Source organism: Tachyglossus aculeatus, chromosome 14 (genome assembly GCF_015852505.1).
Source record: "Tachyglossus aculeatus isolate mTacAcu1 chromosome 14, mTacAcu1.pri, whole genome shotgun sequence".
Taxonomy (NCBI): Eukaryota; Metazoa; Chordata; class Mammalia; order Monotremata; family Tachyglossidae; genus Tachyglossus; species Tachyglossus aculeatus.
In genome coordinates, this window is record NC_052079.1 from 3,765,325 (window position 1) to 3,887,220 (window position 121,896).

The 121,896-nt window shown below is 49.0% G+C and overlaps 2 protein-coding genes across 2 annotated transcripts; one reads left to right on the forward strand and one right to left on the reverse strand.

Annotated features, from left to right (window-relative positions):
• The first annotated feature begins 47,083 nt into the window (after positions 1-47,083).
• NID2 (nidogen 2) lies at positions 47,084-101,500 on the forward strand. The gene is made up of 21 exons (XM_038756726.1): positions 47,084-47,515; positions 53,419-53,727; positions 63,348-63,580; positions 72,136-72,809; positions 76,834-76,983; positions 78,038-78,283; positions 78,406-78,606; positions 80,156-80,386; positions 83,008-83,154; positions 84,986-85,114; positions 86,725-86,868; positions 87,845-87,964; positions 89,153-89,380; positions 91,459-91,680; positions 93,381-93,550; positions 95,530-95,659; positions 96,175-96,346; positions 96,762-96,919; positions 98,575-98,698; positions 100,567-100,679; positions 100,766-101,500. Exons 1-21 carry the CDS (start codon positions 47,084-47,086, stop codon positions 100,774-100,776), a joined length of 4,344 nt encoding a protein of 1,447 aa, XP_038612654.1. The 3' UTR covers positions 100,777-101,500.
• A 129-nt stretch (positions 101,501-101,629) lies between these two features.
• On the reverse strand, positions 101,630-121,628 carry RTRAF (RNA transcription, translation and transport factor). Its single transcript, XM_038756187.1, has 8 exons — positions 121,527-121,628; positions 116,247-116,371; positions 113,066-113,165; positions 107,337-107,423; positions 104,425-104,513; positions 102,997-103,065; positions 102,140-102,188; positions 101,630-101,906 (listed from the first exon to the last, which is right to left on the reverse strand). The coding sequence occupies exons 1-8, from the start codon at positions 121,585-121,587 to the stop codon at positions 101,752-101,754; spliced, it is 735 nt and encodes a 244-aa protein (XP_038612115.1). The 5' UTR covers positions 121,588-121,628; the 3' UTR covers positions 101,630-101,751.
• Positions 121,629-121,896: the final 268 nt, after the last annotated feature.

Here is a 121,896-nt window from a genome sequence, read left to right on the forward strand (position 1 = left end):
GCTGTGGGGAGGGGAAGGAGGTAGGGCAAGGGGGAGGAGGGGGAAAGGAAGGAGGGGGCTCAGTTTGCCCAGTGCCAACCTTCTCACTATGCCTCATCTCTTCTATCTTGCCGCCAACCCCTCGCCCACATCCCGCCTCTGGCCTGGAATGCTCTCCCTCCCCAAATCCGACAGTGACTCTCCCCCCACCATCAATCAATCAATCAATCAATCGTATTTATTGAGCGCTTACTGTGTGCAGAGCACTGTACTAAGCGCTTGGGAAGTACAAGTTGGCAACATATAGAGACGGTCCCTACCCAACAGTGGGCTCACAGTCTGAAAGGGGGAGACAGAGAACAAAACCAAACATACTAACAAAATAAAATAAATAGAATAGATATGTACAAGTAAAATAAATAAATAAATAGAGTAATAAATATGTACAAACATATATACATATATACAGGTGCTGTGGGGAAGGGGAGGAGGTAAGATGTGGGGGATGGAGAGGGGGACGAGGGGGAGAGGAAGGAAGGGGCTCAGTCTGGGAAGGCCTCCTGGAGGAGGTGAGCTCTCAGTAGGGCCTTGAAGGGAGGAAGAGAGCTAGCTTGGCGGATGGGCAGAGGGAGGGCATTCCAGGCCCGGGGGATGACATGGGCCGGGGGTCGATGGCGGGACAGGCAAGAACGAGGTACGGTGAGGAGATTAGCGGCGGAGGAGCGGAGGGTGCGGGCTGGGCAGACGAAGTCGTTGCTTTTGTCCTCATAGGAGTTGATGAGGCCAATCAATCAATCAATCAATCAATCGTATTTATTGATCACTTACTGTGTGCGGAGCACTGTACTAAGCGCTTGGGAAGTACAAGTTGGCAACATATAGAGACAGCCCCTACCCAACAGTGGGCTCACAGTCTATCGAAGCCTCATTGAAGGCACATCTCTTCCAAGAGGCCTTCTCTAACTAGGCCCCCCTTTCCTCTTCTCCCACTCCCTTCTGCATCGCCCTGACTTGCTTTGTTGCTTCCTTTGTTCATCCCCCCCTCTCACCCCCACAGCACTTACGTCCAGAGCTATAGTTTGTTTATATTAATGTCCGACTCCCAATTCACTAGACTGTAAACTCATAATGGGCAGGGAATGTGTTCGTTTATTGTTGTGTTGGCGCGCTCCCAAAATCTTAGTACAGTGCTCTGCACAAAGTAAACCCTCAATAAATATAACTGAATGAGTGAATGAGCTGTGCGGGGGGGTCTTTGAGCCGCTCCTGTTCCAACGAGGTCTTCCTGGTCCTCTGCCACCAACAAACATCTGTTTTTCCGTAATCCAAACAGCACTGAGTGTTGGATCGCTTTTTTCCCAATGCCGTGTGTTTCCCACTTTGAGGCAAGTCATTCCGGGCTTTAAATCATTTCAGCCCTTTTCCTCCTCACTGGAAAAAAAAAAGTCCCTCAAGTCCTCTTCATGGAAGTGCCCCAACTCTTCTGGCTGGCTTTTGGCAAATACAGGCAGGGACCAGACGGTCTTTATAACTGGCTAGTTCCGGAGGACGTCTGGAAACTTTCCTCTCCAGAATGGGAAAATGGCCTTCTACCCAATCCTTCCCATATTTGGAGAAAATTAGGTGGATTTATTCAATAGCCCAAGTGGCTTCATCTTGCAATATGATTCACTGACACTGAGATATAACCACGAATCATTCTGGCCTTTAAACTTCTGAGAGCACAGGTATCACGGCCCTTTAATAGTAAAAATGGTATTTGTGAAGTGCTTACTATGTACCAAGCACTGTTCCAAGCACTAGGGGAGATACAAGGTAATCGGGTTGTCTCAAGTGGGGCTCACATTCTTAATCCCCATTTTACAGATGAGGGAACTGAGGCACAGAGAAGCTAAATGGCTTGCCCAAGGTCGCACAGCAGACGAGTGGCGGAGCTGGGATTAGAGCCCAGGTCCCAAGCTCGATCCACTAGGCCATGCTGCTTCTCTAAGCAGTACTAACCCCACTGACCTTGGGCCTCTTCTCTGTGTATTACATCAGCAGTGGAACTCCAGGGGAGTGGGGTAGGATAAGGGGGTGTTTTCCCAAGGCTGAGGATTTAGCAGGGAAACAGTAGAAGTCTGAGGAGGGGGTCTCTGCCGGAGCGAAATTTTCTTTTCTGGGTTGAGATAGCACTTCTGGCTTACATCGCCCCAACCCGAAAGCCTGCAAACACCCCTTGGCCATGTGTAGCAATAACTACGCTGAGCCTGCAGGGTAATTATTTTATTTATTTATTTATTCATTCATTCATTCATTCATTCATTTATTTATTTATTTCGCTTTATTTATTTATTTTACCTTATTTATTTATTTATCTTACTTTATTTATTTATTTATTTATTTTACTTTATCTATTTCACTTTTATTTATTTATTTCTTTTACTTTTATTTATTTATTTATTTTACTTTATTCATTTCTTTCACTTTTATTTATTTATTTATTTTACTCTTATTTATTTATTTATTTATTTTGCTTCATTTATTTTGCTTTTATTTATTTATTTTGCTTTTATTTATTTATTTATTTTAATTTATTTATTTATTTTGCTTTTATTTATTTATTTATTTTACTTGTACCTATCTATTCTATTTATTTCATTTTGTTAGTATGTTTGGTTTTGTTCTCCGTCTCCCCCTTTTAGACTGTGAGCCCGCTGTTGGGTAGGGACCGTCTCTATATGTTGCCAACTTGGACTTCCCAAGCGCTTAGTACAGTGCTCGGCACACGGTAAGCGCTCAATAAATATGATTGATGATGATGATGATGATAATTAGGATATTAGAGAGCTGGTGATTTGGGGCGATTATAGTAAGTGGGCAGTTGGTAATGACCAGAGATTATGGTCATTGCACAGCGGGTAATTGCAGGAGAGTTTGGCAGTCGGGCAGCAGACGGGAGCCGATGAGCAGGAACTTTCCCTGGCAAAAGGGCGCCAAGGAGGAGCTTCTCAGGAGGCCAACGAGGCTTGGAAATAGATTTTTCCAAGATTGATTGATAGATTGATGATGATGATGATTTTTCCTCTAAGCCACCACAAAAAGATGGTGCCGGGAGAGGAAGAGGGTGGCTCCCCCAGCCCCGTTCACAAGGGAAGAAGAGACCAAGATAAATCAATCAATCAATCAATCAATCGTATTTATTCATCATCATCAATCGTATTTATTGAGCGTTTACTGTGTGCAGAGCACTGCACTAAGCGCTTGGGAAGTCCAAGTTGGCAACATAGAGAGACAGTCCCTACCCAACAGTGGGCTCACAGTCTAAAAGGGGGACGCTTACTGTGTGCAGAGCACTGTACTAAGCGCTTGGGAAGTCCAAGTTGGCAACATATCATCATCATCATCATCAATCGTATTTATTGGGCACTTACTATGTGCAGAGCACTGTACTAAGCGCTTGGAAAGTCCAAGTTGGCAACATAGAGAGACAGTCCCTACCCAACAGTGGGCTCACAGTCTAAAAGAGGCAGACAGAGAACAAAACCAAACATACTAACAAAATAAAATAAATAGAATAGATAAAACCTTCTGGAGACACGCCTCAGGACCGAGAATGCGTCTGTTCTCCATTCTCTTGTACCCTCCCAAGCGCTTAGTACAGTGCTCACCCACAGTAAGCGCTCAATAAATACAATTGACTGACCACACACCCACGGGACAGAGAGGGCTGTCCATGGGCAGCCAGCACGGATCTCCCTCTTCTCCTTTTGACTGTAGCCCTCTTTTTTGTGTTTGTTTGTTTTTAATGGTATTTGGTAAGCACTTACTACGTGCCAGGCCCTGTACTAGACGCTGGGGTAGATACAAGCTAAAAAAGCTGGACACAGTCCCTGTCCCCTGTGGGGCTCCCAGGCTTAATCTCCATTTTACAGGTGAGGCAGCATGGCTCAGTGGAAAGAGCCTGGGCTTTGGAGTCAGAGGTCATGGGTTCAAATCCCGGCTCCGCCAATTGTCAGCTGTGTGACTTTGGGCAAGTCACTTCTCTGGGCCTCAGTTACCTCAGCTGTAAACTGGGGATTAATACTGTGAGCCTCCTGTGGGACAATCTGATCACCCTGTAACCTCCCCAGTGCTTAGAACAGTGCTTGGCGCATAGTAAGCGCTTAATAATGCCATCAGTATTATTATGAGGAAACTGAGGCACAGAGAAGTGAAATGACTTGTCCAAGGTCACACAGAAGACATGGGGCGGAGCCGAGATTAGGACCCGGGGCTTCTGACTCCCAAGGCCATGCCCTTTCCACTAGCCACGCTGCTTCTCATTAATGCACCTTCAAATGTGCACTTAAATCAGCCGATCAATGGTATTTATTGAGCGCTTACTGTGTGCAGAGCACTGTACTAAGCACTTGGGAGAGGACAAGGAAGTAGCGTGGCATAGTGGATAGAGCACAGGCCTGGGTTCTAATCAGCACTTAGTACAGTGCCTGGCACATAGTAAGCGCTTTACAAATACCATAATAATAATAGTAATAATAACTCCACCACTCGTCTGCTGTGTGACCTTGGGGAAATCACTTCACTTCTCCGTGCCTCAGTTACCTCATCTATAAAATGGGGATTGAGACTGTGAGCTCCCCGTGGGACAGGAGCTGTGTCCAACCCGATTTGCTTCTATCTACCCCAGTATTTAGTACAGTGCCTGGTACATAGTGAGCGCTTAACAAATGCCGTTATTATTATTATTACAACATAACAGAGTTACTAGACACTTTCCCTGCCCACAACGAGTTCATGCTTTCACACACCCACACGCTCACACCCTTACATACCACCCTCTCACACGTTCACACCACTTACATGAAAGCACACATACACCCAGATCCTTGAACATGTATTCACACATTAAAACATGAACATGTCTCACACACACTCAAACACAGAGGTGTTCAGATAGAGAACACCTGGGCACGCTAAATGAAGCAAATAAACTCAAGAATGAACAGTGATGCCTTGCTTTTTCACTCATCCTCTCTCCCTTCCCCATGACACATATGCAGTGGAAAGAGCCCGGGCTTTGGAGTCAGAGGTCATGGGTTCAAATCCCAGCTCCGCCAATTGTCAGCTGTGTGACTTTGGGCAAGTCACATAACTTCTCTGTGCCTCAGTGACCTCATCTGTAAAATGGGGATTAAGACTGTGAGCCCCTCGTGGGACAACCTGATCACCTTGTAACCTCCCCAGCGCTTAGAACAGTGCTTTGCACATAGTAACTGCTTTATTTTGTCTCCCCCTTCTAGGCTGTGAGCCTGTTGTTGGGTAGGGACCATCTCTATTTGTTGCCAACTTGTACTTCCCAAGTGCTTAGTACACGGTAAGCGCTCAATAAATATGATTAAATGAATGAATATGAATATATCTGTAATTTATTTATTTATTCATGTGTCTATTTACTAATATTAATGTCTGTCTCCCCCTCTAGACTGTGAGCTTGTTGTGGGCAGGGAATGTGTTTGATGTTGTATTTTACCCTTCCAAGCCTTAGTACAGAGTTTTACACACAGTAAATGCTCAATAAATATGATTATTAATGATAATAATAAAAGCGTCTTCCACTTCTTCTGTATTCCTTCTCCACAAATCACTAAATGGAATCGACCAATCGTATTTATTGAGCACTTACTATTTGTCAAGCACTGTACTAAGCACTAGGGAGAGGACAATATAACAGAATTGATAGACGTGCTCCCCGCCCACAGTGAGCTTATGGTCTGGAAGGGGGAGCAGATGTGAATATAAATAAATAAATTATGGATATAAGTCCTGGGGGGTTGAGGGGGGAAACATGGGAGCAAATCCAAGTGCAAGCTCTTGGGAGAAATCGGGAGAATTAGTAGACACGATCCCTGTATTTATGGGGCATAAAGTCTAGAGAGAGACACGGACACAAAAACAAAGTATAGTTACAGGAGCATTTTCAAAAGATTCCTGTATTTATCAGTAGCCCCACCCCCCAAAAAATGAAAAAGCATCCGGGCCTAGTGGTAAGAGCACAGGCTTGGGAGTCAGAGGTCGTGGGTTCTAATTCCGACTCCGCCACTTACCAGCTGTGTGACGTTGGGCAAGTCACTTAACTTCCCTGTGCCTCAGTTACCTCATCTGTAAAGCCCCACGTGGGACAACCTAATTACCGTGTATCTACCCCAGTACTTAGAACAGTGCTTGACAATAGTAAGTGCTTTATAAATACAATTATTATTATTATTATGAATAATAAGAGGAACAGAGGCTGAAAGGTTTTCCTTTAAAGTACCCAGTTTCCCGGACCAATTTTCTCAGGGTTATTTCTTCCTGGTGTGTTCCTCTCCCTAGGCTATTAGTCAGAAGTTGGCTCTTTTCCTGCCGTCCCAAATGGATTCATTTTGCCATCAGAGATTTCCCAGTCTAATTGGGTTTTGAATATGCGTTCAAGAATGTTGGAAGGGTTGGATCAGTGATTTGGAACAGCTCAGATGGTAGGAGCCCAGAAACTCTTCCTCTCAGCAGTTTCGTAGTGATGTTTTTCGTTATGGTTGATTTGCTGCTTTCGTCCCAATCTTTTTTTTTTTGCATCTGTCTTCATATCCCATTACTCTTCCCGCTTTCAAAACCTTATTAAAAGCATATCTCCTCCAAAAGGACTTCTCTAACTAAGCCCTCATTTTCTCTTCTCCCTTTCCTTTCTGTGTCACCCTTGCACTTGGATTTGTGCATTTATTTCACCCTGCCCTCAGACCCACAGCACTTGTGTACATATCCATAATTTACTTATATTTTTGTCTGTATACCCAAGCTGTAAATTTGCTGTGAGAAGGGACTGTGTCTGCTAGCTGGGTACTCTCCCAGGCGCTTAGTATAGTGCTCTGTACACAGTAAGCACTCAATAAATATTTTTGTCTGTATACCCCTCTAAACTGTAAGTTTGTTGTGGGCAGGGAATGTGTCTGCTAGCCGTGTACTCTCCCAGGCACTTAGTATAATAATAATTGGCATTTGTTAAGCGCTTACTATGTGCAAAGCACTGTTCTAAGCGCTGGGGAGGATACAAGGTGATCAGGTTGTCCCAGTATAGTGCTCTGTACCTGGTAAGCACTCAATAAATACGACTGATTGATTGGGAGAGTACATTATAACAGAGGTGGTAGACGTTTTCCCTGTCCACAACGAGTTTACAGTCTAGAGGGGGAGATAGACATTGGATATGAATAAATAAATGATGGATATGTACATCAGTAGAGAAGCAGCATGGCTCAGTGGAAAGAGCCCGGGCTTTGCAGTCAGAGGTCATGGGTTCGAGTCCCGGCTCCGCCACTTGTCAGCTGTGTGACTTTGGGCAAGTCACTTAACTTCTCTGTGCCTCAGTTACCTCATCTGTAAAAGGGGGATTAAGTCTGTGAGCCCCACGTGGGACAACTTGATTACCTTGTATCTACTGCAGCGCTTAGAACAGTGCTTTGCACATAGTAAGTGCTTAATAAATGCCATTATTATTATTATTATAAGTGCTAAGGGGCTGAAGGAGGGGTGAATAAAGGGAGCAAATCCAAGTGCAAGGGTGACACAGAAGGAAGTGGGAAAAGAGGAAAGGAGGACTTAGTTGGAAAAGGCTCTTGGAAGAGATGTTTTCAATAAGACTTTTTAAAAGAGAGGAGAGTGATCGTCTGTCGGATATGAAGAGGGTGAATATGCCAGCCCGAGGCAGGATGTGGGTGAGGGATCGGTGGTGAGATAAGAGTGAGTGGGTTAGCATTGGAGGAGCAAAGTGTGCAGGCTGGGTTGTAGTAATCAATCAATCAATCGTATTTATTGAGCGCTTACTATGTGCAGAGCACTGTACTAAGCGCTTGGGAAGTACAAATTGGCATCACATAGAGACAGTCCCTACCCAACAGTGGGCTCACAGTCTAAAAGGGGGAGACAGAGAACAGAACCAAACATACCAACAAAATAAAATAAGTAGGATAGAAATGTACAAGTAAAATAAATAAATAAATAAATAAATAAATAGAGTAATAAATATGTACAACCATATATACATATATACAGGTGCTGTGGGGAAGGGAAGGAGGTAAGACGGGTAGTAGGTAGTAGGAGAGCAGCGAGGTGAGGAAGGAAGGGGCAAGCTGATTGAGGGCTTTAAAGACATTTTCCCTGTCCACAATGAGTTTACAGTCTAGAGGGGGAGATAGACATTTGGTCTATCTTGGTACCTGTATATATGTATATATACCTATATATATGTATATATGTTTGTACATATTTATTACTCTATTTATTTATTTATTTATTTATTTTACTTGTACATATCTATTCTATTTATTTTATTTTGTTAGTATGTTTGGTTTTGTTCTCTGTCTCCCCCTTTTAGACTGTGAGCCCACTGTTGGGTAGGGACTGTCTCTATATGTTGCCAATTTGTACTTCCCAAGCGCTTAGTACAGTGCTCTCTCTGCACATAGTAAGCGCTCAATAAATCCGATTGATGATGATGATGATGATGATGATTTGATATGAATAAATAAATGACGGGTATGTACATAAGTAGAGAAGCAGCGTGGCTCAGTGGCAAGAGCCCGGGCTATGGAGTCAGAGGCCACGGGTTCGAATCCCGACTCCGCCACTTGTCAGCTGTGTGACTTTGGGCAAGCCACTTCACTTCTCTGTGCCCCAGCTCCCTCATCTGTAAAATGGGGATGAAGACTGTGAGCCCCCCGTGGGACAACCTGATCACCTTGTAACCTCCCCGGCGCTTAGAACAGTGCTTGGCACATGGTGAGTGCTTAATAAATGCCATTATTATTATTATTATTATAAAGCTGTCGGTGAGGAGGCTCTGTTTGATGCGGAAGTGGATGGGCAACCACTGGAGGTTCTTGAGGTCATGCTACATGGCATCACAAGAAGCCTGTACCAGCAATCCTCAGTAGCAGAGGAAGAGGAGGAGGAAGGAGAGGAAGAGGAGGAGGAGGAGGGAGCCCAGGCAGTTCCCTCATCTGTAAAATGGGGATTAAGACTGTGAGCCCCTCGTGGGACAACCTGATCACCTTGTATAGTAAGCGCTTAACAAATGCCATTATTATTATTATTATTATTATTATTGTATCCCCCCCACAGCGCTTAGAACAGTGCTTTGAACATAGTCAGCGCTTAACAAATGCCATCATTATTATTATTATTATTACTGACTATCCAAATGCAGACGTAAATGGGCCTGGTTTTGATTCTGGGCCAAACAGTTGAGACCTGGACCATCCCCGTGGGATAAAGCCAAACAAGGGGCTCTCCCCCTTCGACTGGGAGCCCCATGTTGGGACAGGGACCGTGTCTGGAATTCTCATATTATATTCATAATCCCAGCGCTTAGCTCTCAGTGTTCAGCACATAGCAAGTGCTTAGCAAATATGGTGCTTATCATTGTTACTATTTATTAGGTGAATCCTTCAGCTAGGTCTCCAGCAAGCAGGCGGCCTGGGTTCATATTCCACAGACAATGACTCTCTCCCCCCTCAAAGCCTTACTGAAGGCACACCTCCTCCAAGAGGCCTTCCCTGACTAAGCCCTCCTTTCCTCTTCTCCCACTCCCTTCTGTGAGACCCGTCGTACCAAAGACACCCCCCACCCCCCAAATTCCCCTCTCCCACCCTCCTCAGCGAGCAGCCAGGTCAGTCAGTTGTATTTTTTGAGGGATTATGGTGTGCGAAAGGACAATATAACAATAAACAGACACATTCTCTGCCCACAGCGAGCTTATGGCCTAGAGGGGGAGAAAGACATTAATAGAAATAAATAAATGACAGATATGGACATAAGTGGTGTGGGGCTGGGAGAGGGTGATGAATAAAGGGAACCAGTCAGGGGGATGCAGAATACTATTCTATTTATTTTATTTTGTTAATATGTTTTGTTTTGTTGTCTGTCTCCCCCTTCTAGACTGTGAGCCCACGGTTTGGGGGGGATACAAGGTGATCAGGTTGTCCCACGAGGGGCTCACAGTCTTAATCCCCATTTTACAGATGAGGGAACTGCCTGGGCTCCCTCCTCCTCCTCCTCTTCCTCTCCCTCCTCCTCCTCTTCCTCTGCTACTGAGGATTGCTGGTACAGGCTTTTTGTGATGCCATGTAGCACGACCATCTCTATATGTTGCCAACTTGTACTTCCCAAGTGCTTAGTACAGTGCTCTGCGCACACAGTAAGCGCTCAATAAATACGATTGAATGAATGAATGCAGAAGGAAGTGGGAGAAGAGGAAAGGAGGGCTTAGTCAGGGAAGGCCTCTTGGAGGAGGTGGGCCTTCAATAAGGCTTTGAGTGGGGAGAGAGTGGTTGTCTGTGGGATATGAAGAGGGAGGGCGTTCCAGGCCAGAGGCAGGATGTGAGTGAGAGGTTGGCGGCGAGATAGATGAGACGGAGGTCCAGTGAGAAGGTTGGCACTAGAAGGGTTGTAGAGGGTCTGCTATGGCCTGCTCCACCGAAGGATAAGGTCACGCCGCTTGGGTCGGCCGGAGAAATCCCAGGTCCACAGACGGCAAAGCCACTCACCTTTTCACCGGTTTCCAGGTGACACCTCCACAAAATAAGCCCAGCCGCCATCAGCCCGGGCCGCCCATTTCCTTAACGGCATAGTGAACAGACCACAGATCGTGGGTTCTAATCCTGGCTCTGCCACTTGTCTGCTCTGTGACCTTGGGCAAATCACTTCACTTCTCTGGGCCGATTAAGACTGTGACCCCCCAGTTGGGACAGGGACTGTGTCCAACCCAATTTGCTTGTATTCACCCCAGCAATCAATCAATCAATCGTATTTACTGAGCCCCTTCCTTCCTCTCCCCCTCGTCCCCCTCTCCATCCCCCCATCTTACCTCCCTCCCTTCCCCACAGCACCTGTATATATGTATATATGTTTGTACATATTTTTTTTTACTCTATTTATGTATTTATTTAATTTATTTGTACATATCTATTCTATTTATTTTATTTTGTTAGTATGTTTGGTTTTGTTCTCTGTCTCCCCGTTTTAGACTGTGAGCCCACTGTTGGGTAGGGACTGTCTCTATATGTTGCCAATTTGTACTTCCCAAGCGCTTAGTACAGTGCTCTGCACATAGTAAGCGCTCAATAAATACGATTGATGATGATGATGATGATCAGCCCGGGCCGCCCATTTCCTTAACGGCATAGTGAACAGAGCACAGATCTTGGGTTCTAATCCTGGCTCTGCCACTTGTCTGCTCTGTGACCTTGGGCAAATCACTTCACTTCTCTGGGCCGATTAAGACTGTGACCCCCCAGCTGGGACAGGGACTATGTCCAACCCAATTTGCTTGTATTCACCCCAGCAATCAATCAATCAATTGTATTTATTGAGTGCTTACTGTGTGCAGAGCACTGTACTAAGCGCTTGGGAAGTACAAGTTGGCAACATATAGAGACAGTCCCTACCCAACAGTGGGCTCACAGTCTAAAAGACTTAGTACAGTGCCTGCCACGTAATAATAATAATAATAATTTTGGTATTTGTTAAGCGCTTCCTAAGTGCAAAGCACTGTTCTAAGCGCTGGGGAGGATACAAAGTGATCAGGTTGTCCCATGTGGGGCTCACAATCTCAATCCCCATTTTACAGATGAGGTAACTGCGGCACAGAGAAGTGAAGTGACTTGCCCAAAGTCACACGGCTGGCACTTAACAAATATCACAGTTATTATTCTTATTGTTATTATTAATAATAATAGTAAAACCTTGGCAGGCTGGGCTGGACTCGGTTGACAAGTGGCTGTTGAAAGTTCTGGATTCAAACGTGTCAGGAAATTGACATGAAGCAGCGTAGGAGCAGCGTGGTTTAGTGGATAGAGCCTAAACCTGGGAGTTAGAAGGACCTGGGTTCTAATTCTGCCTTCCCCACTTGTCTGCTCTGTGACCTTGGGCAAGTCACTTTGCTTCTCTGGGCCTCAGTTCCCTCATCTGTAAAATGGGGATTAAGACTGTGAGCCTGATGTGGGACACGGACTGTGCCCAACCTAATTAGCTTGTGTCTACCTCTGTGCTTTGTACAGTGCCTGGCACATAGTGGAAAAAAAACCAACTGAATATAATTGGGGCAAGATGTCCTGAGGCTGGTCCGTTATTGCCATAGATTATTCTGCTGAGCATTTAAGCTCTCCTCTAGCCTAAAATGGGGCTTTATAATTTATGGCAATTATTCTGCTGTGCTTTTAGGCTCTCCCATTCCTCCTGCGTTTGCCGTTTTCTCATAGGAAGGAGCGAATGGTGAAGTTGTGTGATCATTTATTCTGCGAGCTCTCATTTTCCGTTCACTCCCGTTTTCTCATAGGAAGGAGGGAATGGTGAAGTTGTGAGATCATTTATTTTGCGCGCTCTCTCTCCCTTCCCCTCTCTCCCATGAGCTTTACCAAACATCTTCCTCATTCCAAAGTTTAGGGCTCTGTGAATGTTGAAATCAGGTGACTATACCTGCTGGTTATATTTGGCCTAGTAGAAAGAGCACCAGGCTGGGGAGTTAGGGTACGCTCCCCTCCCTGCTCCTCTCCCAGTTCCGTCTCTGGCCTTCTGGGTGACCTCAGGCAAGTCACTTAACCTCTGAGGGTCTCCGTTTCCTCTTCTGGAAAATGGGGACCAGACCCTTGCTCTCCCTTGCGTCTTAGACCGTGAGCCCTGGGTGGGAAAGAGACTCTGAGGATCTGATAATTTTCTATCTACCCCAGCACCTAGCGCAGTGCTTGGCACATAGGTTTCCATTTCTCAGGTGAAAAGCTTGGTAATAATAATACTAATAATAGTGGCATTTGTTAAGTGCTTACTATGTGCCAGGCACTGTACTAAGCGCTGGAGTGGATATAAGCAAATCAGGTTGGGCACAGTCCTTGTTCCACGAAGGGCTCACGGTCTCAATCCCCATTTTTACAGATGAGGGAACTGAGGCCCAGAGAAGTGAAGTGACTTGCCCAGGGAGTCAGAAGGACCTGGGTTCTCATCCTACCTCCACTACTTGTCTGCTGTGTGACCGTGGGCAAAGTCGCTTCACTTCTCTGGGCCTCAGTTCCCTCACCTATAAAATGGGAATTAAGATTGTGAGCCCCATGTGGGGCAGGGACTGGGTCCAACCTGACTAGCTTGTATCTAACCCAGTGCTTAGAATAGTGTTTGACACATAGAAATTGCTTAACAAATACCACCACCATCATCATCATCATCAGGGTCACACAGCAGACAAGTGGTGGAGCTGGGATTAGAACCCACGATATTCTGATTCCCTGGCCCGGGCTCTATCCTCTATGCCCCGCTGCTTCCCATAAGAGGATGTGTGAGTGATGATTACAGGATCAGAGTGTGGGAAATGTTGTGTTTCAAGATCGTCTTCATTCATCCCCCCATATCCAGAGTGGGGTCAGTCAATCCTCGGGTCAGGGTGTAATTGGGAGTCCCTCCCAGGCCTCCCAAAGAGGCCCCTAAATCGAGTTTTTGGCCCCCGGCCCATCTCTCCCCAGGATTGGCGTTTCCAGAGTCCACAGTCTCCCACGATTGGTGGCACATCATGATGCCAGGGATGAGGCAGCTCGGGAATGCCCTGGATGTTATGAGATGGAAAAACCATAGCCAGCAGCACGATGACCACTGGTCAACAGCTGGCTGAACATCAGGGGGAATTCTGTGACTGACCCCGGTCACTCGTCTCCAGTTTCCAGGCAACAGTCCCAGGGCCGGGCCAGGCTGGAATAGGCCTGGCCACTGTTGGGGGTGGGAGCAGTGGGGTCGGCCTAGTCCACTCTGGGCAATTAAGAGCGGCTGTTTTCCCGGAGCTCCAGGGCCGGCTTCCCCTTCCTACCCTCACCCTCACCCCTGCCCCTCTGTCCCGACCACACGCTCGCAATTTCTCCAGCTGCTTAAGCTGCAGGGGTCAAATCTTCACCAGCTATTGGCCCATCATTTTAGTGAAACCAAGGAGTCCAAAGGAGGAGGGTGAGGAGGCTGGAGAGGAAGAAGAGGAAGAAGGGTCAGTGTCACAGCAATGTCGGGGTTTTTCTGCTTGCCGTTTGTATCTCTTGCCTGGTTGACACAAGGGAAGTTCTCAGCAAAGTCCTCATTTTCCCATAGTAATAATAATGGCAATTGGTAAGCAGTTCTCTGTGCCAAGAATCGTTCCAAGCGCTGGGACAGATACAATAATCAGGTTCTCATAGAGTTGAAAGGGCATGGGAGTCGTTCACATATCACTCCATCAGGAAAAAAGTATTCCCCAGGAAGGCAATTCCCTTCCCAAACTGTGCACTTCCTGAGTTCCAGGTTTGGAATCTTCACCAGTTGCCATGAGGATGGCTTTGTTCCCTTGCCAAGTGCCCTGTCTGGGTCTCCCGGGCTTAGAAAGTCCCCTGCTAGGGTATTTTCAGAGGCGCTGGCCTCAGACGAGCCATTTTCAACTCCGCCAAAGCTGATTTGTGTGAACCGGCAAAGGGTGACAAGGAAAACCCAAGCTCCCTTCCACCAGGACCCTGTGACTTGTTGCCAAGTTGCCCACCCCACCGGGTTGGGAGGGTGGCGGTGAATCCCACAGCGGTGTGAGGCCAGATGCCACCCTCACTCAACCCAGGTCTCCGACAAGATCTGAGAGCTTCCCATCAGGGCTGGAAAACCCAAGATGGCAGCTTCCTGGCTCCTTTGCTCTTGGAAGCCTGCACCCGCCACACTCCATTTGCCCCAAAAACCCCACCCCATATTCCTGATAAAAGGCATCCCCCAGGACTTGTTGCCACATTCTGCGACACAACAGTGGCCCCATCATAAGGGCTGGTGGGATCTTTTCCCAGCACTCCAGGCCGGAATTCCTCTTTGCCAGATAGGGGCCACAGCCTCGCTGATGATCCCAGGGCTTACCTTTGGGCCTGTGGCATCTTCCAAATGGCAGGTGGGGTGGGGGTGGGGGGTCCAGAGGGAAAAGGGAGCCATTTCTCCAGAACTCCCTGTCCTTTGGGAACCTCTGGAGATGCCAGATTGAGGCTGAGAGGGAAGCAGCATATGTGGAGGGGGGCTCTCGCACATCATCAAGATGTCACTCCCGCTAATTGGCCCTTCAGGGGCCACCTGAAAGACCAAAACCCAAGAAGCCATTCCTCTCCGGCCCCCAGCACAACGGACGGACGCTTGCTCCGCTCGGCTGATGACTTTGCTTTCATCGGTCATTAGAGAGCAGGTATTAGTTCCAAGTAAAGATGCTGGCAGGCCTCGGGGGAATCTCATTTTGTATTGGTGAATGGGAGCCATTGGTGCTGTGGGCCGCCCTTGTGATGGGCTGATGGAAAACAGCTGCAGAGGTTACCGTTGACAACCCTGCGGTCACTCCCTCCTCTTCCTCTTGAGACCACTCCCCAGACTAGAAGGAATGTTGGGATAAAATAATCGTGGTATTTGTTAAGCAAGTACTATGTGCCAGGCACTGTACTAAACCCTGGGGTAGATGCAAGCTAATCGGTTGGACCCAATCCGTGTCCCACTTGGGGCTCACATTCTAAATCCCCATTTTACAGATGAGGGAACTGAGACTTAGAAATGAAGTGACCGGCTCAAGGTCTCAGGCCAGACAAGTGGCGGAGGTGGGATTAGACCCAAGTGCCAACTCCCAGGCCCGGGCTCTATCTACTTATCTATCTATCTATCTATCTATCCCACTCCACCAGTTGTCAGCTGTGTGACTTTGGGCAAGTCGCTTAACTTCTCTGCGCCTCAGTTACCTCATCTGTAAAGTGGGGATTGACTGTGAGCCCCCTGTGGGACAACCTGATCACCTTGTAACCTCCCCAGCGCTTAGAACAGTGCTTTGCACACAGTAAGTGCTTAATAAATGCCATCATTATTATTATTATTATTACTTAGGCCACGCTGCTTCTCATTGCCGCCACCTCAGTGCCTATGAGTTTCCCTCGTATCTAAGCACAAGATGCGGCAATGGTATTATTCAGCACCTACTGCGAGCATTGCATAACTGGTGGTTCAGCTTGAACAACTATTACATTTTGCCAGTATTATAAAAGTTGAATCTGAGGCGATAAAAGGACAGACCCTCTTGGCAAATTTAACTGGCTTATACTGCACAAGTATGTATTCAACTACATATTTAATCACTAAATCAGTGGTCTGGAATACATTGGAAAACCCACATGCCAAGCACATCATCGCACATTCTGCATTGCTTAACTTGCAAGTAGTTAACTCTGTATCGCTGGCAGTATTATATTAACAAAGAGTTCACGCGTTTAGTACAGCGCCCTGCACACGGTAGGCACTCAACAAATACCACTGATCGATTGTTTTTTTTAACAGGTAGCAGTTGTGGTACTGACATTTTTGGAGTAACTAGTACATGCAGTGCAATCAGTCAATTAATACCACTGGCCTAAGTCCTTGGAAAGTCCAACAGAAGTCCAAGACAATTTCCCAGCCCAAAAGGAGCTTGCAGTCTAATGGGACAGGAATTGAGAGCAACCATCTTACTGGGTTTAACCACCTTTGATACTCCTTGTCAGGGCCAGGCATATAAAGACCAAGTTTATTGGCAAAAAAAAAAAAAATACAGTCAGTTGATTCCCAGACACCCGGATTTTCTGCATCTCCCGAGGAGATGGAAGAGTTACTATATGTCAGTAATGTGGGTTTCTGTGTTTAAAGCAGCAAGACTTTGAACGGTGATAATAATAATAACAATGATGGTATCTGTTAAGCGCTTACGATGTGCCAGACACTGGTCTGACCACTGGGGAAGATCCAAGGTCATCAGGTTGGTTGTCCCAGTCTTAATCACCATTTTACAGCTGAGATAACTGAGGCACAGAGAAGTTAAGTGACTTGCCCAAAGTCACACAGCTGACAAGTGGTGGAGCAGGGATTGGAACCCACGACCTCTGACTCCCAAGCCTGGACTCTTTCCACTAAGCCAAGCTGCTTCTCTGTAGCAGGAGGACAGTAGCTCTTCCCTTCATTTATTCCCAAACTATTTATTCACCCCTAAAGTGTCAACCATGCTTGTAACCTCTCCCCTCCTAAACTCTCAGGACTCTTAGACACTCCACCCTACAACCCCACAACATTTATGTACAAATCTATAAACTCTGTTCCTTCTCCCCTTCCTGGAATTTATTTAGCTTCCGTCTCTCCTGCCAGTCTGCAAGCTCTTTGAGGGCAGGGATTGTGTCAACTAACTCCGTTGTATCCTCCCAAGTGCTTAGAACAGTGTCTGCAACCCAGGAGGCAGAGTTATGGTATTTTTTAAGCGCTTACTAGGTGCCAGGCACTATCCTAAATGCTGGAGTAGATACAAGCAAATCGGGTTGGACACAATCCCTGTCCCATGAGGGGCTCACAGTCTCAATCCCTATTTTACAGATGAGGTAACCGAGGCACAGAAAGGTAAAGTGACTTGTCCGCGGTCAAACAGCAGACAAGTGGCGGAGACGGGATTAGAATCCATGACCTTCTGACTCTGAGGAATGTGCTCTATCCGCTGGGCCGTGCAGCGAGCCGTGGAGGGGCATGAGGGGGATCAGAGACACGGCCCCCAGCGCTAAGAAAACCCTTTTAACATTCCGTCGGGAGCGGAACCAAAACACGAAGGAAATAGTCCAAAATATTTTGGAATATTGGGAGCCGAGTCACATTCCAGTGTCAGGCACGAATTCGAGCCCAAGGTGAGGAAACGGCTGAGTTCAGGGCCTAAATTCTAATCCCGGCTCTGCCAGTTGCCTGCTGCGTGACCTTGGGCATGTCACGTAACTTCTCTGTGCCTCAGTTTCCTCATCTGCAAAGTGGGGATTAACTACCTGTTCTCCCTCCTACTTAGACTGGGAGCCTCATGCGGGACGTGGTTATTGTACGTCTATGCCAGCGCTTAGTTCGGTGACTGGCACATAGTAAGTGCTTAACAAATACTGACAGACAGACAGACAGCAGACAAGTGGCGGAGCCGGGATTAGAATCCATGACCTTCTGACTCTGAGGAATATGCTCTATCCGCTAGGCCGTGCAGCGAGCTGTTGAGGGGCATGAGGGGGATCAGATACACGGCCCCCAGCGCTAAGAAAACCCTTTTAACATTCCATCAGGAGCGGAACCGAAACACGAAGGAAATAGTCCAAAATATTTTGGAATATTGGGAGCCGAGTCACATTCCAGTGTCAGGCACGAATTCGAGCACAAGGTGAGGAAATGGCTGAGTTCAGGGCCTAAATTCTAATCCCAGCTCTGCCAGTTGCCTGCTGCGTGACCTTGGGCATGTCACGTAACTTCTCTGTGCCTCAGTTTCCTCATCTGCAAAGTGGGGATTAACTACCTGTTCTCCCTCCTACTTAGACTGGGAGCCTCATGCGGGATGTGGTTGTTGTATGTCTGTGCCAGCGCTTAGTTCGGTGACTGGCACATAGTAAGTGCTTAAAAAATACCACAATTCTTATTTTTATTATCAATCCACCCGGCTGCCAGTGGTTGCCCATCCACCTCCGCATCAGACCCAAACTCTTCATCATTGGCTTTAAAGTCCTCCACCTTGCCCGCTCCTTTCTCACCTTGTATTTCTCCTTTTACACCCCAGCCCACAGACTTCGTTCCTCTAGTGCCAACCTTCTCACTGTGCCTCCATCTCTCCGACCCCCTAGCCCATGTCCTCCTCTGGCCTGGAACGCCCTCCCTCCTCAAATCCGACAGAAAATTACTCTTCCCCCCTCTTCAAAGCCTTACTGAAGGCCCATCACCTCCAAGAGGCCTTCCCAGATTAAACCCCAGCTTTCCTCATCTCCTGCTCGCTTTCATTCATTCATTCAATCGTATTTATTGAGCGCTTACTGTGGGCAGAGCACTGTACTAAGCGCTTGGGAAGTACAAGTTGGCAACATATAGAGACGGTCCCGACCCAACAACGGACTCATAGTTTAGAAGGGGGAGACAGACAACAAAACGACAACATGTAGACAGGTGTCAAAATCATCAGAACAAATAGAATTAAAGCTCTATGCACATCATTAACAAAATAAATAGTAAATATGTACAAGTAAAATAAATAGGGAAATAAATCTGTACAAACATATATACGGGTGCTGTGGGGAGGGGAAAGAGGTAGGGCGGGGGGGTTGGGGAGGAGGAGAGGAAAAAGGGGGATCAGTCTGGGAAGGCCTCCTGGAGGAGGTGAGCTCTCAGTAGGGCTTTGAAGGGAGGAAGAGTCTCTTCCGCAGCACCCTGACCTTCTCCCCCCTCCCAGCCCCACACCACTTGTGCACTTATCTGAGCTCGTTGTGGGCTGGAATGTGTCCGTTTATTGTTATAGTGTACTCTCCCAAGCGCTTAGTACAGTGCTTTGCACATAGGAAGCACCCAAGAAATACGGTTGAATGAATGAATGAATCATGTATTTATTTGTATTGAAGTCTGTCTCCCTCCCTCTAGACTGTGAGCTCGTTGTGGGCAGGGATTGTGTCTGTTTATTGTTGTACTGTCCCCTCCCAAGCGCTTAGTACAGTGCTCTGAACACGCTAAGCGCTCAATAATAATAATAATAATAATAATAATAATAATAATGGCATTTGTTAAGCGCTTACTATGTGCAGAGCACTGTTCAATGACAGAAGCAGCATGGCTCAGTGGAAAAGAGCCCGGGCTTGGGAGTCAGAGGTCACGGATTCTAATCCCGGCTCCGCCACTTGTCGGCTGTGGGACTTTGGGCAAGTCACTTCACTTCTCTGTGCCTCAGTGACCTCATCTGTAAAATGGGGATGAAGACTGTGTGCCCCATGTGGGACAACCTGATCACCTTGTATCCCCCCTAGCGCTTAGAACAGTCCTTGGCACAGAGCAAGGGCTTAAGAAATGCCATCATTATGATTCAAGTGCTTAGTACAGTGCTCTGCACACTGTAAGTGCTCAATAATTACTGTGCTATTTTTCCTTTTTCCCCTTTTTATTACTCTATTACTGTTATTACTATTACTTATTAGATTTATTACTCTGTTTTACTTGTACAGATTTACTACTCTGTTTTATTAGTGATGTGCATATAGCTATAATTCTATTTGTTCTGACGATTTTGTCACCTGTCTACCTGTTTGGTTTTGTTGTCTGTCACCCCCTCCTAGACTGTGAGCCTGTTGGTGGGTAGGGACCGTCTCTCTCTGTTGCCGACTTGTACTTCCCAAGCGCTTAGTCCAGTGCTACGCACACAGTAAGTGCTCAATAAATACGATTGAATGAATGAATGAATGAATACGATTGAACGAACGAATGAAAATATGATTGAATGACTTCAAAGCCCTACTGAGAGCTCACCTCCTCCAGGAGGCCTTCCCAGACTGAGCCCCCTCCTTCCTCTCCCCCTCCCTCCCCTCCCCATCCCCCGCCTTACCTCCTTCCCCTCCCCACAGCACCTGTATATATGTATATATGTTTATACATATTTATTACTCTATTTATTTATTTATTTTATTTGTACATATTTATTCTATTTATTTTATTTTGTTAATATGTTTGGTTTTGTTGTCTGTCTCCCCCTTCTAGACTGTGAGCCCGCTGTTGGGTAGGGACCGTCTCTATATGTTGCCAACTTGGACTTCCCAAGCACTTAGTCCAGTGCTCTGCACACAGTAGGTGCTCAATAAATACGATTGAATGAATGAATGAATACGATTGAACGAATGAATGAAAATATGATTGACTGAATGACTTCAAAGCCCTACTGAGAGCTCACCTCCTCCAGGAGGCCTTCCCAGACTGAGCCCCCTCCTTCCTCTCCCCCTCCCTCCCCATCCCCCCACCTTACCTCCTTCCCCTCCCCAAAGCACCTGCATATATGTATATATGTTTATACATATTTATTACTCTATTTTATTTGTACATATTTATTCTATTTATTTTATTTTGTTAATATGTTTGTTTTTGTTCTCTGTCTCCCCCTTCTAGACTGTGAGCCCACTGTTGGGTAGGGACCGTCTCTATATGTTGCCAACTTGGACTTCCCAAGCGCTTAGTCCAGTGCTCTGCACACAGTAAGCGCTCAATAAATACGATTGAATGAATGAATGAATGAATGAATGAATGAATGAATGAATGCTTTTCTGAACAAGGGGAGCCTCCTGGTGGAAACATTACCGACTGTGGCCCCTAGAGGGCGGCAGAGCCACGGCTAATTTTCCAGCCTCGATTTCCCCAGCCGGGACCAAACACAGTTCAACATTCCGGACTTTCCTTTTTTTTAAAAAAAAAAAAAATTCCATTTGTTATCCACTTTTTCTTTTGTTTGCTTTGTTATGTGCCAGGGAAAAAATAGCCCAGTGGAAAGAAAGAGAATAAGCAATGCAGCTGTCTAATGATCTGGTCTGGTTCTGGCCTTCCCAGTACATTTCTTTTCATCAGTTATGGATATCATTAATAGACCCATTTGCTGCCACTTGCCAGATAAATCTAGGTTTTTATGCATCACAAAAAACCCTGCCGATTGACTCCAACAGATCTCTTAATGCAGTGCCAATTTGTACTTCCCAAGCGCTTAGTACAGTGCTCTGCACATAGTAAGCCCTCAATAAATACGATTGATTGATTGATTGATTGATTGATTGCAGTGCTTAGTACAATGCTGTGCACACAGTAAGCACTCATTCATTCATTCAATCGTATTTATTGAGCGCTTACTGTGTGCAGAGCACTGTACTAAGCGCTTGGGAAGTACAAGTTGGCAACATATTTGTTGGGCTCACGGTCTAGAAGTCAATAAATGCAGTTTACTGACTGACTCTTTCCCACCCCTTGGTTTGGCTTTGTAGCTTGTGCAGTGCCCGAGGGGGAGAGTAGGAGTGACCCCATGATTCTGGAGGGAGTTTTATTATGGAGAGGAAAAGATTTGGGGACAGGGGAGAAACCAAAGTGAACAAAATGTCATCCTCTCTGCCCCTTCTTGCATTCAACAAGTAGGCTGGGCATTTGTCCAATTTTTTTTGTGTGAGTAGTTCTTGTGTGTATGTGTGTGTGGGTGGGTGAGCAACTTAGTTTTTAGCGTGGCTCAATGGAAAGAGCACTGGCTTGGGAGTCAGAGGTCATGGGTTCAGATCCAGGCTCTGCCCGTTGTCAGCTGCGTGACTTTGGGCAAGTCACTTCACTTTTCTGGGCCTCAGTTCCCTCATCTGTAAAATGGGGATGAAGACTGTGAGCCCCACGTGGGACAATCTGATCACCTTGTATCCTCCCCAGTGCTTAGTATAGTGCTCTGCACACAGTAAGCGCTCAATAAATACGATTGAATGAATGTATATATATATTTGTATGTATTTATTACTCTATTTTACTTGTACATATTTATTCTGTTTATTTTATTTTGTTAATATGTTTTGTTTTGTTGTCTGTCTCCCCCTTCTAGACTGTGAGCCCACTGTTGGTAGGGACCGTCTTTATATGTTGCCAACTTGTACTTCCCAAGTGCTTAGTACAGTGCTCTGCACACAGTAAGCGCTCAATAAATACGATTGAATGAATGAATGAATGAACAAATGCTATTATTATTATTATTATTATTATTATTATTATTATTATTTTTAGCCCATCAGTTCCTTGACCAATGCAGCGATAGTTGGAGGAATGGTCATCCAAAGGCCGACCAGCGAGCTTAGTGTCGTAAGTGGCCACCCTAGCAACTAGCCAAAACTTACAGCCAAGTATGTTGACTTGTACTTCCCAAGCGCTTAGTACAGTGCTCTGCACACAGTAAGCGCTCAATAAATACGATTGATTGATTGATTGGTTCCAGAGTTAGAATAGTGGGAGGAATGGCATTTACTGAGCATCCACCATGTGCAATGCACTACCAAGCCCTTGGAAAAGATGTCTTTTCATTCATTCAGTCGTATTTATTGATCGCTTACTGTGTGCAAAGCACTGTACTAAGTGCTTGGGACAGAACAATATAACAATAAACAGACCTGGGCCCTGCCCACAACGAGCTTACAGTTTAGAAGGGGAGAAGTTCTTGCCTGGGAAGTTGTTGCCACTTCCTTGACCCCATCATTTCATTTCCATATTACTGAGTTTGCTCCTAAGACTATTATTTCTCTCGAGCATCTGACACTCCCAAGAGCTGAGTAACAGTGCTCTGCACATTGTAAGTGCTCAATAAGTACTGTTGATTGATGGACACTTCCCTTCAGAAAGCGGCCATCACAATAATTTTTTTAGATCTTAGTTTTTGATGGTGAAGGTAACTTATTAACTGCCAAAGTGTGCTGGAAGGTGGAAGTTTGAGGTATTATTGAGTTTGTTAAATGGACTAAGGGACAACTTTCATTCCCCGATCAATCTTTCCAGTTCCTTGTCATACCAGTCTACCTAAGGTTCCTTGGCTGTAATTTGCCATCCTCTAGTATCCTGTAAAGTGTGTGTCTCTTATAGACTGTGAGCTCGTTGTGAGTTGTTGTTTTGTCCCTCCCAAGTGCTCAATGTAGTGGTCTGCACACAGTAAGCACTCAATAAATGCCATTGATTGGTTGATTGATTGTGTATAGATGCATTCGTATGTTTGCACTTGCACATCTTTCCATCAATAAATCAATCAGTCATATTTATTGTGCGCAGAGCACGGTACTAAGCACTTGGGAGAATACAGAGCCAGAGTTGGTAGTCACATTTCCCGCCCACAATGAACTTTCAGTCTAGAGGACTATACCACACTGTTCTATCGACAGTGATATACTATCCATATGTGCACATTTGGTTGATTTCTATATTGTACAGCAGGATTGAATTAGTGAGACTCAACATGGATTCTGAAAGGATTAAAATTCATGATGAATCCTGGAAATCCAAACAGCAGCTTGGATTTTTTTTTCACGGGATACAAAGGCCTTTTGTGCCTCAGAGAAAGAGTCATTCGTGCTTTAATATAAAATATTCAAATTGGAAAAAAAACCCTCATTTTCAACGCGACACAGTTGCAAAATATAAAATTGAATGAATAAAGACTCAGATTTATAGAGCACAAGAAAGACTCTGCCCTCTGGGCATCTTTGTACCTGGCTTGGGAAAAATATTTGAGCCTAGAATAAGGTTTAGCCAGTTCTTGGATGCCTGTAAAATAAAAGCTAGAGTATCAGTTGCAGGGAGGAGGGGATAATATCCCAAAGCAAGAGCTTGCATCTAGATTTCCCCTATCCCTAATCTACTTTAATATCTGTTTCCCCTTGTAGACTGTAAGCTTCCTATGGGCAGGAATCATTCATTCATTCAATCGTATTTATTGAGCGCTTACTGTGTGCAGAGCACTGTACTAAGCGGTTGGAATATACAAGTCGGCAACATATAGAGATGGTCCCTACCCAACAACGGGCTCACAGTCTAGAAGGATCTAATATCTACTCAGCGCTTAGTACCATTAAAAAAAAAGTTTGGCTAGGGAGGAACAGAGCAAGTGAGGTGAGGAGTAGTGCTTGGCACATAGTAAGCGCTAACAAATGCCATCATTATTATTATGAGACAGAGGGATCTGTGCAAAATGGGGCTGTGAAGAGGGGGTTAACACATTTGTCCCTAGGACACATTCCCCCAAAATGGCCCAATAATTAGCACCCAATGACTCCTGTAATGACCAGAAGAAGCAGCATGGCTCAGTGGAAAGAGCACGGGCTTTGGAGTCAATCAATCAATCAATCAATCGTATTTATTGAGCGCTTACTGTGTGCAGAGCACTGTACTAAGCGCTTGGGAAGTCCAAGTTGGCAACATATAGAGACAGTCCCTACCCAACAGTGGGCTCACAGTCTAGAAGGGGGAGACAGAGAACAAAACCAAACATATTAACAAAATAAAATAAATAGAATAGATATGTAGAGGTCGTGGGTTCAAATCCCGGTGCCGCCACCTGTGAGCTGTGTGATTTTGGGCAAGTCATTTCACTTCTCTGTGCCTCAGTTCCCTCATCTGTAAAATGGGGATTAAAACTGTGAGCCCCCCGTGGGACAACCTGATCACTTTGTAACCTCCCCAGTGCTTAGCACAGTGCTTTGCACATAGTAAGCGCTTAACCAATGCCATCATTATTATTAGGACCATCTTAAGCACAGGAGGGCCACGCATTAAACCACTAGTATCAGTGACCTCCTCCCTGATGTGGTCTTGGAGTGAGGTGTGCTGGCAAAGCATTATGGAAACTTGTACTTCCCTAGCACTTAGTACAGTGCTCTGCACACAGTTAGTGCTCAATAAATACGATTGAATCATCATCATCATCAATCGTATTTATTGAGCGCTTACTGTGTGCAGAGCACTGTACTAAGCGCTTGGGAAGTACAAATTGGCAACATATAGAGACAGTCCCTGCCCAACAGTGGGCTCACAGTCTAAAAGGGGGAGACAGAGAACAAAACCAAACATACTAACAAAATAAAATAAATAGAATAGAATAGAATAAATAGAATAAGTTGAATGAATGAATAAATGGATAGTGAATCCAAAGACCCAAATACCTATTCTGCTTGTTCACTGCCCGTCTGAACGGCAAAGACTCCTAGTCCACCTCCCTCTGTCAGTAGCCGAATCCTAGTCCCACCCATCCGCTGTCTCCAAGCCCATCCCGCTGTATTTCCCTGGCAGGAATGATGTTTTCCTGACTTTTTTTTTAACATGCCGTCCCTGCCCAGTTCATATTCCGAATTCTTCTTCTAACCAGTCACTCCTTCTTGGCCTGGGAAAACGTGCCTGAAGTGGCAGTGGGAGCGATGTGTTCAGCCCACGTGTCCACAACTACGCACGCTTTCTTGGGAGGCGGAGGAAGGAGTTTTTCCCTTGAGCCATGGAAGGATAATTTCCACGTTGACACTTCTACCGTCTCAGCAGCCAAGACTCCAGTTGCCCAATACCAAGTTCCTGGTCAGATATGGTATTTATCAGTGCTTATTAAGCACTTTCTACAAACCAAATTCTGTGCTAAGCGCTGGGATAGGTACAAGATAATTCAGTCGGCCCCGGTCCCTGTTCCTCACAGGGCTCATGGTCTAAGAGGTCATTATATCTTCTAGACTGTGAGCCCACTGTTGGGTAGGGACTGTCTCTATATGTTGCCAACTTGTACTTCCCAAGCGCTTAGTACAGTGCTCTGCACACAGTAAGCGCTCAATAAATACGATTGATTGATTGACTGATTACAGGTAAGGAGGTATCATTCCTGTTTTACAAATGAGGGAACAGGCTCAGAGACATTAAGTGACTTGCCCAGAGCTTCAAAGCAGGTGCTGAATGCTGAGATTAGAACCCACCTCTCCGCAGTCAGTGGTATTTATTGAGCGCTTATTGTGTACAGACTTCCGGATCTTTCCATTAGGCCGTGCTGTTACCTAGGTGAACCTGCCTGTAACTATACTTTGTTTTTGTGTCCGTCTCTCTGTAGACTTTGTGCCCCATAAGTACAGTACACTGAGAAGCAGCGTGGCTCAGTGGAAAGAGCCTGGGATTTGGAGTCAGAGGTCATGGGTTCAAATCCTGGCTCTGCCAACTGTCAGCTGAGTTTACATACTAGATTGTAAACTCGATGCAGGCAGGGAATATGTCTTTCAAATTGGAAGCAGCGTGGCTCAGTGGAAAGAGCACGGGCTTTGGAGTCAGAGGTCATGGGTTCGAATGCCCGACTCTGCCACGTCTGCTGTGTGATCTTGGGCATGTCACTTCACTTCTCTGGACCTCAGTTACCTCATCTGTAAAATGGGGATTAAGACTGTGAGCCCCACGTGGGACAACCTGATTACCCTGTATCCTCCCCAGCGCTTAGAACAGTGCTTTGCACATAGTAAGCGCTTAACAAATGCCAATTATGATTATTACAGGGATCGTGTCTACTAATTCTCTCGATTTCTCCCAAGAGTTTGCACTTGGATTTGCTCCCGTGTTTCCCCCCTCAGCCCCACAGCATGTATATCCATAATTTATTTATTTGTATTCATATCTGCTCCCCCTCTAGACCGTAAACTCGTTATGGGTGGGGAACATGTCTACCAACCCTGTTGTGTTATACTCTCCCAGTCACTTAGTACATTGCTCTGCACACAGTAAGTGTTTGAGAAATACAATTGAGTGATTGTTCTGCACAGATTAGGCACCCAATAATACTATCGATTGAAGTGCACTGGGCATGCATTCAGCTTAGTCGCATTCCAGAGACAGGCTGTGTCCTCCGTGGGTGTGAATTGGAGTCCGAGTTGAGGAAATAATAATGATGGCATTTGTTAAGCGCTTACTATGTGCAAAGCACTGTTCTAAGCGCTGGGGGGGGGGGATACAATGTGATCAAGTTGTCCCACGTGGGGCTCACAGTCTTAATCCCCATTTTTACAGATGAGGTAACTGAGGCTCAGAGAAGTTAAGTGACTTGCCCAAGGTCACACAGCAGACTTGTGGTGGCTCCAAAGCCCATGCTCTTTCCACTGAGCCACGCTGCTAGGGGGCTGGGTTCTGACCGTGGAAATTCCTGCATATTTCTGTGCCCAGTTATTGTCCCCAGGGAGGTGAACTGCTTCATTTCGACAGATTGTTCAGACCCTGGCCAAGTAGGAGCGAGTGGAGAGGAAATCAAATAGATCTGCCCTCCTCTGACTCACTCCACATCCCGGCCCGCCGGCCCATGGACCGGTCTGGAGTCAGTCCACCCACAGACCTGGGGTCTCTTCACCTCCCCTTCCCGTACTCCCCTCCTCTCTGGGCCTCGCTCTCGACTTGTACATATTTATTACTCTATTTATTTATTTATTTTACTTGTACATATCTATTCTATTTATTTTATTTTGTTAGTATGTTTGGTTTTGTTCTCTGTCTCCCCCTTTTAGACTGTGAGCCCACTGTTGGGTAGGGACTGTCTCTATAATCAATTGATCGTATTTATTGAGCACTTACTGTGTGCAGAGCACTGCAGTAAGCACTTGGGAAGTACAAGTCGGCAACACATAGAGACAGTCCCTACAGAAGGGTCTCTTCACCTCCCCTTCCCGTACTCACCTCCTCTCTGGGCCTCGCTCTTGACTTGTACATATTTATTACTCTATTTATTTATTTTACTTGTACATATCTATTCTATTTATTTTATTTTGTTAGTGTGTTTGGTTTTGTTCTCTGTCTCCCCCTTTGAGACCGTGAGCCCACTGTTGGGTAGGGACTGTCTCTATAATCAATCGTATTTATTGAGTGTTTACTGTGTGCAGAGCACTGCACTAAGCGCTTGGGAAGTACAAGTCGGCAACACATAGAGACAGGCCCTACCCAACAGTGGGCTCACAGTCTATATGTTGCTAACTTGTACTTCCCAAGTGTTTAGTACAGTGCTCTGCACACAGTAAGCGCTCAATAAATACGATTGATTGATTGATTGATTGATTGACTCTCATCCCTCCCACCCCTCACTCCCACCATCCCCGGCTTGGAACTGCTTCCCCTCAATAATAATTCATTCATTCATTCATTCAATCGTATTTATTGAGCGCTTAATCATACGGCCAGACAGATCCCCAGCCTTCCCCATCTTCAAAGCCCGCCTGACACCCCCCACCTCCTCCAAGCGACATTCCTTGATTAATTTCCACCGTGCTCTAGGGCCGTCAGTCAATCGGTCGCATTTATTGAGCTCCTGCTCTAAGTGTATGGGAGAGTACAGTTCCATTTATATCCACAATTCCCGCTCGCAAGGAACTTACAATCTGGCTGGGGAGGTAGACACCTAAATGACAAATTTATGAGTAAATTCCTGATAGGTTATCAGTTGTTTATTATTGTTATACCATAATCGTTTTTATTAATAACAACAATAATAATGATCATTGTGGTAGTTGTTAAGCTCTTATTATGTGCCAGGCACTTTTCTAAGCGCTGGGATGGATACAAACAAATCCAGTTGGGCGCAGTCGCTGTCCCACATGGGCCTCACAACCTTAATCCCCATTTTCCAGCCAAGGTAACTGAGGCACAGAGAAGTGAAGTCTCTTGCCCAGGGTCACCCAGCAGATGCGTGGCGGAGCCAGGATTAGAACCTAGGTCCTTCTGATTCCCAGGCCCCTGCTCTATCCATTAGGCCACAATGCTTCTCCACAGTCCCCCGTGGGGAGGATGGGGATGAGTCATTCATTCACTCACTCAATTGAGCGCTTACTGTGTGCAGAGCACTGTACTAAGCGCTTGGGAAGTACAAGTTGGCAACCTATAGAGACGGTCCCTACCCGACAGCGGGCTCACAGCCTAGAAGGGGGAGACAGACAACAAAACAAAACATATTCACAAAATAAAATAAATAGAATAAATATGTACAAATAAAATAGAGTAATAAACATGTACAAACGTATGTACATATATACAGGTGGTGTGGGGAGAGGAAGGAGGTAAGTCAGGGGAGATGGGGAGGGGGAGAGGAAGGAGGGGGCTCAGTCTGGGAAGGCCTCCTGGAGGAGGTGAGCTCTCAGTAGGGCTTTGAAGGGACCAGGGACCAGGGGTGGGGGTGGGAGAATGGAAATGGAAATCCAGTCCTGGCCTAGTCTTCTCCATCCGTGGTTCCTGCCACGCTGGGCTCAGGAGCCCCCAGGACCCTTCCCCGGCAAGGAACAGAGAAACAGGCGAAGGAAAGGGCAGGCAAGGGAGCGTCCAGCCTCCTGAATGTTAAACTGTGTCTCCGTGGTGCTAGGGCGTCTTCCTAAGGTACTTGCCTGGTGAGCCCGGCTTGGTCTGTCTCTGTTCTCTCCTGGGCACTGGCATCTATAGAAAAATGCAAAGAATGCACTTGCCCCCCCACCCCCCCACCCCATCCTGCCCCCAGCTCTCCCACATATTTGTCACAGCTTCCATGGACTGCTCATGGCCCTCTCTGGGCCACACGTGGCACTCCGTGGCCAGTGGGCCTGACCCCCAGGGTCAATCTCTCCGGTCCCAAGTTTCACCTCGCCCTTTGAGGCAAGAGCCCGAAGGAACAATTGGGAGTCTGTGCTGGGCCCAAAGGCCGGCGGGCTGAATGTAGTCTTGTATTCACGGTGGATGCACAGGGCGGATTTAATACACAACTCTATGTTTGTAGCCCTATCCTGAGGCCCCAACCAGGGAAATGTGAGTGACAAGGACCCCGCTAAAATGCGACCGGTGGACTGTGGGATCTATCTCTAGGCCGTGCCCGTGTGGGCCCATTACGCACCATCTTGGCTCCGGTCGGGTGGCCACGAGGATTTTAACGAATCCTGGACACCCTCAGCCGACACCGTGGACTACTGTAGGGGCGTCTCAGGGACATACGTGGAAAGGTTCTTGGCAGAAGTTTGCAGAGCCCATCTACCCGGGGGGAGGGGGCTTCTTGACCCCCGTCACTCCCCCTTTAGCTCTAGAGTCTCCATATTGCCCTCCCACGTCCCTGAGATGCAGGATTCGATGGCAGGAGCCGTGGCGGAGGGAGGATTGGCACCCAAAATGGAAAAGGTGAATGGAAGGGCATCCAGGGCAGTATCAGGGCCAGATGGGGACAATAATAATAATAATAATAATAATAATAATAATAATAATGGTATTTGTTAAACACTATGTGCCGGGCACTGTATTAAGCGCTGGAGCACTGTAATAAGCACTGGAGAACCGGCCCTAGTGGAAAGAGCACGGGCCTGGGAAACAGAAGGACCTGGGCTCTAATCCTGGCTCTGCCACTTGTCTGCTGGGTGACCTTGGGCAAGTCACTTCACTTCTCTGTGTCTCAGTTCCCTCATCTGTAAAATGGGGATTAATCAATCAATCAGTCGTATTTATTGAGCGCTTACTGTGTGCAGAGCACTGTACTAAGCGCTTGGGAAGTACAAGTTGGCAACATATAGAGACGGTCCCTACCCAACAGTGGGCTCACAATCTAGAAGAGTGGGCTTACAGTCTAGAAGATTAAGATCATGAGCCCCATGTGGGACAGTGACTGAGTCCAACCTAATTAGCTTGTACCTATCCCAGCATTTAGTTCAGTGCCTAGTGTATTTTCAAGGCTTAAAAGTGCCATTATTACTATCAGTAATCGATTATTATCATTAAGGATGATAATGACAATAATAAGGACCTGGGTTCTAATTCCGGCTCCGCCACTTGTCCGCTGTGTGATCTTGGGCAAGCCACTTCACTTCTCTGGGCCTCGTCTGTAAAGTGGGGATGAAGACTGTGAGCCCCACGTGGGACATGGACCGTGTCCAACCAGATTAACTTGTATCTACCCCAATGCTTAGTACAGTCCCTGGCACATAGTAAGCGCTAACACATACCATAAAAAAATGGGCGGAGTGTTGTAAAAGAAACCGAGGAGCTGCTGATCTACTCTGGGTCCAAGAGCTGATAATTAAGCCAGGAAGTTCAGGGGGCGTTTGATTCTATTTGAAAGTAGTAAGGTGGGAGTTTCCTCAGCAAGCACTGTGCTCTCATGCCTCCATTTACTTCTCTGAGAGACCTGTTGTAGGAAGAGAGGGAGGGCTTGTGCCAATCCATTAGTTCTGTGTCTTTTTGGCTTCTTTGTAAATCCTGGAGGGTGAGAATGCTTGGGAGGAAGAGGAGAACATAGGGCTCTCTCCAAAGCCCAGAACTAAATGGGCTGAGATCTGTATCTCCCTAGATTCCCCATAAAAGGAATTGCTTCTCTTACCATGTGTATTCCTTCCCCACCACCCACCCCTGTGCATTTTTTTTTTATCTGACTCCTTTTAAGGGCTTTCTTTCAGACCCAATTCCCGGAGGTTTTTTCATGACTGAAAATGCCTAGAAGGATGCTTGTAAGACTTTAGGAAAGTATTGTAATTTAGGAAAGTATTGTAATTTAGGAAATCCAACTTAAGGGGCACGGAAGTGGTTTTTTTTAATCCTGAAAGCTTCCCAGTGGCCTCAGTGGGTCCTCTGTCTCCCGTCCTGGAGCTGAGCTTCCTGTATATATGTATATCCTGTATATATGTATATATCATCATCAATCGTATTTATTGAGCGCTTACTGTGTGCAGAGCACTGTACTAAGCACTTGGGAAGTACAAATTGGCAACATATAGAGACAGTCCCTACCCAACAGTGGGCTCACAGTCTAAAAGGGGGAGACAAAACCAAACATACTAACAAAATAAAATAAATAGAATAGATATGTACAAGTAAAATAAATAAATAAATAGAGTAATAAATATGTACAAACATATATACATATATACAGGTGCTGTGGGGAAGGGAAGGAGGTAAGATGGGGGAGATGGAGAGGGGGACGAGGGGGAGAGGAAGACAGGGGCTCAGTCTGGGAAGGCCTCCTGGAGGAGGTGAGCAATGTTTGTACATATTTATTACTCTATTTATTTATTTATTTTACTTGTACATATCTATTCTATTTGTTTTATTTTGTTAATATGTTTGGTTTTGTTCTCTGTCTCCCCCCTTCTAGACTGTGAGCCCACTGTTGGGTAGGGACTGTCTCTATATGTTGCCAACTTGTACTTCCCAAGCGCTTAGTACAGTGCTCTGCACACAGTAAGCGCTCAATAAATACGACCGATTGATTGATTGATTGAGGGGCTTTAACTGTGTTGGTGCTTGCGGGGGTATCGCATCATTTCCCAGCAGCCTTGGTGGCTCCCACGCTGCCTTTTTGAGTATCCAGCACTCTCAGGCTGAAAGTCCATGGATTCTAATCCCAGCTCCGCCACTTGTCTGCTGTGTGACCTTGGACAAGGCACTTCACTTCTCTGTGCCTCAGTTACCTCATCTGTAAAATGGGGATTGAGTCTGTGAGCCTCAGGTGGGACAGGGACTTTATCCAACCCGATTTGCTTGTATCCACCCCAGCATTTAGTACAGTGCCTGGCACATAGTAAGTGCATAACAAATGCCTATTATTAAAGAGGCTGTGTGCGTGTGTGGGGGGGTGTCTTCTGTGCAATCAATCAATCGTATTTATTGAGCGCTTACTGTGTGCAGAGCACTGTACTAAGCGCTTGGGAAGTACAAGTTGGCAACATATAGAGACAGTCCCTACCCAACAGTGGGCTCACAGTCTAAAAGGGGGAGACAGAGAACAAAACCAAACATACTAACAAAATAAAATAAATAGAATAGATATGTACAAGTAAAATATATAAATGAATAGAGTAATAAATATGTACAAACATATATACATATATACAGGTACTGTGCACTCCTGGCCTGTTGAGCTGTGGGTGGGGGAGGGTGGATATGGACTTTGTTCCTGTCTCAGTAGCAAATAATAATAAGTATGGTATTTGTTAAGCACTTACTATGTGCCAAGCACTGTTCTAAGCACCGAGGGAGGTAACAAGATAATCAGGTTGTCCCACTGGCACTCAAAGTCTTAACCCCAATTCTACAGATGAGGTAACTGAGGACCAGAGAAGTGACTTGCCCAAAGTCACACAGCTGATAAGTGGTGGAGTTGGGATTAGAACTCACGACCTGTGGCTCCCAAGCTCGGGCTCTTTCCACTGAGCCACGCTGCTACCACAACGTGGGACTGGACCCCATACAAGCCACATGCGTTGGAAGGGAGAAATGTTTCAGACATGAAATCTCCCACATTCTCTGGTGGGAAGGAATGCTGGGGAAAAAGAAGCCTGGTCTCATTTCCCCGCTGACAAACCCAAAATCGAGTCCTTGCAACAGCGCTTAACTAGTTCAGTGTGTGTCTGAAGAATTCTGTGGGGGCAGTTAGTGTAAACACAGGGAGCAGGGCCAAAGACCAAGGATAGAGCAGCTGTAAGAGATTTACATGAAAGTTAAAAGATTAGTCCCGTTCCAAGGGAAGACAGGAACTACCCTCCATGCATCTCTTAGCTCCTCTTCCTCTCCTTCTTTTCTTTGGCTCTCTATCTCCTGTGTCCTTTTGCCTGGCTAAGCAGCAGCTCTAGAGTTTTTACTCCTGAAAAATAAAAAGAGCCGCTTATCAACATTTCTCCTTAATCCCTCAAAAGCCAAATGTATGAAAGGTCAGAGGTCAAAGGGCACATCACCAGAAGGGCAGCTGCTAGAGTCCCCTGGGCACGATGTGCATTCTTTGGCCAACATTCCTGTTCTTCATGACATCATCAAAGATGGGGCGCTGATATAGCCTTCAGTTGGAGAGTGTAAAGTGCTTTGAGAATTTGCAGAAAGAATTGTCCCTTCCTAACGGTTCACGGCCTGTAAGCTATCAAAACACTGATAGTAGACGCCTTCTAGAATCTGGTTGGCTATCAAAAACTGCTTCACTCAAGGGAATTACAATAGGGGTCATTATAGTGTAACACATTCCTTGGTAGAGTGCAAACAAATTCCCTGGCGTTTAATTCTCTTCCTTTTGGCTAAATTTATTAAGACATCAGCACTGGATTATCCATTCTTTAGCAACCTTCCCACAGATTTTATCTGGACATTGCATTTCACCAAACTGCTTTCCTAACTTAAAGCAAAAAAATGCAGTTCAGGAGGAAACTTTGCCAATCATGCGGCTGTTCGACCCAAAGCATTTTGAGAAAATTAGATGTCGATTAAGGAAGTTACCAATTTGTGTCACCAAAAGAAAATTGGGGGAAGTTATATATGTACGTAAACTCACTGTGGGTAGGGAACGTGTCTACCAACTCTGTTACATTGTACTTTCCCAATCGCAAAATACAGTGCTCTGCCCGTCACAGGCGCTCCATAAGTACCATGGATTGATTGATATATTTACTTGTCAGTGGGGTCTACTTTGAGGGTGAAGGACAACTCTCTCATCCTTTCTCATTCCCCTCCTCTCTCCACTCTCTCAAGATAATCAGCACTTCTCCCACAATGAAGGAAATTGAAATTTAACCCTCATCAAGTCAATGATTGAAAAATCCCAGGAGAGCAAGAGAAAAGGCCTGGGGTTGATTATTGATGTGAACCGTACTTGGTCTGTTTGATTCCTCTGATTGGATGTGGTTGCGCTGAACTATTTCACTGTTGACTTTTTATTACAATATTATCAGTTCCCTCATCTGTAAAATGGGGATTAAGACTGTGAGCCCTGTATGGGACAGGGACTGTGTTCAACCGGATTATCTCTTGGAGAAGCAGCATGGCTCAGTGGAAAGAGCGTGGGCTTTGGAGTCAGAGGTCATGGGTTCAAATTCCGGCTCTGCCAACTGTCAGCTGTGTGACTTTGGGCAAGTCACTTAACTTCTCTGTGCCTTAGTTAGTTCATCTGTAAAATGGGGATTAAAACTTTGAGCCCCCCCCCGGGACAACCTGATCACCTCGTAACCCTCCCAGCGCTTAGAACAGTGCTTTGCACATAGTAAGCACTTAACAAATACCATCATTATTATTATTATTATCTCACCTACTCCAGTGCTTAGAACAGTGCCTGGTACATAGTAAGTGCCTTGCAAATACCATCATCATCATTATTATTATTGCCCATCTAATTTTCAAATGCAAGCTGAGTAGCCATTTTCACTTTTTCTTTCTTAAAATTAATTTTAGACCGTGCTGCATTTTGATTTTTAAAGACTCATGACAACACATATTCCAATTTCATCATATCTTATCACTCGGGATTCAATTGCCCAGAGAAAAGATTGCCCCTTGACCTCTTTGTAGTTTTAATTGTGTACATCTGCAGAAACGAGCTCACGTTAGGTTGCAAAATTCTCATTTTTGGCAGAAAGTTTCTATTTGCTCCCAAACCCAGGACACAATTTTAAAGAAAGGCATGAGGGGGAGGGAAAAAAAAGTCTTCTCAGCAGCTGTCCTGATAGTCTGACAAAATAGAGTGCATTTTAGTTTGTTTTCCATTAGTTTTTCCATTGACTTGATTTGTTTTTTGGATAGAGTTTATGGTACTTCAGAAAAAACCTAGTTGCACATCTAAACACTCCCTGGTGACAAACAATTTTAAACTTGGGATTATGAATGAGTTCTGACCCCATTTCCTTGGCTAGAAAGAGGGGTCAAAGTCAATACATTTAGAGTTGTTTTTCTGAGCGTTTGAACGGAAAGTGGAACTTGGAGGGTGTGAGGCCAATAAACTAATCATCATAATTAATTTGCTGCAGGTGGTCTCTCTTGGCACATTTTGTCAACAGGATAGGTAAGAGTCTAAACACAGGCCTTCAGGAAGTTAACCTCCCGAAGGCTCCATTTTTACCATTTTATTTCTCTCTGAAAGAACAATTCTCCCACCCTGACCCAATCGACAACAGGACATGGGAAAATAAGAAAACACAAACCCACTGAATGGAAATCACAATCAGTTAATCAACCAATGGTATTTGTTGAGCACTTGCTGTATGCAGAGCACTGTACTAAGCGCTTGGGAAAGGACAGTCCAATAGATTTGGTAGGCACGATTCCTGCCCTCGAGGAGTTTATAGTCCAGAGAGGGAGGCAGACATTCAAATAAGTTACGGAGAGGGGAAAGGAGTATAGTGCAATAGAGATGGTAGACACGACCCCTTAACACAAGGAACTTACTATCAAACAAGCAGCCTGGCCTAATGGAAAGAGCCCAAGCCTGGAAGTCAGAGGGCCTGCATTCAAATCCCAGCTCTTCCAATCGCTTGCCCTGTGTGCCCTGTGATGTCACTTAACTTCCCTGTGCCTCAGTTTCCTCAGTTGTAAAACTGGGATTAAATACCTGTTCTCCCTCCCACTTCAACTGTGAGCCCTCTGCGAGACAGGGACTGGGTCTGATCTGATAAACGTGTATCCACCCCAGTGCCTAGAACAGTGTTTGACACATAGTAAGCGCCTAACAAATACCATTTTTTAAAAATTGTCAAACCACAAAAGTCCCTCAACTCTCTCTGCACAGAAGAGTGTTGGGGGGGACACTAGGGGCCCAGATTTGGGGGCACATTAGGGTGGATGGGAACGGGACCCTCGACGCTGCCTTTGGGGGTGGTGATCCTGGAAATGACCCTGACTCTGGGACAGGACGGACAGCCAGCCTGCATGCTTCGCTCCTCTGGTACTCACCTTCTCACTCTGCCTCCATCCGTGCCTGACTCGCCCCCGACCCCTGGCCCATGTCAATCAATCAGTCAATCAATCGTATTTATTGAGCACTTACTGTGTGCAGAGCACTGTACTAAGCACTTGGAAAGTGTCCTGCCTCTGGCTTGGAATGCCCTCCCTCCTCAAATTTGCCAGACAATTCCTCTCGCCCGCTTCAAAGCCTTACTGAAGCCCATCTCCTCCTCCAAGAGGCCTTCCCAGACTAAGCCCCACTTTTCCTCATCTCCCATTCCCTTCTGTGTCACCCCGACGTGCTCCCTTTACTCTTCCTCCCTCTCCCAGCCCCACAGCACTTTGGTATAGGTCTGTAATTTTATTGATTTGTAATGATGTCTGCCTCCCTCCTCTGGTCTGTGAGCTCATTGTGGGCAGGGAATGTCACTGTTTATTATTACATTGTACTTTCCCAAGCACTTAGTACAGTGCTGTGTACACAGTAAGCACTTAATAAATACGATTAAATGAATGAAAGAAAAGGATGGCCCTTGAAGGTGCTTGGAACCAGCAAGACGTCTCCCTGCTTCCCCAACCATTACTCTGTTGGGATCCACTGGAGTGGGGGGCCAAAGTGAAGCCATTTTCCACTCTGTTTCCATTATATTTTGTCCAGCCCTGCGGGGGTGGTTCTGTCAGTGAAAGGAGCTGGGCTGTGGAGCACATCCTTGGCTCGGTCCCTAGTATGAATGATTATCATATTTATTAAGCACTTACTACATGCCAGGCACCGTACTAAGCGCTGGGGTGGATACAAGCAAATCAGGGTGTACTGTGATTGTGATTGTCACACTGGGCTCACAGTCTCAATCCCCATTTTACAAATGAGATCACTGAGGCACGGAGGAGCAAAGTGACTTGCCCAAGGTCGCACAGCAGACAAATGACGGACCTGGGATTGGGACCTGTGACCTTCCGACTCCCAAGCCCGGGCTCTAACCACTGCACTATGCTGCTTCTCTGTACTCTCCCAAGTGATTAGTGCAGCGCACTGCACACAGTAAGCGCTCATAAATAATAATAATAATGACATTTATTAAGCACTTACTATGTGCAAAGCACTGTTCTAAGCGCTGGGGAGTTTACAAGGTGATCAGGTTGTCCCATGCGGGGCTCACAGTCTTAATCCCCATTTTACAGATGAGGTAACTGAGGCCCAGAGAAGTTACTGTGACTTGCCCAAAGTCACACAGCCGACAAGTGGCGGAGCCGGGATTTGAACCCATGACCCCTGACTCCAAAGCCCGGGCTCTTTCCACTGAGCCATGCTGCTTCCAAATACGATTGACTGAGGAGAGAGGCTGCCCGCCTGGAGAATAATAATAATAATAATGGCATTTATTAAGCGCTTACTATGTGCAAAGCACTGTTCTAAGCACTGGGGAGGTTACAAGGTGGTCAGGTTGTCCCACAGGGGGCTCACAGTCTTAATCCCCATTTTACAGAAGAGGGAACTGAAGCCCAGAGAATTGAAGTGACTTGCCCAAAGTCACACAGCTGACAATTGGCGGAGTCGGGATTTGAACCCATGACCTCTGACTCCAAAGCCCGGGCTTTTCCCACTGAGCCACGCTGCTGGAGAAGAGGCTTTGGGAAGATTGGGAAGTCACCAGAGGCAGCAGAAAAAGCATAACCGGGCCTCCACACGGCAGACCCAGCAGCACAGAAAGGAACGGTCTTTACGTGCACAAATGTGGAACAGCGTGTCAACCACCTCCACATGCCTTGTAAATGTCCTTTCTGAGCCTGAAGAACAGCTGTGTACAGCTGTACATGTACACAAGTTACCTCAGTCTGCGGAGATAGGCCCACTCCAAATTCCCCTGATCCCACGCCCTGAACGAGCTCTCTTCCCCTCTTTCCCAGCCGATTCTGCCAGGAGCTGGGGTGGGTGTGGGCAGAAAGACATTCCCAACAAACCAGGACACCTCGGAGGCTTGCCGGAATGGTGATAGATTCTTTCTCCTTTTTTTTTTTTTTGAGTGAAAAATATGGGTTTGAGTGTCATAGGAGAAGGAAAAGTCTGTGTTTGTCCTGCTGGAAAGATTTGTAGTGCACAAGTGGTTTTATCGGACAGCAACTGACTGAAGCAAATATCCCCGCTTGCAAAAAAATGGGCCTCGCCTGCATAATAATTGTGGTATTTTATTAAGCACTTACTATGTGTCAAAACAACATGTTGAGCGCTGGGGTAGTTCCAAAATAGTCAGATTGGATCCAGGCCCTGTCCCTCCCAGGACTCACATTGAGAGGTGGGGAGAGCCAGTATCTTATCCCCGTTCTACCGACGAGGAAACTGTGGTCCACAGAGATTAAGTGACTTAATACATTTGGAATTTGTTAAGCGCTTACTGCGTGCCAAAAGCAGCCGGGTGGCAGAGTCTGAACTGGGATCCAGATTTTCTGACTTCCAGTCTCACACACTCTGTTACAGAGAAGCAGCGTGGCTCGGTGGAAAGAGCCCGGGCTTTGGAGTCAGAGGTCTTGGGTTCAAATCACAGCTCTGCCAATTGTCAGCTGTGTGACTTTGGGCGAGTCACTTCACTTCTTTGTGCCTCAGTTCCCTCATCTGTAAAATGGGGATTAAGACTGTGAGCCCCATGTGGGACAACTTGATTACCTTGGATCCACCCCCAGCAATCAATCAATCAATCAATCATATTTATTGAGCGCTTACTATGTGCAGAGCACTGTACTAAGCGCTTGGGAAGTACAAATTGGCAACATATAGAGACAGTCCCTACCCAACATTGGCACTTAGAACAGTGCTCTGCACATAGTAAGCGCTTAACAAATGCCATTATTATTATTATTCTCTGTGCCTCAGTTCCCTCATCTGTAAAATGGGGATTAAGACGGTGAGCCCCACGTGAGACGACCTGATCACTATCCCCCCAGTGCTTAGCACAGTGCTTTGCACATAGTAAGTGCTTAACAAATACCATCATTATTATTATTATTATTATTATTGTTACCCCACACTGGGAAAGACCCATCTGATGTGAATGGGTGTGTTTATTGTTCTATTATACCCTCCCAGGCGCTTAGTATAGTGCTTTGCACACAGTAAGCACTGGATAAATATGATTGAAGGAATGAGTGGTGCTATGTTATTGCATCAGATGGCAGGGAGCCCAGCAGGGCACAGAGAAATATGTTACCAGCTCTCTCCGTCGGAGGTATCGGCCAAATTCTTCCCTCCACCTGATTTCTCTTTGGTTTGACTGGATACCTTTCAGACCGCCTGCCCCAGGGCCTGGGTTAATTTGCGAGAGTGGAATTTACATGCCTGCTGGCAGCCCAAGTCTGTCATCTGGATATTTACCGGTTATGAAAAATGAAAAAGATGCAAGGAATCACTGTGTGCAGGAAGCCTGGAAGCATTTGATCCTGCTCTCTTCCAGCACGCACCCACCCGCAAGCAGGCCAGGGCTATAGATAGAACCCTTCCTGACTTCTGTGGTGGCAATCTATTTGCAATACGGTGGTGTAAGTTCTCCCCGGGGAGAATTAACGGGAAGAATGCCCATCCTCAAAGCTCCCCGTATGTCTGTGGAAATTCAACCCGAAATACCTAAAACCGCACGCCTTCTCTACATTCCTCCTGGCATCCCAGAGGACTCTACAGTGCTTAGAACAGTGCTTTGCACATAGTAAGTGCTTAATAGTGCTTTTAGACTGTGAGCCCACTGTTGGGTAGGGACTGTCTCTATGTGTTGCCAATTTGTACTTCCCAAGCGCTTAGTACAGTGCTCTGCACATAGTAAGCACTCAATAAATACGATTGATGATGATAATAAATGCCATTATTATTATTACTGGCAGAGTCTGTTAACTCCCTTTTGCCTAGGTGGAAAAAAAACCCCAACCCCGCCCCCCCCCCCAAAAAAAATCCTGCAGCTAATCAGCCTTCAACAAGAACCAGATCTTCATGGGGGGATCAATTCCTAGGAGGTAGGAAAACTTCCCAGCTGGCTGATTAGAAATGTTTCACACCCTTCTCCCTACCACCTGAAGCGACTCCACCCCCACCCTTCACTCACCACCTGTGCGGTGAAACAACACGCAGTTTGGCCGTGAGGGAGTTTTCCTCTGATCCCGGGGGTGGGGAACTGGGAGATAGGTATTCATCCCGAGTCTTGAGATCTTGGACTGGTGAAATGCCAATTTTCTCCCAATTTTTCCAAACAGGACCGTTATTCCAGAGGGCCAGGTGAATGCCAATGACTGCACAACCCTCCAAATACCCGTGTGAGAGAGTGAATTTAATTTCTCCCCGTGGACCCGGATCCCACATGCTCTTCCAGTCCTTTTCCTGGCTTTTGAATCAAACTTCTGGGATTCTCATTTTTCATCTGGAATTCCGGGGTGAATGGCAGTGCATTTGGAGGGGATGGGGTAAGTGCTAATCTTTTTCCCTTCACTCTCAACGTGCTCTTTGTCCTCTGATTGTAAGAAACTCCAACTCTGAATATCATGGCGTGTCTAGAGAGGAGATGATATTTTTTTCTCCTATTTACACATATTTACACATACACAAGAATTTACATATAAACACACTCAACCGTGTGGCCATCCTTCATTCTGGACATTTGGTTTTAGGGATGGTTAAATGTAATAAAAGTAATGATATTAAGACATTACTCTGTGCCAAACACTGGGATGAGTGTTGGGTGAGAACAGCCCTTTTTCTCTGGCCATTCTTTAGATAATTATGGTAGTTGTAAAGCACTTAACTCTGTGCCAGGCACTGTAGTAAGCGCTGGAGGCACTGTACTAATGCCATAACCCAGCTGGACAGAAATCTCTGGGGGCCTCCCCAGAATTTCAAAGTAATTGATAACAAGGGGAATGTCGGGATGCAAGATGTCTTTGTTTGGGGGAGGAGGGGTGTTCAAACTATAGACCATGGGTCAGTCCTCCCTATGACCCAAGTGGAACCAAAGTCACAGGCCAACAAACCCCAGCCGAAAGTGGGAGGAAGAGTGAGAGCTGATGGAAATTTGAAATAGTCTTGCAGTTCACCAAATACCACTCTGGCCTGTCCCTAACCGACCTGGGTGAGAAGCAGTAGGTGGAGCTGTGGAAAATGGCATTTCCAACTTTTATTACAGACCTAACGGTCATTTCTGCTAGACTGTGAGCCCACTGTTGGGTAGGGAACGTCTCTATATATTGCCAACTTGTACTTCCCAAGCGCTTAGTACAGTGCTTTGCACACAGTAAATGCTCAATAAATATGATTGATTCTGCTGGCCGCTTTTCAGGACCCACCCACGTGGGCCTGGGTTAATTGCCTGGCTGTGTAGGAAGCCCGCCTTAAGGGCTCAAATAGGGGTGTCTTTGGTTTCTAAGCGTTAATGGTGTCGAAAAAGGGGTTATAGGAAGAGATAAGCAGCTATTTAGGAGCTTCATGAGTTGCTCTATGTTCCTAGAACTACAGTTTCTGGTTTGGGTTTCTTGCCAGGGGGCACTAAATAGGTTGTCCAACTTCCTCCCCAAGGGTGATAATAATAATAGTATTTGCTAAGCACTATGTGCAAAGCACTGTTCTAAGCGCTGGGGAGGTTACAAGGGGATCAGGTTGTCCCGTGGGGGCTCACAGTGTTAATCCCCATTTTACAGATGAGGTAACTGAGGCCCAGAGAAGTGAAGTGGCTTGCCCAAAGTCACACAGCTGACAGTTGGCAGAGTCAGGATTTGAACCCATGAACTCCGACTCCAAAGCCCGGGCTTTTTCCACTGAGCCACGCTGATAATGATAATAATAATGATGGCATTTATTAAGCGCTTACTATGTGCAAAGCTCTGCTCTAAGCGCTGGGGAGGTTACAAGGGGATCAGGTTGTCCCACGTGGGGCTCACTTCCAGATGAGGTAACTGAGGCACAGTGAAGTGGGTTGCCCAAAGTCACACAGCTGACAATTGGTGGAGCCGGATTCCAACCCATGACCTCTGACTCCAAAGCCCGGGCTCTTTCCACTGAGCCACGCTGATCTTTGCGGTGGTCTTTCTTCTCTCTCTGGGGTGGGGGGCTGCACTCCCCTCGAGGCCTCGCCTATCAGGTGCCCCCCGGGCGAGGGGTTTTGGGGGGCAAAGAGGCAGGCCGAGCCTGGTGTTTTTCTGTGCACAAAGGCACATTTTCTGCTCGGGGCCCCCGGCGTTTGGCAGGACGACGGCTCCGGGGGCGGAGCCGGCCAGAGACGTGCGGGAAAACACATTCAGCACCTCCAGTATAAGGTAATAATAATAATAATGACATTTATTAAGCGCTTACTGTGTGCAAAGCACTGTTCTAAGCGCTGGGGAGGTTACAAAGTGATCAGGTTGTCCCACGGGGGGGCTCACAGTCTTCATCCCCATTCTACAGGTGAGGGAACTGAGGCACAGAAGTTAAGTGACTTGCCCAAAGTCACACAGCTGACAATCTCAATCAATCGTATTGATTGAGCGCTTACTGTGTGCAGAGCACTGGACTAAGCGCTTGGGAAGTCCAAGTTGGCTACATCTAGAGACGGTCCCTACCCAACAATGGGCTCACAGACTAGAAGGGGGAGACGGACAACAAAACATATTCACAAACTAAAATAAATAGGATAGATATGTACAAGTAAAACAAATTTTCACCCAACAGTGGGCTCACAGTCTAGAAGGGGGTAATAATAATGGTATTTATTAAGCACTTACTGTGTGCAAAGCACTGTTCCAAGCGCTGGGGAGGTTACCAGATCAATCAATTGTATTTATTGAGTGCTTACTGTGTGCAGAGCACTGTACTAAGCGCTTGGGAAGTACAAGTTGGCAACATATAGAGACAGTCCCTACCCAACAGTGGGTTCACAGTCTTGATCTGGTTGTCCCACATCTCCTGTGTCATAATAATAATTCACATTAACGATGGTGTCTGGTAAGCGCTTACTCTGTGCCAAACACTGTTCTAAGCACTGGGGTGGATACAGGGTCTTCAGGTTGTCCCACAGTCTTCATTCATTCATTCGATGAGCCCCACGTGGGACGGGGATCGCGTCCAACTCTACTAATAGTAATGATGGTATTGAAGCACTTACTATGTGCCAAGCACTGTTCTTAACGCCGGGGGGGGGGGGGGGGGGGGATACAAGGTGATCAGGCTGTCCCTCGTGGGGCTCACAATCTTAATCCCCATTTTACAGGTGAGGTAACAGAGGCCTAGAGAAATGAAGTGACTTGCCTAAAGTCACACAGCCGCTAAGTGTCGGAGCTGGGATTAGAACCCATGACCTCTGACTCCCAAACCCGGGCTCTTTCCACTGAGCCACGCTGTTTCTCCTATAATAATAATAATAATAATGGCATTTATTAAGCGCTTACTATGTGCAGAGTACTGTTCTAAGCGCTGGGGAATTTACAAGTTGATCAGGTTGTCCCCCGTGGGGCTCACAGTCTTCATCCCCATTTTACAGATGAGGGAACTGAGGCCCAGAGAAGTTAAGTGACTTGCCCAAAGTCACACAGTTGACAAATGGTGGAGCCGGGAATTGAACCCATGACCTCTACTTCAAAACCCATGCTTTTTCCACCGAGCCACGCTGCTTCTCTAGCGCTTAGTACAGTGCGGGGCGCATAGTAAACGCTTAACAAATACCACAATTATTATTCTGCGTGCCTCAGCGAACCCAGCTGCAAAATGGGGATGAAGACCGTGAGCCCCACGTGGGACAGGAACCGCGTCCAACCCTACTAGAGAGGGTTAGAGAAGCAGCGTGGCTCAGTGGAAAGAGCCCGGGCTTTGGAGTCAGCGGTCATGGGTTCAAATCCCAGCTCCGCCAATTGTCAGCTGGGTGACTTTGGGCAAGTCTCTTCACTTCTCTGGGCCTCGGTTCCCTCATCTGTAAAGTGGGGATTGACTGTGAGCCCCCCCCGTGGGATAACCTGATCACCTTGCATCCCCCCAGCGCTTAGAACAGTGCTTTGCACATAGTAAGCGCTTAACAAATGCCATTATTATTATTATTAGCTTGCACCTCCCCCAGCGCTTAGTACAGTGCGGGACACATAGCGCTTTAGAAAAAAAAAAACCTCCCATTAAACTTTCCCTTTCCCCTCTCCTCCATCCCCCCGCCCTACCTCCTTCCCCTCCTCACCGCATTTGTATAAATTTGTCCAGATTTTACTCTATTTTACTTGTACATATTTATTACTCTAATGATGTGCGTATAGCTATAATTCTATTTATTCTGACGTTTTTGACGCCTGTCTACTTGTTTTGTTCTGTTGTCTGTCTCCCCCTTCTAGACTGTGAGCCCGTTGTGGGGGAGGGACGGTCTCTGTTGCCGACTTGGACGGCCCAAGCGCTTAGTACAGTGTTCTGCACACCTTAATGAATGAATGAATGAATTCAATCATATTGATTGAGCGCTTACTGTGTGCAGAGTGAATGAATGGACTAAAAATGGGGAGGGGGAGCCCTCTCCCCCTTCTAACCTGTGAGCCCGTTGTTGGGTAGGGATTGTCTCTATTTGGAATTGGACTTTCCGAGCGCTCAGTCTAGTGTTCTGCACACCGAAAGCGCTCAGCGCTTAGTACAGTGCTCTGCACAGAGTAAGCGCTCAATAAATACGATTGAATGAATGAAGGAATAAAAAGGAGGAGAGGGCGGCCTCTCCCCCTTCTAGACTGCGAGTCTGTTGTTGGGTAGGGACCGTCTCTGTTGCCGACTTGGACGTCCCAAGCGCTTAGTCCAGTGCCCTGCACATAGCGCTCAATAAATACGATTGATTGATTGAAAGGAATGAATGAATGACTAGGGCAGTGCTCTGCACCTAGTAAGCACTCAATCAATACGATGGAATGAATGACTAGCACAGTGCTGTGCACCTAGTAAGCGCTCAATCAATACAATGGAATGATGACTAGGACAGTGCTGTGCACCTAGTAAGCACTCAATCAATACGATGGAATGACTGATGACTAGGACAGTGCTGTGCACCTAGTAAGCGCTCAATCAATCAATCGTATTGAGCGCTTACTGTGTGCAGAGCACTGTACTGAGCGCTTAATCAATCAATCAGCACTGTAGTAAGCGCTCAATCAATACACTGGAATGACTGATGACTAGGGCAGTGCTGTGCACCTAGTAAGCGCTCAACCAATACGATGGAAGGAATGACCAGGGCAGTGCTGTGCACCTAGTAAGCGCTAAACCAATACGATGGAATGACTAGGACAGTGCTGTGCACCTAGTAAGCGCTCAATCCTATACGATGGCAGGACTATACGATGGCAGGAGCAAAAATCTCCAGTGGCTACCAATCAATCTGCGCATCAGGCAGAAACTCCTCACCCTGGGCTTCAAGGCCCCACCATCCCCTCGCCCCCTCCTCCCACACCTCCCTTCTGTCCTTCTCCAGCCCAGCCCGCACCCTCCGCTCTTCGGCCGCTAATCTCCTCACCATCCCTCGTTCTCGCCTGTCCCGCCATCGACCCCCGGCCCCCGCCCTCCCCCGGGCCTGGAATGGCCTCCCTCTGCCCATCCGCCAAGCTCGCCCTCTTCCTCCCTTCAAGGCCCTGCTGAAAGCTCACCTCCTCCAGGAGGCCTTCCCAGACTTAGCCCCTTCCTTCCTCTCCCCCTCGTCCCCCTCTCCATCCCCCCATCTTACCTCCTTCCCTTCCCCACAGCACCTGTATATATGTATATATGCTTGTACATATTTATTACTCTATTTATTTTATTTGTACATATCTATTCATTTTATTTTGTTAGTATGTTTGGTTTGGTTCTCTGTCTCCCCCTTTTAGACTGTGAGCCCACCGTTGGGTAGGGACTGTCTCTATATGTTGCCAACTTGTACTTCCCAAGCGCTTAGTCCAGTGCTCTGCACACAGTAAGCGCTCAATAAATACGATTGATGATGATGAAGGCCTCCTGGAGGAGGTGAGCTCTCAGATTGATTGATAGTAAGCGCTCAATCCTATACGATGGCGGGACTGTGTGACCGAACGAAGGGCTTAAAAAAAAAGGGGGAGGGAGGGGGCGTGGGCCGGTCCTGCCCTACGGAGGAGCCGGTCCCGCCGCCCTGATTGGCTGTTGCCGGGAGGCCGGCGGCCAATGGGGGGCGTGGGCCGGGGGACAGGACCCGCCCCGCCTGGACCCTGGGCAGCCCCCGGCCCGGGAATGCCCGGGGAGACACGGGCACGGCTGCTGCCCATGCCCCTGCTGCTGCTGCTGATGCCCCCCCTCCTGCTGCTGATGCCCCCCCTCCTGCTGCTGATGCCCCCCCTCCTGCTGCCCATGCCCCCCCTCCTGCTGCCCATGCCCCCCCTCCTGCTGCCCCTCCGGAGGATGCCCCTGCCCCTGCTGCCCCTGCTGCTGCTGCCCCTCCTGCTGCCCCCCGGCGCGGCCTTCCCCCGCCAGGCCCTGTTCCCCTACGGCGAGGCCCGGGGCGACCTCCTCCTCCAGGAAGGAGACGACGAGACCTCCCCCGTGGTCTCCCTAAGGGCCCCCCTGCCCTTCTACGAAGCCCGGTTCGGGACCCTCTACGTAAGTGGCGCCCACCGGGCCCTTTCACTCAGTCGTATTGAGCGCTTACTGGCTGCAGAGCAGTGGACTAAGCGCTTGGGAAGACAGCGGGGTAGTAATAATAATGGTGATGGCATTTATTAAGCGCTTACTATGTGCAAAGCACTGTTCTAACCAATCAATCGTATTGAGCGGGACTACGCGCTTGGGAAGACATCGGGGTAATAGTAATAAGATGGCATTTATTAAGCGCTTACTATGTGCAAAGCACTGTTCTAATCAATCAATCGTATTTATTGAGCGCTTACTGGGCGCAGAGCGCTGGACTAAGCCCTTGGGAAGGCAGCGGGGTAATAATAATAATGGTGATGGCATTTATGAAGCGCTTACTATGTGCAAAGCACTGTTCTAATCAATCGTAGTGAGCGCTTACTGGGCGCAGAGCAGTGGACTAAGCGCTTGGGAAGGCAGCGGGGTAGTAATAATAATGGTGATGGCATTTATGAAGCGCTTACTATGTGCAAAGCACTGTTCTAATCAATCGTAGTGAGCGCTTACTGGGCGCAGAGCGCCGGACTAAGCGCTTGGGAAGACAGCGGGGTAGTAATAATATGATGGCATTTATTAAGCGCTTACTATGTGTAAAGCACTGTTCTAATCAATCGTAGTGAGCGCTTACTGGGCGCAGAGCGCCGGACTAAGCGCTTGGGAAGACAGCGGGGTAATAATAATGGTGATGGCATTTATTAAGCGCTTACTGTGTGCAAAGCACTGTTCTAATCAATCGTAGTGAGCGCTTACTGGGCGCAGAGCAGTGGACTAAGCGCTTGGGAAGGCAGCGGGGTAGTAATAATAATGGTGATGGCATTTATTAAGCGCTTACTGTGTGCAAAGCACTGTTCTAATCAATCGTAGTGAGCGCTTACTGGGCGCAGAGCGCCGGACTAAGCGCTTGGGAAGACAGCGGGGTAATAATAATGGTGATGGCATTTATTAAGCGCTTACTATGTGCAAAGCACTGTTCTAATCAATCGTAGTGAGCGCTTACTGGGCGCAGAGCGCCGGACTAAGCGCTTGGGAAGACAGCGGGGTAGTAATAATGGTGATGGCATTTATTAAGCGCTTACTGTGTGCAAAGCACTGTTCTAATCAATCGTAGTGAGCGCTTACTGGGCGCAGAGCGCCGGACTAAGCGCTTGGGAAGACAGCGGGGTAATAATAATGGTGATGGCATTTATTAAGCGCTTACTATGTGCAAAGCACTGTTCTAATCAATCGTAGTGAGCGCTTACTGGGCGCAGAGCGCCGGACTAAGCGCTTGGGAAGACAGCGGGGTAGTAATAATGGTGATGGCATTTATTAAGCGCTTACTGTGTGCAAAGCACTGTTCTAATCAATCGTAGTGAGCGCTTACTGGGTGCAGAGCGCCGGACTAAGCGCTTGGGAAGACAGCGGGGTAGTAATAATAATGGTGATGGCATTTATTAAGCGCTTACTATGTGCAAAGCACTGTTCTAACCAATCAATCGTATTGAGCGCTTACTGGGTGCAGGGCACCGGACTAGGCGCTTGGGAAGGCAGCGGGGTAATAACAATAATAATGGTGATGGCATTTATTAAGCGCTTACTATGAGCAAAGCACTGTTCTAATCAGTCAGTCGTATTGAGCGCTTACTGGGTGCAGAGCACCGGACTAAGCGCTTGGGAAGGCATCGGGGTAATAATAGTAATGATGATGGCATTTATGAAGCGCTTACTATGTGCAAAGCACTGTTGTAATCAATCGTAGTGAGCGCTTACTGGATGCAGAGCGCCGGACTAAGCGCTTGGGAAGGCAGCGGGGTAGTAATAATAATGGTGATGGCATTTATTAAGCGCTTACTATGTGCAAAGCACAGATCTAATCAATCGTATTGAGCGCTTACTGGGTGCAGAGCACTGTACTAAGCGCTTGGGAAGTACAAGTTGGCAACATATAGAGACAGTCCCTACCCAACAGTGGGCTCACAGTTTAGAAAAAGCGCTGGGGAGGTTACAAGGTGATCAGTTTGTCCCACGGGGGGGCTCACAGTCTTCATCCCCATTTTACCGATGAGGGAACTGAGGCCCAGAGAAGTTAAGTGACTTGACCAAAAGTCGCACAGCTGACAATTGGCGGAGCCGGGATTTGAACCCATGACCTCTGACTCCAAAGCCCGGGCTCTTTCCACTGAGCCACGCTGCTTCTCCCGGCAGGACTGGAGGGTTGGGGGTGGGGTGGGGCGGTGAGGCTCTGTAGTTCAGGGGTTAGAGCACGCCTTCCAATAATAATAATAATGATGATGGCATTTATTAAGCACTTACTGTGTGCAAAGCACCGTTCTAAGCGCAGAGGAGGTTACAAGGTGATCAGGTTGTGGGGCTCACAGTCTTAATCCCCATTTTACAGATTATAGTAATAATAATAATGGCAATTATTAAGCACTTACTATGTGCAAAGCACCATTCTAAGCGCTGGGGAGGTTACAAGGTGATTAGGTTGTCCCACGGGGGGCTCACAGCGTTCATCCCCATTTTACAGATGAGGGAACTGAGGCACAGAGAAGTGAAGTGACTTGCCCAAAGTCACACAGCTGACAATTGGCAGAGCTGGGGTTTGAACCCATGACCTCCGACTCCCAAGCCCGTGCTCTTTCCACCGAGCCACACTGCTTCTCAACTTCTAGACTGTGAGCCCGCTGTTGGGTAGGGACCGTCTCTATATGTTGCCGACTTGGACTTCCCAAGCGCTTAGTACAGTACTGTGCATATAGTAAGCGCTCAATAAATACAATTGAATGAATAAATGAACTGGTCTTGTAAACCAGGGGTTGTGAGTTTGTATCTCCCCAGTGCTTCAGATGTTCTTGGTACTTAATTTAAGTGCTTAGTACAGTGCTCTGCACACAGTAAGTGCTCAATAAATATGATTGCATGAATGAATAATAATTATAATGGTATTAAGCGCTTACTATGTACAGAGCACTGTACTAAGCGCTGGGGGGGGGGGGAATGCAAGGTGATCAAGTTGTCCCACGTGAATGAAAAGGGGCTGGCAGGAGGAGAGCCCCCCTTGGGGGAATGCCGGAACATGGGCAGGGAGGTTCCCGGAGGCTGTGGGGATGAAGAAGGAATTGGTGGGAGAAGGACATCATCATCCTCATTCTCATCATAATAATAGCATTTGTTAAGCGCTTACTATGTGCAAAGCACCGTTCTAAGCGCTGGGGAGGATACAAGGTGATCAGGTGTCCCACGTGGGGCTCACAGTCTTCATCCCCATTTTACAGATAATAATAATGACATTTATTAAGCGCTTACTATGTGCAAAGCAATGTTCTAAGTGCTGGGGAGGTTACAAGGTGAACAGGTTGTCCCACGGGGGGCTCACAGTCTTCATCCCCGTTTTACAGATAATAATAATGACATTTATTAAGAGCTTACTATGTGCAAAGCACTGTTCTAAGCGCTGGGGAGGATACAAGGTGATCAGGTTGTCCCACGTGGGGCTCACAGTCTTCATCCCCATTTTACAGATAATAATAATGACATTTATTAAGCGCTTACTATCATCAGTCGTATTTATTGAGTGCTTACTATGTGCAGAGCACTGTACTAAGCGCTTGGGAAGTACAAATTGGCAACATATAGAGACAGTCCCTACCCAACAGTGGGCTCACAGTCTAAAAGGGGGAGACAGAGAACAAAACCAAACATACTAACAAAATAAAATAAATAGATACTATGTGCAAAGCACTGTTCTAAGCGCTGGGGAGGTTACAAGGTGATCAGGTTGTCCCACGGGAGGCTCATAGTCTTCATCCCCATTTTACAGATAAGGGAACTGAGGCCCAGAGAAGTAATGTAACTTGCCCAGGGTCACACAGCTGACAAGTGGCGGAGCCGGGATTAAAACCCACGACCTCTGGCCCCCCAGCCCGGGCTCTTCCCACTGAGCCACGCTGCGGAGAGGTTTCCAGAGGCTGTGGGGATGAAGAGGGAATTGGTGGGAGAGGGAGATCATCATCCTCCTCCTCATAATAATAATAATGATGGCATTTGTTAAGCGCTTACTATGTGCAAAGCACTATTCTAAGCGCTGGGGAGGATGCAAGGTGATCAGGTTGTCCCACGTGGGGCTCACAGTCTTAATCCCCATTTTACAGATAATAGTAATAATAATAATGGCATTTATTAAGCACTTACTATGTGCAAAGCACTGTTCTAAGCGCTGGGGAGGTTACCAGGTGATCAGGTTGTCCCACGTGGGGCTCACAGGCTTAATCCCCATTTTACAGATAATAGTAATAATAATAATGGCATTTATTAAGCACTTACTATGTGCAAAGCACTGTTCTAAGCTCTGGGGAGGTTACAAGGTGATCAGGTTGTCCCACAGGGGACTCACAGTCTTTATCCCCATTTTACAGATGAGGTAACTGAGGCCCAGAGAAGTGAAGTGACTTGCCCAAAGTCACACAGCTGACAATTGGTGGAGTTGGGATTTGAACCCATGACCTCTGACTCCAAAGCCTGGGCTCTTTCTGCTGAGCCATGCTGCTTCTCATGACATTTGTTAAGAGTTTACTATGTGCCAGGCGCTGGAGTGGATCCAAGCACATCGGGTTGGACTCAGCCCCATCCCACGTGGGGCTCACAGTCTCCATCCCCATTTTACAGATGAGGAAACTGAGGTAGAATAAATATGTACAAGTAAAATAAATATCAATCAACCAATCAATCGTATTTATTGAGCGCTTACTGTGTGCAGAGCACTGGACTAAGCGCTTGGGAAGTCCAAGTTGGCAGCTTATAGAGACAGTCCCTACCCAATAGTGGGCTCACAGTCTAGAAGGGGGAGACAGAGAACAAAACCAAACATTAACAAAATAAAATAAATAGAATAGATATGTACAAGTAAATCAATCAATCATTCAATCGTATTTATTGAGCGCTTACTGTGTGCAGAGCACTGTACTAAGCGCTTGGGAAGACCAAGTTGGCAACATATAGAGACAGTCCGTACCCAACCGTGGGCTCACAGTCTAGAAGGGGGAGACAGAGAACAAAACCAAACATATTAACAAAATAAAATAAATAGAATAGATATGTACAATCAATCAATCGTATTTATTGAGCGCTTACTGTGTGCAGAGCACTGTATTAAGCGCTTGGGAAGTCCAAGTTGGCAACATATAGAGACAGTCCCTGCCCAACAGTAAAATAAGTAGAGTAATAAATATGTACATACATATATACAGGTGCTGTGGGGATTTCCACTAAGCCCCGCTGCTTCTCATCCGAGTGACACTTCTCCATCTTCCTCCAGGTGGGAACCAACGGCATCATTCATTCATTCATTCAGTCGTATTTATTGAGCGCTTTCTGTGTGCAGAGCACTGTACTAAGCGCTAGGGAAGTCCAAGTTGGCAACATATAGAGGCAGTCCCTACCCAACAGTAAAATAAATAGAGTAATAAATAAGTACATACATATATACTAAGTGCTTGGGAAGTCCAAGTTGGCAACATATAGAGACAGTCCCTGCCCAACAGTAAAATAAATAGAGTAATAAATACGTACATACATATATACAGGTGCTGTGGGGATTTCCACTAAGCCACGCTGCTTCTCATCCGAGTGACACTTCTCCATCTTCCTCCAGGTGGGAACCAATGGCATCATTCATTCATTCATTCAATCGTATTTGTTGAGCGCTTACTGTGTGCAGAGCACTGTACTGAGCGCTTGGGAAGTCCAAGTTGGCAACATATAGAGACAGTCCCTACCCAACAGTAAAATAAATAGAGTAATAAATACGTAGATACATCTATACAGGTGCTGTGGGGATTTCCACTAAGCCCCGCTGCTGCTCATCCGAGTGACACTTCTCCATCTTCCTCCAGGTGGGAACCAACGGCATCATCTCCACCCAAGACTTTCCCCGGGAGACCCAGTACGTGGACGATGACTTCCCCACGGACTTCCCTGCCATCGCTCCCTTCCTGTCGGACATCGACACGAGCAACGGGCGGGGGAAGGTCTACTACCGGGAGGACGACTCGGAGGAGGTGTTGAGCCTGGCGGCCCGCTACGTTCGCACGGGGTTCCCCGGCAGCGCCGCCGGCTTCGCGCCGACCCACGCCTTCCTCGCTACCTGGGAGGATGTCGGGGCTTATGAGGAAGTGAAACGGGACCAGCCCCCGTCCAGTCAGGTGAGCGGCGGCCCTGTCCGATTTCACTGGCTCCAGTTGTATTTATTGAGCGCTTACTGGCTACAGAGCACTGTTTGTCAGCTGTGTGACTGGGCAAGTCACTTCTTTGTGCCTCAGTTCCCTCAGCTGTAAAATGGGGATTAAGCCCGTTGTTGGGTAGGGACCATCTATGTATGTTGCCAGCTTGTACTTCCCAAGCGCTTAGTCCAGTGCTCTGCACACAGTAAGCGCTCAAATATGAGAAGCAGCGTGGCTCAGTGGAAAGAGCCCGGGCTTTGGAGTCAGAGGTCATGGGTTCCAATCCCGGCTCTGCCACTTGTCAGCTGTGTGACTTTGGGCGAGTCACTTCACTTCTCTGGGCCTCAGTTCCCTCATCTGTAAAATGGGGATGAAGACTGTGAGCCCCCTGTGGGACAACCTGATCGCCTTGTAACCTCCCCAGCGCTTAGAACAGTGCTTTGCACATAGTAAGTGCTTAATAAATGCTATTATAAAAAATAAATACGATTGAATGAATGAATGAATGGATTAAGACTGTGAGCCCCAGAATGCGTGTCAATTGTGTACAGAGGCAACCGGATCACTTTGTATCCCCTCAGCGCTTTGCACATAATAATAATGATAGCATTTATTCAGCGCTTACTATGTGCAAAGCACTGTTCTAAGCGCTGGGGAGGTTACGAGGTGATCAGGCTGTCCCACGGGGGGCTCACAGTCTTAATCCCCATTTTACAGATGAGGGAACTGAGGATCTGAGAAGTGAAGTGACTTGCTCAAAGTCACACAGCTGACAATTGGCGGCGCTTAACAAATACTATTATTATTATTACTAACTGCTTGGGAGGAGTACCGTAGAACAATAAGCAGACATATTTCCTACCCACAACGAGCTTAGAATTAATCAATCAATCAATTGTATTTATTGAGCGCTTACTGTGTGCAGAGCACTGTACTAAGCGCTTGGGAAGTACACGTTGGCAACATATAGAGACAGTCCCTACCCAATCAATCAATCGTATTTATTGAACGCTTACTGTGTGCAGAGCGCTGTACTGAGCGCTTGGGAAGTACAAGTCGGCAACATATCGAGACGGTCCCTACCCAACAGTGGGCTCACAGTCTAGAAGGGGGAGACAGAGAACAAAACCAAACATATTAACAAAATAAAATAAATAGAATAGATATGTACAAGCAAAATAAATAGAATAATAAATATGTACAAACATATATACATATATATTACAGCCTAGAGGGGACTTTCCCTAGGAAACTGGAGAATCCGTTTGGTTGGGGATATGTCCAAGTAAAATAAATAGAGTAATAAATATGTACAAACATATATACATATATATATTACAGCCTAGAGGGGACTTTCCCTAGGAAACTGGAGAATCCATTTGGTTGGGGAGGCCGGGGGGTGGGCGCTTTCTCCAGGTAAATAATTCTTAGGGAGGTAGAAGTGGACTATGGGGGGAGACTGTATTCATTCAGTAGTATTTACTGGACGTGCAAGGGATGCCAAGGGCTTAGGTGAGTGTCATGAAATCGGTGTGCAGAGTTCTTGGCTTCAAGCAGCTTACAATCCAACGGCCGTATTTGGGAACAGGCTACAATACATAAATGCAGTTCTCGTTCATTCATTCAATCATATTTATTGAGTGCTTACGGTGTGCAGAGCACGGTACTAAGCGCTTGTTCTTTTCTTACTGCTCTCCATTGATTCCCAAAGTCCTTATCCTTTGCCCAGATTGATCCACAAAGCACATTTCGATTGTACCCTTTGTGTGTGGGAGAGTTCATCATCATCAATCGTATTTATTGAGCGCTTACTATGTGCAGAGCACTGGACTAAGCACTTGGGAAGTACAAATTGGCAACATATAGAGACAGTCCCTACCCAACAACGGGCTCACAGTCTAAAAGGGGGAGACAGAGAACAAAACCAAACATACTAACAAAATAAAATAAATAGAATAGATATGTACAAGTAAAATAAATAAATAGAGTAATAAATCTGTACAAACATATATACATATATACAGGTGCTGTGGGGAAGGGAAGGAGGTAAGATGGGGGGATGGAGAGGGGGAATAGGGGGAGAGGAAGGAAGGGGCTCAGTCTGGGAAGGCCTCCTGGAGGAGGTGAGCTCTCAGCAGGGCCTTGAAGGGAGGAAGAGAGCGAGCTTGGCGGATGGGCAGAGGGAGGGCATTCAGAGGAAAGGGTTCCCTTCTAAAGTTTTGGGGTTCAAACAAGGGGCTTCTGGCACGCACAGTGTTTAGGTCAACCAGGAGTTCATGCTGGTAAGGGTTCAGGCTGGCCTTGGGAGTGGGTTGGAGTGTTTGCCCATTTGAATGGGAAATGGGGGCCAAATCCTGGAATCTCCTCTCCCTTAAAGGGAGAGTGTTTGAAGCTGGCGACCCCTGACCTCAGATTCTTTCCATGCGAGTGTTAGAGCCACAGTTCTGCAGCTGCTGGTTCTTGAGGCATCAGGCCAACTCTTCCGAGTGCTTCTTGGCTCTAGAAAGGGGATAAAAATCTTCCCAGGAAGCTAGACTGACTCTTCTCAGGGCACAAAATAATTCCAGAAGGATATAAGAAAATTCCTTGTCAGAAATTTTCCGAAAAAACAACAGGCTCGGAATATGGAGCTATTTCTAAAAGCAAAGGTTTTGACATCTTTGAGGAAGGTAGAAGCATTTCCAGTGATTTAAAAAGTGAAAAAACAGAATGCATGTCAACGTGTACAGAAGGTTTTTTTCTTTCCTTTCTCTCCTATGGCTGACCCTGAGGGACTCGATGATAATGTTGTACATCTCAGTCTCAGGGGGGCTTGTGTGTGAATTAATTGGGTAAAAAATGTTTTATGATCATTGGAGAATGGCAGTCTGGAAATTCACTGTGTTAGGTTGCCTGTGGGTTCCTGTTTTTTTTTTTTTTTTTTTTAAGAAAACGTTTGGCCTCTGCCTCTATCTCCTTGTTGTAATTAAAAATAACTGGTAAATCATCCACAGTGGCTTTGGAATTTCCATTGTGGTTTCCTCTTAAAGGAGATGATAATTAGATCTGGTCTGGGCTGGAAGGCATTGTTTCAAGTACTCTGAGTTAATGGTTCCTGAAAAAACTCTGAAAAACCTTCAGCTGTCCTGGGAAGGAACTTTGGTCACAGTTAGGCCGGATCATTCAGTTAGCCAGCATGGTTGTCCCTTTCCCTTTCCCAGGAAACCAGTTCCTGACCATGGAAAACAGTTCGTGACCCGCTTCTTCCGTGGATGCTGTTAATCAGTCAATTGATGAACACTTTGTGCAGAGCACTGTACCAAAAACATGAGAGAGTACAGTACAACAGAGTTTTTAAATGATATTTGTTAAGCGCTTACTATAGATACAGATAGGGCTGGGAAGCAGCGTGGCTCAGTGGAAAGAGCCCGGGCTTTGGAGTCAGAGGTCATCGGTTCAAATCCCGCCTCCGCCACTTGTCAGCTGTGTGACTTCGGGCAGGTCACTTAACTTCTCTGTGCCTCAGTTCCCTCATCTGTAAAATGGGGATGAAGACTGTGAGCCCCACGTGGGACAACCCGATCACCTTGTAAACTCCCCAGCGCTTAGAACAGTGCTTTGCACATAGTAAGCGCTTAATAAATGCCATTATTATTATTATTATACAAGGCAGTCAGGTTGGACACAGTCCCTGTCCGATGTGGGGCTCACAATCTATCCCCATTTTACAGATGAGGTAACTAAGGCACAGAGAAATGAAGTGACTTGTCCAAGGTCACACAGCAGTCACGTGACAGAGCCAGGATTAGAACTCAGGTCCTTCTGACTCCCAGGCCCGGCACTAGGTCGTGGAATTAGTAGCCACATTCCCTTCCCACAACGAGCTTACTGTCTAGAGTGATGGAGCATGTGGCTTGGCAAGGGGCCCCAAAGCCCTCACTGTCCGCCGACTGCTGGACCGTGGGCTCTGCCCGGAGGCTCTGAAGGAAAGCTGTGGGTTGGGTGCCCACATGGGGCTGTAGCAGCAAATCAATCAATCAATCATATTTATTGAGCGCTTACTGTGTGCAGAGCACTGTACTAAGCGCTTGGGAAGTACACGTTGGCAACATATAGAGAGAAACCGTTTTCTACAGGGAGAGTGGAGAAGAGTCCAGGCCCTCAAACCCGAATTGCGAATTATAGACCGGGCCAGTGGCAATGTGGAGATGATCTCGGAAGACGTTATTCCCTTTCCGATTTTGTAATTCTTGGAACGATTCCCTCGTGAGCTTGTCAAGGTGGATCGACTACCCTCTGGATAGCTGCTCGGACGGTATCGCTGACATTAACGATAGCCTGAGCCAGGGGCATGATCGCCCAGAATAGGAGCGCTTGTGCCAGGCTGGACCGTGGCTCTTTCGTGCACAGAGGGCAGCGCCCGGATCACGCTTCAGACTCTGGGGCGGGCATTTTTGCCCCTTTTAGACTGTGAGCCCACTGTTGGGTAGGGACTGTCTCTATATGTTGCCAACTTGTACTTCCCAAGTGCTTAGTACAGTGCTCTGCACACAATAAGCGCTCAATAAATACGATTGATTGATTCGTGTTTACAGCACGTGGTGGGAAAGAGTGCCATTGGGAATTAGGGAACGTTCTTCCGACCACGTGTATCATTCTGGACTCAGCGCCACGTGGGTTTGGAAGAGGTGGTTGTGTGCATGACATGGAGTTGGCCCTTTGGCCACCTGGTCTTCCCCTGTCGGGTACACAAGTGGCACCGGTCACCTTTATCACATCCACTGTTTTAATTTTCAGGGGCCCAGCCTCCTGCTGCCGAGTTTCGTGGCTTGGAAGGGGCTCCCTTGTTTGCGGGAACCTGGGAAGGGAACAACAGCTGAGGTAGCATGGCCTGGTGGCTAGAGCCCGGCCCTGGGAGTCTGCCGTGTGACCTTGGGCAAGTCAACTTCTCTGGGCCTCAGTTGCCTCATCTGTAAAATGGGAATTAAGTCCGTGAGCCCCATGTGGGGCATGGACTGGATCCAATCTGATTATGGTGTGTATTTATGTTTGTACATATTTATTACTCTATTTTACTTGTACATATCTATTCTATTTATTTTATTTTGTTAGTATGTTTGGTTTTGTTCTCTGTCTCCCCCTTCTAGACTGTGAGCCCACTGTTGAGTAGGGACCGTCTCTCTATGTTGCCAGCTTGTACTTCCCAAGCGCTTAGTACAGTGCTCTGCACACAGTAAGCGCTCAATAAATACGACTGATTGATTGATTGATTGATCTACCCCAGCACTTAGAACGGTGCCCGGTGCCAATTCATTGTCATTTATTACTGTGTGCCGAGCACTGTACTAAGCGCTTGGGAGAATACAGTGTAACAATATAATAGACACATTCCCCACCCACAGCACGTTTACAGTCTAGAGGAGGAGACAGACGTTAATATAAATAAATTATAGTTGTGGACATAAGTGCTGTGGGGTTGGGAGGGGGGATGAATAAAGGGAGCACGTCAGGGTTATGAGAAAGGGAATGGGAGAAGAGGAAAGGGGGACATGGTCAGGGAAGGTCTCTTGGAGGAAATGTGCCCTCAGTAAGGCTTTGAAGGGGGAGGAGAGTTATCGTCTGTCCCAGGGCGTGGGTGAGAGGTCAGTGGAGTAAGTGCTTAACAAATACCATAAAAAGAAAAAACAAATGGAACAACCCCAGTGGAAGCAATGAAGGGGGTCAGGAGCCTCCCCTACCACACATCCTGTTCTACCTAGGTTCCAGCAACCTCTGCAAACAACCTTTCCTTGTTATTGGATATGAGGAGGGAGGGTGTTCCATCATCATCATCAATCGTATTTATTGAGCGCTTACTATGTGCAGAGCACTGTACTAAGCGCTTGGGAAGTACAAATTGGCAACATATAGAGACAGTCCCTACCCAACAGTGGGCTCACAGTCTAAAAGGGGGAGACAGAGAACAAAACCAAACATACTAACAAAATAAAATAAATAGAATAGATATGTACAAAATAAATAAATAAATAAATAAATAGAGTAATAAATCTGTACAAACATATATACATATATACAGGTGCTGTGGGGAAGGGAAGGAGGTAAGATGGGGGGGATGGAGAGGGGGGTGAGGGGGAGAGGAAGGAAGGGGCTCAGTCTGGGAAGGCCTCCTGGAGGAGGTGAGCTCTCAGTAGGGCCTTGAAGGGAGGAAGAGAGCTAGCTTGGCGGATGGGCAGAGAGAGGGAGGGAGGTTCCAGGCCAGAATCAATCAGTCGCACTGAGCGTTTACTGTGTGCAGGACACTTTACTTGGGAGAGAAGCAGAGTTGGTAGACACCATCCCAGCCCACAGTGAGCTTAAAGTCTAAAGGGGGAGATGGACATAACTATGAATAAAATGAACTCCAGGAAAGGAGCTCATGTTGGCCCAGACCAGTGTCTCTGACTATAGCTCCTTTTTCACAAAGTTTTCCTTCAGCTTTCCAGCCTTTTTTCAGTTGGGGAGCCTTGCCTCCACCCATAAAACCTCTGCCTCATTTACCGTACTGTCCAAGCACGGCACAAAGATGGAAAGTGGCAACGACCACCTCAAGGGTGTCGGTGGTTGCAGGGAGAGTCTCCTCAAGGCGGGCTTCTGCAAAAATGCAACCCCCGTGAGGTCTTCCGGCCTCTCGATCGACTTCTGGTTCTCAGCTGGAGCAAGACCCCCCTCAGCGGGCCCCCGCAGCAGGCCTCGCCCCCACAGTCGTCTTCCGTCGGAAGTTCGTCTCCGACGTGGGATCCCGACGGAGTGGAGGCCAGCGACCCTGTTTGGCAGCCCTTCTGAGAGTTTTCCTCCTCAGGATGCTGGGCTGAGACAGGGAGGGTGGGTCTCTCGCAGAGCAAGAGAGCTAGGAATTTCATGACCTTTCCCGTTTGGCACCGAGCCGACCCGCGGCAGCCGTTCGGGGAACGATGGAACGCGGTTGGGAGTCGGAGTCGGAGGGGCCCTAGGAGCCGCGGGGGAAACTCAGAGGAGGGAAATTGGATGCGGCCCAGTTCCATTTCAAAGCCACAAATCCTTGTCTGAGGGGGAGGTTTTAGGTCAGGAGTGGAAAGAGCCCAGTGACCGATTTTAAGCAACTGAGAAGCCGCATGGCTTAGTGGATAGAGCCCGGGCCTGCCTGCTGGGTGACCTTGGGCAAGTCACTTCACCTTTCTGTGCCTCAGTTACCTCATCTGTAAAAAGAGTGATAAGAGTGTAGCCCCATGTGCACAGGGACTGTGTCCAACCTGATTAACTTTTATCTATCTCAGTGCTTAGAACTGTGTTTGGCACATAAGTGCCTAACAAGTACCAGAATTATTATTACTGTAATTATTAACTGTGTCGGCAGGCGTGGCACCCAGTCCACTGGATATCCTCGGCTCCTCCTTTCTGAGCTTGCCTCCTTCATTCTTTCCCTGTCATCTTGGGTGGGCCTGTCTGCCACAGGAAAAGGGCTTGCGTTCAAGAGGATTTTTCATCCTCCTTCCACCCCAAGGATCCGCCAGCAGTGGGTTAGGGCCGTGGATATGGTGTTAGAGGGGACGAAAAAGCGACCATTATTGTTCAACATAGTGATGACTTCCTCTCTTCATAAATGACTGCAAACTCTTCCCGTCTCTGTGTTTGGAAAAGCCTGAGCCGTTGGCCATCGAACGATAACAAAAAATCCCGACGACACCTTCTTGCCCCACTGGCAAAACAAGGTGACCATTTCACTCTGGAGGTGCAGAATGAAAGACCACACAGAAGTTCCTATTTCTGAAAGAGCCTGCTTACCAAATACCTTGATTTCCATCTCCCTCTTCAAAGCTTGCTCTGATGTTTCAGCAGGAGATGGGGTGGAGGCAAGGATCCCCAACTGAAAAAAGGCTGGAAAGCTGAAGGAAAACTTTGTGAAAAAGGAGCTATAGTCAGAGACACTGGTCTGGGCCAACATGAGCTCCTTTCCTGGAGTTCATTTTATTCATAGTTATGTCCATCTCCCTCTTTAGACTTTAAGCTCACTGTGGGCTGGGATGGTGTCTACCAACTCTGCTTCTCTCCCAAGTAAAGTGCTCTGCACACAGTAAACGCTCAGTGCGACTGATTGATACTGGCCTGGAACACCCTCCCTCCTCATATCCAATAGACAATGACTCTTCCTGCCCCTTCGAAGCCTTTCCAAAGGCACATCTCCTCCAAGAGGCCTTCCCTGACTAAGCTCTCCTTTCCTCCTCTCTCTCTCTCTCCCTTCTGCATCACCCTGACTTGCTCTATTTATTCATCCCCCTCCCAGACCCACAGCCCTTACATCCTTATCTGTTATTTATTTCTATCAATGTTTGTCTCCCCCTTTAGACTGTAAGCTCCTTATGGGCAGGAAATGGGACTGTTTATTGTTGCTTAGTGTAGTGTTTTTCATGCAGTATGCACTCAGTAAATACAATTGACTGATTCATTTTAATCCAAGGCAAATCAACCTCTTCCTGCCTCCATTTCACCCTTCATCTCTGTGTGTATGTGTGTGTGTTTGGCTTTTAAACTTTCAATAGATGAAGCTTCCTGTTTTTTCGATGTGTGCAGTTCTCCATGTTGAGTTGCCTTGTTTAATGCTCTGTTCCAGTTTCAGTAGCACACACTGGTCCAGGTCCCCACACGTTCGGGGCACAGGTTGGGACTGTCTTCCAGGCTGCTGCCGCTCTGGGGGTGGCCTGGGGTCAGCATATGTTTGCCCTTCCATGGCAAGATGGGAGGGAAAAGGATATGAAGCAGAAGTCAGTTGGCATTGCTACTCGTTAGCAGCTCTGGAGGAAGGACCAGAGAGATGAGGGTGTGGTTTTTGTTTTTCCTAATGGTTGATATTGATGGCAGCAAGTGTATTGGTGAGGAAGCTAGATTGTAGGCTCCTTGAGGGCACAGACTGAATCTTCAACTGCAATTGTAGTCTCCTAGGTGCTTGATACGGGGTTCTGCAAATGCAGAAGGTGTTAAGGAAATATGATTGGATGGTTGGTTGAAGTTCTGTGATGCTAACAATTTGGAGATAATAAAATGGCTCTAAGGCATTGAGGCAATTTGTTGGTGCCTGTCTTGGAGGTTGAAGAAACAAAAGTTGGTTAATAATAACCATCGTCGTCATCAGTGATATTTACCTAGCGCTTACTGTGTGCAGAGCGTTGTACCAAACACTTGGAAGTGGTGGACATGTTCCCCATCCACATGAGCTTACAATCCAGAGGGGGAGGCAGACGATCTGATAATAATGATGATAACAATAATTGTGATATCGGCCAAGCACGGTACTAGGGGCTGGGGTGGATACAAGACAATCTGGTCAGATGCAGAGGCTGTCTCACCCGGGGTTCACAGTCTAAGAAGGAGGGGGAACAGGGATTGGATCCCCATTTTACAGATGAGGAAACTGAAGCACCGAGCTGCTACATGATTTACCCAAAGTCCCGCAGCAGTCAGTCATATTTATTGAGCACTTACTGTGTGCTGAGCAAGCGGGCAGAGCCAGGATTAGAACCCAGGACCCCTAACTCCCAAGCCCATTCTGGGAGTCCTTCCATTAGGACATCTTGGATGCCCATAACATGATGTGACCTTTTCTTTCGCAGCTGAACACTTTTCAAGCCGTCTTGGCGTTTGACGCGTCTGATGCCTACGCCCTCTTCCTCTACCCCACCAACGGGCTCCAGTTCTTCGGCACCCGACCAAAGGAATCGTACAATGTCCACCTGGACCTGCCGGCCCGAGTGGGTTTCAGCAGGGGAGAAGTCGACCACCTCAAGCGGGAAGGACCCCACTTCAGTGTCACCAGCACGGAGCAGTCGGTGAAAAATCTCTATCAGTAAGTGGCGATTTATTGTCCAGTAGAAAAAGCTCTCCAAGTTAGTGGTGACTGCCCAATGGAAAGTCCTTCCCAGTAAGTGGTGGGCGATTTTTACAACAGAAGGTCTCTCCCAGCATGTTTTTGTCCAGTTAGTTTGGTATTTCTGAAGAGGTCACTATGTCCCCATTGTGATGGTGATCATCATCGTGGTATGTGTTAAATGCTTACTATGTGCCAGGCGCTGTACTAAGCACTGGGGTAGATACAAGATAATCGGGTTAGACACAATCCCTCTCCCACACAGGCTCACAGTCAATCAATCAGTCAATCAATCGTATTTATTGAGCGCTTACTGTGTGCAGGGCACTGTACTAAGCGCTTGGGAAGTACAAGTTGGCAACATCTAGAGACAGTCCCTACCCAACAGTGGGCTCACAGTCTAGAAGGGGGAGACAGAGAACAAAACCAAACATACTAACAAAATAAAATAAATAGAATAGATATGTACAAGTAAAATAAATAAATAGAGTAATAATCTATTAATAGAGTCTTAATCCCCGTTTTACAGATGAGGACACTGAGGCACAGAGAAATTAAGTGACTCATCCGGGGTCACAAATGGCAGAGCTGGGATTAGAACCCAGGTCCTCTGATTCCCAGGCCCTTTCTACTAGGCCATGCTGCTTTCCAGCAGTGATACTAAGCACTGGAGTAGATACAAGGCAGTCACGTCAGACACAGTCCCTGTCCCCTTTGGGAAAGAGAAAGGGGCTGTGGTTGGGAAATACAGGTTCTAATCCCAACTCTGTTGCTGACCTGCCTTGTGACTGTGGAAAAGTCGTTTAATCAAACCATCAATCAGTGGTATTTACCGAGCTCTTACTATGTGCAGAGCACTATACTAAGCACGTGGGAAAGTACAGTATAACAGAATTAGCAGACAAGTTCCGTACCCGTAACAAGCTTACAGTCTAGTAAGTCAATCGTATTTATTGAACGCTTACCATGTGCAGTGCAATATACTAAGCACTTGGGAGTGTACATTATAACAATATGTAATAGACACATTCCCCGCCCGCAGCGAGCATACTGTCTGGAGGGAGAGACAGACTGTAATAGAAATAAATCAATTATTGTAACCTGTCTGGGCTTCAGTTTCCTCATCTGTAAAATGGAGATAAGACCTTGGCGCTCTCCACCTTATTGATGGCGAACCCGAGGGGTGTCCAATGTGTCCTTACCATAGTGCTTGGTTCATCGTAAACACTTAATAAATGCCATAATAAGTACACTTGATAAAATAGGTCTAACGCTTTTTCAGGCAGTTTCCTGAGTTAGTTCTGCTATGCATTAAGCACTTTTAGACTGTGAGCCCACTGTTGGGTAGGGACTGTCTCTATATGTTGCCAACTTGTACTTCCCAAGCGCTTAGTACAGTGCTCTGCACACAGTAAGCGCTCAATAAATACGATTGATTGATTGCACAGGGCCAGGTGGAGGGCTGGTGATGTGATTTGGCACATTTCCAAGGTGAAGCCCCTTGGAAATGGAGAAGCTGGTATGGGTGGCCTTGGAAGTGGAGAGGTCACTTACACCTGAGAGGAGGGGACGTGGGTGAGGGCGGGGGGTATAGGGTGGAGGGGCCCTAGAAGGCATGAGGGGAAAAAAACAGTCATGTGGAAAGTTTTCCAGCCTGCTCCTGGCTGGGAGAACCAAGGCACCCCACCAAACTCCCCAGCCCGATGTTTTTTTTTTTTTTTCTACAGCCTGGCAAGGGTCAGCACTGTCTTGGTCCCTCCGGACTCTAGTTCTCCCTGGGGAAGAAGCTGAGTTTGGGCAAAGAAACCTCCGGGGGCTGGATCAACTCTCACTGGGCTGCAAAGCAGCCGAGAAGCAGCATGGCCAAGTAGAGCAAGGGGCTTCCAGGTTCTAATCCCAGATCCAACCCTTGTCTGCTGGATGACCTTGGGCAAGTCATTTCACTTCTCTGGGCCTCAGTCCCCTCATCTAGAAAATGGGGATTACAATTGGGAACTCCGTGTGGGACACGGATTGTGTCCAACCTGACTCACTTGTACCCACCCCAGTGTTTAGTACAGTGCCTGGTGTGTAATAAGCCCTTAAAAAATACCATTTTTAAAAAGTCAGTCAATTGTATTGAGTAATAATAATAATGATGATGATATTAAGTGCTTACTATGTGCAAAGCACTGTTCTAAGCGCTGGGGAGGCTACAACGTGATCAGGTTGTCCCATGGGGGGCTCACAGTTTTAATCACCATTTTACAGATGAGGTAACTGAGGCCCAGAGAAGTTAAGTGACTTGCCCAGAGTCACACAGCTGACAGTTGGCAGAGCCGGGATTTGAACCCATGACCTCTGACTCTAAAGCCCGTGCTCTTTCCACTGAGCCACGCTGCTTCTCTGATTGACTTACTTACTGATTGACTGATGTCACTGTCCCAGATGGCAAAGCCAGGACTAAAACCTAGATCTCCTGACCCCTAAAGCCACTCCTTTCTCTTGGGAGGTGGGAGGGGAAGAGCCAGCTATTCGGTTGTAGTGTTATATTGTACTCTCCCAAGCACTAGTACAATGCTTTGCGCAAAGTAAGTGCTCAATGAATACGATTGAATGAATGACTAAGGCTCCCTTAGGCCTTTCTGCTCTCTGCAGCCCTGATCTGGATCCCGGCCTTTCCTCTGGTCAGATGTTCCTTGGTCTCTTTTTTCGGGGTGCTTCTTCCAAGGGACTTTTCCCCGGAAATATTTGGTCTGCCCTTCCTTGTCCACTCTGCCCCCTTCCTCAGCTAGTCCCATGGCTGAGCCCAGCAGGCCCAAACAACTCCTCACAACTTCACGTCTAAGAAACCGTGGCCGTGTCCCACACTGAGGAAACTCAAAAGGGCTATCCGTCCCGGGTTCGTTATTCAGTCATTTTGTGGGAGTTTTCCTGAAATGGTGGCCCGGGAGCTCACCCTGCTCTCTGGAAAACTCTGCACGTTTTCCAAGTCTCTGGGCAGGAGCTTTTCAAATTTTGGTTCTCCGTTTCAAAATGAGCTTTACTTTCCCTAGTGGCTCCCAATTTAGCATAGCGGGTTTTTTTCCACTTCCGTAATCTTGACATTTTTCATCCTTGGAAACCCATAAAAATTTCTGTGACTGGCTATGAGCTGGAATGTTGGAGCTGCCACACTGCATATCATAGCTAATTCCATCTTCTCCGGCTTTTCCTTTATCTCCCCCAATTCCTCTTTGCTGGCAATGAGGCAGACATCTTGTAAACACAGCCGTGTACACAATTGAAGAGCAGAGATCAAGATCTTTCCATGTTATCTCTCCCTAAAGTCAGGCTGTAAAGATTCTTTCTATTGAAGAAAGGCCAGCTCCATAGAAATCCGGAAGGAGAGAATGAGTGACTTCAGCTGGGGGTTAAGAGAGCACTTACTCATGTTGAATCACAGAATTGCTCATTAGGCGTTTATTTACCCTTTATCTTTTCTGACTGAGTTTTGGGGAAGCAAGCTTTGCTTTTCCATAAAAGGTGCCTGGGGTTCCTTATTTGCAAAAGTTTGGGCTTAATAGGCAAGAAACCTCATACATAATAGTCCCAACTAAGATGTGTAATTGTTTCCTTCTAAGAGATGAGTCAAGAAAGCTGGGGAAAACATACAATTCTTTTAATGGTGAAAACTTCATTCTTCAGGGGAGAGACTTGGTAACATAAACTCACTAAACACCATGGAGGCTTCCAAGTTCCAGTTATCCCTCTCTTCCTTTTTTTTCTCTTTTTTACATGGTATTTGTTAAAGCACTTGTATGACAGGCACTGTACTAAGTGAAGGGCTAGATACAAGAAGCAGCGTGGCTCAGTGGAAGGAGCCCGGGCTTTGGAGCCAGAGGTCATGGGTTCAAATCCCAGCTCCACCAATTGTCAGCAGTGTGACTTTGGGCAAGTCACTTAACTTCTCTGTGCCTCAGTTACCTCATCTGTAAAATGGGGATTAAGACTATGAGCCCCCTGTGGGACAACCTGATCACCTTGTAACCTCCCCAGTGCTTAGAACAGTGCTTTACACATAGTAAGCGCTTAATAAATGCCATTATTATTATTATTACAAGCTAATCAGTTTGGACACAGTCCATGTGTCTGGTGAGATTCCCAGCCTTAATCCCCATTTTCCAGATGAGGTCACTGAGGTCCAGAGAACTGAAGTGACCTGCCCATGGTCACACAGCAGACAAGTGGCAGAGCCAGGATTAGAATCCAGGTCCTCTGATTCTTAGGCCCATGCTCTTTCCACTAGGTCTCGTTGCTTTTCCATTGCCATTAGGGAGCTTTGTTTTTTTTTCCTCCATATTTTCTGATCTACATTTCCAGAAGATAAATTAGTTACATTGACTTTGGCCGCAACACACATTTTCCCTTTGCGTTTGGACTAGAAAGTTGTTAGGGAATGTTGCCCAGCTTGCCCTGTACCGTCAGGAGAAACAGCTCATTCATTTTTCAGTTCAGTAGTATTTATTGAGTGCTTACTGTGTATGGAGCACTGTACTAAGCACTCAAGAGAGTACAGTGAAACAATAAGCAGACACATTCCCTGCCCTCAACGAGCTTACAATCTAGAGGGGGACACAGGCATTAAAAGAAGCAAATAAGTGACTGATATGAACTTAAGTGCTGTGGGGCTGGGAGGGAATATGAATCAAGGGGGTGATGCGGAAGGGAGCGGGAGAAGAGGAACGGGGTCTTAGTCGGGGGAGGCCTCTTGGAGGAGACGTGCTCCCATTCAAGCGCTTAGTACAGTGCTCTGCACATAGTAAGCGCTCAATAAATACGATTGATGATGATTCCTCGTATCCGTCCCCGCGGGCTCGGCTGTGGGTGAGAACCCCTTAACATGGGGTTTCATGAGACCGCCACCGCAGCTTAATGCTCCTTGCTGGGATACTGTCTTATTCAGTTTCTCATCTTGCCACATGTCCTAGGGAACTGCGGGTAAATGTGCTGCTCCAACTGAGAGTTTGGATGATATTTTCTAGGGCCGATTCCCCTTGGATGTTCAGAACAGGGTCTTCTGTCTAGGGAAGGTGGGGGGGCGGAATTTCTTGCTGGGATTTCTTAAGCATTAGCTTTCTTTTTTGAAGGAAAGTCTTAGACGTGTTAAAACTGTGAGGCTCTTGGGAGTTTCTTTGGTCTCAGCCACCCTCTGGAAATAAACCTCTCATCCGCGTTAGGTGAAGTGAATGCCTTCTTTGAGGGCAGCAGGCAGGGTACAGAAGAGGGCCCTGTCTGACGCTTTCCTTCTGGAAAGAGTTAGGGTTAATTACTCTATTTATTTATTTATTTATTTATACATATCTATTCTATTTATTTTATTTTGTTAGTATGTTTGGTTTTGTTCTCTGTCTCCCCCTTTTAGACTGTGAGCCCACTATTGGGTAGGGACTGTCTCTATATGTTGCCAACTTGGACTTCCCAAGCGCTTAGTACAGTGCTCTGCACACAGTAAGCGCTCAAGAAATACGATTGATGATGATGATCTTCCAGGGCTGAGGGCTCGTCTCCGTGAGGACACCCACTTCCTAGCCCAAAATAGGCACAACCTCTAACAAATGGACTCCCTGAAATTCGGCGTACTTTATTTGGATTTCTTCTTTTCCTTTTAATAGAAAGATTGCTCGAGAGGGGAATTTAGGCCTTATTAGCATCCGGCTCTCATTATTCAAGGGGAGGCTGAAGTCCTCCTTCCTGGCCTGGCTCTGTCTTCAGCCACAGCGATGTGGGGAATGATGTAATTCTTGGGGACCATCCACCCAGTCAGGCCAGGCCTGATCACTGGGGGTGTCCCCTCTGAGGCTGGCTGTGAAATGGGTGTGAATTCAATGGATAATTGTTAACTTTCCACGTCTGTTTGGCTGGGTAAACACAGGCTCTGGCCTCCCTGTTTCCCTAGGAAATGATTGCCGGCACTGGAAAAAAAAAAACCTACCCAAACCCTCTCTGTGACTCCGGGTACAGAAACTTTTAGCAACAGCTAAACGAAAAACTCCATTACTGCAGGTTGATATAAATGACTTTGCTGAATAACAAGGGGAAAATGCAGAAACTTCTAGAATGACAGATTTTTCCAAACTCTGTGGCTGTAATTTGTCATTTTAGGCTGAACTTAGTTTCCTTAGGAAATTAAAGTCATGTTCCAGGGCCAAGTGGCCATTATTTTTTAACTCTTCATAAAATAATTGAACGAGTGATATGATGATTTTTCTTTTTCATATAAATTCCAAAATAATAATTACAAACCAGACAATATGTATACAGTAAGTGCTTAACCAAATGCCGCAGTTATTATTTTCACTCTGCAGCTTGGCTAGAACGCTCATGGCCCATCCTTCCTCCAGTGCGCCAACTCTGCTGGGTGAATTTTTTATTTTTTATTTTTATGGTATTTGTTAAGCGCTTATTCTGTCAAACACTGTTCTAAGCACAGGGGTGGGTCCAAGTTAATTACGTCAGACATAGTCCCTGTCCTGCATGGGGCTCATGGTCTAAGTAGGAGGGAGAACTGGTATTTAATCCCCATTTTAGAGTTTGAGGAAACTGAGTCCCAGATAAGTGAAGTGCCTTGCCCAGGGTCACACAGCAAGCAGTTGACAGAGCCAGGATTAGAACCCATTTTAGAGTTTGAGGAAACTGAGTCCCAGATAAGTGAAGTGACTTGCCCAGGGTCACACAGCAAGCAGTTGACAGAGCCAGGATTAGAACCCATTTTAGAGTTTGCGAAAACTGAGCCCCAGATAAGTGAAGTGACTTGCCCAAGGTCACACAGCAAGCAGTTGACAGAGCCAGGATTAGAACCCAGGTCCTCTGACTCCTAGGCCTGTGCTCTGTCCATTAGGCCAGGCTGCTTCCCTGATGCTTCCTGGCAGTGTCCGTCCAGGTTTTTTTTATTTTTAATGGTATTTGTTAAGCGCTTACTTTGTGTTCTAAGCACCGGGGTGGATCCAAGCCTATCAGGTTGGACACAGTCCCTGTCCCACGTGGGGCTCACAGTTTTAATGCCCATTTTACAGATGAGGTAGCAGAAGAAAAGAGAAGTTACGTGACTTGTCCAGGGTCATACAGCTGACATGTAGTGGGGCTGGCATTAGAGCCCAGGTCCTTCTGCTCCCAGGCCTGGGCTCTATCCACTAGGCCATGCTGCCTCTCCTTGAACACGGGGGTTGCGTCTTCCCCCTGCCCCGCACCAAGGGAAATTTGTTCTGTCCTCCCTGCCGTGCCCACCATCCTTCCGGTGATGAGCCCAGACTCGCCAGGAGTCGGGGCTGAGGTTACTTCGCCACCATTTCTCGACCTGATTATCTTGTGTCTTTCCCAGCGTTTAGCGCAGTGCTTAGCACACACCGTAAGTGCTAAACAATACCATCATTGTCGTCAGAGAAGGCATCCCGTGTTTTCGGAGACGTGCCTGTCCCCGGACGGCGGTGAGGCCTCTCAGAAGAGGGGCTGCGGCCCAGGGGAACGAACCGGAGGCCGGAGCCCAAGGTTCGGCTCAGTCCCCGGCCAGCGGTGTGACCTTGAGCGAGTCACTTAACTGCTCTCGGCCTCCGATTCCACCTCTTGGAAATGGGGAGGTGGGATTTTTTTCCTTTTTTTTTAATGGCATTTGTTAAGCGCTTACTTTGTGTCAGGCACTGTTCTAAGCACTGGGCTGGATACAAGCAAATCAGGTTGGACACGGTCCCTGTCCCATGTGGGGCTCAGAGTCTCAATCCCCATTTTACAGATGAGGTAACTGAGGCCCAGAGAAGCCAAGCTAGCTCTCTTCCTCCCTTCAAGGCCCTACTGAGAGCTCACCTCCTCCAGGAGGCCTTCCCAGACTGAGCCCCTTCCTTCCTCTCCCCCTCGTCCCCCTCTCCATCCCCCCATCTTACCTCCTTCCCTTCCCCACAGCACCTGTATATATGTATATATGTTTGTACATATTTATTACTCTATTTATTTTACTTGTACATATCTATTCTATTTTATTTTGTTAATATGTTTGGTTTTGTTCTCTGTCTCCCCCTTCTAGACTGTGAGCCCACTGTTGGGTAGGGTCTGTCTCTATATGTTGCCAACTTGTACTTCCCAAGCGCTTAATCATCACCATCAATCGTATTTATTGAGCGCTTACTATGTGCAGAGCACTGTACTAAGCGCTTGGGAAGCACAAATTGGCAACATATAGAGACAGTCCCTACCCAACAGTGGGCTCACAGTCTTAATATAGTGCTCTGCACACAGTGAGTGCTCAATAAATACGATTGATTGATTGATTGAAGTGATTTGCCCAAGGTCACTCAGCAGACACGTGGCGGAGCCGGGATTAGAACCCACCACCTTCCGATTCCCAGGCCCGTGCTCTATCCGCGATGCCGTGCTGCTTCTCTACTGGGGGAGATTGAAACCCCCCATGGGGCGGGGCCTGGGTGTCGTCGAACCTTGTAGCTGCCCCAGGGTTCATCACACAGTGAGCACGAGAGGACCGTCACCAGTGGCTGATGCCGTAAGCGTGCCTCTTTCCGATGCAGAATGAGCAACCTGGGCCTCCCCGGCGTGTGGGCGTTCCATATCGGCAGCTCGTCCCAGCTGGAGAACGTCGTGCCCGCCTCCGTGGGGGGCAGCCTGGTCCCCCCGGGCCGCTCCCCCGTCAGCACCTCCCTGGAGCACCGGCGCCCGGAAACTCACCGGCCCGAAGACGACCTGGACTACGCCGAGACGTTTTACGACGAGGACGGCGACGCCGTCGACTATCCCCCCGCCGGCTCGCCGGAGTCGGATGGCCACGGCCCCACGGGTCCGCCGCCCCCGTCGGGCGGCGAGTCTGACGGCCAAGAGCCCAGGCCTTCCGGCCCCCCGGGGTCCCCCGGCACGGCCTCGCCTCTCCCCTCGCCCCCTCGGACGGAAGACGGGCCTTCGGAAATGGGAGCGGGCCCGCCCGCACTGGGAGAGCGAGTCGCCCCTTCTCGACAGACGGGAGAAGGCGGGTCGTCTCCGTGGGACGCCCAGCCCGGGAGCGGAGTCACCGGGGCTCTGCCGTCTTCCTCCACGCCAGCCTACCCCCCTGGCCGGGCGGACGTTCAACCGGCCTTTCCCGAGGGAGAAGCGGTCCTTCCCGGATACTCCTTGCCTGGCCAAGCTCCACCATTCAACCGTGGGAGGTATGCAGTCGGCGTGGCAGAAGATCTTAATGCCAACACTAAGGGTGAGCAGATCTCTCTCTCCCTCTCTTCCTCTCTCCCTGTTTCTCTCTCATATTTTTTAAGCACTTTTTATGTGCCAGGCACTGTCCTAAGCACTGGGTTGATAGTTTGGACGCGGTTCCTGTCCCGCATTGGGCTCACAGTCTTTAGCCCCATTTTACAGATGAGGGAACTGAGAGGCACAGAGAAATGACGTGACTTGCCCAGGGTCACCCAGCAGACAAGTTTTTAGACTGTGAGCCCACTGTTGGGTAGGGACTGTCTCTATATGTTGCCAACTTGTGCTTCCCAAGCGCTTAGTACAGTGCTCTGCACACAGTAAGCGCTCAATAAATACGATTGATGATGATGATGATGACCCAAGTTCTTCCAACTCCCAGGCCCATGGCTCTGATCAGTAGACCGTGCTCAGGAATTAGCATCTTGTGATCCAAGGCCATGCCATTCTGGGAAGAGTTACCCGAACCATCATCATCAATCGTATTTATTGAGCGCTTACTATGTGCAGAATACTGTACTAAGCGCTTGGGAAGTACAAATTGGCAACATATAGAGACAGTCCCTACCCAACAGTGGGCTCACAGTCTAAAACCAGAGAAAATCAGTCAGTTAATCATATTTATTGAGTGCTCTGCCTGAGTAAGCACTCAATAAATATCACTGATTGAGCCCATGGGAAAAGAAGAGGCTGAACACAGTCTGTGTTTCAGGGTCAGGGATAAGTCGGTTTCACGCAGCTGTAGCTTTTGTCTCTTTGGAGACTTACCCCTGGCCTAATCAATCGATCCATCGTATTTACTGAACACTTACTATGTGCAGAGCGTTGTACTAAACACTGAGGCTCTATTTACTAATGGCCTTGTAAAAATGGCATCTCCAGACTTCATTCCCTTCCCTTCAGGCCTCCCTTGGCTGACCTCCTTCTGCAACCCAGTCCACACACTAATAATAATAATAATGATGATGGCATTTATTAAGCGCTTACTATGTGCAAAGCACTGTTCTAAGCCCTGGGAAGGTTACAGGGTGATCAGGTTGTCCCACGCAGGGCTCGCAGTCCTAATCCCCATTTTCCAGATGAGGTCACTGAGGCCCAGAGAAGTGACTTGCCCAAAGTCACACAGAGCTGGGATTCGAACCCATGACCTCTGACTCCAAAGCCCGGGCTCTTTCCACTGAGCCATGCTGCTTCTCATAACCATGCTGCTTAGAAATGAACATGTGTGCCTCCACACCCACACGTTCCTCCAGATGCCCCCACACACTTCCACATGTACTGTCACCCATCCACATGCCCCCACACACTTCCACATGTACTGTCACCCATCCACATGCCCCCAAACACACTCAAACCCTCTGCCCCCCAACATATGTTACAAATAAGGACTTCGCCAGGCCTGTTTGGAGCTGGAAGAAGTTGAGGCACTTGAATTACAGGGAAGGAGCCTTGAAGAGAGTGGACTGTGGAGAGGATCAAAAGTTCATAGCCCGTCCAGCGCTTGAACTGTGATATTCAGCAGCTGCCGCCCAGCCCCTCACACTGACATTTGGCAAAGAGGTCGGATCCATTTACAAAATGCGACGTCCACTTAAAGAGGCCTCTAGGGACCCTAAACCGAGCCAAACGTTTGTAACTCTGTACGGGAAAATTCACAACCCCGCGCGCTCACACGTGGTGGGAAGGAGTGACGGCCCCATCGCGGCCGTGGGGCTGGGCCCTTCGGCCTCGCTCACCTCGGTCTCGGACCAGACTGGATGTTTGCCGGCCAAGTCTGAAGAGACCCTGAGAGTTGGGGGCTTTAGGGCCTGTTTGCTCTTTGATTTCTTCCCCTTCGCCCCTCCCCTCCTTTTTCCCGTGCACATCCAGTGGACGGCTGGAACTTACACCTCTGGTTTGCACGTAGAAAGACGTGTGGAATTTGTGTTTGCACTGTGTGGAGGAGATGTGTTGACTTTTCGTGGGTCTTTCCAGCCTATTCCCACTGTCACCAGGAACCCCTGTGGAATGGTGGTGCAGGAAGGGACCACAAAGGTGTCCCCCCTGCCCCGGGTCTGGTTTCCTTGGGGGCTCCCTATGGGTGCTGGAGGGCCTGACCACGTTGAGTTCTTTCTGGAGGGCAGTGGGCAGGTGAACTCTTTTCCCCGACACATGCATGCACGCAAACACACCTACACAACTCTCGCTTCCAGCAAGGAATGTGAGTTGAGGTGGAGAGTCTCCTCTCTGAAGGACTTGCCAAGTTGAGTAAAACCATAACTGCGTGTGCCCTCATTCAATCCACAAATAGCTCCCCAGTCCCACTTCTGCCGGGTCTTTCCAGCACCAGGTTAGGGTTGAGGGGGAGTGTGGCAGTGAATTCTAGCCCAGGGGGGAATTGACTTTCCCGGGTTGGATTATTGACTGGGAAACGCGGCTTTGTTCCTCCACGTGGGCTACCGAGGAGCCAAAGAGGCCCCACTCCTGGCAGGGTTACCCTCCAGGAGGCCTTCCCAGGCTGACCCCCTTCCTTCCTCTCCCCCACGTCCTCCTCTCCATCCCCCCCATCTTACCTCCTTCCCTTCCCCACGGCACATGTATATACGTTTGTACGTATTTATTACTCTATTTTACTTGTCCATATCTATTCTATTTATTTAATTTTGTTAGTATGTTTGGTTTTGTTCTCTGTCTCCCCCTTTAAGACTGTGAGCCCACTGTTGGGTAGGGACTGTCTCTATATGTTGCCAACTTGTACTTCCCAAGCGCTTAGTACAGTGCTCTGCACACAGTAAGCGCTCAGTAAATACAATTGATTGATTGCTTGATTGGGGCATCAGCGAGGGCTGACTCCGGACAGCTCAGCTGCGTAGACCCTCGGTTGGCGGTGGGACGCAGGTGCCCCTCCTATCTGGCGATGCAGCCGTCCAGGGGAGCCGCTCTCTGAATCGGGAGATCCTGACGGAGGGGTGCCAGCGGCCGTGCCATCTCCTGGAGGGAAAGTGGATGCCACCATCTCCTCCATCCTTGTGTTTCCTTCACCCCACCCCCTCCCCCATTCCAGGGGCCACTTGGAGTGAACCTCTCCCTCTGTATCCATCAGTGGTATTTATTGAGTGCTTACCGTGTGTAGAGCGCTGTACTAAGCGCTTGGGTGAGCACACCAGAACAGTTGGTAGGGTGCGATCCCTGCCCACAGGGAGTTTTCAGTCTGCAGGGGGGATGGACCGCTCAAAACCACCACTTTTTGTCCTTTTCTGCTCCCCATTCTTCTCTCCCTTCCAAGATGGTAAAATGCCGTTGGGGCTGAGCGTTCTACTTTCCTGAGACTGAATGAGAGCACCCTTCCCAGGCCCAAAGCCCCCAGTCTGGGAGGACGTGATCCCAGAGAGCGGGGAGCAGGCAGACTCCTCTCCGCTCCCCCGGGGCAAGGCTGTCAAGCAAGTCCGACTGTGAGCCCACTCTTTTAGACTGTGAGCCCACTGTTGGGTAGGGACTGTCTCTATATGTTGCCAACTTGTACTACCCAAGTGCTTAGTACAGTGCTCCGCACACAGTAAGCGCTCAATAAATACGATTGATGATGATGATGGCCTCTCTTGTGTTGCGGGTCACCGGCTGTGTCAGAGCGTACGCTCCGTGTGGGCAGGGAGTGTCTCGTGCTTCGCCAAGTGTGTTACAATCAATACCACTCCTTCTCCTGCCCCTACCATTCCCTCCACCAGCGCAGCGGCGCGTGGGAAGCAGCCAGCCAGCGAAGGGATCAAATTTCCCCACACGGAGGGCGACGGGTGGCTCTCGATGGGTAGGGACTGTCTCTGTATGTTGCCAATTTGTACTTCCCAAGCGCTTAGTACAGTGCTCTGCACATAGTAAGCGCTCAATAAATACGATTGATGATGATGATGATGATGACGGAGTCCGAGGTTTTGCGGGTCTTGGACGCAAGCCGACTTGGCCGAAGTGGGGCTTCAGGGCCGGGACCGGGCCGCGGCGGCATCGGAGGCGGGGCCGTTGGTTCCAATGCCCGGGTGTTTTTTCCGTTGCAGTGTTCACCTACAGTGCCTCCGGCAGGGAGACCTGCGAACGGAACCACGGCCAGTGCTCCCAGCATGCCTTCTGCACCGACTATGCCACCGGCTTCTGCTGCCACTGCCAATCCAAGTACTACGGGGACGGGAAGCATTGCCTCCCGGAAGGTAGGGGATGCCACGTGGAGCTGGGCACAAAGGGTGACACTCTAGGGGCTCTTGCGAAATAGGGTTGGGGGAGATTAACGGTGCCGGGAGGAGGGGGCGGAATGAAACTCAGCAACACAGAGGCCGACTGCACCCTCAGACTACCGACCGGACCGTAGCCACCCCGCTCTCGCCAAACGTTGGCGTGCCTGACCTGACCGGCAACCCCCCGGGGGGGCACCCAGCTCCAGCTGCCCTCCCTTTGGCGGGTGGCTTGTGAGTTTTGCTTCTCCTCCATTCCCCTCCCACCCTCTGCGCTCCTTTCAAAGGAGGCAGAAAGGGAAAGAGAGCCAGGCCGTGCTGTGGCTTGCCAGCAGTTTGGGAGGGGAGCCGACGGGGGGGACGTGAGGAAGATAAGAGTTAAGCTGGGATTTGGGGTTGTCGCTGGGTTTCGTCTGTCCATAGAGAATCAAGCACCAAGAATTGAGCCAGAATCTTGTCCAGCGAATCAAACACCCGTGGTGGGTGTCCCTGTACTAACCCCGAGTTAGTTCCCAGAATCAGATTATAGATTGTCCTCTGCCCTCAAATAACTCAGAACCAGAAGGAGATAGTGAATTAGGAAACGTCTTAAGCGCTTACCGTTGGTCAAGCACTGGAGTCGATTCAGGATGCTTCAGTCGTGACCCAGGAGGGGCTCACTATCCAAGAGGGAGGGAGAGCAGGAATCTGATCCCCGCTTTAGATGAGGGAACTGAGGCACGGGGAGGTTGAGACGTATCCAAGGTCTCCCAGCAGGCCAGTGGGGGAACCGGAATTGGAACTCGGGTCTCCTGACGGTCCCATGATCTTTCCATTAGGCCTCGCCGCCTCAACGGACACGCGGTGAATATTGAAATGGGTCATAGAGGAGCTTGGGGCAGGAAACACCTGGGCTTTGTTCACCTTCCGGCCTCCCACCCTGAGACCGGTGCCGCGGGGTAGATGTGGGGGCTTTGGCCGCTGTCGGTCTGGCCAGCCTCACGCCTGGCCCATCCTCAGATGCTCCCGCCATCCCTCCCCCCGTCCCTTCCAGGAATGCCTCACCGGGTCAACGGGAAAGTGAGCGGCCACCTCCGCGTGGGCCAGGCGTCCGTGGCCTTCGACGACGTGGACTTGCACGCCTACATCGTGGGGAACGACGGGCGGGCCTACACGGCAATCAGCCACATCCCGGAGCCCGCCGCCCACGCCCTTTTGCCGCTGGTGCCCGTCGGCGGTCTGTTCGGCTGGCTCTTCGCCCTGGAGGAACCGGGCTACCAGAACGGCTTCCGCGTCGCAGGTGAGACGCACGGGCGGCCGTGGCCCCGGGACGGTCAGAATAGCCGGAAACGGGGAGGAAGAGTGGCCGTGGGTCCGTCTCTGTCCCTTTCTCCACGGGTCTCTGTCCACCTTCCGTCCCAGGAGCCGAATTCACTCATGAGATGGAGGTGTCCTTCCACCCGGGAGAAGAGCGGGTCCACATCACTCAGACGGCCGAGGGTCTGGACCCGGAGAACTACCTCAGCGTCAGGACGGAGATCCGCGGCCGGGTCCCGGCCGTTCCGGAGAATTCCACGCTCCGTATGGGCCCCTACGAGGAGCTCTACCACCACCACAGCTCGGGTACGGTCCGACCCCCCGAGGAGCCCTCCCCACCCCGGGCCCGAGAAGCCAGCGGGGAGAGACAAGCAGACCCTCTTTGAGGGTCTGGGATCGAAGCAGCCTGGCTCAGTGGCAAGAGCCCGGGCTTTGGAGTCAGAGGTCAGGGGTTCGAATCCCGGCTCCGCCACATGTCTGCTGGGTGACCTTGGGGCAAGTCACTTAACTTCTCTGAGCCTCAGTTCCCTCATCTGTAAAATGGGGATTAAGACTGTGAGCCCCACGTGGGACAACTTAATCACCTTGTATCCTCCCCAGCGCTTAGAACAGTGCTTTGCACAGAGTGTAAGCGCTTAACAAATGCCATTATTATTATTATTATTATTATCGAGGCGGGGGAGAGGGCTGGGGACGCTGCTCTGAGGACCCGAAGGGAGCGGCGGCGGAGGAGGACAGAGCTCGGCCGATTCTCGCTGACCGTTTCCCGAGCCCCAGCGACGACCTGGGTTGATGTTCAAGGGAAGAAGTTGGTCTTTCCAAAGGCCTCCCCCGGAAAGAGATTAGGAGGTGCCAATGTGCAGGAAGCATGTGTGCCGCCATTTCCGTATGACCCGGTGTGAGGGGAGCAGGGGAGGCCAGGATCATTGAAATCCACGGATACCCGGGAGCCCTCGGGTCTGCCGAAGCCCCTCCCTCTTCCCCCAATCAATCAATCGATCAATCGTATTTATTGAGCACTTACTGTGTGCAGAGCACTGTACTAAGCACTTGGGAAGTACAAGTGGGCAACATATAGAGACCCCCAGCAGCCTTCACACCCACCCACCATTAACAGTGGTACAGCGCACTGCGCTAACTTTTGCATCCCTTTTTTGGTCCGCCCTCCGGGCCGCTAGAGAGAGAAGGCAGAGCAGGGGCTGTGGAATAGCCACAGACCGGGCAGTCCGACTCCCCAGGCCGCAGAATCATCATCATCATCAATCGTATTTATTGAGCGCTTACTAGGTGCAGATCACTGTATTAAGCGCTTGGGAAGTACAAATTGGCAACATATAGAGACAGTCCCTACCCAACAGTGGGCTCACAGTCTAAAAGTACAGAATCTGCGGCATTCTCCGCCCCCGAGAGGGTGATCTTTAGAGCGAGGCTCCTGCTCCTTGGAGACCTAAGCGCTTAGTGGTTGGCTGTCTTCTGTCCCCTCCATTTCTCCTCCTCCGCAGCCCTCCCAAGCTAGGGGACCCCCCCAAAGCCCCATGCAGTCGTCTGTCTCTGCCCCCTTCTCTCCCCCGACCCCAGTGGGCCAGCAGCCACTGGGCACCGTTGAGGACGGGATGCAGCTTCTGCGAACTCTGCCACATCCGCTGTGTGACCTTGGGCAAGCTACTTCACTTCTCTGGGCCTCAGTTACCTCATCTGTAAAGTGGGGGTTCAGAGTGTGATCCCCGGTTGGGACAGGGTCTGCGTCCACCCTGCTGAACTTGTACCTACCCCAGCGCTATAAACAGTGCTCACCACGTAGTAGGTGCTTAACGTGTACCGTAATCCTCATTATTTGTATTATTATTACCTGCAGGCGTGACCTCCACCGCTTCCCGAGAGTACACGCTCGTGTCGGGCGAGGCCGAGCGGACGCTCTCGTACCGGATCCGGCAGAACTTGACGTACCAGGCGTGTGGTCCCGCCGGCCCCAGCAGGGCGGTACCCGCCAGCCAGCGGCTCAGGGTGGACCGCGTCTTCGCTCTGTACAGCGCCGGGGAGAGGGTGCTGAGGTTTGCCGTCACTAACCACGTGGGGCCCGTAGAAGGTGAGCTCTCCGCTTCGGCTTCCTCCTTCCCCTCTCCCCTTTGCCTGCCCCTCTTCTTCCCCTGCCGATCATTCATCCATTCAGTCGTATTTATTGAGCGCTTACATTGTGCAGAGCTCGCAAAGTACAATTTGGCAACAGAGACAATCCCTACCAAACAAGGGATTCCCTTCCCTCCCCACATCCAGTAAAATCTGGCCGGGAGCGGGGGGCCGTTCTGTTTCCGCTTCAACCCCGGAGAAAGGCAGCGGCACTCGGGGGGGACATATTTACCCCCCCGAGCGTGTCAGGCTTGGCCGAACAAAGATCCCGGGATGGGCTGGGATAACTTCCTGCCCCACTCAGTGGAGGTCTGGAAATGCTGGCTGGCTGGGGGGCCCTGCCCGGGGAGAGGAGGCAGGGGGTGGGAAGTCGGGGGGCTCACGTTTGTTCCCTCCAGAGGGAGGGGTTTCTGAATTGGGGACTGGAATCTCTTTACACCAGCACCCTGTAAAGCAAAATGCCAACGATGCTCACTTAACAGCAGCAGGAAACTGAAAATCTCTTGCAATCAATCATATTTATTGAGCGCTTACTGTGTGCAGAGCACTGGACTAAGCGCTTGGGAAGCCCAAGTTAGCAACATAGAGAGACAGTCCCTACCCAACAGTGGGCTCACAGTCTAAAAGGGGGAGACAGAGAACAAAACCAAACGTACTAACAAAATAAATAGAATAGATATGTACAAGTAAAATAAATAGAGTAATAAATATGTACAAACTGGGGAGGTGTGCGTGCGTGTGTGTTTGTGTACCCTTGTGTGTCCATCTGTCCATCCTCCAAGCCTCTGTCTTTTTCCTGGGGGAGTTGTTTTCTAACAGGGATGCCTGTAAAACAACACAGCTGCCTGCCCCTCACGTGGAAGCTTCATTGTTTCCTGAGGCTTGGAACAAAGCAGTGCGTCTTTCCTCTTCAGGAATCCAGGATAAATAGCCGCTCGCTGACTCCCTCTCTGCTTCCCTCCCCTCTTCCTTCTCCTGCCCTCGGGGACCCCAGAACAGCCGTGCAGATGGCTCCAGGGGTTCCCTCCTAATCCTTCCCAAGCCTCCTGAAAGGCTCCTTCACTCCGGCATCCGGTGGAGTTTATTGAGCACCGACCCTGTGCCAAGCACTGTACCGAGCGCCGGGGGAGGATACAGGGGGGAGGATGAATTGAGCGAGGCCTCACAGACTGAAATTTACGGTCGGGGACAGGAAGCGGACCCTCAAGGAATCAAGCGATCGATCAATCCATCGCATTTATTGAGCGCTTACTGTGTGCAGAGCACTGTACTAGGTTGAAAGGATAAAAAGAGAGCAAAAAGACTGAGACGCCAAAAACGCTAAGAGCTGACGTTTGGTCTGGATAAGCTCTTAAGGGCTCGGGGTGCATAGGATGTGTGGCAGTCCTTTCCACACGGAAATAGTGGTGATGGTATCTACTGAGTGCCTAAAGAGTACCCAAGGACAGCAGAAGCAAGGCACACAATCCCAGCCTTCAAGGAGCTTCCACTCGGTCGATCATATTTATTGAGAAGCAGCGTGGCTCAGTGGAAAGAGCACGAGCTTTGGAGTCAGAGGTCAGGGGTTCAAATCCCGCCTCTACCACTTGTCAGCTGTGTGACTTTGGGCAAGTCACTTCACTTCTCTGGGCCTCAGTTCCCTCACCTGTCAAATGGGGGTGAAGACTGTGAGCCCCCTGTCCTGTCACCTTGTAACCTCCCCAGTGCTTAGAACTGTGCTTTGCACATAGTAAGCGCTTAATAAATGCCATTATTATTACTATTGAGCCTTACTATGTGCAGAGTACTGTACTAAGCGCTTGGGAGAGTACAGTATAACTGATACATTCCCTGCCAACAACAAGCTTATGGTCTAGAGAAGCAGCGTGGCTCAGTGGACAGGAGCCCGGGCTTGGGAGTCAGAGGTCATGGGTTCGAATCCCGGCTCCGCCAATTGTCAGCTGTGTGACTTTGGGCAAGTCACTTAACTCCTCTGGGCCTCAGTTACCCCATCTGTAAAACAGGGATGAAGACTGTGAGCCCCCCGGGGGACCACCTGATCACCTTGTAACCTCCCCAGTGCTTAGAACGGTGCTTTGCACGTAGTAAGCACTTAATAAATGCCATTATTATTATTATTAGAGGAGACTCGAACGAGGAGCTTGTCTTAATCGGGTTCGGGTCATTCAACCGTATTTACGGAGCATTTACTGTGTGCTCTATTTATTACTCTATTTTATTTGTACATATTCTATTTATTTTGTAAATATGTTTTGTTGTCTGTCTCCCCCTTCTAGACTGTGAGCCCACTGTTGGGTAGGGACCGTCTTGAGGTGTTGCCAACTTGGACTTCCCAAGCGCTTAGTCCAGTGCTCCGCACACAGTAAGAGCTCAATAAATACGATTGAATGAATGAATGCCGGGCACTGCACTAAGCGCTTGGGAGAGTACAATATAAAAATAGACACATTCCCTGCCCTGTTGCGCGTGCGTCTAGATCTTTATCTTACCCCGACGTCAATCCCTTGCCCGGCTCTCGGGGTCCCAGCACGTGGCGGTGGTTTTTCTTTTTTTCTTTTTTCTCCCCCTCTGCCAATTTAGGAGACGCGGACGCGTTGACGGTGAACCCCTGCTCCGACGGCACCCACACGTGTCACGGCTCGGCCCGGTGCCTGGCGGGAGCGGCGGGCCTGGCCTACACTTGCGAATGCACAGCTGGCTTCCAGGGAGACGGGCACCACTGCCAGGGTAACTGCCCACACCAGCCGGGCGGGGTTACTCAGAAGCAGCGTGGCTCAGTGGAAAAAGCCCGGGCTTTGGAGTCGGAGGTCATGGGTTCAAATCCCGACTCCGCCCGTTGTCAGCTGGGTGACTTTGGGCGAGTCACTTCACTTCTCTGGGCCTCAGTTCCCTCATCTGTAAAATGGGGATTAAAACTGTGAGCCCGCCTCGTGGGACAACCTGATCACCTTGTAACCTCCCCAGCGCTTAGAACAGTGCTTTGCACATAGTAAGCACTTAATAAATACCATCATCATCATTATTATTATTATTACTGACGGCTCCAGAAGCAGCCTGGCGGCTACAGCCCCGGCCTGGGAATCGGAAGGTCGTCGGTTCTAATCCCGGCTCTGCCAACTGGTCTGCTGGGTGACTGTGGGCGAGTCACTTCACTTCTGTGGGCCTCAGTTTCCCCATCTTTAAAACGGGGATTGAGACTGGGAGCCCAATGTGGGACAGGGAGCAGGTCCAACCCGATTTATTTCAGCCTCTCTTGGGGTTTGCAGGGTGGCCGAGGAGTGGCTTCAAGGAGAAGTTCACGTGTGCAGGATTTGCAGGGAGAGTTTCTGAGCTGTACGCGGCTGCTCCGAGACCCCCGGGACGCCTTTGACAGACTGTTTTCCGGGCTTGGCTACCTACCTCTTATATGGGCTCCGAACAGATTTCCCCCACATAAATATGTGTGACCATTCCACCCAACAGCCAAATCCTCTTTGTCCTACAAAGATGGATTTCCATTTGTTTTTTTTTCTGTGCTAAACATGGTGGATGTTATAGCTAGGATGCTATTTGGAAGGAGAGAAAATTCCCCCTTAAAATTTTGCCGGTGTGAGCTGAATTTTTTTTGTTTTCATTTGTCAGTTTGGAGTGGTTGCTAGTCAGAGAGAAGCAGCACGGCTCAGTGGAAAGAGCACGGGCTTGGGAGTCAGAGGTCCTGGGTTCAAATCCCGGCTCCGCCAATTGTCAGCTGTGTGACTTTGGGCAAGTCACTTAACTTCTCTGTGCCTGTTCCTCATCTGTGCCTGTTCCTCCTCCTCATTAGAGGAGCAGCGTGGCTCAGTGGAAAGAGCCCGGGCTTTGGAGTCAGAGGTCATGGGTTCGAATCCTGGCTCCGCCACATGTCTGCTGTGTGACCTTGGGCAAGTCGCTTCACTTCTCGGAGCCTCAGTTCCCTCATCTGGAAAATGGGGATGATGACTGTGAGCCCCACGCGGGACAACCTGATCACCTTGTATCCCCCTCGCCCCAGCGCTTAGAACAGTGCTTTGCACAAAGTAAGCGCTTAACAAATGCCATCACTATTATTATTATTATCTGTAAAATGGGGATAAAGACTGTGAGCCCCCCGTGGGACAACCTGATCACCTTGTATCGCCCCCCCAGAACTTAGAACAGTGCTTTGCACATAGTAACCGCTTAACAAATGCCATCATTATTATTACTATCTGTAAAATGGGGATTAAGACTGTGAGCCCCCCTGTGGGACAACCTGATCACCTTGTAAACCTCCCCAGCGCTTACAACAGTGCTCTGCACATAGTAAGCGCTTAATAAATGCCATAATTATTATTAGAGAGAGCGGGCAGAGAGACGTGGCCAGCTGCTGTTCCCTGCTGGCTTGGCCCAGCTGGGGGTTGGTGGGAGGGGGACGACGGTCTGACCTTAGCCGCTGTCGTCATCATCATCATCAATCGTATTTATTGAGCGCTTACTATGTGCAGAGCACTGTACTAAGCGCTTGGGAAGTAGAAATTGGCAACATATATCATCGTGTCGGCCGGCTGTGCTTCCTCCCCAGATGTGGACGAGTGTGCCGAGGGCACCCACCGCTGCGGCCCCAACTCGCGCTGCGTCAACTCGCCGGGCAGCTACCAGTGCCTGTGCCACGGCGGGTCCCAGCTCGCCCCAGACGGGCGCACCTGTGTCCGTAAGTGTCGGCCTCGGGGCGGTCCTGCCCTTGGTGGGATTCGCGGGGGAGCTCCCGGAGGGCTCGCTCCAGAGTTGACCCTGTGGAGCCCTGCCCCGCGGCTCATTTTCATTCAATCAATCAATCAATCGCATTTATTGAGCGCTTCCTGTGTGCAGAGCACTGTACTAAGCACTTGGGAAGTCCAAGTTGGCAACAGATAGAGACGGTCCCTACCCAACAGTGGGCTCATAGTCTAGAAGGGGGAGACAGAACAAATCCAAACATATTAACAAAATACAATAAATAGAATAGATATGTACAAGTAATAATAATGTTGGTATTTGTTAAGCGCTTACTATGTGCAAAGCACTGTTCTAAGCGCTGGGGGGAACACATGGAGATGAGGTTGTCCCACGTGGGGCTCACAGTCTTAATCCCCATTTTACAGATGAGGGAACTGAGGCACAGAGAAGTGAAGTGACTTGCCCAAGGTCACACAGCAGACATGTGGGGGAGGCGGGATTCGAACCCATGACCTCTGACTCCCAAGCCCGCGCTCTTTCCACTGAGCCATGCTGCTTCTCTGTAAAATAGAGTAATAAATATGTACAACCATATATACAGATATACAGGTGCTGTGGGGAAGGGAAGGAGGTAAGACGGGGGGAGGGAGAGGGGGACGAGGGGGAGAGGAAGGAAGGGGCTCAGCCTGGGAAGGCCTCCTGGAGGAGGTGAGCTCTCAGCAGAGCCTTGAAGGGAGGAAGAGAGCGAGCTTGGCGGATGGGCAGAGGGAGGGCATTCCAGGCCCGGGGGAGGACGGGGGCCGGGGGTCGATGGCGGGACAGGCGAGAACGAGGCCTAACGGTGAGGAGATTAGTGGCAGAGGAGCGGAGGGTGCGGGCTGGGCTGGAGAAGGACAGAAGGGAGGTGAGGGAGGAGGGGCGAGGTGATGGATGGATGGACAGCCTGGAAGCCCAGGGTGAGGAGTTTCTGCCTGATGCACAGATTGATTGGTAGCCACTGGAGATTCATTCATTCACTCGTATTTATTGAGCGCTTACTGTGTGCAGAGCACGGTACTAAGCGCTTGGGAAGCACAAGTCGGCAACATATAGAGACGGTCCCATTTGCATCAGAATGGGTCAGAGCAGAGGGCAGAGCTTCGTACCCCGTGATTTTTCCCAACTGGCTGCCTTTGAAACTCAACTAGAAGGGTGAGCTGCCAACCTCTTCCCCCCTACGCTCCTTGGTATCCGGACTGTCCCAGGTGGACCCATATTACCGGGCTTAGAATCCTCTAGTGGGCTTTTGCAGCTACAAACACCAGTGTGGGATGCCCTGTAAGGAAATAAAAAGCACTACTGAACTTACTACTCACTCACTGATGAGCCCCAACAATGATAACTAACAAAATCTTTAAGGTGCTCTCCAGTCAGTGGACTCCTTTTATCCCAGCATCTCTGTGAGGGAGAGAGGTGGTGGTTGTCATCCCCATTTTATAGAGGAGGAAACTGAGGCAGAGGAGGGGACGGGCTTGTCCGAGGGGGCACCAGGGCGTGCAGAGCGCCGTTCCGGGGGACGGGGGCTGCCTCATGGAAGCCGAGCCTGTTTTTCCTCTCCCTCCTCAGTTGTTTCCCCTCCCGCCAATCCCTGCGAAGACGGCAGCCACAACTGCGGCCCCCCGGGCCGGGCCCGCTGCGTCCATCACGGGGGAAGCTCCTTCAGCTGCGAGTGTCTCCCCGGCTACGTCGGCGACGGCCTGGACTGTGCCGGTAAGCGACCCCGCCGCTCCATCTCCCCGGACCGGACCGGAAGATCTCCAAAGGCAGGGATCGTGTCTGCTAGCTCGGCGACACGGCCCAAGTGCTCTGCAGTCAATCGCTCATATTTATTGGGTGCTTACTGTGTGCAGAACACTGTACTAAGTGTCTGGGAGAGTCCACTACAACACACATTCCCCATCCACAACGAGCGTACGGACTAGAGGGGGGGACAGACGTTAAATCAATAAATGACGGATATGTACCGAAGTGCCGTGGGGCTGGGGAAAGCGGAGGAGGGGGGGATAAGGAGAGCAAGTCAGGGTGATGAAGAAATTAGCTCATCTGTAAAATGGGGATTAAGACTGTGAGCCCCACGTGGGATAACTTGATCACCTTGTATCCCCTCCCAGCACTTAGAACAGTGCTCTGCACATAGTAAGCGCTTAACAAATGCCATTATTATTAAAAGGGAAAGAGGGCTTAGTCAGGGAAGGCCTCTTGGAGGGGGTGGGCCTTCAGTAAGACTCTGAAGGTCGAGGGAGCCGTTGTCTGTCGGATATGAAGAGGGGAGGGCCTTCCAGGCCGGAGGTAGGATGTGGGCGAGAGGTTGGTGGTGAGAGAGATGAGATGGAGATACAGCGAGTAGGTTGGCATACGGTTACATGATAGATGCTGTCGATTGACTGCCCACGCAGGTTCACTCCAGACCGGGGGTCCGGACTCTCCTCGGGACTTTCGGGTCGAGAGGACGGTCTGGAAGGAGAAAGCAAGGTGGCTGTTCCTCCATGCCACCACCCCTGGGACTTCTCCCCTGGGAATGGTGAAGGGTCAGACTCTGAAAGGCCCAGCCCCGACCCTGGAGGAGCTCCCAATCTCACTGGGGAGGCAGGCAGACGCACGTTAGTTCCCAGTGGTGAGATCGGAAGAACCAAGCTTGTGTCTCATGGTGAAATGGCCCTCTGCCTCCCTGTCTGGCCCCCCGCAGATGTGGACGAGTGCGCGGAAGGCCGATGTCACCATGCAGCCGCCTGCCACAACGCCCCAGGCTCCTTCACCTGCCAGTGCCAAGCCGGCTACCGAGGGGACGGCTTCCAGTGTGTGCCCGGTAAGCCTTCGGGGCTTGGGGCGTTGGTGCTCCCCGCCCGCCCTCTGCGTTACAGATTCCTAGCCTACCCCGGGCTCTGGCCGCAGGGCCCGGCTTCTGGGTTTTACTCTGGCCTTTGTCTTCTCCTCGGCCTCCCAGAAACAGGGCCGATTCTGCTTGATTCGACAGAGGAGCAGGGTGCCAGTTATCCATCCATTCATTCATTCATTCATTCATTCATTCAATCGTATTTATTGAGAGCTTACTGTGTGCACAGCACCGTACTAAGCACTTGGGAAGTACGGGTTGGCAACATCTAGAGACGGTCCCTACCAAACAGCGGGCTCACAGTCTAGAAGGGGGAGACAGACTATAAAACAAAACATGTGGACAGGTGTCAAGTCATCACAATAATCAATCGTATTTATTGAGCGCTTACTGTGTTCAGAGCGCTGTACTAAGCGCTTGGGAAGTCCAAGTTGGCAACATATAGAGACAGTCCCTACCCAACAGTGGGCTCACAGTCTAAAAGGGGGAGACAGAGAACAAAACCAAACATACTGATAAAATAAATAGAAATAAAGCTAGATGCACATCAGTAACAAAGTAAATATGATAGTAAATATGTGCAAGTAAAATAGAGTAATAAATCTGTACAAACATATATACAGGTGGCGTGGGGAGGGGAAGGAGGTAGGGTGGGGAGGGATGGGGACACAGTAAGCGCTCAATAAATACGATTGATGATGGGGAGGAGGAGAGGAAAAAGGGGGCTCAGTGTGGGAAGGCCTCCTGGAGGAGGTGAGCGCTCAGTAGGGCTTTGAAGGGAGGAAGAGAGCTAGCTTGGTGGATGTACGGAGGGAGGGCATTCCGGGCCAGGGGGAGGACGTGGGCCAGGGGTCGAAGGTGGGACGGGTGAGAATGAGGTACGGTGAGGAGGTGAGCGGCAGTTTCCCCTCATCAGTCCCCTGTGGGCATCGCCGCCGTTCCCCCGGGGCGGGCACCGGTCTCCCTACGGACCGTGGGCCCCGCACGGCGCCCAGGGTTGGCTGAGCGGGGCCCGGGGACGCGAAGGGGACCGGGCTGGTGGCGGGCCGGAGCCGCTCCGGGCCCTGCTCCCAAGTAGGTTGAGGGGCGTCTGCCAGGAAGACCCAGCTCGGTCTGACCCTCTCCCTCCTCCCCCCCTCCGGGGCCGGTTCTCTCCGCAAGACCCCGTCCCGGGCCTGAAGCCTTGCGAGTACCAGCGACGCTATCCCCAGGCCGAGCCGGGCTCGGCCCCGGCCCTCCACGTCCCGCAGTGCGACGAGCAAGGAGATTTCCGGCCTTTGCAGTGCCACAGCAGCACTGGCTACTGCTGGTGTGTGGACCAGAACGGCCAGGAGATCGGTGGCACCCGGACCCCCCCGGGGGCCCCCCAGCCCCGCTGCGCGACTCCAGGTCAGCTTTCCATTTTCTAATTTAGTGAGCACCATAGCCTAGTCATTCATTGTCATATTTATTGAGCGCTTACTGTGTGCAGAGCACTGGACTAAGCGCTTGGGAAGTACAAGTCGGCAACATCTAGAGACGGTCCTTCCCCAACAACGGGCTCACAGTCTAGAAAGGGGAGAGAGACAACAAAACATGTGGACAGGTGTCGACAGAGCCCGGGCCAGAGAGGCATTAGGAGCTCTGCCACTTGTCAGCTGTGTGGCCTTGGGCAAGTCACTTTCCTTCTCTGGGTCTCAGTTGCCTCATCTGTAAAATGGGGTTTAAGAGTGGGAGCCTCAGGTGGGACATGGACTGGGTCCAACCTGATTAGCTTGTATCAAGCCCAGCGCTTAGAAAGGTGTCTGGCACACAGCGCTTATGTGGGGAGAGGAGAGGTAGGGTACTTTCCAAGCGCTTAGTACAGTGCTGTGCACACAGTAAGCGCTCAATAAATGATTGAATGAATGGTGGGAGGTGGTGGTGAGCAGGGGGAGGGGAGGGGGCAACACACTGTATGTCTGGCAGTGTGCAAATGCCTCCTTCCCTACCCACGAGGAGCTGACGCTCCCGCTGTTGGGTAGGGACTGTCTCTATGTGTTGCCAACTTGTACTTCCCAAGCGCTTAGTACAGTGCTCTGCACACAGTAAGCGCTCAATAAATACAACTGATTGATGGGGAAGACCGAGAGACGGGTATTTACAGAGTAGTCGAGATACGTGTCTGAATGTAGAACGGAATTTGATGTCAGAGCCGAGGAGGGCTCTTTTAGACTGTGAGCCCACTGTTGGGTAGGGACTGTCTCTAGATGTTGCCAATTGGTACTTCCCAAGCGCTTAGTACAGTGCTCTGCACATAGTAAGTGCTCGATAAATACGATTGATGATGATGATGAGGGGCAACGGTAAGACTGCACGTACTACAGCTAGCTGGGTGGGTCGGGTGACGTGCAGTTGGGCTTGGGGAGCGCGAGTTGGAGGAAGGGGCCATGGGGAAGGCTGGGGTCTGGCTCGAGGGAGGGAGATGGGGTGAGGATGATGAGGAGGAGGAGAGGGGGGAGGAACTGGGTGCCGTGAGGGGAGGAGGCAGATGAGGGGAGCACCGAGATGTAGGGTGGCGGGTAACGGGTGAGATGGAGCCCGGCTGGGATGCATCTGGACGGCTGTGGACCGGGCCCTGAGGGGATGAGGCTCTGGGCCGGGAGATGGCCCAGCCCAAATCGTCCCCGAAAGTTAAGAGTGGTGGGCTCCCCTGCCCCCATCTCACTGAGAAAACCGCTTCTCGGGAAGGCGCTCCAGAGGGAGGAATTCTTCTCCCGACCTTTGTAGAGCCGAGGGCCACCAGGGAGGTTCAGGGGTCGGAGCGGGGAACAGGGCGACCTGACCGCACTCGGCCGGTGGCCGTCACAGACAGCCTGGGCATGGGGCGGCACGGCCCCTCCTCGTAAGCAAGAAAGAGGAAGGTAAGGTTGCCTGGAGATTTTTGTCTCCCGTGGCGAGGCCCTTGTTGCCTAGAGGCTAGATTGGGAGCTCCCTGATGCTTGTCAGATACCTCTGGTCATGGGGCATCTAGTCACTTAGTCACTTATTCAAGCAGCATGGCGTAGGGGATAGAGCCCGGGTCTGGCAGTTAGAAGAAGGTCGTGGGTTCTAATCCCAGCTCCACCACTTGTCTGCTGTGTGACCTTGGGCAAATCACTTCACTTCCCTGGGCCTCATTTCCCTTATCAAATGGAGATTGAGACCGTGAGCCCCACGTGGGACAGGGACCCGCGTCCAACCCGATTTGCTTGTATCCACCCCAGCACTTGGTACGACGACTGGCACAAGCACTTAACAAATACCGCGATTATTACTACCGTTACTGCTCAGTCCTATTCATTGAGCACTCACTGTGCAGAGCACTGTACTAAGTGCTCGGGAGAGTATATTAGCACAGTAAACAGGCACTTTCCCCTCCCCTTGCCCCTCCTCAAGCCAGGGGCCTGTGAGATCCCGCGTCCGAAGGCCCCTGCCCCGACCGGGTCTCTCCGTCTCCCCCGGCGCAGAGCCCACGCAGAGGCCGCAGACGTTCTGCGAGCGGTGGCGGCAGAATCTCCTGGAGCACTACGGCGGGCAGCCCCGGCAAGACCAGTACGTGCCCCAGTGCGACCAGCTGGGCGAGTTCCGCCCGCTGCAGTGCCACGGCAACAGTGAGCACTGCTGGTGCGTGGGCCGCGACGGCAGAGAGCTCGAGGGGACCCGGTCCCGCCCGGGCGTCCCGCCGCCGTGTAAGTACTCACTCGTTCCTTCCAACTGAGCACTTGATGCGTGCTGAGCACTGTACTAAACTCTGGGGAGAGTACGCTCCAACTGTGTTACCAGACGCATCCCCATCCCCTGCCCACAACGCGCTTACGTGTCCCCGGGGAGGGTGGCAGCCTGTGCCGTTTCCATGGGAACGGGAGGCCGAGGAACGGGGAGATCCCAGCGGGGCTCAGTGGAAAGAGCCCGGGCTTTGGAGTCAGAGGTCATGGGTTTGAATCCCGGCTCTGCCACATGTCTGCTGTGTGACCTTGGGCAAGTCACTTAACTTCTCTGAGCCTGTTACCTCATCTGTAAAATGGGGATTGACTGTGAGCCCCACGTGGGACAACCCAATCACGTTATACCCCCCCAGCGCTTAGAACAGTGCTTTGCACTAGTAAGCGCTTAACAAATGCCATCATCATCATCATCCCCATCCTCTGCCCACAACGCGCTTACGTGTCCCCCGGGGAGGGTGGCAGCCTGTGCCGTTTCCATGGGAACGGGGGGCCGAGGAACGGGGAGATCCCAGCGTGGCTCAGTGGAAAGAGCCCGGGCTTTGGAGCCAGAGGTCATGGCTTTGAATCCCGGCTCCGCCACATGTCTGCTGTGTGACCTTGGGCAAGTCACTTTTAACTTCTCTGAGCCTCAGTTACCTCATCTGTAAAATGGGGATTGACTGTGAGCCCCACGTGGGACAACCCGATCACATTATACCCCCCCAGTGCTTAGAACAGTGCTTTGCACATAGTAAGCGCTTAACAAATGCCATCATCATCATCATCCCCATCCTCTGCCCACAACGTGCTTACGTGTCCCCGGGGAGGGTGGCAGCCTGTGCCGTTTCCATGGGAACGGGAGGCCGAGGGATGGGGAGATCCCAGCGTGGCTCAGTGGAAACAGCCCGGGCTTTGGAGTCAGAGGTCATGGGTTCGAATCCCGGCTCTGCCACGTCTGTTGTGTGACCTTGGGCAAGTCACTTAACTTCTCTGAGCCTCAGTTACCTCATCTGTAAAATGGGGATTGACTGTGAGCCCTACGTGGGACAACCCGATCACGTTATACCCCCTCAGCGCTTAGAACAGTGCTTTGCACATAAATGCCATCATCATCATCATCATTCCCAATCTAAGGGTGCACAGCCAGTCGATTTGGGGGGGACAATGGAGAGAGGAGGGCCCGGTGGCAGATGGGACGGGCCAGGCTCTGACTCAGGCCTGGCTGGGCGCCGGGGCTTACGGGATAAGTGTTTTGGGCTGGCGTTCCCAGAACTACTCAAAAACAAACGTGACGAGTGTGTCCGCCATCTGATCCGAGTTGGGGGGCCATCTGGAGCTGATCAACCCACGGGGATCCCCCTCTACTTCCCCCCCTCCTTTTTCCCTCCCCCAGCTCCGTGAGCCCCGGAGAGTCAGAGGGAGACTTTGCCGGCTGTTGTGCTGCCCTTTCTCCCTCTCCCTGCACTGTTCTGGAGGAGGTTTTCCTGGACTTCCTCCTTCTGAGCCATTGGCAGCGATTGACACAATTGATCCTTGCTTCAAACGGAAGGATGCCCGGGAGTTGAGGGTTCTTCAGGAGGACATCTGGGGCCCACTTGTGTGTGTGTGTTGCGGGGGGGGGAATACACAGCCCCAGGAGCCGGTAGAGACTGTGGGAAACCCAGGCCTTGTCTCTCTGTTGGCAGGTTTGCCCAGCGTGGCCCCACCCACGGTCCAGCCTTCACCGCGTCCCGATGTGAACCCCCCGGGCACGGGCACCTTTCTCCTTTACGCCCAGGGGCAGCAGATTGGCTACTTACCTTTGAACGGCACCCGGCTTCAGAAAGACTCGGCAAAGACCCTGCTGTCCCTGCATGTAAAGTATCTCGTTGGGGAAGGGCTGTGCCCCCCAATCCCGTCCCACCCCGTCCTTGGCCCTCATTCGTGGCGCGAAGTCTCCATCTCCTTTGGGCAAGCCACTTTACCTCCCCCTCGGCCTTGGTTTTGGTAGGATGGGGATAAAAAAAAATACCTGTCTCTCTCCCTAAGGGAGATTTTATGAGCCTAAAATGCAAGCTACAGGCAGTCCTCCCGTCATACCTGCTTTCATTGGGTGCTGTTGGGAAAATTAGTGTGGCTTAGTGGATAGAACATGGACCTAGGCATCAGAAAGACTTGGGTTCTGATCCCGGCTCTGCCGCTCGTCTCCTGTGGTACCGTGGGCAAGTCACTTCACTTCTTACAGTGACCTCATCTGAGAAACGGGGATTAAGAGTCGGAGCCCCGTGTGGGACAGGGACTGTGTCCAACCTGATGAACTTGTATCTATCCCGGTGCGTGGCACGTAAGTTCTTAACAAGTACTATTAGTATTATTATTAATAACGGTAGTAAGAATAATAACTGGGAGGTGTTTTCGCACCCTTGCTTGCCTGTCGGGACGGAGAGAGCGTGAGTGGGGTCGGGGGAGAAGGTTGTGCACCTGCAGGGCCATTTCTCAGCAAGAACATTATTCCTCGCATCTCGGAGAACCCACTTCCTACCCCCGGAATCCCTCAGATTCCCTGTTGCGTGGGCCTGCCGCCCGACTGGGGCTCCCCTCCGGGAGCAGCCTTTGGATCTCTGGCTGGACAGGTATCTCTCAGCTTGCTCTGACGTGGGATTGGTGTTGCCCGTTCCCAGAAAAGGCTTGGTTTTTCTTTGAGCTTCTTGCCAGTTTTTTCCAGCCTGGGTTAGGCTCAGCAAGGCAGGGCCAGGCATTCCGAAGGGGTCCCTGGAGCCCCCTGGCAAAGCGCCATCCCCCATCCTCCACACAGGCCCCAGGGAGCCCTCCGGGACGGCGGGCCCGTGGCCTCGATCCCAGATGCCTCCTTCCCCCAGCCCCACGTGTTCCCTTTTTCCCGACATGGAGCTCTGGAGCCGTGGCTAGTTCTCACAAAAGCTGTTCTCACTTCCTGTGAAGCTTGCATTTTCCAACCCCACTGGAAGGGCCAAGCGGCCTTTTTCTCCCGATGACCTCCCATTCGTTAGCTCCGAGAGCGGCACGATCCCGGCGGGACGGAAACCCGGACAGGCCGACCACCTCGGGGATGTTGACCTCAACGGTTAAGACTCCCCTCCACCCCCTAGAAGTCTCGCAGTCGTCTGCGTGTCCCGGAGCCGCCGCACAGCTGGCGGCCCCTCTCTCCCGCCGCGTGGGAGCTGTGCTCGGGCCGGAGGCCGCGGGCCAAGACCCATTTGAGCAACACCTGAGCCGGCCAGGCGAGAACTGGACGTCTGACTCTCCCCTTCCCTTCCCGCCCAGCCTTCTCCCAGCCTACCGGCCTCTGAGTCTGAGGACCCGCGGTTCCTGGCGGGCCTACCCACGGGGCTTCTCACTGGCATCTGCTGTTAGCTTTTCCGGAGTTCCCGGCGGAAGGTGGTGACGGTTTGGCTCCGGAATGGCAGGTTGCATCCAGTGGCCGCCTGCCTTTATACGAAGGGATAGAATGATTAATAATAGTAATAATAACTGTGGTATTAGCTAAGCGCTTGCTACGTGCCAGACGCCGTACTGAACGCTGGAGTGGATACAAGGAAATTGCGTTGGACACGGTCCACATGGGGCTCACGCTCCTAATTCCCATTTTCAGATGAGGTCACTGAGGCCCAGAGAAGTGAGGCGACTTGCCCAAGGTCACCCAGCGGACAAATGACGGAGTGGGATTAGAACCCAGGTCCTACAGACTCCCAGCCCCAGGCTGTAGCCACTAGGCACACTGCTTTTCTTAAAAACAGCCTGCATCAGCCCCTGCCCGCTGCAAAAAAGCAGCTGAGTCCGAACATTTTCCCCTCCCGGCTGTTTTGGACCTCCCAGGGCTCCATAGTTGTGGGCATCGACTACGACTGCCGGGACAAGATGGTGTACTGGACGGACGTGGCCGGGCGGCTGATCAGCCGGACCAGTTTGGAACCGGGCTCTGAGCCCGAGACCGTCATCAATTCAGGTAAGGCCACGTTTTCCGGGGCGGCGGGCTTGACCGGATTTCCCGTCTGGTTCACCGCTCGCCCGGAAATGGCTTACGGAAAGCGGGGCCCTCGTTCGATCAATCAATCAATTGTATTTATTGAGCGCTTACTGTGTGCGGAGCACTGTACTGAGCGCTTGGGAAGTACAAGTTGGCAACATCTCGAGAGGATGGAGTTGGTGGGAGCGCTGGGGCAGGCTAGGTTGGGAGAAGGGCAGCCCTGTCAGGCCTAGCTCATCCTTGTTATCAAGGTCCACAGGGCCCGGGCATGGGCGGAGTTTTTATTCGCGTGGCGCTCTGCCCTGCCGCCCTTCCTTGGGGCACCATTTATAAGACTAAGCCCCCGGGGGTGACCAGCTGCCCGGGGAGACGGGGGTGCGGTTACAAGCCAGCTGTGTCTCCCGGGAGCCGGCGGCTGACCCACCCCTTTCCCCCACCGTTTCCCCCGGCCCTGCCCAAGGCTGTGATCTTTTCTGCCTTCGCTTCCTCTCCAGGGCTGATGAGTCCAGAAGGGCTGACCGTCGACTATTTCCGCAGAATCATGTTCTGGACCGACAGTGGCCTGGACAAGATAGAGAGCGCCCAGCTGGACGGCTCGGAGCGCCGCGTTCTCTTCGACACGGACCTGGTGAACCCCCGCGCCATCACCGTGGACCCCATCCGAGGGTGGGTGAGCTGCCGCCCCGCGCGGGGCTCACAAAGAGGCAGTGGGACTGAATCCCCATTTTACAGACGGGGTAACCAAGGCACAGAGAAGTGAAGTGACGGGGAGAGCCAGGATTAAGCCCCAAGGCCGCTGACTCGCTCCCAGGCCCACATTCTTCCCACCGGATCTCGTTGCTTCCCTGTGCTCCCGCCTGGGAGCGAGGCTCACGTTCACCTGCGCGGGATTGGGGATGGGTCCGGGCGGACACCCCATCGTGCGGCCCGGCGGGCCGATCAGGCGGCACAGGCTGCTCTGTCGGGGATTCCAAGGAGAGGGAGAAAGTGAAGGAGAGGAAAGAGGAGAGCAGACGAGCCATCCTGAGCCTTCTCCCTTGCCAGCAGTTACAGCTCCGTGTGATTTCTAACCCCTGCACAGAAATCTGTACTGGACCGATTGGAATCGGGAGGCTCCGAAGATTGAAGTCTCGTCTGTAGATGGAACGGGCAGAAGAATCTTGGTGAACAAAGACATTGGGCTACCAAACGGTTTGACCTACGACCCCTTCTCCAAGCTGATCTGCTGGGCAGATGCAGGTAATTTCAAGCCAAATGCGTAGATAATAATCATGATAATGCTGGTTTTTGTTAAGCGCTTACTATGGGCAAGCGCTGGGGTCGATACAAGGTGATCAGGTTGTCCCACGTGGGACTCACAGTCCTTATCCCCATTTTCCAGATGAGGTAACGGGCACAGAGAAGTGACTTGCCCAGCGTCACACAGCTGATGTGGCGGCTGATAAGTGGCAGTGCTGGGATTGGAACCCATGACCTCTGACTCCCAAGCCTGTGCTCTTTCCACTAAGCCACGCTGCTTCTCAGGTGGTTCAGAGGGGCGGTTTCAGGTACTTTTGGTCAGAGAAGCTCCCCCGTAGGGCAGGGGATGCCTTTTCGGAGGAAGGTGTTTCAAAGCTGTCTGCTAGACTGAGCCAGGCCCGAGCCAGAGGGTTACTAACGCAAAAAGTCAGATGTATTTTCCCCACCCGTGTTAACACTTGTAAAACACAGGCTTCTCCTCCTGCCTCAGCCCCTCCACCCCCAAAGGTCTGGGCCGAAACGGCTGGACTCCTCTACCCAGAGGCAAGTAGTATCAGATGAAGCTTTTCAGTCAGGAGATCCCAGTTCTGGGGCGGAGGGGCCCCCAAGTGTAGCCCCTTCCTTCCACTTTAAAAATGTTCCCGTCAGCCTGAGCCAGGGACCGAGCTTCTCTAACAAGGTACGGACCCTGCTTATGACAAATAAGCTCACCCCGACGGTGGCTGCTCTTCGCCTTCCTCAGTTGACGGTGTTTCTTCCCTGCTGGGCCGGGCCCACCACTCCTTCCTCTACAGGACTTGGCTCGTTTAATCTTGGTGCAGACCGGAGCAGGTGGGCCACTTAAGAAATGACGCCCCATTTTAAAATTAGGAATGTGAAAGTCTTAAAAAAATTCTATTGAGGCAATACGCGTGCGACCTTAAGGAAATTGTCTCTAGGAGTATGTGGGGCTGGGAGAGCAGGGGTTTGAACAGGTGTTCAAAAGAGTCTCACTAACTCAGGAATACCTTAATTTAGTTGTTTCTCTTCAAGGATGGTACCTGTTTTGTTTTCTAATCATCATCATCATCATCAATCGTATTTACTGAGCGCTTACTGTGTGCAGAGCACTGTACTAAGTGCTTGGGAATGGTAGTTTTAATGGTAGTTAAGCACTTACTAGATGCCAGATAATCAGGTTGGACACAATCCCTGTCTTCCACGGGGGCTCATCAGTCTTAATCCCCGTTTTCCAGATGAGGTAACTGAGGCCCAGAGAAGTGACTTGCCCACGGTCTCAGAGCAGACGTGTGGCAGAGCCTGGATTAGACCCTTGGCCCAACCTGATGATCTTGTATCTAGCCCAGGGCTTAATACAGTGCCTGACACATAGTAAGCTTTTAACAAATACCAGTTATCCTTCCAACCCCCAGGCTCATGCTCTGTCCACCCTGCCTCTCTGGTTAATGGCTGACCATTAAACCAGCTGATAGACGCCCCCCCCCTTCAACCCAACTTCTCTGCAGGGAACTCAAGTTCTTTATTTATGGGCAGAATGTTAGTTCAAGAGAGGATGGAAGGGTCTCTGCCCCTCCTTAGGGATAAAATTGGCACATACAGCATCTTTGTTACTCAGCTCCTAACCCTCAGGGCCTCTCCCTGCTCTACTGTACTAGGAACCAAGAGACTGGAGTGTACGCTGCCGGACGGCACCGGCCGACGCGTCGTGCAAAGTAATCTCAACTACCCCTTCAGCATCGTCAGCTACGCAAATCACTTCTACCACACCGACTGGAGGAGGTAAGGTGACACTTGCTTATTGACAGCAAAATGACACTTCAGCGTCAACTTCACAGTAATAACCGCGGTATTTGTTAAGCGCTTATACTGTGAGCCAGGCGCTGTTCTAAGCGCTGGGGTTAGATACAGGACAGTCACATTGGACACAGTCCCTGTCCCACTTGAGGCATGCAGGCTTAACCTCCATTGGTCAGAGGAGGTAACTGAGGCACAGAGAATAATAATGATGTATTTGTTAAGTGCTTACTATGGGCCAGGCACCATTCTACATATCTATTCATATCTGTACATATCTATTCTACTTATTTTATTTTGTTAGTATGTTTGGTTTTGTTCTCTGTCTCCCCCTTTTAGACTGTGAGCCCACTGTTGGGTAGGGACTGTCTCTGTATGTTGCCAACTTGTACTTCCCAAGCGCTTAGTACAGTGCTCTGCACATAGTAAGCGCTCAATAAATACGATTGATGATGATGATTCTACGTGCTGTGGTAGATACAAGATAATTGGGTTGGGCACAGTCCCTGTCCCACGTGGGGCTCACAGTCTTAATCCCCATTTTCCAGGTGAGGGAACTGAGGCCCAGAAAAGTGAAGCGACTTGCCCAAGGTCCCACAGCAGACCTGGAACTAGAACCCAGGTCCTTTTGCGTCCCAGACCTGTGCTGTATTCACTAGCCCACACTGGACTTGCCTCCCACCCCATCTGTTGAAAGCTCCTAAGTCATTCTGTGGCTCAATGGAAAGAGCCCGGGCTTTGGAGTTGAGGTCATGGGTTCGAGTCCCAGCTCCGCCACATGTCTGCTGTGTGACCTTGGGCAAGTCACTTCACTTCTCTGAGCCTCATTTCCCTCATCTGCAAAATGGGGATGATGACTGTGAGCCCCACGTGGGACAACCTGATCACCTTGTATCCCCTCTAGCGCTTAGAACAGTGCTTTGCACATAGTAGGCGCTTAACAAATGCCATCATTATTATTTACATAATTAAGGCCCTTCTTTGCTAAGCACCAGACAGAGTGGGAATGCATACTGCATGCTCCTATTTGCCCTGGCTCTGCCCGGGCTCCAGTTAAAACCCCAAGCAACGGGCACAGGAACCGGGATGAGGCTGTTTTAAGTTGAAAGACTGTTGATCTGCCTGCAGGGCAAGAGAATGGATGGTGTCTCTCGCTTTTTGCGCTCAAATGGGGGATCTCTGGTGTCCTACCTGGTGGAGGGTTTACCTCCCACTTGGGGTCCAGTTCACCACTGGACAGCTGAGCCGTCCCTCCCGCCAAGGGCGGACAGGAAGATGCCGGGATCTGACGGTCCTGTGCTTTTTGTCTCAGCAAATGGAAACCCAGGCAGGGAGAGGTAGGTGGGTTGGGGGCCTAAAAGTGTAGGCCCCGGTTGCAACGTGCTACGAGCTGTTGGCCCGCTGATGGGGACGTGCTGCTCCTCACTGATTCAGAATTCCTAAAATAATCAGTCAAGGGGGTGGCAGATGTACCTGTCCCTCGTAAGGAATCTTAAAGTAATTTGCAGTAAAAACAGCCTCTGTGTAATATGCTTCCCCCAGGAGCCTTTAGAGACTCACCCCCGATAATGCATCTCTCTCTCATCCTGCTTGGGCTGGACGGAGCATTCCAGCTTCAAAGTGCTGCCCCTCTCAGCGTGTCAACGGAGTTGGGGCTACGTGGCTCCCTTTCCTAAGGTTCAGGCATCCGTTGGCCCTTCCTGCAGGCTCAGGGAGGCTCTCTCTTCCTTTCCCCCTCCCTGAGGGGAAACAAGGACTCCTCCTCCTCCTCTTCTATGACACCCTTGCGGAAGGATAAACATTTAGGAAGCCCGGCCTCCGGCCACTGACTCCTGCCTCCCTTCTGCCCCCAGGGACGGGGTCATAGTCGTAAACAAGGACACGGGCCACCTGGCTGACGAGTTCCTCCCGGAGCAACGGTCGCACCTCTACGGCATCACTGCAGTCCACCCCTACTGCCCCCCAGGTAAGGGACACGGAGGCTGCGGATCTCCCGGCCGCCTCGGCCCGCACCTTTCGGGAGAAAACCGTGGTTTTCCTTCCTCCTTTCAGGAAGAAAATAAAGTGCGCCTACCTGCCGGGCGCAAAGGAGAAGTCAGTCTTTACCGAAGACAGCCCTGAGCCGGAAGAAAATTCACTGCGGACGGTTAAAGGGGAAAGGAGGGGGATCAAAGCCCATTCTAGTTCCTGGAGTTGCGACGATTGGCTTAATGCAAACGACTGATTAGTAAGTGCATTTGGGGGGGATACAAAAAACAATACCTCAATCTTTACTACTGTATTTTTTCAAAGTTAGAACAGTTCAAGGAAAAATGGCCCTCTTTGTACTCCCTGTTGCTTACTGAAGCAACCTTCACGTCCCCCTCCTCCCGGCAAAGCTGAATTCGGCTCTGAATGTTTGAGAAAACAGAGTCTGGCAGCAGCTTGGGGCTGCTTTCATTAGGGCAAGCACAGCCCAAGCTCGTAACTGGGCCACCTTTAAGGAGGAGGCCCTAGTCTGGGAAAGAGCCAGCGTATTTAATGCTTTCCAGACATAGAGCTGAGGTTGTGTTTTGTTTTTTACACCTCTGCAATCACAGCATTTCTTTTAGTATTTATATTAGGAGAACAGGCCAGAACCAAAGAAGTCATTTCTATTTTATGGTCGTATTAAGTGCCTCTATAGAGTTACCCTCTGCAGGGGGGGAAAAAAGAAAAAAAAAACCCCTCCTTCAATACTTATAAGATGCACCATCTTTGCTATCAGTGTCTAAATCTCTCTAATAAAACATTTGTTTTTTGACGCTTGAAGCGTTTTCTATATTGTGACAGAGGAAAACTTGACAAGGCAAAAATCTGTTGAATATGTAAATATGAAATAAGGGGGAAAAGGGGACACGTGTTAAACCCCCAAGGACTACGCCTCCAGAGTGTGGCTGAGCAGGCCGTGTCCACTTCTCCCAGCTTTATTCGCAGAAAGAAGAAAAGACAACAACGGTAAGTCGGCCCTCCCCCGTCGGACCCCAAAAGGGGATTCGCTCCCCACCGGCCTCGGCACCTCATCTGCCGACCTTTCCCAGCCTGTGGTCCGTCTTGGGGTCGGCGATGATGGCCTGCACAGCCACGATGGCCTCGTTGATTTTCGTCTGCAGCTCCCTGAGCTCCTCGATGTGCAGGAGGCGCAGGATCTGGGCCGCCTCGTTGAGCACAGCATCTGGACGGGGCAGAGGAAACGAGGCCTGAGCGTGGAAGGAGCCAATCAATCAATCAATCAATCAATCGTATTTATTGAGCGCTTACTATGTGCAGAGCACTGTACTAAGCGCTTGGGAAGTACAAATTGGCATCACAATTGGCCAGTAGATCGCCTAGCGCTGTCGGCTTTGGGTAATTGGTCTCATCCATGAGGGAGAGTGCGAGTCACCGAGCAAAGGCAAACCCACTTACCTCCTGTGTCAAAACCCAAAATGTGCTTATCTAAAGCGACAGGCAAGCCCTGGATAGAAAGAGAAAAATAAGAAGAATAATGATTATGGAACGTGTTAAGCACTTACTATATGCCACACATTTAGCGCTGGAGTAGATACAAGTCAATCAGGTTGGACACAGTCCCTGTCCCACATGGGGCTCACAGTTGTTGTCTCCATTTTACAGACAAGGTAACTGGAGCCCAGAGAGGTGAAGTGACTTGAGCCGGGATTAGGACCTAGGTCCTTCAGGCGCTTAGGCCGCTGTTCGATCCACTAAGCCAACGCTGCTTCTCCACTGGAGGACACGACCACCAGACCCGCTTCGAGCTTCCTTAGGTTGAGGTGATGTTCTGCTGCTGCCCTTGGGGAAAAGGCAGAGAAAGCTCCAGAAGGGTTCTTCCCCACCGAACAAAGGAAACAAACAATCCTTACTGAAGCCCTTATTTGCTCACATTCAGGCCCATCACCCCCAACTGTTTCAGAGGATTGGCTGCCTGATGCTAGGAGCAATCACGATCCACAGTGAAAATCAAATCTTAAGCAGTGGGGCCTAGTAGGAAAAGCAAAGATCTGGGAGACCCTGGACCTGGGTTGCTAATCCTGGCTTTGTCACTTACCTGCTGCGTGACTGTGGGCAAGTCACCACTTCTCTGGGCCTCAGTTACTTCACCTGTCAAATGGAGATTAAATCAGACACCCCATCCTACTTAGACTGTGAGCCCCATGTGGGACAGCGACTGTGTCCAACCTGATGAACTTGTATCTACTCTTGCGCTTACTATAGTGCTTGGCAAACAGAAAAGCACTTTACAAATGCTATTATTATGGACATACCTCCTTGGTCTGATTTGCCTTGGAAACTGCCTCCTGTGTCAAGCGCTCCTGCACCAAGATGCGAATTGCCTGGGAAAGACACACACACAAATGCAGATGGTAAGAAGAATAATACTAATAACGGTATTTGCTAATGTGCAGGAGGGCCCAAGGGGATGGATAATCAGCCTCTGATGCCCCATCTCTGTTCCAAAGCCCAATATACCATGTGGCTTTTGCCTTAATCTCCATCCCCCAAAACTGGGGTTCCCAAGACATCCTGGGGGTCCCATCCTACTGTGGGATTAAATGTAAACATTGCAAGTACAGAAACGGCAGCACTACATCCATCCCAGTAAAAAAGGTCAGCTCCCTTACGCTCAGAAACTCAGTCGGCATCGAGGATTGCATTTCATTGTCCTGCTGTCAAATAGCTGGTCCTGGTTTGGGGCAAACAACCTCACTAAAATTTTCTCCATATGACCGTCCATTGTTTGAAATGTCCCTAAAAATAACCCGAAGGACACCAAATGGCCAGAATTAGACCATTACAAAGCCTATTCATTCCAGCTGCTGGATCCCATTTCCTCACTGGGCTCGCTCCAAGTCCGACAACTGCAATCATCCAGTTCCCCCCCTCTACATTGTCTGGTGCTCCGAGGGCTCAGAATGTGATTAAAGCCTCATGCGACGTTACAGAATTCTCTAGCCTGCAGGAGAGTTTGGGAAAGAGCTCGATTGGTCAAAAATAACAACACCCTAAAAAGGCAGCTAATTTGGGTTGAAAATTACCACTAGGTTCAGTATTAATGTCTCTCCCCCTCTAGACCATAAGTGTGTTGTGGGCGGGGAATGTGACTATTGGTATATTGTCCTCTCTCAAGGACTTAGTTCAGTGCTCTGCACACAGTAAGCGCTCAATGAATGTGACTGACGGACTGATTGACAGTGGGATGCACTGAGACCAAGCTTTCTCCCGGGGCCGGTTCACTTCCGAAAAGCAGAGGGAGTTTTGGTCCTGGGACAGTGAGATTTGACAAAAAGACTCTCTGCCCATCGGTTCTTGGATGTGCATATGTTCAAGGGGCAGGCACTAAAAGCTTACAACTTACTTCTGGAGAAAACCATTTGGGGGGGGTGCTGCTATATCAAAGAATTCAGTCTGAACACCCTCCTGTGGGCGGGAGAATCTTCATCAATTAGATCCAAGTGCAGAAGCTGTCAGCTTTGCTCCGGGGCTCTACAATGAGGCTCGGGGCCCGCTTTTGCCACACTCGGGTGAGTAAAGCAAAAAGCCCTTCGCCGATGCTCCGAGGGCCACTCGGATGAGACCGGTTTTCCCAGAGGGATGCATCTCGCTCCCTCGGTCGCACAGGGGAACCCCGAACCACAATCGCCCCCATTCTGCAGCCCAGCTAGAAAGAGAGAGACCCAGATAAGCAGACTGACCTTGAGCATGACCAGGTAATCGTCGTGGCGCTGGATCTGGAGCAGGTTGGCCAAAGCCATCACGCCGGCCTTAAAGTCAGGGTTGTTGACTGCAAAAAGAAAGGCAGCCTGAGACTCCGCTCAAACATCGGCATGTTTCCGAAAGCCCCCTCGGGGAGCGGGCCGCAGGGAGGGGGTTTGTACACTTCCTGGCACATAGTAAGCACTTTACAAATACCACAATTATTATTATTACTGCTCTGCACACAGTAAGCACTCACTAAATACGGCTGACGGATTGACTCCCATGATTCTGGTTCCGCCGTTTGGCGTTGGCCTCGGGCTCGCTGACACATCTCTGTTCATTAACGATCCCCCCGACACTAGTAACAGAAATCCACAGCATAGCTAGATCCCGTCAAGGACCAGAGTTTTCCCAGTTCCTCAGAGAACCAAGACATATTTTCAGTTCGGAACTGTTGAGCGGTTCCAAGGAACCAGTCCCTGACGAAGTACTTGCACGGGCAATGAGCCAACGACCTGAAAGCCTCACTCGAACAAAGCCAAGAGCATCACACGAGCACGGAGAGGCTGAAATCGGCATGCTCTATCGCTGCCACCCTCAAAGCTCACGGGGCTGCTGAGCTGGGGACTGAGAGCCTGATACGGAGATGAAACACTTCACTTTTCAAGGTTCGGAGAGGCCCACGGGGCATTAGAAATTTGCATTCTGTTTAAAAACGAGAAACAAGTTTCAGAAAAAGTCCAGATTCAGCCTGAAGCCAACAGGAGTTCTGTGTTTAGCCTTTTTTCTCAACACGAAGCAGTGATAGCCCCGCTCAGACTCACAGCCCTCTGTCTCCACTCAGCTCGTCGTGGGCAGGGAATGTGTCCGCTTACTTTTCTATTGCATTCTCCGAGGTGCTTAGTACAGTGCTTTGTGCACCGTAAGCGCTCAATAAATACTACTGACTCTCAGGATGGCCACTCTGGACTCCTGATCCCAAACTGGGAGATAACTTCAGTTTGGCACGGGCTCAACGGGCTTTCCCAGAAACGTACATGAGGAACGTTTTTCTTCCTAGAAGAACATGAGAACATTAGAGAAGCAGCGTGGCTCAGTGGAAAGAGCACGGGCTTTGGAGTCAGAGGTCATGGGTTCGAATTCCGGCTCCGCCACATGTCTGCTGTGACCTTGGGCAAGTCACTTAACTTCTCTGAGCTTCAGTTACCTCATCTGTAAAATGGGGATTAAGACTGCGAGCCCCACATGGGACAAACTGATCACCTTGTATCCTCCCCAGCACTTAGAACAGTGCTTTGCACATAGTAAGTGCTTAACAAATGCCATTATTATTATTATTGACATCACCTCAATGGACAGGGTAAAAATTTAGATTAAAAAAAATAATAACCACCTTTACCTTTACCCTTGCTGACATGAAGGTTCTCTCCTCCCAAAGCCACCGTATTCCACGACTTCTCCTTGAGGGCAGGGATCCGGTCTACTAATGCTACTGTGCTCTCTCAAGTGCTTGTTCCAGTGCTCTACATGCAGTAACGAAGTGCTCAATAAATACTTTTGATCGATGGAAAATTTCTCCAGACAAGTTGGACATGCCAATATGGGAGACAACTCATGGTAGAGGTTCCTTACGGCATAAAAATCAATCAGTGGCATTGACTGAGTGCTTACTGTGTGCAGAGCACTGTACTAAGTGCTTGGGAGAGGAATAATAACAATAATTGTGATATTTGTAAAGTGCTTAATAGGCACAGTGCCTGGCACATAGTAAGTGCTTAACAAATACCACAATTAATAATTATGTCAAGCACTGTTCTAAGCACTGGCGCTTAACAAATACCACAATTAATTATAATAATAATAATAATAGCATTTATTAAGCGCTTACTATGTGCAAAGCACTGTTCTAAGCGCTGGGGAGATTACAAGGTGAACAGGTTGTCCCACGTGGGGCTCACAGTCTTAATCCCCATTTTACAGATGAGGTAACTGAGGCCCAGAGAAGTGAAGTGACCTGCCCAAACTCACACAGCTAACAAGTGGCGGAGCCGGGATTTGAACCCATGACCTCTGACTCCAAAGCCCGGGCTCTTTCCACTGAGCCACGCTGCTTCTCAAGCACTGTCAAGCACTGGGGTAGAAACAAGCTAATCAGGATGGAGACGGTCCCTCTATCACCTAGAGCTCAGTCTTAATCCCCATTTTACAGGTGAGATTACAGAGGCACAGAGAAGTGGATGATTTGCCCAAGGTCACACAGCAGACATGTGGCACAGTCGGGATTAGAACCCAAGTCCTCTGATCCCAGGCCCAGGCTCTTTCCACTAGACCACGCTGACAGAGTCGGTAGACACATTCCCTGCCCACGATGAACTCACAATCTACACCATTTCCCCCACTGTGGAAAAACGTACGCACAGCAAGGAGGCCCAAGGACAGCGTTCAGAATAGCCCAGGATTCCCAGCAACGGTAAATGGTCTATTAGTACAGCTTTGGAAAAACAGCCCAAACGCTCTCCTTTCACACAGTTCCACTCAGCCTCTAGACTGTGAGCTCGTTACGGGCAGGGAATGGCTGTTCACCCCTATGTGATACTCTCCCAAATGCTTCGTCCAGTGCTCCGCACACAGTAAGCGCTCAATAAATACGACTGAATGAACGAACCTAGGATGACAATCCTGACTGATAAAGGTACACCAGGTGTTGGAAGGCAGCCACAGGTGATCTCTGTGTTGCCAATTTCTACTTCCCAAGCGCTTAGTACAGTGCTCTGCACATAGTAAGCGCTCAATAAATACAATTGATGATGATGATCTCGGAAGCCAAGAGGCTCATCGAGCACGGCTGCGGGAGCGAGTCCTCCCAGCCCTCCCATCCCACCAGCACCACCATCGTGGCCGCACTTACCATCCAGGTTGATCAGAGGCTCTGCGTTCTTGGCAGCGTTGTCGCCATTCTTGGCGCTCTCCGGGCTCGAATCCTTGTACTTGTCAGCTACGACAACCCGGAGACACCAGTAAGGAATCACAAGTGGTCAGGAAAACCCAATTTACAGTTCCCAACCTGAGCCCCTGCTCTTGTCTTTTTATGGTATTTATTAAGTGCTTACTATGTGTCAAACGCTGTAAGCTCTGGGCCAGATACAAGTTAATTAGGTCGGACACAGTTCCTGTCCCGCACGGGACTCTCATTCTAACTCGGTGGGAGAATAGGTCTCCCCATTTCATAGTTGAGAAAATTGGCCCAGAAAAGTGACTTCCCCAAAGTCACCCAGCAAGCAATTGGCAGAGCCAGGATTAGAACCCAGGTCCTTCTGACTCCCAAGCCTGTGTTCTCACCACCAGGCCATGCTGCTTTTCACGACTCCCCAAGAATCTCTACTGTATGTTAGGCGTTGTCCTGGTTCTTGCAGAGACATTTTTATTATTATAAAATATACATAAAACTATGTGCCAAGCACTGCTCTAAGCCCTGGAGTACATACAAGTTAATCAGGTTGGACACAGTCCCTGTCCCACATGGGGTTCCCCCTCTAATCCTCATTTTTCAGATGAGATTAACCGCCCACGGTCACACAGCAGATACGTGGCGGAGGCGGAATTAGAACCCAGGTCTTTCTGACTCTCAAGCCCATGCTCTATCTAAGCCCCGCTGCACAGAGGAGCTCGCAGAAGCCGCTGCCGGCACCTAGACTTGGAACAAGGTTGGCTACACTTCCCCACGGCCCGAAATGGGGTCAGTCTTTGGGGATAGGCTTTCCCAGAAACATATACGTTCAATCAGGGCTGGACGGGTACACACAATCTGCTGGGAAAAAGGTAGAAAAATAACCCCCACTACGTTATTGATTTATTCATTTTAATGTCCATCTCCTCCTCTAGACTATGAACGTGTTACAGGCAGGGAACGTGTCTGCTAATTCTGCTGTGTTGTCCTCTCCCATGCTTACAGTGCTCTGCACACAGTAAGCACTCAATAAATCTCACTGATTGATTGATTGATTATAAGCTCCTTAATAGCAGGGATCCTAGTGACTCTACTGTACGCTCCCTAGCACTCTGTACACAGCAAGCACGGCAAACTCTCAGTAGCACCAACTGATTCTAGGTCTGCCCCTTCCCAGTTTGCCATCTGGCCTCCCTGAAGCCAGTCTCCCCTCTTCCAAGAAAAGAAAATATCCAAAGAGCCATTGTGTGGTTTGTGCTGGAAGATGGAGCTTCCAGCCTTTTCAAGGAGTACGGTGCCAAACCTATCTCTTGTCCGGGGAGTAACGGGGAAGGGAGAGGGGAGAGGCGAGAGAGAACGATATAATAATAAACTGACACATTCCCTGACCAAGACAAGCTTATAGTCTTGATGGGGAGACAGACATGAATATAAATACATTTCAGATGTGGACAGAAGTACCGAGGGGAAGGGAGGTGAATAAAGGGAGCAAATCAGGGGGGTACAAGGGAGTGAAAGAAAAGGTAATGAGGGTTTAGTCAGGGAAGGCCTCTTGGAGGAGATGTTGCCAACCTGTACTTCCCAAGCACTTAGTACAGTGCTCTGCACACAAGCCCTCAATAAATACGATTGATTGATTGATTGATTTGCCTTCAATAAGGCTTGGAAGGTGGGGAGAATGATGGTGTGTCAGACGTGAAGAGGGAGGGTGTTCCAGGCCAGACGCAGGACTTGGGTGACAGGCAGCGAGATAGACAAAATGGAGGTACAGTGAATAAATTGGCATTGGAGGAGTGAAGTGTGAGGGCCGGGCTGTAAACGCTAAAGGACCATTAGCTCCTTCTTCTGGCAAAGTCATCTAATTACTATTATAACCCCATTCCAATTCATCATCATCATCATCAATCGTATTTATTGAGCGCTTACTATGTGCAGAGCACTGTACTAAGCGCTTGGGAAGTACAAATTGGCAACATATAGAGACAGTCCCTACCCAACAGTGGGCTCACAGTCTAAAAGGGGGAGACAGAGAACAAAACCAAACATACTAACAAAATAAAATAAATAGAATAGATATGCACAAATAAAATAGAGTAAAACAAATACGTACAAACATATATACATATACACAGGTGGTGTGGGGAAGGGAAGGAGGTAAGATGGGGGGGATGGAGAGGGGGACGAGGGGGGAGAGGAAGGAAAACAGACCAACTTGATTATATTGTACTTTCTCAAGTGCTCAGTACAGCGCTCTGCGCATAGCAGGTGCTCAATACATACCACTGATTGGGCGGAGTGGCACTATACCGAGTGTGCATCTAGCTCTACTTCTATTTATTCTGATGACTTGACACCTGACCACATGTTTTGTTTTGTTGTCTGTCTCCCCCTTCCAGACTGTGAGCCCGTTGTTGGGTAGGGACTGTCTCTACATGTTGCCAGCTTGTACTTCCCAAGCGTTTAGTACAGTGCTCTGTACACAGTAAGTGCTCAATAAATGAATGAATGAAAGTGGGGGTTCCTTTTCAGTGTACCCTCAACTTCCATATTTAATCGTAGGAACCCTTTCTTGGTTTCTTGCTCACAATCCTCTTTCTTCACATGTGTGGGCCCTGGTCGCCTCAGCCACCACTGCCAGATGGGAAGATGACTGATCGTGCGGGATGCAACCAGAGCAGACTGGTCCAGCATAGAGTTTGAGGACTTAAATTTAGAGGACTTTCCCTTGATCGAGGGATCCCCTTTCCCTTAGAAACAGATTCCGGCTGACGGTTGGATATAGGACGGAGGGTGAGGAATGAGATCTGTTGGGTGAGGAATGAGATCTGAACCTCTCCGAGGCACGGACCTGCCCCTTCCTGATCTTGTAGCTGGGGTCGATAAGGATTGGGAGCGATTTTAAAGCAGTATACCCTTCTTCCAATGGGAAACTTTTTACTACGTTCTCATTTAAGGGAGAGGGCAGGGCATGAGAAGAGTCCTGGGAAATAGGTGGTGGTTACTGGAACTGATCTACAGACAGAGGTAAAGGCGGCTTCTGGTAATGCCGGGGTCATTAAATCTCAGCCGCAAATTTAACCAGAGACAGGTCTGGGGGAGTCATGCCTGGTAGAAACGGAGTGGAAGGAGTCTAGGCCCGGGAGCCAAGAGACCCAGGTTCTAGTCCTAGTCGTGACTAGATGGCTGACTGATACTACTACTACTACTACTGATTATAGTGATGATAATAATAATAATAATGTATTCATTAAGGGCTCATTATGAGTCAGGCACTATTCTAAGTGCCAGGGTAGATACACGTTAATCACGTCAGTTGCAGTGCTTGGCAGAGGCACAAAGAGGGACAAAGCACTTAGCTACATTTTACGGATGAGGCACTTGAGGCACAGAAAGGCTACAATACCTAATCTCCCCACTCCACTTGAGCGCCGGGAGGGATTGAGACTGTGCTGGAGTGTGCAGCAGAAAGAAAACACTCAATATCATGATTATAATAATATAAACTATATTTATATATTATATAAATATAATAATATAATATTCCCCCGGGCCTGGAATGCCCTCCCTCTGCCCACCCGCCAAGCTCGCTCTCTTCCTCCCTTCAAGCCCCTACTGAGAGCTCACCTCCTCCAGGAGGCCTTCCCAGACTGAGCCCCTTCCTTCTTCTCCCCCTCGTCCCCCTCTCCATCCCATCTTACCTCCTTCCCTTCCCCACAGCACCTATATATATATGTATATATGTTTGTACATACTTATTACTCTATTTATTTATTTTACTTGTACATATCTATTCTATTTATTTTATTTTGTTAGTATGTTTGGTTTTGTTCTCTGTCTCCCCCTTTTAGACTGTGAGCCCACTGTTGGGTAGGGACTGTCTATGTTGCCAACTTGTACTTCCCAAGTGCTTAGTACAGTGCTTTGCACACAGTAAGCGCTCAATAAATACAATTGATTGATTGATAAACTGCAAGAGAAAAACATAGAGCCAGAAAAGGCAGAGCATTAAGCAGCGTGGCCTAGTGGATAGAGCCCAGGCCTAGGAGTCAGAAGGTCGTGGGTTCTAATCCCAGCCCCACCACTTGTCTGCTGTGTGACCTCGGGCAAGTCACTTCACTGTGCCTCAGTTCCCTCATGTTGTAAAACAGCGATTAAGACAGTGAGATCCTTGTGAGACGGGCACTGCGTCCAACACAATTTGCTTGTATCTACCCTAGCCCTTAGTACAGTGCCTGGCACACGGTAAGACTTTAGCAAATATCACAATTATTATTGTTATTTTTGAAGCTCATTCCCAAAACATCCACAGAAGTTGTTCACTTCTCATTATGGTCTAAGAGTCTGTTCGAGGAAAAGGACTGGTTTTATACCAAACCGTGATTGGGTTCCTTGTCTCCTTCCTACACATCTCATCGTGACCACAGTGGTCCCTCTTCCTTTGCCTTCTATGGAGTTCATTCCCATATTCAATTTTGTTTTGCAAGAATACCGGTGTTGAGTGTCCTAATCTTTCTAATTTGGGAAAGACGGACCTTTGGTTGATTAAGATGTCCAGCTACAAGACCAGTGACGAACACAGACCAAGCTTTTGGCGATGGCTAAGCGTACGGTCTGAGAAACAGCGTGGTCTAATGGATAGATCCCGGGCCTAGGAGTCGGAAGGACCTAGGGTCTAATCTCTGCTCTGCCACTGTCTGCTGTGGGACCTTGGACAAGTCACTTCACTTCTCTGGGCTTCAGTTCTCTCATCTGCAAAATGGGGATTAAGTCTGTGAGCCCTATGTGGGACAGGGACTGTTTCCAACCTGATGATCTTTTATCTACTCCAGCACTTAATACAGTATCTGGCACGGAGTTAGCACTTAAATAACATTAAACAAACAAACAAAAAAGCCAGGGGACTGAGAAAGCCGAGTCTCAACCATTCTACCCTTTTCTGACGTTGGACAGCCTTGCTTATCGGTACCAGTGCTTATCAGAGGACTAAATGCCTCCAGGAGCCTCACCAATTCTTTCAAGCCAAAGTGAGAGTAGTCTCGTTGCGGGCAGGGAATGTGTCTGTTTATTCTGTTATACTGTCCTCCCCCAAGCGCTTAGTACAGTGCTCTGCACACGGTAAGCGCTCAATAAATACAACTGAATGAATAACGCCATCACATCGGATCCGAATGATCAGCGACCAGTAAGGCCGCGCTAAAAGTTGGTGCCAAGCCCATAAGCTGGAGGGAATTGAAAGCAATCATCATCATCATCAATCATATTTATTGAGCGCTTACTATGTGCAGAGCACTGTACTAAGCGCTTGGGAAGTACAAATTGGCAACACATAGAGACAGTCCTTACCCAACAGTGGGCTCACAGTCTAAAAGGGGGAGACAGAGAACAAAACCAAACATACTAACAAAATAAAATAAATAGGATGGATATGTACAAGTAAAATAAATAGAGTAATAAATATGTACAACCATATATACATATATACAGGTGGTGTGGGGAAGGGAAGGAGGTAAGATGGGGGGATGGAGAGGGGGACGAGGGGGAGAGGAAGGAAGGGGCTCAGCCTGGGAAGGCCTCCTGGAGGAGGTGAGCTCTCAGCAGAGCCTTGAAGGGAGGAAGAGAGCTAGCTTGGCGGATGGGCAGAGGGAGGGCATTCCAGGCCCGGGGGATGACGTGGGCCGGGGGTACCTTACCGTTGTCTCCATATTCAAGCCGCACAGCTAAGCCCAGCAGCCAGTCGATCGTTTCTTGCCGTTCTTGTGTTTTGAAAGGGCAGCTGACATCTTTGAGGTACTACGAAAGGAACCGAGAACGTTTGTAAGAGCGAGCCGGAAGCCCGTGCTCACGAGCTAGCCTCAGTCCGCTCCTTCCAACCTAACGCGTTCATTTTATGGACCCCTGGGGCCCAGGAACAAATGGTGCCACGTGGGCCCAAGGAGCACGCTGGGGTCTCCCCAACCTCATCCACGTTAGCATTGTCCCACCACTAAATGTGCAGAAGGCTAGTCTCCCCAGAACTCCAACTTAGTTCACCAGGCCAACAGAATCACCGGTTCTCCCATCTCCCTCCCTCGGCCCTACGGGCTGTTTAAGCTCACTTGGCGTCTTCTCTCACTTGCTCTCTACCAAGTTTCGTGTTTGCTAACTCCTCCTAAGAGGGACAGGCTCTGAGTCCTGACCGGCTCACACGTCCCACCCGCTGAAGCCTGGCACGATCCGTATCATCATCATCAATCGTATTTATTGAGTGCTTACTATGTGCAGAGCACTGGACTAAGCGCTTGGGAAGTACAAATTGGCAACATCTAGAGACAGTCCCTACCCAACAGTGGGCTCACAGTCTAAAAGGGGGGAGACAGAGAACAAAACCAAACATACTAACAAAATAAAATAAATAGAATAGATATGTACAAGTAAAATAAATCAGGAGCGAGAGAACCGACTGCCTCACAGCGGCCGCTTACCTAACCCTCCCCCCCCGCCACCCTCGCTGCGCTACTACTTCGTAACACTCCTGGCTTCAAGGACATGACGATCCCCGCTGGGCTCCTAATTAGTCTCTCTCTGGATTTGCAAGGGCAAACATCCCCGGGTGTCACCACCTGCAAGGTCACTTTAATCGAGACACAGATGATTAAAAAAAGGGATAAGACTGCTCAGATGAGGGCAGCAACTAGCTGAAGAACAGATTAATAAATGAAGCATACAGGGCGCTGTGCTGGAGAGAAGCAATTAGATTGAACTGTTCTGTAGCAACATTGTCCCTATGCCCAAGACTGTGGGGAAGAAAGGGGGGCGGCCCCGAACAGACACAAGGAGGTCGGCAGTCAAGACGGGCTCATGTTCTGCCATAACCTGACAGCTGGAGAACCCAAGAGAGCCCCAAGCAGTGACAAACCCTGGGAAGAAAGGACTCTGGACCCACACTGACCGTTTAAATCAGGTTTGTAGCCACAGGAGAAGTGACCTGGGTTCTAATCCCACCTTTGCTCTGGGCCCCTCTGGACTAGTAAGATCTCTGGGCCTCAGTTTCCTCATCTGTAAAATGGGGATAAGATACCCACTCTAACTCCACACTGAGAGCCCCACATGGGGGCAGGTACCATCTCTGACCTGTTCATCCTGTGTCTACCCTACTGAGAGCTCACCTACTCCAGGAGGCCTTCCCAGACTGAGCCCCTTCCTTCCTCTCCCCCTCATCCCCCTCATCTTACCTCTTTCCCTTCCCCACAGCACCTGTATATATGTTTGTACATATTTGTTACTCTATTTATTTATTTATTTTACTTGTACATATCTATTCTATTTATTTTATTTTGTCAGTATGTTTGGTTTTGTTCTCTGTCTCCCCCTTTTAGACTGTGAGCCCACTGTTGGGTAGGGACTGTCTCTATGTGTTGCCAACTTGTACTTCCCAAGCGCTTAGTACAGTGCTCTGCACACAGTAAGCGCTCAATAAATACGACTGATGATGATGACCCAGAACTTAGCAAGTGCTTGAAACACAGTATTTAAGAGCTAACATTTACAAGAGGCAGTGTGGCTCAATGGAAAGAGCCCGGGCTTTGGAGTCAGAGGTCATGGATTCAAATCCCAGCTCTGCCACTCGTCAGCTGTGTGACTTTGGGCAAGTCACAACTTCTCTGGGCCTCAGTTACTTCATCTGTAAAATGGGGATACGACTGTGAGCCCCTCCGTGGGACAACCTGATCACCTTGTATCCCCCCCCCCCCCACAGCACTTAGAATAGTGCTTCACACATGGTAAGCACTTAAATACCATTATTATTATATGATAATTGCATAACACTAAATCTAGTCTAACCAATCATGTTTATTTCAACCAGCTGTAGAAGGAGTAGAAACTCTGGCACCCCACCTCTGGAATACTGAGTTTGCTTTACAGCGTCCCTAGGAGGAAATACTTTTATTCCCAGCTACTAAAGAAAAATCAGCAAGGAGAAATGACATCCTTTCCAGCCAGGGTCGACCTTGGGGTCAGGGACAGAAATAAACTGCCATGTTAATTATAGAGCAGCAGCGTGGCTCAGTGGAAAGAGCATGGGTTTTGGAGTCAGAAGTCATGGGTTCAAATCCCAGCTCCGCCACTTGTCAGCTATGTGACTTTGGGCGAGTCACTTAACTTCTCTGTGCCTCAGTGACCTCATCTGTAAAAAGGGGATTAAGACTGTGAGCCCGTGAGCCCCTTCCTTCCTCTCCCCCTCGTCCCCCTCTCCCTCCCCCCATCTTACCTCCTTCCCTTCCCCACAGCACCTGTATATGTGTATATATGTTTGTACATATTTATTACTCTATTTATTTATTTATTTTACTTGTACATATCTATTCTATTTATTTTACTTTGTTCGTATGTTTGGTTTTGTTCTCTGTCTCCCCCTTTTAGACTGTGAGCCCACTGTTGGGTAGGGACTGTCTCTATATGTTGCCAATTTGTACTACCCAAGCGCTTAGTACAGTGCTCTGCACATAGTAAGTGCTCAATAAATACGATTGATGATGATGATGATGACAACCTGATCACCTTGTAACCTCCCCAGCGCTTAGAACAGTGCTTTGCACGTAATAAATGCCATCGTAATTATTATTTTCAAATTCTCACTTGGAAGAATTTAAAGGTACAGATGTAAAAAAAACCAACCACCATTTCAGTCCTTACTAGACCCTGCTCTCTACCCCTTCACGTCCTTCCCTGATCGAATGAGACGTTTCTCAGCCTTAGCAGCACAATCCAGGCTGCCCTAGGGAAAGTCCGGCAGAGACGCAAGACACGTCCCCTGACTTCGAGGACTTTGGATCTGGGCCGGGCCCGTTCTTTGGTGAGCCAAGTTCCACGGGATCCTGGACGATCCGTTACCTTTTCGAAGAACTTGAGCCATTCGCTGTTGTGGATGTTTCTTAGGTTTCCTCGGTCTTCGATCTTGTAGTGTCGGATTTTCTGGTCTTCAAGCCAAACAATAAAGTTTCTAAATTCTGTTTCATCTACAGCAGAAAAAAACAAACAAAAAACGGATCATTTCAAATAGGAGCAATAGGGAAAGCACAACGTATCATTTAATACTCACGCTACGGTTTACTGCGGAGGTAGCAGCTAGGAAAAATCGCTATTTCTAACAGTGTTTCCATTTGATCAAATTTGGTTCAGCTGAAGTTTTGCTAATGCATACAGGCTCTAATCAAGGTTCCTGAGAAGGCATTTTAATCATACTTAAACTAAATGGATTAACAACTGTTCTTTGTAAGAACTACACATTTTACCAGAGAGAATGGTAAAATCAATGGCATTTATTGAGCGATTCTAAAACTGACATCTTCCCAAATAAAAAAATGGTTGAGTACAGAAAGCATCAGTGGTTCCATTCACAAGTCTGGAGAATGCAGAAACTTTTACGACTAACATTTACAGGAGGCAATCTCTTAGTACAATGCTCAAGCGCTCAGTACAGTGCTTTGCACACAGTAAGCGCTCAAAAAATAAAATTGAAGGAATGAAGAAAGTGAGTCTCATGTACGACAGGGATTGTGTCCAATCTGATTCTCCTGTATCTACCCCAGCACTTACAGCACAGTGCTTGGCACCTAGTAATCACTTAATATTGTAATTATTTTTGCATATGGCTCTAAAAGGGCTATATGGCTTTTCCAATCTTATTTTATGACCTGCCAAAGTCTGGAACGAAAAGTCTGATATGAGGAATGGTTTGAAAAGTCAAGCTTAAAAGCACCCATGCATGTATTTTTAATGGTACCCATATTAGCTTAGGACTAGACATGTGCACAAAGTGAAGTTAGAGAAAACATCCCCACAAGGAAAACTCTCCTGTCTCTGCCTTCCTGGGCCATCTGGTCAGGGACCCTAAGGTTTTTCTGATCCTAGGATTCTGTTCCCATTTGTAAACTAGTCCTTTTCAAGGTAGTTTTTTGCAGATGTTCTAGCAAATCTCCAACCTACACATATACACACACACACACATTCACATACACACATATAATTGTGGTATTTGTTAAGTGCTTACGTTGTGCTTACTGTACTACACGCAATCCCTTGGTGACCTCATTCGCTCCCACGGCTTCAACTATCATCTGTACGCTGATGACACCCAGATCTCCATCTCTGCCCCTGCTCTCTCCCCCTCTCTCCAGCCTCGCATCTCCTCCTGCCTTCAGGACATCTCCATCTGGATGTCCGCCCGCCATCTAAAGCTCAACATGTCGAAGACTGAACTCCTTGTCTTCCCTCCCAAACCTTGTCCTCTCCCTGACTTTCCCATCTCTGTTGACGGCACTACCATCCTTCCCGTCTCACAAGCCCGCAACCTTGGTGTCATCCTCAACTCCGCTCTCTCATTCACCCCTCACATCCAAGCCGTCACCAAAACCTGCCAGTCTCAGCTCCGCAATATTGCCAAGATCCGCCCTTTCCTCTCCATCCATACCGCTACCCTGTTCATTCAAGCTCTCATCCTATCCCGTCTGGACTACTGCACCAGCCTTCTCTCTGATCTCCCATCCTCGTGTCTCTCTCCACTTCAATCCATACTTCATGCTGCTGCCCGGATTATCTTTGTCCAGAAACGCTCTGGGCATATTACTCCCCTCCTCAAAAATCTCCAGTAGCTACCAATCAACCTACGCATCAGGCAGAAACTCCACACCCTGGGCTTCCAGGCTGTCCATCCATCCCCTGGCCCCCTCCTACCTCACCTCCCTTCTGTCCTTCTCCAGCCTAGCCCGCACCCCCCGCTCCTCCGCCGCTAATCTCCTCACCGTTAGGCCTCGTTCTCGCCTGTCCCGCCGTCGACCCCCGGCCCACGTCCTCCCCCGGGCCTGGAATGGCCTCCCTCTGCCCATCCGCCAAGCTAGCTCTCTTCCTCCCTTCAAGGCCCTACTGAGAGCTCACCTCCTCCAGGAGGCCTTCCCACACTGAGCCCCCTCCTTCCTCTCCCCCTCCTCCCCCTTCCCATCCCCCCTGCCTTACCTCCTTCCCCTCCCCACAGCACCTGTATATCATCACCATCAATCGTATTTATTGAGCGCTTACTGTGTGCAGAGCACTGGACTAAGCGCTTGGGAAGTACAAATTGGCAACACATAGAGACAGTCCCTCCCCAACAGTGGGCTCACAGTCTAAAAGGGGGAGACAGAGAACAAAACCAAACATACTAACAAAATAAAACAAATAGAATAGATATGTACAAGTAAAATAAATAAATAGAGTAACAAATATGTACAAACATATATACATATATACAGGTGCTGTGGGGAAGGGAAGGAGGTAAGATGGGGGGGATGGAGAGGGGGGCGAGGGGGAGAGGAAGGAAGGGGCTCAGTCTGGGAAGGCCTCCTGGAGTAGGTGAGCTCTCAGTATGTATACGTATGTATGTTTGTATGTATTCATTACTCTATTTTATTTGTACATATTTATTCTAGTATTTATTTTATTTTGCTAATATGTTTTGTTTTGTTGACTGTCTCCCCATTCTAGACTGTGAGCCCGCTGTTGGGTAGGGACCGTCTGTATATGTTGCCAACTTGTACTTCCCAAGCGCTTAGTACAGTGCTCTGCACTCAGTAAGCGCTCAATAAATACGACTGAATGAATGAATGAGTAATCACACACACATATTCACATATTTACACACATATATAGCATAGTCACTCATATATTCACAAACACGTGCACCCATATTCTCAAATATACACCTACACATATATGCATATAGAAAAGCAGTGTGCTCAGTGGAAAGGGCCTGGACTCGCGAGTCGGAGGTCTTGGGTTCTAATCCCGGCTCCGCCACTTGTCAGCTGGGTGACTTTGGGCAAGCCCCTTCACTTCTCTGGGCCTCAGTTCCCTCCTCTGTAAAATGGGGATGAAACCTGTGAGCCCCACGTGGGGACAACCCGATGACCATGTATCTCCCCTGTTAAGACAGTGCTTGGCACACAGTAAGCGCTTAACAAATGCCATCATTATTATTATTATAATAACAATTATATTATATTATATACAGCGTATAGTATGTAGTCACATTCATGTACACCCATATTCTCAAATATACACACAAGACTTTGAGCCCATTGTTGGGTGGGGATTGTCTCTGTTGCCGAATCGTACTCTCCAAGCGCTTAGTCCAGTACTTTGCACAGTCAGCGCCCAATAAATACTGGGAGTCCCAGTTGGGACCCCCCTCCCTTATCCCCTCCCTACAGCACTTGTGTATATTTGTCCATATATATTACTCTATTTGTTTTATTAATGATGCGTATATAGCTATAATTCTATTTATTCTGATGGTATTGACACCTGTCTACTTGTTCGGTTTTGTGGTCTGTCTCCCCCTTCTAGCCTGTGAGCCCATTAGAGAATCAGCGTGGCTCAGTGGCAAGAGCCCGGGCTTTGGAGCCAGAGGTCACGGGTTCGAATCCCGGCCCCGCCACTTGTCAGCTGTGTGACCTTGGGCAAGGCACTTCACTTCTCTGGGCCTCAGTTCCCTCATCTGGAAAACGGGGATGAAGACTGTGAGCCCCACGTGGGACAACCTGATCACCTCGTATCCCCCCAGCGCTTAGAACAGTGCTTCGCACATAGTAAGCACTTAACAAATGCCGTTATTGTCACTGCTGGGGAGGGACCGTCTCTAGCTGTTGGACTTCCCAAGTGCTTAGTCCAGGGCTCTGCACACAGTAAGTGCTCAACAGATACGACTGAATGAATGGATACGATTGAAAGAATGAATGAGTGAATTCATTCAATTCATTCGTTCAATCGTATTTATTGAGCGCTTACTGTATGCACAGCAATATACTAAGCGCTTGGGAAGTGCAGGTTGGCAACATATAGAGACGGTCCCTACCCAACAGTGGGCTCACAGTCTAGAAGGGGGAATGAATACAATTGAATGAATATGATTGAATAAATGAGTGAATCAATACGATTGAATTAATGAATGAGTACGATTGAATGAATGAATGAGTAAATACGATCGAATGAGTGATTGTGTAAATAAGTACGATTGAATGAATGAGTAATACGATTGAAGGAATGAATAAATATGATTGAACGAATGAATGAATAAATACGAATGAATGAATACGATTGAACGAATGACTAAATATGATTGAATGAATGAATAAATACGATTGAATAAGTGAATAAGTACGATTGAGTGAATAAATATGATTGAATGAATAAATATGATTGAACGAATTAATGAATACGATTGAATGAATGAAATACGATTGAATGATTGAATGAATAAATACGATTGAATAAATAAGTATGATTGAATGAATGAATGAGTACATATGATTGAATGAGCGATTCAAAATGCGATTGAATGAGCAAATACGATTGAATGAATGAATAAATAAATACGATTGAATGAGTAAATAAATACGATTAATGAATGAACAAATACGACCGAATGAAGAAATGCGATTGAATGAGTAAACAAATGCGATTGAATGAATGAATAAATACGATTGAATGAATGAATAAATAAATACGATAGAATGAGTAAACAAATACGATTAATGAATGAACAAATACGACTGAATGAATGAAGAAATACGACTGAATGAATGAATGAGTAAATAAATACGATTGAACGAATGAATGAAAAAATGCGACTGAACGAATGAGTAAATAAATACGATTGAATGAATGAAAGAAAAATGCGATTGAGTGAATGAGTAAATACGATTGAATGAATGAGTAAATAAATACGACTGAATGAATGAATGAAAGAAAAATGCGATTGAATGAATGAACCAGTAAATACGATTGAATGAATGAGGAAAAAATACGATTGAATGAATGAATGAATAAATACGACTGAATGAATGAGTAAATACGATTGAATGAATGAATGAGTAAATAAACACGATTGAATGAATGAGTAAACAAATACGACTGAATGAATGAATAGATAAATAAATGCGATTGAATGAATGAATGCGACTGAATGAATGAATGCGACTGAATGAATGAATGAGTAAATGAATAGGATTGAATGAATGATTGAGTGAATGAATACGACTGACTGACTGCCGACCGGAGGGAGCCGGCAGAGAGGGATGGCGGGTCGTGTCGGGTCGGGGGTCGGTCAGGGGGTTCCCTCGCTCCCTCCCTCCTCACCTTTCCAGTTGAAGCCGGCGGGGTTGTGGTAGTCGAGGGCCGTCAGCTTGCGGCGGAACATGGTCCCGGCGGCCGCGCTGAGGCGACGGGCCCGGCCACCGGAAGCAGCGGCCACTTCCGGCGAGAGCCCTGAGCGACGGCGGCGAGGGCCAATCGCGGCGCGGGCGGGGGAGCGCCCCCACCAATCCCCGGGCGGCCCGGGCGGGGGGCGGGGCGGGAGGGGCGCCTCGCGCCGTCAACAAACTTTATTGGTCCCCGCGCAGGTGGACAGAGCGCACGGGGGGGGGGGGGGGCGGGCGGCCTTAGCCAGCCCCATCCTCGCACGAGGAACGTGCATATCTATTTATCTATCTATCTATCTATCTATCTA

Bases quoted from the DNA above. Each gene is read 5' to 3' on its own strand.
- NID2 (XM_038756726.1), top strand. From the start codon at position 47,084: ATGGGGGGCGTGGGCCGGGGGACAGGACCCGCCCCGCCTGGACCCTGG. The intron at 89,381-91,458 runs GTCAGCTTTCCA...CCCCCGGCGCAG, and splicing joins GCCCCGCTGCGCGACTCCAG to AGCCCACGCAGAGGCCGCAG. The intron at 96,920-98,574 runs GTAATTTCAAGC...CTACTGTACTAG, and splicing joins GATCTGCTGGGCAGATGCAG to GAACCAAGAGACTGGAGTGT.
- RTRAF (XM_038756187.1), bottom strand. From the start codon at position 121,587: ATGTTCCGCCGCAAGCTGACGGCCCTCGACTACCACAACCCCGCCGGC. The intron at 107,424-113,065 runs GTAAGGTACCCC...GGGTTGTCGTAG, and splicing joins GCTTGAATATGGAGACAACG to CTGACAAGTACAAGGATTCG. The intron at 101,907-102,139 runs GTAAGTGGGTTT...TGCCCCGTCCAG, and splicing joins TTTGGGTTTTGACACAGGAG to ATGCTGTGCTCAACGAGGCG.